At 46.6% G+C, this 144,179-nt stretch overlaps 3 protein-coding genes across 5 annotated transcripts; 1 reads left to right on the top strand and 2 right to left on the bottom strand.

Moving 5' to 3' along the window:
* The first annotated feature begins 3,386 nt into the window (after positions 1-3,386).
* Positions 3,387-17,217, top strand: UBALD2 (UBA like domain containing 2). The gene is made up of 3 exons (XM_066587934.1): positions 3,387-3,570; positions 7,937-7,999; positions 15,669-17,217. The coding sequence occupies exons 1-3, from the start codon at positions 3,451-3,453 to the stop codon at positions 15,993-15,995; spliced, it is 510 nt and encodes a 169-aa protein (XP_066444031.1). The 5' UTR covers positions 3,387-3,450; the 3' UTR covers positions 15,996-17,217.
* Positions 17,218-36,711: 19,494 nt separating this feature from the next.
* Positions 36,712-95,253, bottom strand: QRICH2 (glutamine rich 2). The gene is made up of 17 exons (XM_066585962.1): positions 95,014-95,253; positions 85,643-85,747; positions 84,210-84,308; positions 80,365-80,433; positions 78,306-78,771; positions 76,527-76,594; positions 76,147-76,226; positions 71,910-72,024; positions 70,740-70,862; positions 67,297-67,371; positions 66,927-67,091; positions 59,358-59,479; positions 43,233-43,295; positions 43,009-43,110; positions 41,314-41,470; positions 40,340-40,529; positions 36,712-37,527 (listed from the first exon to the last, which is right to left on the bottom strand). Exons 1-17 carry the CDS (start codon positions 95,251-95,253, stop codon positions 37,421-37,423), a joined length of 2,346 nt encoding a protein of 781 aa, XP_066442059.1. The 3' UTR covers positions 36,712-37,420.
* An 8,940-nt stretch (positions 95,254-104,193) lies between these two features.
* Positions 104,194-134,256, bottom strand: PRPSAP1 (phosphoribosyl pyrophosphate synthetase associated protein 1). Of its 3 annotated transcripts, none has more exons than XM_066586252.1 (12): positions 134,163-134,246; positions 123,304-123,478; positions 121,672-121,724; positions 121,524-121,590; positions 120,900-121,072; positions 118,818-118,933; positions 118,622-118,677; positions 115,116-115,261; positions 111,720-111,758; positions 108,873-108,943; positions 108,628-108,774; positions 104,194-106,238 (listed from the first exon to the last, which is right to left on the bottom strand). In XM_066586252.1, the coding sequence occupies exons 2-12, from the start codon at positions 123,465-123,467 to the stop codon at positions 106,080-106,082; spliced, it is 1,191 nt and encodes a 396-aa protein (XP_066442349.1). In that variant the 5' UTR covers positions 123,468-123,478; positions 134,163-134,246; the 3' UTR covers positions 104,194-106,079. The 3 variants fall into 3 exon arrangements, with proteins under 3 accessions (XP_066442349.1, XP_066442351.1, XP_066442350.1); XM_066586254.1 differs by having other exon boundaries at positions 104,195-106,238; positions 123,304-123,407; XM_066586253.1 differs by lacking the exon at positions 111,720-111,758 and having other exon boundaries at positions 104,195-106,238; positions 123,304-123,488; positions 134,163-134,256.
* Positions 134,257-144,179: the final 9,923 nt, after the last annotated feature.

Raw genomic sequence — 144,179 nt, 5'->3', positions numbered from 1 at the left:
GACCCCCTTTCAGTGAGCCAGGATGGAGAACTGCTCTGCACACATGACTCCAGTTCTGATGACTTCAGCTGTCCTGAATGGGATGTCTATTTATCTGAAGGGCGACAATGTAAGGGGTCTACCACACTGGCAGGAGATTTTCCAGCGATGCGAGAGTAAGTGAAAACGCAAGATTTTGAAACCAATGATTTTCAATCATTGTTTGTGCCGGCCCCATTAAAATCAATGGGAGAAGATCGCGAAAGAGCTTTGAAATTCCCCATAGTGAGGAAAGAGAGGGAGCGGAGCTAGAGAGCTTTCCCGAGAGGTGGGGGGGGGGGGGGGGCAGGACTAGAGGGCGAATCCGTTAGCCCTGCCTCCTCTTGGTTAGAGAAGAATCACTATGAGAACTCCTCTAGCCCTGCCTCCTCTCTAACCTCACCCCCGCTTTCGGGGAAGCCCTGGGAAAGCCCTCCAGCCCCGCCCCCTATCTGTTCAAATATGGAGAGATATGCAAAAGATCCCCTGTAGCTCCGCCCCTCTCTCTCCTCACTATGTGGATTTTCAAAGCTCTTTTGCAATCTTCTCCCATTGATTTCAATGTGGGTGGCACTACTGCCGCCGGCCCCAATGAAAACAATGGGCGATATCGCAGTTTTTTTTATCGCATCTTGGAGTGAGTGAAAACATCGCAAATTAGAATGAAACCATTGAAAATCATTGGTTTCAAAATTATGCGTTTTCACATTGCAGAAAAACTATTGCCAGTGTGAAAGAGCTTTCAATTACTTAAATAGAACCCGTTGATTTCATTGGGCTCGTTCACATTTCCTTTTTTTTCTATGTGCATTTCCTGCACCCCAAAAAATGCAACATACTTTTTTCTGTGTGATTTGCGCACCGAGGCGACGCGTGAAATACAGCAAAAAATCGCAGGTAAAAAAAAAACACATCTGAACCTAATTAGGCTAAAAAGCCTTTTGAATCGGGGGGGGGGGGGGTGGATGTTGCACGCACATATGAACTGGCTCTGTATGGAAAAAAAGGACAGCACAATGCGCCGATACGTGCGCAAATCGACTCGCTCATAGCACAAATACGTTGCGCTGAAGCATGTGCATTTGCGCTACAGCCCGTGTGAAGGAGCCCTTAGGATGTGTTCACACATGGTGTATACGGATCTTAAATCTGCAGCATGTCAATTTAGGGCGGTTTCAGGCGGCCATATGCGCAATTACGTTCGCCGATACGAAACGTAGTTGCACATTAACGAGGTTTTTTTTCCCCTCTATGGACGTTTGAATTCTGCAGGTCTAAAAAAAGGTGAAAAATGAACTGATTTTAATGCGAGTATGGACTCATATCCACGGGCGTTATTTCACTGCATATTACGCATGTGTTGCAGGCACACGTGATATGTGGTGAATGGAGGCAATGAAAGTCAATGGACTTTCATAGTTCCATGCACACCGGCGTGTGGGCACTGCATATCCATATACAAGAGAAATACATCACAGTATGCTCTATTTCTCTGTGTATCATACGCAGCCCTTCCATAGGCTGTATATGATACGCTGCCGTCCGCAATACATTACGTACGGGGAGCATTTCAATACGCATTCCTGCTCTGAACAGAGCGGAGAATGTATTAAAAAAATCACACTGTGCATGTCCGTGACGCCAGATTCTCGGCCATACTCAGCCCATACGTGGCTTCTGCCAGCAGGCATATGTGCTGTGTATGAGCCCTATATCTGTGTGATAACCGTGTGCAGGCGGATGTTCATTTTTTTATGCCTGTATGTGATACATTTTTTTCTTGTGTGCAAAGAAAAAGTGACGGCGGACATATTTTTTTCCCGGATGTCCTTCATGTGGGCTTCCTATATTTTTGCGCACCCTATGACCCACGCCTCAGAAGTTGGACCACAATCGGACCTGCTGCGATTTTTTTACCGTCCATGTCTGTATAGCCCCATTGACGGCAATGGGCCAATGTGCTGCGAATACGGACAGCACAACGGCGTGAAAATTGCTCATGTGAATACCCTTGATAACAATGGTAATTGCTGCGTCTCATTCACTTCCGTGTAAGCGCTCTTTCACACGGGCGTATATCGGCTCCGTTTTCACAGCCGCTCGATATGCGCTGCCCGTCTGATGCTTTGGTTTACAATGCATCAGTTCAGATGGGCGTTTTGCCGCTGTGTAAAAGCGCACAGCTGGCCGAGATAGCGCATACGGTGCGCATTTCGTCCGGGCGCTTTTACACCGGGCAGGAAAGATAGTTCAGGAACTATCTTCCAGACGGAATACGGCGGAGGCTCCCATAGACTCCTATGAGAGCTGTCGGAGAAGGGAGTTTAGCAGCCTCCTCCTCTCCGCCCCTTGCCGGTGTCTTCTTTAGGCACTGCGGATGCGCCCACCAGAGCTCCGTCGCACATGTGCAGTAGCCGCCGGCGCTAGGCGATGACGCGGATCCCGTGATACTTCCGCAGTGCTCACTGCAGAGGTGCCACGGGACGGACGGCTTCCATCGACTTCAATGCAAGTTGCCTGTGCGTCACCCGCACAGAATCGCATTAAATCGCGATTTGCCGTAGCACGATTTGCTGCGGAGGAGGCGGCCTAACATTTTTGCGGTGCGACGGTTGCTTTTTTTCATGCGCATCGGCGTATTTCACTGTACTTTATGTGCGCAAGGCATGAGTTGTAAATAACCCATATCAGTCGATAAGCCGTAACTTCACTAACTGGTTACTGTTCATGTTTTATTAAACGTCCTGCAGATATAACACAACATAAAAAAATGGCAGCCACTTATTTCACTCTTTCCGTGTGTGATAACCCGTATCCGCCACTCGGCATAGTCCCGAACTTGAGTGTAATCTAGATATATGCTGTACGGACACGTCGAGCTAATGGCTGTATACACGCCGCGGCCCGCCCAGGCCTCAGTGTTTGCACACACGCTGCGCCCTCCCGGCCTTTCACCCTCACAAAGTCCTCAATGAACTTGGCCACATTTCCCTGTTGTCACATACGGGTACTCGCCATCCAATCAGATGAGCCGAAGCCTTTCAGCCGTGTGTTCAAACTCTACCGCAACAGCCAATCACAAGCGACCCGGTCTGCTCGGCTCCTCCGCACCAATCAGCGAAAGGCATGACTGTCTCTGCGCTCGTCAACACAAAGCGTCAGCCAATCAGCGCGATCCAAAACATCAAGTAGGGCGAGTACAACGCTGTTGAAGAGAAATCTGCCAATCAGCGAGCGGGGACAGCCAAAACAAGCGGACTAGCCAATAGGCGGCCTAGTCACTGAGTAAAGCGATATGGAGTGGCAGGTGTGACGACCAATCAGCGCGCGCGGTGCATCGTTAGGACCCGCCCTTCTGGGGGTGACGCGCCGGGTCCTGTGGTTGAGGACATAACGAGGCTGCCGGGCGGGGAGTACGGAGCGGCGCCCGGAATGTCGGTGAATATGGAGGAATTACGGCACCAGGTGATGATTAACCAGTTCGTGCTGGCGGCAGGGTGTGCGGCGGATCAGGCTAAGCAGCTCCTGCAGGCGGCACACTGGCAGTTTGAGGTGAGCCCATGTTTATACACACGCTGCGCTGTGCCGTTGCTATTGACTACGTATCTGCAGAGTCTTTATGGAAATACTTCTTGCTCTCCTCCTAGTATTTGGGGCATGTAATAATTAACTGTCAGGATAATGGAGGCTGGGATATGTCGCAGAGGCTTCCTGTATGTAATGGGGCAAGTTGTATACTTCCACCAGCTTCACTACTTCCTCCATATCTGCCCTGTGGTTGTATCCGCACCGGAGGGGTCGGATATGTGTGGGTGTAACATTCCCACTGGCCTCTAGAAGGGACAACCTGAAACTCGTGAGAGCGCGGTCTTATGTATCCGTCGCGTGAATGTGTATACGGAGGATATCATTCGCTGCGGATGCTCCTAAATAACCATAATATAGAGTTATCGACCCTGCGGCGGTATTTGGGGATGTGCGGCGTACAGGCTGCTCTCTGCAGGGACCCGTATTCTGCAATCGCTTGGTTGGTGGCGCCGGTCATACCGCTCTTCCTCCGGGCGCGGATCACCCTGTCGGGGGGCAGCAGGGTTTGTCAATCCAGAAAAGTTACTGTTTCCCCCATAAGTCGAGCTGCTCAGCAGTTAGCGGCGATCCGCATACGGTAACGGCGATCGCCTATTGGTTGGCGATCACATCTTTCACGGTAGGATTCGTGTAGCGGACAGAGGCGAAGTAAAAAGGCCGCATTTTTGTACACGGATGATAGCGTTTTTAACGGACCCCATCATTGCAACGGGCGGTGAGGTGCGTTAAAAAAATCGCTGACGTGCATTAAAATAGAGCAGACCGCGTTCAGAAAGTGCGGCGTTAGAAACGCTGCGCTAAAATTCCCGTCCGAGAAGCCCCATTAAAATCAGTGGCGGCTCAGGACAGAGTTTTTGGCGAGCATTCCAAGTGCCGCGCTAAAGTAGTTAAAAAAAACAAAAACCGCCTGTGTGAGAACGGCCAATGAGAACGCTTTACAGGAGGGCTGTTGGCGCCGCTGCAGGGTCAGCCGGGCAATTCAGGGAAAATGCAAACAGCCTGAGGTTTATTCACACGGGGGGTTTGTTTTGCGTTTAGTTTTTTTTCCAGCCCTGATATTTATTTTTTAATTTTCTTTTTGTCTGCAGTTTTCTACATGATTTTTATCTATTTTGGCGTTTAAAAAAAAACAAAAAAAACGTTCTGAACGTTTTTCTTTTTTTTTTTTTTTGTCACATGCGATAGAAAAGGGGTCGCATCTTTTAAACACAACCCCAGACTTGGCTGGGTGAATTTTGTCCGAAAGTCGCAACAAAATTGGAAATGTTGTGACTATTATTTATTTTTTTGCTTAGACGGCTTGATTTAAAATAAAAATTAAAAAAACAATAAATAATAATCCCAGGTGTGACTATAAGCATTTCAAACAATAGGCTTCATTTCTGTCTTTCTCTTTTTTTTGGGGGGGGGGGGGGGGGTTATATGCAGAAAATTGGACAGGAAAAATCGAGCTCATTTGCATATCCCCTTGTCAGATGACCATTTTTCGTGAACTCCTTCACTTGTGTAAACAGGCGTCTGTTATGGAGCGGCGTGAGAGGAGGGAAGAGAGGTGATCGCAGGCGCGAGAATCACAAACGGCACCTAAATCCAAGTTTAAAACTATTTCCGACCTCATCGTTCGCTCCTCTTAATCTGCCGGTGTGAAGAATCCATTAAGGCTGCCGGTACATGCCAGTCCTAGGTGCAGCCTGCTAATTAGCGATGATGATCTGCATGCGGTTGGTTGTTGGATGGACTGCAGCATGTATGAGCGTCCTAAAACATGTGCGCCGTTCTCTATCAGGCCACATGTGCCCGTTCTCCCTCCGCTCTATTAGGGTGTGTTCACACCTCGCTGACATGATGTGCGGATCCACACCAAATCGGTAATATATGAACGCGCCCTTATAGCTGCTATGTGTGCCGTTTGGGCTGCTGATATTAAAGCTGCTCTTCAGGACGTTATCTGCTGCACAGCTGGATTTGGTATCTGCTATTAGAACTATCACCTGTAAGCATGGGCAGTATGTGTGTATATGTATATGTGTGTATATATATATATATATATATATATATATATATATATGTGCGCGCGCTGTCCTGGACCCTCCTAGGAACATCAGTCCTGCTGAGGACAGGAGTGTCATTCTTCTGCTGTTATTGGGCCAACTGTTCTGTATACGTGTATGTGTGATATATAATATTATAGCATAGCAGAGTCTGTAGGTAAATACTTCACTCTAATCCTATAGACTAACAGCTATCATTATTATCCATCCTATCATTTAAAGGCCCGGTGTTGTGTATATCATGTATGGCTGCATTGTGTCCTCAGACCTTGTGCTCCACAATAGGAGTAGTATTATGTGACTATGTATATAACGCCCCTGTCGTTACTGAGCAGCTCGGTATACAATAAAGACGAAGGTGTGTCAGAGCCCTGATCTAGCCGTATATCATAATGTGCAAGTATATAGCCTGTATACTGGGCCTCCTGTACGTTCCTCGGAGAGGCTGTTTGGGTGTCGGACTGATTTGGTTGGTATTTTTGCCTAGGGCCCCTTCACCAAAAAAAGGGGGGGGGGGGGGAGAAAGACCATGTGACTATTGAATCTATTTATAAACCCCGTAATTGTATCCGTCATATAGTCTTGCATGAGGTCCGTGCCCAAAACATAAGCGCTGCAGACAACTGTCAGGAGGGGGTGTTACATCATGATACAACCTATCTTGTGGCCAAAGAGTGAGGATTAAATAATGTGTGTAATATGTAATAATCTGTATCCTCACACACGGCCTTTGTCTGTTCTTCTAGTCGGAGTTACATTGTAGCATTATTTATGCAATAAACTGGTGAAAAGAAGATGCTTTTAGTCATTTGCAAAACCCTGTATTTTCCTGTGCATGTATATGTAATATTATATAGGCAAGTCCTCGGGTATAGAATAATCCTAAACATAGTAACAAGCTGGGCGTTAGTTGTATCCGCTTCCTGGATACACAGTAACTTTCATCTAGACGCAATGCTGCTAAATGTTTCTGCCGTGTGTTTTGGCTGGAGGGAGGTGTGGATATGTTATATTATACAGCTATTATTGTGTATGGATGACTATCGCAGATATCAGACCTCTCCATGTCATAATCTATGCTGATGCAATAACCCTCTGGAAATAGAACTATCTGCTCTATATAGTTTTGATCCTTTTTCTAGAAGAGGTTTCCTAATTTTATGGCAGATTTGCAGCATTCTTTATGGAATTTTTTTTTTCTTTTTAGGAGTTAATTGTCAAGTTTTTCTTTTGTTATTGCATGCAGATTTTTTTTTATCATGCATATATAAAGCAGATTTTTTTTTCTGAAAAAAATGTTTTTTTCTTCAACACGTGCTCCATAAAGATGCCAATTGCGTGCAGAATCTTCTCTGAAGGCTCTTCTTGCCTGTTCCGCAGTGGGCTGAAGGGGTTAACAGTGATTGTTATTGTTGTCAGCGGTGTCTCCGCCTCGTTCTGCATATACGCTCACATATCTCTATCTGGGCACAGCTGCCTCCTTGCATTTTCCTTTCCAGTGCTTTGGGTCCGATTAGTGGGAGCTGTGTGTATTGTAGCATTAGTGGGGGTCTGCGTTTGGGGGCCATTGTTTACAATCATACACGGAGTAGGTGGGGGCAGGGCGGCTCTCCTGCTTCCATGTAGCTGTGCATTCTGCATATGTTGCATAATAAGGACAGATGAGACGTAGCGCTCTCGCCCTGCGTGTTCAGGGGGCAGCCGCCGCTGTCTTGCCTTCTTGTTTGTTTACATACAATGTGTGCTTCCCGGCAGCTCTGCGGATCGCACGCCGCCAGTTGTATACGGCAGCTCTTTGTTACCCCCGGTATCTGCAGCCGTGTGGCTTCTTGCTTGGCTATTGTAATATAATGCAGCACCGCAATACCTGAAGAGTAAGAAGTCGCCCGCCAGACCTGAAACACGATTTACGTTTTTGTATTACTGTGAAGGAACTTTAGTGTGACCTGTTTAGCGCACGTGTAATACATTGTGTATGATATTGCTGCCAAGCGCTTCCCGTCCCTGAAGACTGCCATCATTATTTTGTTCGAGGTGTTTGTGAACGCTCCCTTCCTGTTTCTCCTGCCGCTGAAGTGATGTCATCGCCATCCACAAGACAAATCTGGGTTAATGTTCCTTCCACAGTGTTGTGTTTACCTCCAGCGCGCCGGCCTTTGTCTGTACAGCTCCCCCTATAGCAGTTATCCCTCAGTGCGGAGTATATAGGGGAATACTTCACGATATATATTTATTATTATACGCTGATTGCTAATCCAAGTTGTTCTTTCTCTGTTTAGACCGCCCTCAGTACCTTTTTCCAAGAATCCAATGTCCCCAGCGCTCAGCATCATCCGCACATGGTGAGTAGAAGCCTCCTTGTTTTGGTCATGGTCTCCGAATTGCATGAAGGGTTAATACCAGCCCATGAGAGAGCCTGTGTGCGCCCGCCGGCAGGAATGCACAGCACACATCAATGCGATCCCAGAAGTCCAACGTGTGTAAACACAGCAGGAGCAGTGTGTGCAATCCCCACGACAAGATGGCCTCCAGGAAAGAGCGTGGCGGGGGAGACAGCTGCGCAAACACTCGATAGTGGGACTGTACGTTCATATAGGGTTCCCAGCTATAGCTGTGGGGTTAGATCCCCTGGTTGGAATTTAATGATGTCGTTTTATACAGTTTTTCTATCTAGGAAGATGTGACCAAGACTTTTTTTTTTTAAAGGGGTTGTAGTTACCGAAAAAACAAAAAAACAAACAAAAAAAACAGCTGAGCATGCGATTTAAAAAAAAAAAAAAAGCACATGCATTCCTGTCTTAAGTCCTACAAGGACCCAGCTGCGTGGCTCCTGCGGCCCTGTCCCTGCCAGATGACTTGTTATATTGTCAGTCGGCACTCATTTATGTGCCCATGTAAAAGGATCTTTAGAGAGCGGTAAGAAGGGGAAGGGTTGTACATGGCAGATCAGAGGGAGGAAAGCATCCAGGTCTTGAGGGAGGGCAGATCACACTGCCTGCATTAGAGTAAGTGCAGGGGAAGAATCACAGATGGGTGAGGAAGGAGGCCATAGTAGACTCTGCAGGGGGAGGGAAGTCCCTCCTTGGGCTAACTGCACACGGGCGAGCGCAATATCACGCTCAGCAATGTGCGTTTTACTGGTGGGTGTGAGGCCATTTTTTATTTATTTTTTTTTCCTTTTCCATGCAAAACCATCTTGCATCGCTCTTGCGAAATAGCGATCCCCTTGTGTGAGTTTCAGGCGCAATAGAATCGGATGTGTTTTTCAATGGGAAGCCTTGCATGCCATGCAGTGTATCTGAGGTTCCATTGAAATCAATATATGTAAATAAAACCTTCCTTCTTTTTCTTGCTGCATCGCTGTGAGGGACAACATCACTCATGAGTGACTCCATTGAAGGGAGTTCATATTTGTGCGTCTTGCAACACACAATTTGCTTTAGATTCTTGCCCATGTGAAACTATCCTTAGGCCGGGTTCACACGAGTGGATTGCAGATTCTGCGATCACTGTCCACATGGATGATCCGCGGTAAAACGCAGGCATTGAAAGGCATGCATCTTTGATTTCCCTCCCCATACACTATTTTGCCGCGATATTCATGCAGACTGCTTCCATTAATGTCAATGGAGGTGTCCGACCCGCAGCCCATACGTAATTAACAATGTGTATGGACTGCGGGTACCTGCATCATTGCTGAGCGGCAGTGCAGGAAGTACAGACAAAAAACCCGGTATTGCACATGACTGCCTGTGAGCCTCCATGGTCATCCACAGTACAGTTAAGGGAGGTACACAGGGTCACCGGCTGGGCTCACAGCTGAAATCTGCTGCAGGCCTCCCGAGTGCAGAATCCGACCCGCCTGCTCGTGTGAGCCTGGCAAAAGTATAAGGAGATGTCATGGGCTGTAGCAGCAGAAATAGTCCAGAAATGAAGCTGAGCTAGTGAAGCCAGCAGCACCCTGGACACACAGGCCTCACATCCAGCATGTATTACTGGGCAGGATTAGCAGCTGCAGCAGTGATCCTGTCCGGGGAAGGATCGTGTGTGCTGTCCATACAGCATGTAAATGCCTCCCTATGTAGAAGCGGTAAATATAAAGAGTAGAAGGTAATATGTGAACATAGCGATAGGGTTGGTGTAGGTGCAGAATGTATTCCTGGGTCCCCATTCACCCGACAGAAGTCGTAAATGTCCTTGTGGCCTCCATCGGGCTGCGTTGCACTGCCTTTTTGGGCTGTCCAGAATGGCGTAGTTTACTACACTATTCTGTATACATTGGCATCCAGGAAAACCCTGTATTCTGCACTTCTTGTTTGTGATGGGAGCCTTCAGGCAACATGTGCTTCTATCCATGGGAAGCATGTAGTGGGAAGTGCTCACTACCTGTACCTCCATCTACTAACGTAGTGTGCATGCACCCTTAAAGGCCTCTTAAATAGGTAGATGATTGCTTCTAACGAGAGACTAATATATAGATGGGTCAGGCAATCATTCATGTTTGCACAAGAGGACTTGTCACCAAGCGACACTTTTCATGCCCACATCGAGGATGCAGCGAATGACAGACGAGCGTTTTATCACTTGTTGTTGAGCCGTGGGGCATATTTACACTGGGCAGTGATGGGGAACTAATGATTGTATGAGCGTTAGTTCGGCCAGTCATTGCCCTGTGCAGAAGGCCTTCCCTCTAGTTCATGCACAGTTGGCTATGGACCTTTGCTCACCGTCTTGTGCCCTTCCTATCTTTATGGTGCAGATAAGGTTAGTTCCTTCTGGTATGAAGGGCTCTAGGTTTGTCTACAGCTCAATGCACCAATGTGTTTTGGTAACTTTAGAGAAGGACATCCAGCTCTTGGGCCATAAATGTGCCCATAATGTGGAGGGGTATCCCAGCATGACCTTAGATGTACTCGTCTTAACTCTCGTATTATAGATGCGCCCAAATACACTTTTGTGAAACTGGCTTACTAGTGCCCCCTAGAGGAGTTAGGGACTCTACTGAAGATGGTGGGAACTAGAGTTGTCCCTTTTATTGAAGACCTGGTACATTAAAAGGGGTTGTCTGGTTTAGGAAATGAATTTAAAATACCTGCTTGCATTACTTAAGGGGTTTGACATGATGGCCAATGTGATAACTAGCAAAAGCACAACTTCTTTTTTTTTTTTTTTTTGCACAACTTGCCACATGATTTTAGTTGTGTGTTTTTTAGCATAAATCTGCAACAAGAACCTCCGACGCTGATGTGACCTCTGCCACACGTCCTACAGTCCTCATTCACCCACAGAAGATCACTTCCTGGTTGCGGGATGCATAGATCCCGCCTTCAGGAAGCAATAGTTCTGATTGGCTGAAGAACCAATCAGTGCAGCTCTGGATGAACCAATGCAGTGGCTGTGATTGGCTGAGCAGTGGTCGAAGAACCAATCAGAGCCATCGCTTCCTGGAGGCGGGACTTATGCATTCTGCAACCAGTAAGTTATCTTCTGCGAGCAAACGAAGACTGCAGGACGCATGGCACAGCTCCAGAGAGCAGCCGGAGGAACCGGACGGAGCCTTTTAGGTAAGTATACCTATTTATTTTTTGGGAGTGCAGCTAGTGCTTATTTTTGGGGTAGGGCTTAACCTCTCCAGCAGATAATCACGCCCTAATCATTGAGCAGCTTTTGTTAGAAGACCCATACTACAACAACAACGTCTAAAATGAGCAACCACGTTATTCTCCTCCTAATCAGTGTTTGTCCAGAACAGAATTCTGGGGTGTGTTGCCCCCCTCCATATTAGTTTGCATCACACTAAGGGGGAAGCAAAACTTTCCCCCAAAGTTGTTCCAGATGAGTGTATTTTAGTTCCATGTTCGGTTCGTGTCTTGTGGACCGTACTATGGCACTAATGTAAGTCTATGTACTTTCTCACGTAGCCGTATCTTTCACTAAGTTTTTTTTTTTTTTTTTTTTTTTTTTTTTTTAAAACACAAATTAGTATTTGTCCAGTAGAACATAAAATATACAGAGGGGAAAACCGTTCCAATACAACCGTACGCCATCTACAATACAGATCCCTATTACAACCGCGCTATAATATGCGCGTCTGCAGCTGGCCTTAGTGTATAGTAGTGGAACGCAGGCGGTGGCTGTAAGCGCGGTCTGTTACTCGCTCACTTTGTCTGCACCGGATTGTGCAATAACCCCCGAATGTAAATGACACAAACCAATTGTTTCTGTAACTTGGCAATAGTTCATACTAGCGAACACCATTTGTAACTGTTTCTTGCACAACACCGACATGATGATGGTTGCTGCGTGTGAGGAGTCCCCATAAGTGTCGGAGCACCAGGCCTACCGATGTCCCACAATGCTGTGCAGCAGTTCTTCACCACCTATTAATCACTTTGTAGTTCTTCCCAATCGGCACAATCATCCCATCGCAGCTGTGGCAGATCTATGGTGGTAAAAGTGCTTAAATATCAGTTTCATAGTATACGGTGTAAGAGGGGGGATTGCATATACAGTATATTGTATAGATTCCAATAGAAGGTGTTTAAATGGCCTCTAAACCCCCCCAAACTAACTCTTCTAATGGGAATGGTAAATGCAGAAGCTGCGGCGGTTAAAGAGTCACGTATTACCTCCCCTCCCCCATATTGTTTGGTCAGCACATTAATCTGATGCGTTAAGGAGGGAGCTGGATTTCTGTTTATAAATGTGCGTTAAGAGGAATTCCAGCTTCCCGGGGATCAGACATGCTGAGACTGCTGCAGTGCCTCCAGCGCAGGGCTGCCGCTGTGTATGGGTAGTGATGGGACACGTACACGTTGGGGTCGGAGACCTCATGTATATATTAGCTAACAGAGGCTGCTTTATGTACCGGAGGATTGCACAGCACCCAGCAAAATCCATGCGGGGTGCGTGAAGCCGGTTTCACGCGGCCAAAGAGTTTTGTGTGAGATTTGCGCTTTGCGAGGCTCAAAAATGAGTCCTACACGAGCGACACGGTGCAGAAAAAAAACTGCGGTATGTTCTATCTTTTCACATTCCTCGAACGAATAGCTCATTGGAACAGTAAAACACATCGCACAATTGTGCAAGGCGAGGCTTCCCATTGAAAACCCTGGCCGATTGTTTGATGCGCCTGAAAGCTGCGCCGGAGGATTGAAACTTCGCAGAAGTGATGGGAGGTGGTTTAGCAGGGCGTGAAAACACAATATAGGGAGCCTAAGATTTAGAATTCCCCTCTGTGATTGGTATGTTTGTACCCTACTAATCTTCGTGTGAGAGAAAGACTATTTCCGTTACCTGGCAGTGTGAAGGCTGCTTGTTTTTTTTTGTTTTTTTGCAGAATGAGTTGTGGTGTTTTGTTTTTATTTTTAAACTTTTTTTGTCATCTTCTGACGACCATAACGTTTTTTTTTTTCCCCACTTTTTCTCAATCGTTCTGTTGATGGCATTGTGCAAGGGCTTGTTGTGTTTTTCTATTTTCTCCGTTTACCGTGTGGGATAAATGCATCATTTTGATCTGACTTTTTTGGACACAACTATTTTTTTAGTTTTTTGTTGTGATTTTTATTATAATCAGGAAAGTGTGTGTTTCTAACTTTTTGTATCCTAAATTTGTTTTATAATCTATTCCTTCCCTTTAGTCTCCTTGGGATCATTTGATTGCTCATACAGTATAATGCAATACTACAGTATTGCATTATGCTAGACTGCCTGTTAGAATACAGTACATCTAGGCATTCATTCCTGGGGGCCGTCAGAGCACCCTAAGTTTCCATGACAACTGAACGGCACCTTGTGATCTCATTACGAGGCGGCTGTTCAAGACCCCTAAATACCGATCGGGGCATTTAGAGGGTTAACGGCTGCAAAAAGAATGAACATGGATTGTGACTATAGTGGACGGGGGTCTACTGGTCTAGAGGAAGTACATGCATGTCTTATGGGGGAAGTTGAGGCTGGCGATCCTTCTGCTGTGGCTTTTAGCAGTTCCTTTTAAAGTAGCATGTGTCTTTTAACACACTGTAGTTATTTAGTAACCTGAGGGCCCCAACAGCCCCCTCGCGGCAGCCGGGGCCCCGCACTTTACCAGGCTGTTACATAGTGTTTGTAGCTGGTCTTATAGTCTGTTAATAAGCAGATAGCGAGGAAGGAGATCTAATGCACTGCAGTTGTTTTTGGCCGGTTACAATGATTGCTCCCGGGGACTTGTTACATTATGTGAGAAAACAGTCAAACAGGAAACGGGGAAAGTGTTCTGTAACTTAGGGAGCCGCACACTGCTGCCTGACACTCGGGGATCGGTACCAGCAGTCCCTGTCTGCAGGGAAGGCCTTGCAGGATGTTTGGTCTGGCCGCGTCCTGCAGGTTTCTGCATCTGTTTGGTGTTTGCAGCGGCTGGCGTCTACACCAGTAACCTTCGCTGGGCTCCTCCTCGTGTTTACACATTGTAATTCTTGACCTTTATACCCGTTCTCAGTAGAAGTCGCATGATTTCACCCAAGTAGTTTTTGTCTGTGGAGTCGAGGAACTGCAGACCGTACGAAGGGCTCCTATAGAATTAATCTGCCCATCAGTCTGTCTGCGCTCCACTGAATGTACACAAAATATCGGAGATCGATCTGTTCATTAGCCATTTCATTCTTGAACTGCTGATTGTAGTGTTCTCCAACTGCAGCGCCACGTCTGTCCCTACATCACAACTTTGCTAGCTTTTAGGAAGAAGCTGTTGTGTGACCATAAGGAAGATCATGATTTCTAACTAGTCTATGACTTGTATTCTGAAGTTGGCAGCAGTCTTCCCCGCTGTGAGCCCCTTCTGATTGTCAGTCTTCACTGCACTCATGGGTGAAGCCTAGCTGCCATGTTGGCTCCTAAACACAGTACACATTGGGAAGAGGGGATCCTGCCCCCTTACCTCTGTAGTAGACACGCAGCAGCATACAGGGCATTATGCAGCAGTACTAAGCAGTCTAGCTGTGAATCAAGCACTGGCGTGAAAGAAAATTTAAAGGGAACCTGTCCTCCGCTATGAGCACCATAAACATTTACGTTGCTCATAGGACCGGTCCTGCGGCATCCAGGAAGGTGCTTTGCCTACTCACCTGGCTCCCCATTTCCATGCTATCACCCGTGGAAGTTGGCGCGAGGACAGTACAGCGGGCTCATCTCTGCAGACTATGTGCATGTACATTCTCTATGGGTGTGTCCACACAGCATCCTGAAAGTGCAGCGGACTCCTCTCTGCAAGGCTGAGGTGACAGCTTGGAAATGGGGAGGTCATTAACCCTTTCCAATCCACTGTGACGTCTAAAGACATTCTGATTGAAGGCTGTACAGCTCCGATGTCGGAAGACATCCGGCAGGGTATTCTTACTGTAGAATACTGGCCCCTTTGTTGTCGGGGGCCTCTCCAGCATGTCACATTGCAGTACTGACTCTAGCCAGCAGATGGCGCTATTTTATAATGCCAGAAAGAGAGAGCCCCCCTAGGAAACCCTGCACCAAAATTGGATTGCAAAGGGTTAAAGTGGTGGTCTGAGATTTTTTTTTTCTTTCTAAAAATGGGTCCCCTGTGTGCATAACCTAATAAAGAGCTTGCATTCTCTTCTCTCCTATGTTGTTCTACACACCTGCTGCTACAGTCAATGACAGACAGAGCCCAGCGATCATCAGAGCTCTCATTGGCTGCACCAGCCTGCTTACGGGCCGACACAAGCTGACTACAGGCTATAAACATTACATCAGCCAGGTGACCCATAGCCCCTGGCAGTGTAGTTGGATGAGTTGGGGCAATGGCTCTAAATATCTTGGTAATCCAACATCACGCCTGTCATAGAGGAGGAATGTCACTGTAGAGGTCTGTGAAGGGTAGTTTCACTATCTTTTCATTGGACACATGAGGGCGGGCAATAATTGCTTGAGGCACAGCGATGACCAACCCTGTGCCCAATATCTCATGTTGCGCCTAATTTTGCACCAGTGTAATAACTATTCTTCTACCTTGTATTTCAGATGTGTACACCAAGTAACACACCAGCCACTCCGCCCAACTTCCCGGATGCTTTAGCCATGTTTTCTAAACTTCGAACCTCAGAGAGCTTGCAAAACAGCAGCAGTCCAGCAGCTTCAAACGCCTGTTCTCCTCCTGGCAGTTTCAACCCGTATTGGGCTTCATCACCACCCAGCCAACAGCCTGTCTGGCTACCCCCAGCCTCTCCAACCACACACCTCCATCATCATCATCATCACCACCACCATCCACAACCAGCCTGGCCCCCAACCTCCCAGCCTGCAGGCGCGCCCCAGAAAGCCATGACTGCCATGGATGGGCAGAGATAAGACTGGAATTGAGTGCACTGAAGAAGGGAGTAGGCGGAGCCGTTCCCCCTTTTTTCTTTTTTTTTTCTCTGCCTTCCTCCTGTTGAATTTTACGAACTGACTTTTTTTTTTCTTCAGTCTTTTTTGTTTTATTTTATAAATAAGAGGTTCTGAAAAAAATGTTTTTGTTTTTTTTTGACCACAGGAAGTGGATGGAGGCGTAAAATGTTTGCCCCCTCCTCATCATTTGTTTTAATATATAATTATAATATATAAAGATTTGAATTTATGTGAGATGTTGGAGGAGGGGGGCGTGGAGAATGTTTATTAAGGCACGCTGAAGGTGTGTACCTGGATCTGACTCTAGTAGGAGTAGTCGCATCAAATGGAAAGAAGCTTTAAGTGATTGTTCCTCTTGCCCATCACTCTTTCCCCCAGAAGAAGTGCGAACCTACGTCTTTTTGACTTTGTTTAAGAGTGTATTGTGTCCACCTACTCGTAGCATGACAGTAAGCGAAACGCAAGAGGCTGGCGGGATGAAGGGCGGTATTAGGAAGCCTACACAGAAAGCAAGAGCTTTTAGAATAACCAATGCTGTTGGGAGATCAGTAAAGGCTTTTTCACAAGGACCAGCTTGGTGCTCCAGCCGCGGATGAAGCTGGGCATTTCAGCACCAACTTTGCGAATGATTACTTTTTTTTGTCACTTTATCGCGGCACTTCAATTGTGACACAATGCCTCGGTCTTTCCAGGCTGACTGTTTGTTTAAAGGAAAACTAATAAAGGTGGCATCTTGTGATTGAAATCACACTTATGGACTACATTTTTCTGAACCTATGCCTGGAAGTATGGAAGAATAACAAACTTTAGCGGTCGCCTCTTATGGGCTGCTTCAATGGGGCAACATCAGTGGATCGGTTTAGACTTTATTTCTTTTTCACCCATTTTACTTCCATGCTCAACTAGGGGCATAAGAACCTACTATATGCTTCTCGCAACTAGTGGCATTAGAGCTACTATGTGCTTCTCCCAGAGCAATAAGCGTGCAGCAGATGATGACCCTTGCTACTGTTTTTATCTGATCCAAGGTCTAAAATGCTCAACGTCGTGTCATCAATATAATATAATACCCAGGTCAATTAACTTTCCTTTTAACCACATGGCAAAATATTCATTAGATGTGTGTGCTTGGTAATTAATTTTTTTTTTCTTCCTTTTTGCTTGGGTAAAAATTTGATCTTTACGGGTGTCCTTTTTCTCCTGGTATCCACATCTAAAATGTCTAACATGGAGCTGCTGTGTTAGGCCCCCTTGACACAAGCGTATGCATATTTGGGGAATGAACAGCAATTTTTTTTTTGTGTGCCCATCAGTAAAAAAAAGAAGAAAAAATGCATACATCGTATGTTGGACATTTTGTCTTCGTTCAGCCTGTTTCAACCTCTGACCCCCATACTAGTGTATTGTGTGCATCCCCATTGACTATGGGGACTTTCAGTGCACCAATGCGCAGTAAAATAGAGCTTGCTGCGTGGTGGTTTTTTTTTCTTCTCTGTGCACAGGAAACATATGGTGCATAGCAACGAACATACCAAAATTAATTGGATCTATTCTCTGGTGCAAAACGCTTGTGTGAAGGGTGCCTTAGAGTCCGGGTGTGACATTGGCAAAAAGCATTCCATTAACAGCAGAACTTGTAGGGATATTAAAGAGGTTTCTAGTTAACGAAACTGAGCCCCTATGGCTCAGTACTATATCACGCAGGTATCTTCCCTACAGAAGTATTGCTTCTAGGGAGTAGACCTCCATCCACACCGGCATTCTGTAGACATGACATTGTATGGCTGGATCTAGCTGCCTTGGTACGGCTCTCTATAACCTGAATACAGTAGTGTGCTCGAGCCCTTTAATGCGGCCATCGGTATGTTACCGTGGATAACTGTTACCCTCCAAGGCTGTTGGCACCATTCACAAATGCATCTAATACTGCTGCACATTTTACAGGTTTGAGCCTTTCCTTCTACAACTATAGGCTCTTTCACCTCCTTGTCTGCCATCTTATATTTGGGAATAGGCACTTTCCAGAGCCTGTTGTAGGTTTTCTCCCCTGAACTGTATTTGGGACATCCCTGCCATTTTTGTGAGTTTTATTTGGCCCACTACTGCCCTTACTGCGGGGAAAAACAAAAATTGTTCAGTTAGAAACCACAATGGCCGTTCTCTCATTGAAGCCGTTCTAGAAACAAATTGTGTTCGTCATGGTAAAACACCGCCATGGTCTTCTGTACCACTGAACATGTCAACCCAACCGTAGAGCTATATGGGCATTGTGATGTCTCTTCCACTTGTATGTGGTAGTATAAACCAGGTCTGACACATTAAAGGGGTATTCCCATCTTATAAAGTTATGGCATAACTCATTTTCATAGAGGGTCATATTGGAACTATAGTTGCCTTCAGAGGGCCATTTATAAGGCTCAGTCATCTGGGCATATTTGCGCTCTTAATATGGACAGCATTAGGGTATTCAGACATGGGTTCAGCACTGAGCTTCCTGCCTTGGAGGGTGGCTAGGATGCTTGGTAGGTCTGTCAGCTGTGCCACCTCCGGTCCGTTGCCGAGCAGAGTGGTGTGGAGGTGTGCCAGAGCTCACAATCCAAGATGGCACCTGCTCCCTCGGCCAAGTGCTGACTGTGTCCTCCGTGGAAAGTGGGGAGCTGGTCCTTCTGTAGCCGGACCTAGTCATGAGCCACATAAAATGATGGGGCGGGCCAGTTTCAGCCCTTGGGCCTTGAGATTGACATGTGCTCTAGCGTATACTATGTCCCCACTTTAAGTGGTGGGATTCCCATCAAGGCTGAAAATGGAGGGGGTCAGGGTCCTATTTTAGCGTTTTCCCTGCAGAGTGGCAACCCAGCCCTATTGAAGCAAGTGTGACTATGCTATGCTTTTTGCACAACTGAGTGGACATGAGGACGGCTGTGCAGGAAATGCCTAGAGGGGGGTACTACCGAATCAGTGCTGAGGCTGCTTCACTCTCAGGATCTGTGGTCGGACCCTGACCTACCATAAGGTGATGGGGTATCCTAGCACGCTGCCATCACTCTGTAAGATGGGAATACTCCTTTTAACTGGCTTTGTAGTCTGTATCAAGCAGTCAGTGACCATTTAAAAAGCTGACTTCTGATTGGTTCCCACGTGTAACTTGGCGACTGTCCGAGGGACGTGTTTGGCGCATGAGATTGTGTTGGCCACGGTGGATCGTCACCTAATTTGGCACTCGAGTAAGATTGTTTGTGACCGATCCTGTTGGCTCCAACTACAAGCTGAAACCTGAGCAAATGTTTTTCTAAACTAGATTGTTCTTATGTGCACTGATGACCAAAACCTGGAGCAGAGTTACGGTACGCACCGGCCCACTATCTCAAGTCATTTCAGGGGCCAAGTAGCCATTTCATCTGGAGTGACTCTGGAGATGCAGCTTGGAGCCTTCATCACCACATGTTTTTGCTATAAGATGCACTGACGGTTTCTTACCATATTTGGTCATTTTAGCCAAGAAAACAATGTACTTTATTTTGTCAAATAAAATCGTTCTGCATTGCCTGGCAGAAAACTCTGCTCACAAGGAAAGCCATTCGCTATGCATAGCGCCGGTCTGCATGGGTTATCATCTCATGTCCGCAACTAATGCTTTTTGGTTTTTAGGACCATTTGCTGTTTATGAACATGCAGGAAAAAAAGAGCAGTCTAGTCTTCCAAAATGGCCAAGACTCCTCAGACTGGGGCCACATGGCAGCGTCAGCCCTGCTGGAAACACATGGAGGGATTGTAGCACTAGAAGGCAGGGATGACGGGCGAAAGCTGTCCTGCAGATTAACATTCTGTGGTTCTTGGCAAGACTGGGAGCGGATCATAAAGCAAGAAATTTCACAGCTCTGGTGATTTTTCATGCGGAAACGGTTGCAATACTTTTATGGAGATAGGGAAATCTGAATTTAAATGTGATTATTAAAGAAAAGCCCCCCTTTCTTCTCTAGAGCTACCGCCCCTCATTGGCATGGCTGGCATTACCCCTCAGTCCCATTCACCTTGAGTTGCGCTCTTTTGGAGAAAGAAAATGTAATTTACTTGGCCTCACAAACTAGAAAGCTACCAAGAAATTGTCCTCTCTCAATACTATCTGTATATACAGACCTTGTGCCTCCATGCCCGTACAAGCTTGTATCCCTGGCATTACTGTCGCACAGTCAACTTGAGGAGGTTGGCCAGAATTAGGAAAACAGGGCTGCTTTCATTCACAAACGGAGCCAGTGGTATGCGGTACTACAACTCTCACCCCACCGTTCACAGTAAGGGCTCTACCTGGGCGAGTTTAATGTTTAAGTTTGCAACTTTTAGAGCTTATGCAGTCATTCACAAATTGAACCACATGTGGGCACCGTGTTTCTCCCCTGCATTGCTCCATGAGACCCATGGGTGGCACCATTACTACAGAAAGTGGCCATGTTTTTCTGATCTGGCGCTACTACATTAATACTACAGTGCCATGACGACTGCGCTTGGCCAGAGCTCATGGCATTTTACATCAAGAAGAATGGAAAAATACCTGAACCCGATGCAGCTTGTAGCGCTGGTGGAGTCTCCTTAAGACCCCTGATATATAATGCAAAATGTTACATCTATGCATATTTATGGGCATCCGGTGACTCGGTGAATGTACTGTGATCAGCGTACATACAGCAGCGTTGGGTATGGATTAATGAAAAGTTTGGTACAGTTTAAGGCAGTAGAGCAAAGTGTGATTGTCCTTAGTGAGAGAAACCAAGTAATCTTGTAGATATACCTTTTAATGGCTAACAAAAATACATGATGTTATAGCGAGCTTTCAGACTTTTACTCTCAGTCCTTCATCAAGGCATCATGAAATGGATCCGAAGAGGCATGCATGTGTATAAATATGCATGCCTCTTTGGATGCATTTCATGATGCCTTGGTGAAGGACAGAGTAAAAGTCTGAAAGCTTGCTATAACATCATGTATTTTTGTTAGCCATTAAAAGGTATCATATCTACAAGATTACTTGGTTTCTCTTACTGAGAACAATCACATTTTGTATAGATTAATATCACTTATATGGTCTTAAACAGCTAAGTGAGTTAATGCAGGGCTGTTAAGGGGCTAAATAAGCACCAGCATTTGTGGTAGGACCCAGAATGTAACTTGTTGCATAGATGGTGAGTGAAAGTGATTTGCATACAATCTAGAGCCGGCGCTAATTGGAGCATTTGCTCGTAATATCTAGTCTCTTTTTTTTTTTTTTTTTTTTTGCTGCATTAGAAAAGTTAAAGCCGGCACAAGAGTGGTTGCACCGTTTTGTGCCTACACTATATTGTCCTTTTTAAAGTAGGTGCTGCAGGAGTCGGGGCAAAGTTACATAAATGGTTGGGATTCCTAGCTGCCTCTTGTCACCTTTTTGTATCCTTTGCTTAAGCTCTGTTCACATCCCATTTGGGGCCTGCATTTAACATGTTAAATATATGCTTCTAAGAGATGCTATACAGCGGCATCCGTCACCCAGAGACTCCCATAGTTATATACACTTTGCAGGTGGGCACTCTTCTGCTCCCAGTTGGGTTAAAGAGGTTTTCCGGGCAAGAACCTACTGATAGGAAAGGTCAGCAATAGTTGCACGTGGGGGACCCGCCCCATGGTTAGTGTCAGACATGTGCCATTTGAGACAGGAGCTGAAGCGCCCTAGCTGGCTTTACTCCCGTTAAAACCCCTGGCAGCTGGAGCGGCTATTACACTTCTGGCACTGCCACCTCGACACCCCGAGGACGCACTTTGAAGTATAATAGCCACTTCAGCTCCCTGTGATTTCAGTCCCGTGCAGCAGGTCCCCAGTGATTTCCTATTGGTGACCTGCGCATAGGATAGGTCATGAATAGTTTTTGCCCGTAATGTAACCCTATGCACTTGTATATTGTGTACAGTTGGAGCCGCCCAGCGAACACACAGAGGTCCATTCGGAAAGCATTATTTGGAAACCAAGACAGGAGTGGAACATACTGCAAAAACATATAATGGAAATTCTGTATTTTGGACTTGGTCCTGGTTTGAGCTACCGAATACTGCCATCTGAATGGAGCCTAAATAGTGGGAGGGTTCTAGAGCGAATGACGCAGTTGGTGCATGTCAGAAAGGAAGTGAGACCTAGTCACATGGAGACCTTATTGGTCTACTAATGAAAGCCTATGGTTTCTTCTGGATGCTGTTTTTAGAGAGCCAGACAATCCAAGGATGGAAGCCGGCGATGCGGGAATAAATGGTGAGATTCTATAGAATTACATTCTAGAACAGTGCAGGTTTATATGAACCCTGAGCTCTTTAGAAAGCGGGGCAACACCTCAGGGCGTTTGCTCTAATTTCTGTCCCCTCCCCCTATAGATTCTGTATATAGCACTTTAATTTGTGCCATTTTTGCAAATTGTAAACCAACACTTGACATCTGATGAGTGCAATGTTTTCTTTGTACCCCCAAGGTCACCATTACAAACATACCTTTTTTTTTTTTAATTCCATTTTGGGGAAAAAGCTGTTTTTTTGTATTTTTTTCATGCTGCTTTATTGGGCCTAAGCAGAGGTGGATCCAAAAGAAAAAGGACCTATAAAGTGAGGATGTCTACTTCTCATCAATGCTGGATCCACTTCTGGCTTTGGCTCAATAAAATGCATCAAAAACTGCCAGCGCCTTTTTTTTTTCTCCTGTTACTCAATCGCTGGTCATTAGGAAGGGGATGGGAGACCGGACTGGATTGGCAGCAAAGGAGAATATGCTGCTTTGCGCTCTAGCTGTGACCATGGTTTTTTTGTCTTTATTGGTTCACTATAACGAATGGGACCTGGGAAGACCCTTTTATATAGTGTCAGTGGCATCTCATGTGACCACTAATAATTGAGGCCATGCAAACATCGCCAGTAGCATTTTGAGGTTAGTTATTAAATATATTAAGTACACTAGTAATAGTTGCGGGTGTAGCCAGAAAAGTACATTGAAGACTCTTATCAACATGGGACTGAGCGTCCCTTTTGATTAAAATGAATATAGATACCCCAACAATCCGTGATGTGGTGGAGGGGGGACAAGTATCTAGTGTTTCCCCCCTCCTGGAGTGGTTATTCGGTCAAAATCCTGTTTATAACCCAAGATCTGATGAGTATTCTTTTTAATTTAAAGAAAGAAAAATTTAAAAATAACTTTTTTTTTTTACCCAAATTGAGGAGTTTGTATTTTGTAGTGATATGGCAAATAAAGTTCGCGAATAAGATTATATGAAAACCTTACAAGCTATTTGGTGAGATTATACAAGGATTTCTAGATATAAGGTTATGCGCCTATCAGCATTAACACCGAGGGCGAGTCTGCATGTTGTGCCCGACGGCATAGGGCCGAACCACACACATTCATTCATGGTGGCCTGTGGACACATTGCTGGTTAATTATATGGCTATTGCCTGACCTGGGTTGGCATGATTTGGCATTGTGCTCTCGCTCTAAAACCACCCGCATGAATAACTGATTTTGTGACAATGACACGCGTTAAGAGACTTTGGGCAGGAAGTGATCATAGTTCTTGATGTTGGTGTGTTGGGAGCAGAAAAAAAAAATTGCGCAAGTCTAAAGGGTGGATAGTTCGAGAGCCAAACTGCTGGATAGATGACTAGGTCTGGAAGGCTGGTCATGTGGTGTATTCCCGGTGTGCCGGGGCTAGAATATGTCTAAAGGATGGTGAACTGACACAAAGGACATGGGCATCCACTCACTGATGTGCATGGGGAGTGAAGGCTGCCCATCTGGTCCTGTCCCACAGCATTTAAAAGCACGAGTTGCTGAAAAAGTTACTGATAGTTAGGATGGAAAAGGGTCAGAAGATGGAGTGCCACACAGCAGATCACTGCCAAAGGTGCCTACCGTGGGCATAGAAAGAACTGCAGCAGTGGAAGAAGGGGGCCCGTTCTGATTAATCACGTTTTCTTTTACATCAGGTGGGCAGCAAGGTAAGTTAGCTTACTTGGAAAAAAAATGGCAACAGGATGCACTATGGAAAGAAGGCAAGCTGGTGTATCCCCTACCTAAACATTGTTGTAAAGAGTATTCTCCAATGTCCGTGGCTTCTGTCAGCTGGATAATACAGCCTGCCACGCTGCAGAAAACGTTCAGGGATGTTTTGAAGAACAGGCTAGAGTTCAAGATGACAACTTGGCCTCCAAATTTCCCAGAACTCAATCCGATCGAGCATGTTTGGGATATGCTGGAAAAAGTCTGATCCACGGAAACTGCACAAGTTACAGTACTTGAGGATCTATTGGGAACATGTTAGTGGCAACAGGACACTGCAGAGGCCTTGTGGAGTTCTTACCTCTATGGGTTTGTGGTATGTTGGTGGCACAAAGTGGACCTACAGTAAATATTAGGCAGGTAGCTTTATGACTGACCAGTATCTATTGCAAAAACTGACGGTGTTAGTGTGTCAGAATTGTCACTTTGTGTTTATTATGCATTTTAGAAATTTTTTGCCCCTATGGCTGCCATTAGTCACAAGTTCTTCAAAACTGTAGCTTTTGCCATTTTGATAAATTTGGGTCAATTTCTTTTGGAGTGTAGCAATTGCTTTTTCCAGTCTGTTATTGGGGGTATCTATGGTAAGGACTACTCCCATAATTACATTGAAATTAATTTAAATCACAGTAGGGAATGCCTGACCTCAAAAGCATGCAGATTACATGCTTATCTAATGACCAATCCAATTGAGGGTTGTAAGTAATGTCCCATTTAGACGGGGCGAGAGTCGTCTAAGCGACTGCATGAGTGCTGACAGCGCCGCTAAGGTTGTTGGCGCTCGTGCTGACAGGCAGAGATCACCGCTGGATTGTGGGCTTTGTGCTCAGTGCTGCAACTTCTATGTGAAGTGCTGAGGGAGGAGCATTTACACCCAGCGAGAAGCCAGCAATGATTTTTATGCTGACTGTAAGTCCGTGATAACGACAAGTGAACTAATAGTGAGCGAATTTTTATTTATTTTTTGCATTTACACTGCACGATTATTACTCAAATTAGTTTGTTTGAATGAGTTTTGAGCAATATTCATTACATGTAAATGGGTATTATGGAAATATACAGTGGGCCAAGTGCTTGAACTGCTCAAGCTGAGCTGCCACTGAAATGAATGGAGAGGTGGTCGACCATGCCTGCAGGCTCTCCTGTCATTACTAGCTTCTCAGGGAGAGACGTGACACTTGGTCTGGCGATCCCAGAGGTTGGACCCCCACAATCAGCTAGTTCTCTACTATCCTGGGGCTAGCAGATAAAGAATTTGGAAAAGTTATTTTCAAAGTAAAACTACAATTCCACATTGTCCAAAGAGCGCGAAGAACAGGCTTCTGGGTTTCCATATACTTATCTCTGTTAATCGACACAAGCTGATGCAGATTATCGGATTAGTCATTGTGCAATTTGACAAAAATGTGGAGCACATAACTAAATTAATATTTAGCCAAAATATCCCATTAGTCTTGGGAGTTGTCCATGGCGGAGATAACGTTAGATTACCGGAATATCCCTTTAGTCCTGGGAGTTGTCCATGGCGGAGATAACGTTATATTACCGGAATATCCCTTTAGTCCTGGGAGTCATCCACGGCGGAGAGAACGTTATATTACCGGAATATCCCTTTAGTCCTGGGAGTCATCCACGGCGGAGAGAACGTTATATTACCGGAATATCCCTTTAGTCCTGGGAGTCATCCACGGCGGAGAGAACGTTATATTACCGGAATATCCCTTTAGTCTTGGGAGTTGTCCATGGCGGAGATAACGTTATATTACCGGAATATCCCTTTAGTCCTGGGAGTCATCCACGGCGGAGAGAACGTTATATTACCGGAATATCCCTTTAGTCCTGGGAGTCATCCACGGCGGAGAGAACGTTATATTACCGGAATATCCCTTTAGTCTTGGGAGTTGTCCATGGCGGAGATAACGTTATATTACCGGAATATCCCTTTAGTCCTGGGAGTTGTCCGTGGCGGAGAGAACGTTATATTACCGGAATATCCCTTTAGTCTTGGGAGTTGTCCGCGGCGGAGAGAACGTTATATTACCGGAATATTCCTTTCATCTTGCAACAACTATGTGACTGGGTTTTAAATTGATAATGTAACTTTTTTCCCTTCCCAACACTGACCAAAGTAATAAATTCCACCCATTGGCAAAAGCACAAATAAAGAAAAGGGGGGAACTTGAATGACCAGAACTGTGTGCTGCGCCCAATGTGCTGTCTCATGTTATGTTGAGTAAATCTAACGAGTCACACATTTCGGAGGATGTCTCACCCCCCACTTCCCCCATCATCTATTCCCCTTCTGTAGAACCATCCAATAACCCATGAGCTGTTACTATGTTGGGGGCATCCCTGCCTGTTAATGTAACGATGACTCTGAGGGAACAGATCTTTCCTTGACCAATTTCCTGTAAAGTATAACCACATCCTAATGATAACCCACTAACAAGCTTGCCAAATTTCAGCAGATAGCCGCCCGTTAACCCTTGCTTTCACAATCTTGGCTCCAAAAACAAAAGAGGAAATAGAGAACATTCACACGGCTGTATTTTCAGTCTTTTTCATGTTCGGTGGATTTTTGCCACACAAAAGTGAAAAACATAACCTAGCGATAATCCTCTATTCTAGTAGGTGTAGATGAGACCCAGGATGAACATACGATTGTGTGGAGAAACAAGATAAAGGGGATGTTAGAGAGAAGGAAAACCTCCTGCTAAATACACAGTACTTGCCTTGTACTGCTCTAGGAGGGGCGCTCCTATTAACCCCGGATGATGCACCATACTATGGTTACATTGTGCAGTGATGTCACCACTAAGTCTGGCGATGGGGCTAACTGATGACACTAAATTCTACCTCCCTGTTTTTCAGACCTAAGGGTATCGATCAGCTATCTCCTCTTCCTCCTCTGCCCACTTCCTAAACCTCAGGCTTCAGTTAAATGGGCGAGAATCTTGAATGACTTTTGTGCGTTGCGAGATGCACAAAACTCACACGAACTCCATTCTTTTCAATGGGCAATTTTTTCCTGCGCAGCGATGTTGCAAGGATAAAAATCGCAGCATGTGGCGGCGCTGCTGCGGTGGGTTCCTGCCCATCTGCCATGAGCCACCGCAGGAATGTGAGTGTGTGCAGCTATGGCGTGTGTGAAACATGTTACTGTGCACTAATTGTTTGGCCGACCGGACGGCATGGGGGAGCCTCGCTGCCATGGGGAAATGCTTTGCTCAGTCTTTCCTTATAGTGCTCCATGACCTGGGACACGCTGGACTATGGGGTAGATGGTGATGGCGGTGGCTCAACTTCTGCTGTTTCCCACGCTGAAGCCTGCCGCCCTGTTGTCAATTGCATAGGAGAGGACTGAAGTGGGTGTGCTACTGCCCTACACAAAATTGGCGCCTCTGGCCTCTATTGGCTTCTCAACCACTGAACCTCTACATGCTCACCCTTGCAATCCGTCACTAATTTAACTCTTTATAATCCTGTGTCGGATCTCATCCAACATGCAGATTTTCCTGCATGGCTGCGCTGTTGGACTAGGTACGACACAATCTATAGTGTGCCGGGGAGCACTCTGCTATTGGGGCTCTCCATCACATATACTCACTGTCAGAATTCCCAGCGCTGTAATTTTGGAAGCTCACGAGTGCGATGACATAATGCCTTACGCGACATCGCGCCGGCAGTGTATTCTTGCAGTGCTATAAATTCTCACGCTGCCAATTCAAAAATTTGAGAGGCAAAAGGGAGAGTTAGTGATGATGATATTCAAGGGTGGATTATGGAGGATAGCGATGGTGAAGGAGAAGTCAGCGATGAAAGTGACCATTAAGATGATACCATTTTCAGTGATAATACTGCAGTGATGCTGGAAGCAGTGATGAAAAAGAGTGTCGATAATTTGCTACGGAATGAATATTGTGACGCGGATCCTATACAGTTCCCATACACACAGACACAACCGAGATTCACCCTTCCACAAAGTGTTCACCCGAAAACGGAGATGGAATATCTTTAGCTGTTTTTAAACAATGAACTTTTTGGCAAAGTTCTGGCTGTGATAAATCTATATGCAGTTGAAAAAAATTCAACCGGTGACTCCACTGCCAAAAATACTCAGTGTGGCACTCCGGGAAGGATTTTTTTTGCCCGGAAGAAATTAAAGCGTTCCTTAGAGTCGTAGTGAATATGGCTCTGAATTTGAAGGTGCAATTATTGGACTACTTTACCAACGAATGACTACACCGAACCTCATTCTTCAAGGATATGTTCTCCCGCCTCCCTTTTCTTAAATGTTTTGGGACACTGCATTTAGTTGCTCCAAATGCTGCACAAGGGAGTGTGCGCAGCTGAGGGGGCAAGGTGAAGAATGTCAATGATTACATCAACCAGAAGTGTACTAAACTATATGTTCCTGGGGAAAAAATGCCACTCTAGATGAGAGAGCACGGTTGGCTTCAAAAGTTTAGTTACTACAATCTGAAAAGGCCTACAACTTTTTTGCCTCTGTGACTCACAAGATGGCTATAAATTTTCTCACATCTACCCTATTATGGCAAGATCACCATCTAAAGTTTTATTCGGCCCGATTTGCAGTTTACATCTTGGATTGTGGTTCATTTGGCACAAGGCCAAACAAGTGGTACAGGCTATCACATCTTCACCTATAGATTTTACACAAGCCCTCAATTTGCTCGGGAATTTCATGACCTGAAAATGCATATTACCGAAACAAATATGGCTTCTAGGAAGGATTTTCATAATGAATTGAAAAAAAGATTCAGGAATATCAAGCTGGACTATGAATGCAAGATGGTAACAATGCTGAGTACATTCTATGGCCCGAAAATAGTCGTCACTGGTTATCCGAAGTGACAGCCAATTCAAATTCAGAAAACAACCATTATTTTGGACTACATAAAGCATATGGGAGGAGTGGACGGAGCTGGTCTGTACTGTGGATGCTACGGTCTTACCAAAAGATCCTATAAACTGTGGAAAAAATGATTCTTCCAGCTGATGGAAGTTGAAGTTGTGAACAGCTACATCCTGTACTCCGTAGATAAGGAGGAGAGAAGCCAAAAAATGCTGAACCACCTTCCATACAGAAAAAAAACTCATTACTCAGCTTGTGGGTAATGTGAGGAACACAAAAACAAGAAAAAAAGGGAAGACCATCGACGTCGGATGGTGAGGAAAAACTAAATGGGAAGATGAATTTTCTCATGTAAAACGGAACAAGATCCACAAAGGTTTGCAGCAGAAGGAAGGAGAGAAACCAGTTTCTACTGTGAGACATGCAGTAGGAAGCCTGGAATTCATCCTGGGGATGGCTTCAAAAAGTACCACACTCAAATTATAAACCACAACAACCGGAAACCTTATTTTGGGATACAAAAACGTAAATAAACACATAATTTTGAGTTAATTTTTATGTATTTCTGTTGAATTCTCTTATTCCAAGTAATCCATAACGCTCTTTCCCATCCAAAATAAATATGAGCTGGGGAGGATGTGGGTGGCAGGAAATTGTATTGGAAAGGGTTAAAAGATTAGACACTAGTATATTTGCCAATTTTTTCCACTCACTTTAATAAGTTATATATATTTTTTTGCATTTGCTTTGCTTCCTGGAGCCGATCCTCAATAGAAGATGCCTTCCATCATAGCACAAGAGGGTTGCTTTATTGTCAGATAACCCCACCCCCAGACATCATAATTAGAGATGAGCGAACGTACTCATTTCGAGTAATTACTCGATCGAGCACCACGATTTTCGAGTACTTCCGTACTCGGGTGAAAAGATTCAGGGGGCGCCGGGGCAGAGCGAGGGGTAGTAGCGGGAACAGGGGGGAGCCCTCTCCCCCCCCCCACTCCCGCTGCAACCCCCCACTCGCCCACGGCGCCCCCCGAATCTTTTCGCCCGAGTAGGGAAGTACTCGAAAATCGAAAATGACAGTCCACCACCAGGGCTGCCGCCGTTTTTTTCATTTATTTTGTTTTCATTTTGGATCTAGCTTGCGCCGTTAGCTATTTAGCTGTACTAGAAGTTATTATCCAGTTTGGGTTATATCTAGTTTCTGGCTGAGCTTTATTTCAGTGACCAGCTGGCATCATAGTTACTCCAGATATTTTAGTGGAGGGTTCAGTTTGGATCACATGCATTAGAATATAACGGCATGACTGAGATTAGGACTTCTTATTCTATCATACTAGTCCTTATCAACGAGGGCGATTGATTGCCTATCCTCTACTCCTTTCAGCGTTTAGCTGCACGAAATTGCGGTCTGTTTTAGGATCTACCAACTGATATATATATATATCTTTAACCATTGCCCAGTTCATCTGGACTTATATCTTTTGGATTGCTATTATCCTCTTACTCAGATATGCAACTTTTTTAGCCACTATTAATCTTCTAAGCCACTATCCGGTTCATTACGACTGGAACCATCCAATTTTTCTTGCCCCTGAGGAACCCTTTAATGGGGGAAACGCATAGGGCTAAACTTACCGTCCAGGTCTCTTTGTAGTAGTCACCGTGAACATTTATTTAGATCAAGAGCGGTGTCCCCCCTTCCCTCTCCATCTGTATTTTATAATTATGTGCCATCCAAACTAGTTTCATTCATCAGCCTGACAAAAGGGGCGAGATATCCCCGAAAGCTAGCTATAACATCATGTATTTTTGTTAGCCATTTAAACTTTTAAAGGTATCATGTCTACAAGATGACTTGATTTCTCTTACTGAGAACAATCAAACTTTACTGGCTCGCACAGTACCACATTTTTTTTTTTCAATCCTCTGTAATGTATTGCTCTCGGGAATCTTCTGTCAGCAGGCAAGATGGGTAGATGGAGATACGAGTCTTTAAAATCTATTTTAGCAAACAAAATGACTGACCTCATTTGACATAGTTTTCTCGATTAATGTAATTGTTTAGAAAAATGATCCTGACTACCAATCTACAGCAGCCTTCTTTCTTTGGAACCACAAACACTCTGTCATGAAGATCCTCCTCCATCAGCAACACAGGGGAGTTTATTTCAAACTATTGAAATCGGACACAACACATGAGACTCTTCTGCCTTTCCAAAGAACTTTGTGAGAAATTCAAATGAATGTCCTCACTAACAGTGAGCAAACCCAAGAATCTGAGGAGGTGCTGTGTCATACCAGGGCAAACGAGGAAACCTGGCACTTATCCTGGTGTGTGACATGATGGCATCATAGATTAAAGCCTTATGGGCTTCCTGGAGAGGCTTTTCTTAAAAGCTAAGGAGGACTTTCACCCCTAGACTTGGACTGATGTTGCCTGTAATTCCTGGTTATTAATGGTTTTAACCCCTTCCCGCTCCAGGATGTACATTTACGTCCTGGAGCATCGGGGTATGTACGAAGAGAGATCGCGGTGCGACCTCTCTTCATACAGCGTGAGCGTCAGCTGTTTATTACAGCTAACTCCCGCGGGCAATAGCTGCAATCGACCGTTCAGCCAATCGCGGCTATTAACCCTTTAAACTGCGGTGAGATCGGGGAAGCCATGCAGGTGTCATGGCAGCCAGGGGCCTTCTTAAGAGACTGCCCATCAAGCCATCCCCGTGGGGTGGCTTGATAGGCTGCCTGTCAAATTGCAGTATGATGTAATGCTGCAGAAGCGATCAAAGCATCGCATGTTGTAGTTTTACAATTAAAAAAACTTTAAGTTTAAATCACCCTCCTTTTGCCATATCTCTAATTAAAAAATCTAAATCATAAGATAAAAAAAATACATATTTGGTATCGCCACGTCCGTAAAAGTCTGATCTATCAAAGTAGCACATTATTTACCGCGCACAGTGAACCAAACGCTAGAAATGTACTTTTTCAGTCCCACTGTCTCCCAGAAAAAACGCAATAAAAAGCAATCAAAATGTCGTATGTATTCCAAATTGGTACATAAAGGACACTACAGAACATCCCGCAAAAAATGGGCTGTTGCACAACTACGTCGACGTAAAGATAAAAAAGGTATTGCGCGCACAAGGTGACCGCAGAAAATAATTGAAAAAAATTAAATGTCTTTGAAAAAAACCCCACAAAACACTATACAAGTTTGGTATCGTAGTAATTGTACCGACCCATAGAAGCCCTCATACAGTGACTTCAATGGATAAATAAAGGAGTTATGATTTATGATTTTTTTAAAGGGGGGGGCGGGGGAGGAAAAAAGCGAAGATGGGAAAAAAAAGGGACTGCGTCATTAAGGGGTTAATCTGCTTTCTTCAGTCCTAGTATAAAAATAAAATTCTTGTGAAACCCCCTTTTATATGGAAGGGGGGGGGGGGGTTCCGGTTTCTTTGTGTAATGAAGCAATACAAGTTTCCAATACACTTTCTGCATCGTGGACTTCTAGACCTCTGCTGAACAGTTTACTCCTCTGCAGACCAGTAATAGTGCAACGATAACATGCAATGTAGCCCGTTTGGCCACTAGGTGTCGGCACATGTGAAAACTAATATTTCATCATTTCCTTGTGTCCCGATAAATATATGTAATGCACATTATACAAATGATAGAATAATAGTTTACTCAGGGCATGCCTGTGTCTAACTGGCAGCTAGGGGTACAGCACAATGTGTGCAGCTATGACATCATCAGTGCCATCAGGAAGCTGTAAAATAAAGGTGTTTTTTACAAGTATAGCATATCTAAGAAGTATTTTAGTGAATTTGTCATAATGCAGATGTGTTAAAGTGACACCAGTATGTCTGAGCTTCACTTTGAGCACAGCAGGGTCACCGTCCCTTTAAAAATCATGTGGTTTGACTGCAGCTTAAAATCATAATGCTGATCTGTGAAGTCCTTCCAGTAAAGTCACTTCTCACCTCCCCCTATATGATATTACGTATGGGTACACGTGACTGAACCCATCATGTGTCAGCTCTTCCCTGCCACACAAGGTCATAAGATCTTGGAGACGGTCACCCTCTCTGCACAAGAATGGGGAAGTACTATTTTGTAAAAAAAAAAAAATTTATTATATATATATATATATATATATATATATATATATATATATATATATATATATATATATATATATATATATATATACACACACATACACACACACTCATCTACATCAAAACAATCGCACTAGTTTTACACAAACTTTTTTTAATAGACTAACTTCTTAAAAAAGTTCTTTTGTGCATCATATTGGTGTAAATGATCGGCACTTATGTCTTACAATGCCCAGAATGTTTATTTTTTTCCTACCTTGGGTCCAGCACAATTTGCCTACTTTTTGCCACTATTGATTACTTTTTTTTTATTGCACTTTTTATATTAGAAATTGCTTTAGAAAAAAAAAAAAAAAAAAGAAGAACAGACACGCTAAAAAGTGTGTGCTTCTTATTGTCTGTAGTTAAGAGACCTGGAGTGTAGGAGACCCCCTGACTGCTTCATTTAAATTAGGCAGAGAGCTCATTAAAGGGGTATTCACTACTTCTATCCACAGAGGTGTAATGGTGCAGGTTACAGAGATGGGACTTGCATTGGTCTTCAGAACAGGAATCCCAAGACACCCATCTCACCTAGTAAGGCAGCTACTGGCTGCCACAGCTAGACAGAGTGTAATTAGAAAAGGTAGCCATTAGAGACGAGCAGGGAGATACTCGCTAAGGCACATTACTCGAGCGAGTAGTGCCTTAGCCGAGTATTTCCCCGCTCGTCTCTAAAGATTCGGGGGCCGGCGTGGGTGACAGGTGAGTTGCGGGGGGGAGAGAGAGATCTGTGCTGACCAGGAGAGGAAGCCAACTATAATGCACACATCTCAGGCAGCTTTCACATGGCTGAGAAAATAGATTTAGATTTTTGTGGGCGATACACATGAGCAATTTGTATTTTTTTTTTTTCCCCCCACACATAGCAGCGCAAAGAAATTCTGCCAAGTCCTATCTTTGGGCGTTCCCTCGGAACACCTTGCATCGCCCATTCTTTTCAATGGTCTCGGCAAAGCATTGCGCGATGTACGAGGTGTACATGAGTGCGGTGCAAGATTTTCAATTGAAAACAACGGGAAACATTCAGCTAAAAGCCATGGCGGAGGATCGCTACTTTCCTGAAGTAATGCCAGGCAATATTGCACTCATCCATGTGTAATTAGCCTAAGGCCTCATGCACATGGGCAAGTCGGATTCCTGGCAGCAGCGGCGTTGACGTTAATGGAAGCTGTCTGCGCAAAAATGGAGCATGATGCGATTTTTCCTACGCGAGCGGAAACTGCAATTGGTTTCCGCTAGTGTGCATGAAAAATCACTTTTCCATAACATGCTATGGGCAGTATTTGCTTCAGAATCCGGAGGCGGACGCCTGCTCCGGATTCCGCAATGCAAATCCGGCCGTGTGCATGAGGTCTTATTCGGCCTCCAGTCTCGCAGAACAACCCAACAGGATTGATTAGTGGTTCTCTCACCTCCTTAGGTTCCTGCAGACTACAACCATGTACTAACTCCTTTGTTTACCTTAGGCCACCAATGAACAAAATAATCACCCCCTCGTTACCTAGACCAACAGGTAATGACCCCTATTTTACACAAGACCACCTTTAATGTGACAGAGCTGGTGCTATTAGCGCCTCCCCCACTTTAGACCTTTAGGAAAGTTCTTAGCCAGTGACAGATGAGTGAATTTATGCGTCTAATATGAGTAGGTGTCCCGGCCTGACCACGGATCTCTTGACCCAAACTCTGAGCATCAAAGCAATCTAGGATGCTTTCAGTGTGGGTCAGGATACCCGCACCCACCTGTACTAAGGACACAAAGGTGGTTGAAATACGCTCGTCTGTCACCGGCCTTCGTGTAAAATAGGTTTCCTCTATGCTATCTACACCTAGGTGTGCGCTATAGTTTGTCTTATAACCTCAATAATTACCGTATTGTTTATTTAACTATTACTTAGGCTTCTTTCACATGAGCACATATCAGCCGTCCGTTTTTATGGGCGGCCGATATACGCCAGGTTGGTAGACGAAAATCTGGTGAACGGGCGCACAAATCAAACGTTTGTGCACCTGTTCATATGGCCTGGTAAGGCCGGCGCAAATGCGCCGAGCTCACCAGGCCATCGACCATTTCCGCTCTCTCCCCATCGTAGGCTCACCTCTCATTCCTCCCCGCTCATTCTGTGCAATGGGAGGGGCGGGGCGGAGCTAAGCGCCAGTCCGACCCACCTCCTCCCATTGCTTGCTATAGACAAGGGGCGGAGGCTAAGCCCCACCCTCATCCATAGCTGTCAATGGTCGGGGCAGTGCTTAGCCCCGCCCCTTCCTATTGCACAGAACGAGCAGGGAGGAACGAGAGGTGAGCCTGCACGGGGGAAGGAGAACAGAGGGAGGGAGTTTAGCAGCTATGCTGCTAAACTCCCTCTCACCTACAGCTGCTGCCATGGGCTCCCATTGGAGCCCATGCAGCGGCAGACGTATCCCGGACAGAAAGATAGTTCCAGGACTATCTTTTGTGCCCGACGTATATTGGCTTGGCCGGGCATTTTTACGTCTCAGGAATACGCCCATGTGATCTAATGCATTGGAATCCAATGCATCAGATCACAGCGCATATCGGCCAGCCGTGAAATCAGACAGCCGATATGCGCTCATGTGAAAGAAGCCTTACGGTGTGACATCTGCTAATTTAGGCAAGAGCTCCATGGCAACTTATGTGTCACGAACAGATTCTTCCCATAAATCCAATTCATCAAATCAATACTGCATCCTAATTTTAAGATACCATTCCTTATTACGTACTATGCAAACAGCAGGGATGGCTGGGCAGAGGGTATACACACACGGGTATAACAATGCCCTCTTTAAATAAGGGGGCTACTGCAAACAGAAGCATCCACACAAAGGAAGTATGGGAAATCCGGTTTTAATTCATCTACTACAATGTAACTTTTCAGCTCATACAGCCTAGTTCGGCATCAATACAAAGTGCAGTGTATAAAATTGTAAAATCAATTAAAGGTTAATGAGAATTATAACATGAAGCGCAGGAGCTCTCTGTATCCAGTGATTTAAATAAAAAACAAAACAAAACTTATTTTAGTCCTGGTAACTGTTGTGTTGCCCCCAATATTTGCAATGTGATACAGCTGAGTATTGGGGAGATGGCTGCAATTTGATTGATTGCCTTGTATGCTGTAATGAATGATCCTGTTAGTTAGGACTAGTCGTCTGATCTCTCACCTGCTAGTTAGGACTAGTCGTCTGATCTCTCCTTCAGTTAAGGGTGCATTCCCACGAACGTATATCGGCTCGGTTTTCACACCGAGCCGATATACGTCGTCCTCATGTGCAGGTAAGGAGGGGAGGGGGGGGGGGGGGGGGGAAGGAAGAGCCAGGAGCAGGAACTGAGCTCCCGCCCCTCTCTGCCTCCTCTCCGCCCCTCTTCACTATTTGCAATGGGGAGATGCGGAACGGGGCGGGGCTAATTAATGGAACGTAGCCCCGCCTCCTTTCAGTGCAAATACTGCAGAGGGGCGGAAAGGAGGCAGAGAGGGGGCGGGAGCTCAGTTCCTGCTCTTGGCTCTTCCATCCTCCCCCCCCCCCTTCAGATGAGGACGGCGTATATCGGCTCTTTATAGGCCCATGTTCCATTGTAATGTCCCAATAGAGACCATCAGAGATAAATCATTGAGTATTTCCATTGCGGTGTCCCAAAAGCGAATAAATAAAATACGTATTTATAGTTGCGTTCTACTGCAAAATACAAATGTGGCTGCTTGACCAAAGTACAATCTATCGGAGGTCATAGAGGTAACCTGAAATTCCCAATGCAAAATCTGTGACCGCGCTCCCCCACCCATCACATGTAAATCTGTAGTATTGGTCTCCTCATACTGAAAAGTGGTGAATGCAGGGCGTGGGTGCGAGCGAAACTTCTGCGCCCCCTATAGTTACACCCCTGCATTCTATCCACGTGAGTTATTCGCATTTACTGAGGTATCAATGGGTTTTCTGTGTAATCTTTTTCACTTTCGATTATATTCTACCAAGAGCCACTTCCTTTTTTCACTTTGTTTCTGTGAAAAACCACGGAGGAAGTCAGAGGATCCTGAGAAGAATAAATGTTTAATGCTTTTTTTTTTTTTTTGCTTTTGGGTAGAAAAAGACTTTCGTTTCAAGGATAATGCTTTGTGTGAAACTCCGGCTGACATGTTGGAAGGTTGAATAATATTACAGTACCGGATTAGATCACAAGGCTGTCAGTTTTACGCCAGCGTCTTCCATACAATTCTGTATAGAGCTGAATATGGATAGAATAAGGTACCGGAGCCGGTTATGTGGCCTTGGTGCTCTGATAGCAGGTGGGTTGGAGGTTGTCCTTAACAGAAGGCAAAGGTAGCTCGGATCCACGGGCGGATTTCAAATGGGTTTTAGAAAATCCTTTAAAATAAGAAACATATAATATACAAATTGAGACTAAATCATGCATGCATATCACCAATTAGTAGAATTAGTTCATTGTCAATGAATGTAGAAACTTAGTCAACTCATGATCTTCTCAGGATGCAATAATGAGACTTAGGCCTCCTTCACATAAGTGTTTTATCACAGCTATTTTGCCATGATTAAACAGTGGCCAAAAATTGCGCCATCTGAAGCATGCGATTCCAATGCATCCGTTCGGATGGGCGATTTTCCGGCGCATAAAATCAGCCAGCCAGAAAAGCTAGATCTTGTCCTATCTTTTTGCCGGAATATGTAGCCGATTCCCATAGAATCCTGTGGGAGCCATTAGAAAAGGGGAGGGAGGTGGGAAGGAGTTTAGCAGCAGCTCCCATTGCTAAAGTTCCTCCCCCTCCCTTTGCTGGCAGCTCCCATAGGCGGGGGAGAGAGGGAAAGGAAATTAGCATGGCAAATGCTGCTAAAGTCTCTCCCTTTGCCGGAAGCTCCCATAGGCCTCTATGGGAGCTTCTATTGCCACGATCAGCCGGCAAAGGCAGGGGAAGAGACTTTAGGAGCGCTATGGTCTCTCCCACTGGCCCATGGAACTCCCATCTGAATGGGTGAGAAAACGGAAGATTTAGCCACGACTTGGTCTCAGCTTTCTCTCGTTCATGCAACTTACGGTCGCAATGCGGGCGGCCAAATATCGCAATGCCCGTGTGGAGGAGCCCTTAAACTTCAGTTAAGTTATTGACTAGTAGCACGTGAATGAAAGATTAGGCCTCCTGCACACAAGCCTATTTATGGTGTTTATCACACTGATCCCAAATACAGTGTTAATGTATTTCTATGGCACCTTGTATAAAACGATGGCACCATTTGTTTATACCTAGTAACTGTGGGCATTATTTCATCTGTGCTTGATCAGCAACTTCCACCCCAGACGTCTCCTGTCTTCACTTTTTGAGGCCCTAATAGGTTCCTAGTCACCAACAAAGCCTATATGTCTGTGCCTGAATGTAATAATGCTTTCAGTATTAAAAGAACCTCAGTTACGGGATTACAAACTATTGGATGCACCAAAGTTTTACACAACAGACAATTGGTAAAAAAAATGTCATACTAATTAAAACTTCTCTGGTGGGCTAAAGAAATTAGGGGTTAATGTCACTAACTTCGATCTCATTTAAAGGGTCTCTGACCCTGTGCTAGATCTTACATCGCCCTTACTACCTGTCCCTGATTATTAAAAGGGTTTTCCAAGTTATATAAAAAATGTACAAGGCACAAAAGGGTTAAGAATAGTGATGAGCGAGCATACTCGCTAAGGGCAATTCCTCGAGCGAGCATTGCCCTTAGCGAGTACCTGCCCGCTCGAGAGAAAAGGTTCGGCTGCCGGCGGCGGGCAGGGAGCTGCGGGAAGGAACGGAGGGGAGCTCTCTCTCTTTCCCCCCTGCTGACTGCTGCAACTCACCGCTCCCCTGCTCCGGCAGCCGAACCTTTTCTCTCGAGCGGGCAGGCACTCGCTAAGGGCAATGCTCGCTCATCTCTAGTTAAGAATTTCAAACTAACAACATAACCCAAAATAATCAAACTAAGCCCCATCCAGATGGAAGCATTTGGTCAGTATTTTGCATCGCTATTTGTCAGCCAAAGCCAAAAATGGAACCTGTAGTAAGAAAGTATAATGGAAAGATTAGCATCTCTTCTGTATTTTGGACCTACTGCCGCTTTTGGCTTACAAACACTAACCAAAATACTGGCATCCAAACGGGGCTTTAGCTATGCTCACTGTTCCGGTCCCCTGCCTGTCCAGTGGTGCTGGTCCGTATTTACATTGACTGCAGTGCTGATAGTCCATACACACACACACACACGACAGCTGCAGCCAATCACTGACCTCAGCAGTCTTCAGCTGTATGCCACTGAGGCCAGCAATTGGCTGCAGCAGCCATATATTATATATGGAGCATCACTGCTGCAGTCAATGTAACTGCAGGCCCGCTACGAGGATGAGAATGCTGGTGCTTGACTAGCAGGGGATTGGAGCGGTGAGTAACTGTTATTTTTACCCTTTTTCCTCCCCATCTGTAAATTTTTAAAAATATAATTAGGAAAACTCTGTTAAGAAAGTGGTCAGGGATATCTGGCACTGCCATCCTCGACTACAGGGAAGTTTTTCTTGCTAAAAGTGTGTCATGTAATCTAGAATATACCGTGGAAACTAAGCATGCTGACTAATGTACTTCAGTGATGACATCACTAAAGGAAGAACTAGTTGCGTGGCATTTAGGTTCTTCATTTCACAGATCTACATGGAGTGTCACCTTTTGTGCAGTAGAAGTTAAAAAAAACACATTTGTGACCCTGTGACACATAGCCGGAATTTTATCTTTTGCAGATCACTTGGTATTTGATGTAAAGGGGTTACCCCAGCATTGACAGTGGTGACATATCTCCAGGATATGCCACCAATGTACACACATCAAGAGTTCAACCTACAGGACCTTGTTGAACAAAAAGGGAGTGTTACGTTATGGCCACGGATTACTTCAGGTTTGGTGATCCAGGGATTATTCTGACTGCCAGATCGGGGTTGGGGAGGAATTTTTTTCCCTTCAATGGGGAAAATTTGGCTTCTACCTGGTTGGAGTTTTTTGCCTTCCTCTGGATCAACATGAGAGAGAGAGAATATATACATATGAATTCTTTTAGCAACATACACATTCCTAAAATTCCCCTTTTCTGGTCATATCTTTAGTAATATTATAGGGAAGGCCGATTTCTGTTTTGTGAAAACTCTTCTTACCATAATGAATATCTGAAGCGAGGGCTGCAGAACAGCCAAAAAAATTATCTTCTCCCTTTACATTACAGTCACAAATGTTTTGATAAGCGACTGTTGATCCCTTGCCAGCTTTAGTCTTTATGCTTGGCAAATGGTTGTCCCTCCTGCCACGATAGATGTGCCCATCCTGGCCTAGAATAAAAACTTCCTCCTGCAATGGAAAGGTGGAAAATAAAAAAAAAATACAGAGATAGAGACATACATACACTCTGTATATTTTCATACATATATAATAAAAAACGTGATAACTGGAGAGGTTATTAGGAAAACGAGAGACTGAATTTTAGGTGGCAGGCTGCCAGATGACTGCTGCATTATACGCTCTTCTACAAGCTTTCAGCAGATCTGTGACTACGTGGTTTGGTTGGTAAGGCTGTAAATGTTAGAAGAAAAAGCAAAACATTAGTGATAAACTGAACACACAGTTAGGCCGTATTTACACAGGTGATTTCCTTGCGCGGGTTCCGTCTGATAGCGAGATGGATGGAACTTGCAAGAGAAATTGATCTATTATTTACTATGCGCTTATACACATTAGCGATTTTTCTTTCAGATTGAGAGTCCGAAATAGAAAAATTGCAGCATGTTCTATTTTTTAGGCCATACCCCTCATTACTTTGTATGAGAGCAAAAAAAGAAGTCACATCGCACTCGCATGCAGATTTTCATAAGAGTGAAATGCGATTTCTTAATTTTTCCTATTAAAACATGCAGTTTTCACACGCATGAAACGAGTGCAGCGATGTGATAAGTTTATCTTGCAAAACGCAAGTAAAAATCTCATGTTCACAAACACAATATTGGTCGGAGTCTCTCAGACGGACATCGTGCGTGTCTGTGTAAACATGGCCTTACTCTCCACGGTCTCCTTGGTCACTCCTGCCTCTTTCAGTACCTTCCCTGCTTTATGCAACTTACAGTTTCACCCATCTTACTTTTAAGCCACCCACAAACTCTTCCTTCTGCACCGTAGGAGGAGGACTGGCCTGCAGTCTAGCGTAACGTCTCTGCGGGAAGGTCAGCGTGTGAATTCCTCCACAGCGGCGGGAGCTGGACATATATCCGAAATCATTAAGTTGTGGGAACCGATCACTGATAAAAAGAAATGCATAGAATCAGTCGGGTTGAATCAATTCAAACTTTGATGTAGCTTCATCCACTGAGATACAAAGTATCAAAATGGCTAAAAACTGCCAAAGTTGCACTACTCCCATTGGGCTAATTTGTCACGCACAGCATCTTCAGTGATGCACACGGATCAAAGTTTTAGGACTGAAGTTCAAGTATATTACAAACTTGGAGCTGTAGCAGTTGTCTGCCATGCCAAACTCGGACTGGCTTCCCCTACTTGTGTCTGGACCCCGCGCCCTACCCTTCTACCAACCTCTAGGCCCTGCTTGGTGCCATTCTCTGACACCTTTTAGCCTTCTGTTCCTACACAGCTTGGAATGACTGAAGGTAAAATAGGCACCGCCAAACACCTTTGTGTTATTTTCAGGGAGAACAAAAAAAAAAGTCAGAAACATTGAAGCCCATTGTGTCCGGTCTTCCTCCTGACAGCAGACTGTGGGGTTGGCCCAAATGGTATTAGTTGCCAAAATCAACTCACTTTAGTCCATGGTGTATGGCCAGGTTTAGCATTTGCTGTTCAATGACTTCCTCTGCCTTATCGTATGATACGCTCTTTTGGGATATCACATTTGTTCTATTGCTAGGTTTCTATGACTCAGAAAAGATGACCCTATTTATCTTTCATTGAATGACAGCTGAGTGCTGCCTGTGATTGGTCACAGCGCTCAGCCAATCACAGGCAGCGCTGGGTCTTTCATTGAATTCTACAAATTATATTTAAAGACCTTTCCATAAAATCACTGTGCGCAGCCCATTGCCTTCAATGGGGCCGCCGGCAGCAGCAGCGGCACCATTGAAAGCAATGGTACACGGACCTCACTCGAGTATAAACCCACCTTAGGCTGATACTCGAGTCAACAAGTTTTCCCAGTTTTTTGGGGTAAAACTTGGTGCTTCGGCTTATACTTGAGAATATATGGTAATTGCCCTGATTGAATTGAAGCCATTGTTAGGTTTCTACAGGTCTCCTCAGGCCACCAAAATGGCTAGACCCATCCATTAATGGGGCGCTATCCCATCATGCTGTAAGAATATTGCATCCCACCTCCTTGCATATGACTGTGGTACAAAGTTTCAGCAATAAAGCAGGTATGATGTTGCTATGTGACACCAAAGCACACATTTCTGCCATCGTTATTTTTTCATACACAAAAAAAAAATCATTTTTACTGAATACTAAGTGTCCTTCTTAGTCTTTAAATACATTGAATTAAAATATTATTGTGGTCCCTTAACCTTTTCCAATCCACTGTCTGACGTCTTCCTACATTCTGATTGAAGCCTGTGCAGCTCTGATGTCGGAAGACGTCCGGCAGGGTATTCTTACTGTATATTGCCGGCCGCTCTGTTGTCGGGGCCTCTCCAGAATGTCACATACTGCAGTACTGTCTCTAGCCAGCAGATGGCACCATTGTATAACGGCAGAAGAGAAAGCCCCCTAGGAAACCCAGAATCCAAAACTGGGTTGCAAAGAGTTATTGCTGTGCCACTTGGCCCACCTGCGGCTCTGCTGACGGACCTGGTCCAATTCATACACCGTGTATGGTCGATTGGAGTGATGCGCCGGTAGGCCAGGAATGTTTGGGATGGTTAACATCTCCCTGAGAAATCAAAAAGTGTGAAAAGAACAACAGGCACTGCTAGTAAAGACTCTATACTGACTATGAAGCATGGAAAACAAAAAACATAAAAATAAAATAAAAAAATAAAAAATCAGACTTACGAGCTGGGCGCCACCATATTCACAGGGCGGTCACAGGAGATGCAGTGAAACCTCACCAGCTGCCTGGATGTAAAAGAGAATTATAGACAATTATTGTTCTGCCTCCTGGTGATAGAAGCATCTATTGTACATGGGACCACTTGCATTGGCTTTATTCACACGGGCGCTTTACTGCAGCGATTCTGTCGCGATAGAACGCTGGCCAAAAGCCGTGACCATCTGGAGCATTGGATTCCAATGCATTTGTTTAGATGGGAGTTTTTTGTTGTTTTTTTTTGGGGGGGGGGGGGGGGGTCTAAAAATCGGCCAGCCGGAAAAGATAAGTCTGGCCCTGTCTTTTGGCCGGAATAAGTCAGCTGGTCCAATAGACTCCTATGGGAGCTGCCGGAAAAAGGAGGCGAGAGGGAGTTTGGCATTGGCTCTGCTAAACTCCCGCCTTCTCTCCGCCCCTTGCCAGCTAAGGGAGAGGGTGGGAGATCAGTACACTAGTTCTCGCCCCTTGTCGGCAGTCGGCAAGGAGAGTAGAGGCGGTGGGAGTTTAACATAGCTCCCACCCTGTCCCGCCCCCTCCTTTTGCCGGCACCCAGCAAGAGGTGAAGAGGGGAAGGGAATTTAGCAAAGCTAAACTCTCTCTCCCCGCCCAAAGGTATTCGGGGCTGCGACATATATACGCTGCACCCGGCCCATCTGAATGGGCGTTTAAACGGGAGATGCAGCCACGACTTGGTCGAGGCTGCCTCTCACTTATGAGATTTTCGGCCACATTGCGGACTTGACGTGTGCCGCCGAGAATCGCAGCGCCCGTGTGAAAGAGCCCGTACTCAGATTTTACCTCTAATGTTTTGTACATCTGTGCCAGAAAATGTGAAAGGGCAATTAGGCCTCATGTCCACGGGGAAAATCAGGCCTGCTACGGATTCTACATGGAGAATCTGCAGCGGGTCCCTCCTGCCCCGCAGACATGAGGGCTGAAAATAGGAATTTAAAAGAATTTACCCATCCATAGCGGGCGGGGAAAGTCTTCTCTTCCTCACGGCCGGATCTTCTTTTTCGGCCGGCGGATGAACTCGTCACGGCTCCGGCACGTCGCCGACGTGCCGCGCGCATGCGCCGGGCACATCCGCCGAGCCGAAGCAAGAAAGATCCGGCCGTGAGGAAGAGAAGACCTTCCCGGTCCGCTCCGGATGGGTAAATTCTTTTAAATTCCTATTTTAGGTCTCCCGCGGATCCAGACGGCTTCCATAGGCTTCAATAGAAGCCCGCGGGAGCCGTCCCCCCGCGGGAGACCCGCATGAAAATGGAGCATGGTCCAGATTTTTTCATGCTCCATTTTTTTTAAAATCCCTTTTATTGACCATCCGCGGGTATTTATCTACCCCGCGGGTGGTCAATGCATCCCTATGGGGTGCGGATCCGCGGACAGGAGAAGAGTTAAAATCTGCTGCGGATTTTAATTCTTATTTTGCCCGTGGACATGAGCCCTTAGAGCTTTACGCCGCAGTAATTTGGCTATGAAGCCCTTGTGTCACAAACCTGCAAACATTCACTGAAATGGACTTTTATGTTAAAGAGCGACTCTGCTGAAAACATTTTTCTATCCCTGCCCATTTCATCTGATTGCCTGTCATACTCTGGAGGTCTCCTCTGTGTATTGCAGCCCCCTCTCTGATGCTTATCAGTCAGCATTGGAGAGTAAGATTTTTTTTTTACTTTCAGTGTCACATCTATCCCATGATGCATCAGCACAGCATTAGCTGAGGCCCTACCATTTTTACATGCTGGAGGGGAGAGGGGGAAGGAGGGGAGAGTGTGTGGAAATATTTAGTTATCATTAACTTCTGTATTCTTCTAAACAAGCTATAGATCCCAGGGTCAAATCGGGTCAAAGGGGTGTGGTTTGCGTATCACAATATATGACTTTACTTCCATTATAAAAAGTACAGGGCCATTTAAAAAAAAGCCAGGGAGCAACTTCCGCAGCATTTCTACATCCAAAAACCAGTCACAATCTGTACCATTGGTGTGGATTTTGACTGGTAATCAGCTGTGTACCCGCAGCTGATGTCATAGTATGCGGCGCTCCCCCTCACCTTCTCTGAAGGCTTCCCACCATCAGCTGTCCCTGACTTTTGGTTCCCAGCGGCCTGTAGTAGCCTCATCTGACCAGCGGCGCCGCACCTGACTAGGCCGATGGGAACTGGAAGCTAGGGAGCGCTGACAGCATGAAGCCTACGGAGCAGGTGAGGGGGAGCGCCGCATAGTATGAAATCAGCTGTGGGTACAGGGCTGATTACCAGTCAAAATCCGCATCAATGATGAAGATTTTGACTGTTTTTTGGATGCAGAAATACTGCGTAAGTGTATAGGGCTCATAAGAAATAGAGCATGCTGCAATTTATTTCTCTTGCGTATTGATATGCAGTGTCTACATGTCGCTGTGCATGGACTAAGTTTCATCGGCTTCATTCACCGCAAATCACGCGTCTGTGCAACTCATGCATGATACGCCATGAAAACACGGTCGTGGACATGAGCCCTAACAGTAATAGAAATGGCAGGGTCTCCCTCTAGGCAGTTTCTGTGATAGGGTCCATGTAACAGCATCACACAAACTGAGTAAACTGACTAATTTCAGACATCATAACCCCAAGTAAATCTGAGCTGGTAAGACTTGAGATCACATGACCACCCTAGGGGAAATAAGCCAGAAGTCTCAGATAGAGATAGAAACTGATACCTTACAAGACTGCACACTACTATGGTAAGAAAGCAAAAACATATCTAAGATCTACTTGTTCTGCTGCCATTGAGCAGTGGCCATCGTATCCTGCGGAGGAATAGAAGTGTCAACCAAGCGGTCAAAAACTGCATCGCAAAACTGTGGCAACGTACAGTAAAACGTGTTGTTTTGAGGTGTGATAATTGGCTTCGTACAAAAAAAAAAGTTGTGAAGAAGTGTGACAGGTGGGAGAACACCCTTAGGGTACTTTTGCGCTGCAGATTCGCACCAAAAGCGACACCATTTGGTGTGTACTTTGACGTTGGCCTGCAACAGATTTCTTCCTGTTAGATGAAGCGCCAACATCCATTTGAGATTTTTTACTGTAAAAAATCCACACCAACGTACGTTTCAAGTCCGTTCACATTTTCCGCTGTGAATTCCGCCTCAAAAAGCAGCGTCAAAATCCATGTCTTTTTTACGTAGTTTTTGGCGCGGATGCGCACGTGGATTTAGCCCTGTCAACGGGTAAAATCCACGTGCGGAATTCCGACGCAGAAATAAGTGTTTGCTGTATCAAGAAGTGAGAGGTCACTTCTTGGCGCAGAAACACTCGCTTTTGTGGCAGAATTTGGTGTGTGACCCAGTTCAACACAAGAACAAAGATAGATCTGGAGGAGCTGCAGGGGGCAGCGGCATCGCTACAAAATAATAAAGCACCAGGCACTGACGGCGGAGATATAGAAAGAGTTTGGAGAACAGCTACTACCACAGTTGTTAGCAGTATTTTAGAAGGCGACACACAGAGACGAACTACCCGCGGCCATGACGGAAGCCATAATTACTATTATCCCTAAATCAGGAAAAGACCCCCTTATTGGTAGAACCCTATAGGCCTATATCCTTTCTGAATGCAGGCACGAAAATTATAGTAAAAGGTTTTTTCCAATGTGACGTCGGACTTTATTCATCCTGAACAGAATGGATTTATCCCAGCAATTAATATCCGGAGACTAGACCTCAATTTGCATATGCCAGCCGACAACATGGGAGCATGGATATTCTGCTCACTAGACGCTGCTAACGAGAGCCAAGGCAGCAGAAATGCAGCATAATAAGCTGTGTAGTGGAATCCCAATAAGTAGTTGAATTATGTAGTCCCAATAACTATTGAAGGGACGCTTGTGGTGGATCCGGGCGCAGGACTAGTAGGACCAACATGGCTGCCGCTTGAAACACCAGTTCAACCTATGTGCCAATGTCGTGGCCGCCATAAAAAGGCTACATGCGTTCCACGGCGCAGAATGTTCATTTAATAAACTTTGCTTGGCACGCTGTCTATGACAGTGCTACGGAGATCGCTGACTATACTTTACTGGATGCAAAGCCATTATTAAAGGGGTTGTCCCGCGAAAGCAAGTGGGGTTATACACTTCTGTATGGCCATATTAATGCACTTTGTAATGTACATTGTGCATTAATTATGAGCCATACAGAAGTTATTCACTTACCTGTTCCGTTGCTGGCGTCCTCGTCTCCATGGTGCCGTCTAATTTCAGCGTCTAATCGCCCGATTAGACGTGCTTGCGCAGTCCGGTCTTCTCCCTGGTTAATGGGGCCGCTCGTGCCGGAGAGGTGGTCCTCGTAGCTCCGCCCCGTCACGTGTGCCGATTCCAGCCAATCAGGAGGCTGGAATCGGCAATGGACCGCACAGAGCCCACGGTGCACCATGGGAGAAGACCCGCGGTGCATCGTGGGTGAAGATCCCGGCGGCCATCTTAGTAAGGTAAGGAAGAAGTCGCCGCAGCGCGGGGATTCGGGTAAGTACTAAACGTTTTGGTTTTTTTTAACACATGCATTGGGTTTGTCTCGTGCCGAACGGGGGGCCTATTCAATAAAAAAAAAACCCGTTTCGGCGCGGGACAACCCCTTTAAGTACTCACTTCTATAGTCTATTGTTTTATGGATCCGCCACAAGTGTCCCTCTGGTAATGAATAATATCTTAACTACTTATTGGGAGTCTTATTATGCTTGAGAGAGGAGCCTTGAGCGCAGAGCCGCGCTGCACATTACTTTTTCTTAGTCTGAGCATTAAGCAGGGTTTGTATATCCCCAGCTACACTTTGGTTTTGTCTTATTGGGAATGAATACCAATAGTCGGGGGCACGGAGGATTTTTCACACTGCGGTATGCAGTTTTTCTATGTACTGCGGAATAGGTTGGCGCGATACAAACAAGATTCATTGTTTAAAGCGTTTGATAGTGTAGGATGGCTCTTCCTATGGCAGGTAATGAGGAAGATGGGATTTAGTCCCACTTTTATGATACAGATACAACTTCTGTACACCGATGCTACGGCCTGTGTAGGTGTAAATGGAAGTCAAACAAATATATTCGCATTACATAGACGAACGCGACAAGGATGCCCTCCTTCTCCATTACTATTTGCAATAGCAATCGGACCACTTGCAAGTAAAATAAGGCTGAACTCTGATATAGTGGGATTCAAAGGGGGAACTAGTGAGGGAAGATTTATACTGTATGCGGACGATATTATTCCTGGGGGATACCCCCCAATACTATAAGACATTCGTTGAAACTCTGTCCCCTCATTTCCTCAATGCCTTCAATTCGCTTACCTCGGGTAATAGCCCCCCAAGAGATACCCTGAAAGCGTTTATTACGGTAATCCTGAAGGAAGGTAAAGATCCTTCTCAATGCCAAAGTTATCGTCCCATATCTCTCCTAAATGTGGACCTAAAACTCTTCTCGAAAATCCTTGCCAATCGCTTAGCACCCCTTCTCGGTGATATAATTCAGGGGTGATCAAGTGGGGTTCGTGCCCCTGCGGGAGGCACGGGACAATACTGTCAGGGCTATTAACATCATTCATCAGGCGAAAATAACCTCCCTGCCCATATGCCTTCTTTCTACGGATGCTGATAAGGCCTTTGACAGAATTGACTGGGATTTCTTGAAAGAAACGCTTTGTCACTTAGGGCTGGGTCACAACATGCTGAACTGGATCTTTAGCCTATACTCCTCCCCCACAGCCTTGGTCAAAGCAAACAGTATATTTTTCTCCCCCTTCAATATCTCAAACGGCACGCGACAGGGTTGTCCTATTTTCCCTGTCCTCTTTATCCTGTGCCTGGAATCCCTCCCCTGCCATATTCGATCCAATGTCAACATAGGGGGCGTGCGGATGGGGGTGGGGACAATACACAAAGTAGCCGCATATGCAGACGATCTACTGTTCTTTCTGTCATCCCCTCAGGTCTCTCTTCCTGTCCTTCTGCACGAACTTCGTACCTACGCCACGTTCTCAAATTTTAAAATTAATTATCAAAAATCGGCAGCTCTAAATATTTCCCTCCCCTTCTCCCTGAAGGCCGAGATAAAAGACTCCTTCGCTTTTAAGTGGGCCAGAGACAGCATCAAATACCTAGGGGTATATCTCACGGCAGACAACTCCGGCCTTTACGCAGCCAATTTCCCAAATCTCTTAAATAAAGAGCTTACCTCATGGACAAAGGGCTTTTTCTCCAGGTTTGGCAGGTGTTCAATATTTAAGATGAACATCTTACCCAGAGTACTATACACTCTCCAAGCTTTACCCATTGACATCCCTAGACTTTTTTTCCGACACCTGTCTTCCCTGCTCACGAAGTTTGTCTGGGCAGATAAGCCTACCCGTATAGCCCAGAGTCATCTGTCCAGACCTAAGGAGATGGGGGGCTTTGGCCTTCCAGATCTAGTGGCTTACCACCAGGCTTCCCAATTGATGAGAGTGGTTGACTGGGTCAGGCATTCGGAAAATAAGCAGTGGATCTCAATGGAACAGACATTTTCCTCAATACCCTTGTCGGCCCTCCCTTGGGATCAAGGAGACATACCAGCGGAGATTAGGTTGCATCCCACCATAGGACCCACTCTTAGAGTGCTATCTCGGGTACTTCACAAGCCTGGGGTTTCACTGAGTCCCTCACCACTGTTTCCTATCCTAGGTAACCCAGCCTTCCCTCCTAGTTTAGAGGTTGGTGGGTTTCAAGCCTGGCTTCATAACGGCAGGTTTAGAGCGATCCATTTTATCTCAGAGGGACATTGGTTGTCAGTAGATGAGTTGACCAACATCACAGACCCAGTGCCACTGAACTTCTGGCAAATTCATCAAATTAGGCATTTTCTCCTTTCTCTACCCTCAACCACGGGATTTTCACGAGCAAAGACCCTATTTGAGCAACTTTGTAGCGGGACAGGTCCCTCACGCCATATCCTCTCACGCATATATAATATTCTATCATTGGAAGAGGAGAACTCCACAGCTCCATATATCTTGGCTTGGGAGAGGGAGTTGGGGGATGTCATTTACACCTGAACAGTTAACAAAAATCTACACTTACACACATAAGTCCTCCATTTCAAGCAAGATTCAGGAAACAGGATTCAAAATTCTCTCTCGCTGGTACAGGGTGCCCTCCCGGTTACATAAAATGTTCCCTGCAGTCTCCCCACTTTGTTGGAGATGCGTTGCTGGCCAGGGGACTTTATTACACATTTTCTGGGACTGCCTGGTGCTGACGGGTTTTTGGTCCGAGGTGTGGCGTATTGCCTCCAAATTCACGGACTTCGCTTTGCCAAAAATCGCCCGCATTCTTCCTCCTGCATCTCAGTGACATCCTGGAGTATACCTACAGGCGCTCGGTGGTGAGACACCTGGTAAACGCAGCAAGGGCTTGTGTCTCCAAACTTTGGAGAAAAACACTACCGCCCTCTATTTCATTGTGGTTTCATCTTATATGTGAGATCAGAGAGATGGAAGAGCTCACAGCATCACTCAAAGACGCTCATGAAAAATTTGCCAAAACGTGGCATCATTGGCTGGAGTTCCAAAACTCTGATGAATATAAGAATCGCTCTGGACAGAACGTTAGGTAGCTTTTCCAACAGGGGTTTTCAGCCAGTTATTAAATCCCCCACTTGTACGCCTTATATGCCTTCCTTACAGAACATAGGGACCTGCATTTTTTTTCTCCCGCCCCCCCCCCCCTTTTTTTTTTGTCTTATCCGTCTTTGTCTTCTTGCTTTTCCCTCCCCCTCAAACCTTCTATGTTCCCTTTCCCTACCCTTGTTGCAAGTTAAGGTACATATGGTCAGGACCTACCTGGTCCGATATTGTGACTGATATTTTGGAATGTTAAAGATGTAAGTACACATAGATTTTGTTTTTGGTAAATGTTGAATTGCAGTTTTATATGGAAAACTTATAAATAAAGAATTAAAAAAAAAAAAATTATTCCTGGGGGGATGCTGAAAGGTCGTTGGAGACAACTATTTGAGTCATTAAAGACCACGTAGTTACTCCGGTCTTAAATCAGGTTTATCTACTGGCAATATTACTGACTGATCCCAATTAATACTAAGGGCTCATGTCCACGGGCAAAATAAGAATTAAAATCCGCAGCGGATTTTAACTCTTCTTCCGCCCGCGGATCCGCATCCCATAGGGATGCATTGACCACCCGCGGGTAGATAAATACCCGCGGATCGTCAATAAAAGTGATTTTTTTAAAAATGGAGCATGAAAAAATCCGGACCATGCTCCATTTTCATGCGGGTCTCCCGCGGGGACGGCTCCCGCGGGCTTCTATTGAAGCCTATGGAAGCCGTCCGGATCCGCGGGACACAAAAATCAGATTTTACTCACACGCTCCGGTTCTTCTCTTCGCCGCGGCGCCATCTTCTCTCAGTCGCGGCCGGATCATTTTGCTTCGGCCCGGCGCATGCGCGGGGCACGTCACCGACGTCATCATGCACATCCGCCGAGCCGAAGAAAGAAGATCCGGCCGCGACGAGAAAAGATGACGCTGCAGCGAAGGAAGTATCCGGAGCGTGTGAGAGGTGAGTTAATTCTGATTTATTTCTATTTTAAGCGCTCATGTCCGCGGGGCAGGAGGGACCCGCTGCAGATTCTACATGGAGAATCCGTAGCGGGCCTGATTTTCCCCGTGGACATGAGGCCTAATGGTCCATATTCACCAAGTGAAACCGCAGTAAACGCAGCGTTTTTGCAAACACCTGTGTGAGGAAGGTCTTAGGGAGTGTGAAGTTATTACTGGAGTTTCATTTTAATAAGCATAATGGAATGCAAATGTGAGTTTTTGTAATAGACAAAATTAGCTGTATTATGTATTTAAAATAAATGCAATAGGTGTGTATATATATATATATATATATTTATTATTACAACTAAGAGCACTTCTAGTAAATAAATCCATCCACAAACCACTGATGCCCTCTGCTGGCAGCTTTCTGGCATTGCTTCTCTTGTCCCATCCAATCACACTTCACCTTACTGCTATAAGTACAGCAGTCCCTCGGCAAACATTGATTGGTTCTGGGATGACTACTGTATGTTGAAAATATTGCACGCTGAAACCATAAATCTACGGAAAACTGTTAATTGGTTCCGAAGCCTCCAAAACGTCACCGAAAAGGAGGATGAAAGAAAGTTACTAAGATAACGAATAGAGATAAAGTAGGTCCTTACAGATAACTGTCAGGCCGGCGGCACACGGACGGGTCAGATTCCGCATGCAGGAGCCTACAGCGGAATCCGGCTCTGTCCGCAGCCGGCGACCCTGTGTATCTGATCTGTAATGTCAACTGCGGATGGGCCGCAGGTCGGACGGCCTCCATTGACTTTAATGGAAGACGTCCAAGTGGAGTCAGCACAAAAATAGAACACACTGCGATTTTACTTCTGCTTGTGGAAAAGAGGATTTTTGGTACTTACCGTAAAATCTCTTTCTCGTCTTGTTCATTGGGGGACACAGCCAAGACCGTGGGTATAGCTACTGCCACTAGGAGGCGACACTAAGCACAAAAAAGTGTTAACTCCTCCTGCAGGCTATACCCCCTCCTGCCGACCTGAAGCTAATCAGTTTGTCAGCGAGCAGTAGGAGCAGCCATGCAGGATCTGAACCATAAAGAAGGAACAAAAAACAATAGGCATAACGGTTACAACTGTAAAACCACGACTGCACTATGTGCAACTTACCATAACCAAAACTCCGAACCGGATGCCACCATAAATATCTGGGTGGGTGCTGTGTCCCCCAGTGAACAAGACGAGAAAGAGATTTTACGGTAAGTACCAAAAATCCTCTTTTCTCGCTCGTTGTATTGGGGGACACAGCCAAGACCGTGGGACGTTCTAGAGCAGTCCCTCTTGGGGTGGGAGCACATGCCCATGCGGTCAGTTAACAGCCGTCTGTAAGACTCGCCGTCCTAGAGAGGCGTCGGACGAGGCAAAGGTATGCACTCGATAGAATCTTGAAAATGTATGCAGCGACGTCCACGTCGCCGCCTTGCATACTTGAGCAGCTGAGGCCCCATTTTGAACTGCTCATGAAGCCCCACCGCCCTTGGGGAGTGAGCCGTCACCCGGAACGGTGGCGTCTTGTCCTTGGAGCGGTAGGCTTCCACCACGGCCAGACGTATCCAGCGAGAAATGACCACCTTGGAGGCCGCCAGGCCCCGCCTTGGTCCGTCAGGGATTACGAACAAAGAATCAGACCGTCGGAACGACGCTGTCCATTCTAGGTAAATTCTTAAAGCCCTCACCAAGTCCAACCTGTGAAGAGTCTTCTCTCTTGGGTGAACCGCGGCTGGGCAGAACGACGGCAGCACGATATCCTCGTTTAAATGGAAGTCCGAGACCACCTTCGGCAGGAACGAAGGGATCGGGCGCAAAACTACCTTATCCTGATGGAAGACTGTAAATGGTGGTTTTGCCGATAATGCTGCAATTTCCGACACTCGGCGGATGGAGGTCACAGCAACCAGCAGAGCCACCTTCCAGGAGAGTATCCTTGTCGGAACTTCCCTCAGCGGCTCGAACGGTTGCGACTGCAGTGCATCGAGCACCAGGTTCAAGTCCCAGGGGGGAAGCGGTGAGCGGTACAGTGGAGCGGCATGCGCAACCCCCTGAAGAAAAGTACGCACGGCTGACCTAGCCGCCAATGGCCTTTGAAAGAGTATGGACAGTGCAGATATCTGACCCTTAAGGGAACTCAGAATGAGTCCCATTTCCAGGCCGTCCTGAAGAAACGACAAGAGCCGCGCCAGGGAGAAGCGCATCGGATGGAATCCACGCTGTTCGCACCATAGTAGGAAGTTTTTCCACACCCGGTAGTACACCTTGGCCGAGGATGGCTTCCTGGCCTTAATCATGGTCCTGATGACCGGTTCTGAATCCGCGGGCTCTCAAGACCTCGGCCTCAATAGCCACGCTGTCAAACGTAGCGTGGCTAAACTGTGGTGGAAGAGGGGTCCCTGTAGGAGCAGGTCCTCTCGCAGAGGAAGCGGCCACGGGGCGTCTGCTAGTAGGTCGACGAGTTCCGCGTACCAGGTCCGACGTGGCCAGTCCGGGGCTATGAGCACTACTGGGCGCCCTGATGATTTACGTAGGCGACCGCTGTTGCATTGTCCGTTTGTATCTGGACTGGGAGACCCTTCAGCTGTTGCGAGAAGTGTTGCAGTGACCGGAATATGGCCCGAAGCTCCAGGACGTTGATTGGTAACTGGGCTTCCTGCCGGGTCCAGGTTCCCTGGGCTACCAGGTTCCGTAAAGTTCCTCCCCATCCTGAGAGGCTGGCATCTGTGGTCAGGATCTGCCACCGGTAGGGGATGAAGGATCGGCCCTGATGTATCTGTGGGGAATCCAGCCACCACCGTAGGGCGCGATGCGTCTTTGGCGGAATCCTGATTCTTCGCTCGAGCGATGTCACTGACCTGTCCCATCTCGACAGGATAGTCCACTGCAGAGGCCTGGAGTGGAATTGGGCAAATGGGACTGCCTCGAAGGCCGCTACCATCAGCCCTAGCACCCTCATACAGTAACGGATAGTCACTGTGCGGCGGGCGCGCAAGGAGCGAACCTGCTTCTGAAGTAGGCGCTGCTTCGGAGCTGGAAGCAGCACCCGGTTCTGGACCGTGTTGAAGTGAAGGCCCAGGAACTCCATGCTCTGAGCCGGTGATAGTGACGATTTCTGACGGTTGACGATCCACCCGAACCTGTTCAGCGTGTCCATCGTAATGCGGAGGCTCTCCATGTTGTCCCTCCATGACGGGGCCTTTATCATTATGTCGTCCAGATATGGAATCGCGACGATTCCCCTGGCATGGAGAAGAGATACCACTGCCGCCAAGATCTTTGTGAACACCCTGGGTGCCGTTGCCAGGCCGAATGGAAGCGCGGTAAATTGGAAATGTTCGGCTTGGACCGTGAACCGGAGGAATCTTTGATGAACCGGTCGGATGGGGATGTGGAGGTAGGCATCCTTTATGTCGATCGATGACAAGTACTCTCCCGGTTCCATGGACGCGATTACTGTTCGAATGGATTCCATGCGAAAGCGACGCACTTTCACATATTGGTTCAACCTCTTCAGGTCTAGGACCGGTCTCACGGATCCGTCTTTCTTCGGTACAACGAATAGGTTTGAATAAAAACCTGTGAATCGTTGGGAACTTGGTACCGGCACTATGACTCCTTGATCTAGAAGAACTTGGACTGCTTGAAGCAATGCAGCGTTCTTCCGTGAGGATCCAGGAGTCCTGGAGCTGAAGAAGCGGTCGGGAGGGTATTTGGCGAATTCTATTGTGTAGCCCTCCATGACGACTTCCCGTACCCAGGCGTCCGATATCTGTGCCAGCCAGACCGCGGCGAATCGGGAAAGCCGTCCCCCCACCCTGTCCACCCTGGGTGGGGGCAGGTTTTCATGCGGATGACTTTGTACGAGGGCCATCCCTCCTGGTCTTTGGGGGCTGGGCCTTGGTACGCCATGATGGCCTGGGCTTGAATGATGGTCCTCTCTTCTGGGCCTGGTCCTGGGTACTTCTTTTAGTTTCCGGTGCGCGCGGGCTACTCCGGCGAAAGGAACGGAATTGAAAACTGGAGCGTCGTGGGGGTGGTGGTTGTCTCCGCCGGTTTTGAGGGAGATGCGTGCTCTTGCCCCCCGTGGCTTCTGAGATGATCTCATTTAGCCTGGCTCCAAACAGTCGTAGTCCTACAAAGGGGATGTTCGTCAGGGATCCCTTGGAGGATGCGTCCGCGTCCCACGACTTCAGCCGCAGGATGCGCCGTGTGGCCAGCGACGTCGCCGATGCTCGAGCCATAAACCTTGCTGCATCTAAGGAAGCTTCACAGATGAATCTGCCCGCCTGCTCTATTTGGCGAGCAATGTCCGCCATTTCTTCTGGGGCAGACCCGTCTAGTATGCCTCTGCGCGGTTGTTTAGACCATTCGGCGATAGCCCTGCTAACCCAAGTGGAGGCGAAAGTAGGACTAAGAGCAGACCCCACTGCCTCAAAAGCCGATTTAGCTAGCGCGTCGATCTTCCTGTCACGTGTATCCCGTAGGGATGAAGCATCCGCCATGGGTAGGGTAGTGTGCTTCGCCAGGCAGGAGACTGGCGGGTCAACTGTAGGCGGCGGCGCCCACCTTTTAGTCACATTCTCTGAGAAGGGATAGAGGACGTCCAGGTGCTTCGGCTTTACGAAACGTCTGTCCGGGCACTTCCATTCCTTATTCAGCACCGCCTCAAAGTCGTCATGGGGCGGGAACGTCTTGGGCAAGCGCTTGGGTCGCCGGAAAGAAAGGGACGGCGCTGGCGCAGAGGAGGGTTGCTCCTGGAGGTGGAAAGTGTCCCGCACCGCCACTATCAGACTGTCTACCGTCTCGGAGAGGCTAGCCAACTGCTCGTCCTCGACGTCGAGGTCCGAGAGGTAGTCTGAGAATTCGGCCTCGGCTTCACTGTTCTCCCTAGAGGGCGGGAGAGAAGTCGCCCCGGAAGAGTCGGCACGGTTTGGTGATGCCGGAGATCCCGAGGAGTCCCGAGACCCTGGTCGTCTAATACGCTTCCGTGGTCTAGCGTGAGACAAGTCTCTTCTGACAGTGTCATCTTCGCCGCGCACGTCTGGCCCAGGGGGAACCGCGCGGTCCAGCCTATCCAATATTGCGGTAGACGCAAGCATAAGGTTAGAGACTGCCTGCGCCAGGGAGCGGGCCCACTCAGGTTCTGCTGAGGGTGAGGGCTGCATGGGCGGGGGGCCTGTATTAGGTTGTACGGGCGCCTGCCTAGGAGCGGTACAGTCAGTACAGTACGGCTCTACCTGCCCGCAAGGAAATTTAGCGTTACAGCGAGAGCAAGCGTAGTGCGTCGCTCTGGCTGTCCCCTGTCCGGACTCTTGGGTTCTGGAGTCGGACATAGTGCAGCGCGTGGTTTGCGCAACCTGCCTCTGCTGAGAAAAAAATTGCAGGAGGAATAGTGCAGGGGAATAGTGCAGGGGAGATGTGCAGGAGAGCTGCCGCTAGGGCAGAGCCTACCCGGTCCAACAGGGGTTCTGGCTGTCCAGGCTGTGTCCACCCACGCTGCTGTGGCACCACAAGTCCCAGGAGAGAAGATGGCCGCTCTGGGTAGGGAAGCGGGGGCGGGGCTTGTCCTCTTGGCGCGCAGCTCGCTGATTGGGCGAGAGAGCCCGCGCTGATGGAGCTCCGCCCCCGGAGGCGTGCCTGTGTAGGCCCGAGCCGGGAGCTGGATTAATCGGCTCCCCCGGATCCACCGCCGATAGCCTTGCGGGGGAACCCCACAGAGGGTGACAGGGAGCCCCAGGAGTCGCCGCCGGCGTGCCTCAGACTACCGCACCGCCGGTAGTCTCCGCCCCGCGTCGTACCGCGGAGTAGTGCTGGGAGCCGCTGGAGGCAAGGGCCTTAGCTCCGGTGAGAAGCCGGGCCGCGGCCCGAAGACGGCAAGGCCGCGGCCCGCTGGAACGCAAGGCTGCAGCCGGTGGAACGCAAGGCTGCGGCCGGAGGAACGCAAGGCCGTGGACCGCGGGGCAGGCAAGGCAGCGGACCGCGGGGCAGGCAAGGCAGCGGACCGCGGGGCAGGCAAGGCAGCGGACCGCGGGGCAGGCAAGGCAGCGGACCGCGGGGCAGGCAAGGCAGCGGACCGCGGGGCAGGCAAGGCAGCGGACCGCGGGGCAGGCAAGGCAGCGGACCGCGGGGCAGGCCGGTGATCAAAGGGGTGCATGGTGGGGAGCCGCCAGCCTGCCGCGGGGCACGGAGGTGGCCTGCAAAGTTAGGAGGAGAGGAGAAGGGGTAGCCAGGGCCGGGATGCACGTGAGGGAAAAAAAATAAGAAAACTGCATACTTACCTCCCGATGTGCGAGTGGTGGTAGCCTGGCTCCAGCAGAGCATCCTCCCCGCCATCGCCTTCCCTTTGTGGGGAGGGGATGTTGGACCGTGGATATCGGGGGGCTCTATGGCTGGCGGGTCACACTCAGTTTGGTGGCCGAGTGTGCCTCCTTGTCTTCTGAGGGGACCCGGCAGACAACAGAGGGTTGCATATCACCTCTGTTCGCCGCCCTCGGTGGGTTAACGGGGAGAGTCCTGCCTCCCCGTTATGCCCTGGTCATTCCGCAAGGAAAAAAATCAAAAAGAAAAAGTAAAAAGTTAAAAAAGAGAAGTCCGCAGACAAAGACGTCTGCCTCCTACGACACTAAGCTAAAAACTGATTAGCTTCAGGTCGGCAGGAGGGGGTATACCCTGCAGGAGGAGTTAATGTGCTTAGTGTCGCCTCCTAGTGGCAGTAGCTATACCCACGGTCTTGGCTGTGTCCCCCAATGCAACAAGCGAGAAATCACAATCGCTGTCCGCTCATGTGAGCAGACATGCAACTGTTCTATTCTTTCAATGGATGTGGAATACCGCAGATTGCCCATGCGGGTGACAATCTTGGATTCCGCAATTCAAATCCGGTCGTGTACCACCGGCCTCAGACAGCGCTGCTGGATATACGGATTGGCTGGATTTTCCAGCAAAGTGCAGACTGTGACATTGTATGTGGAGTCGGAGTTCGAGTTAGAATGGCCAGGAAAGACCTTTGTATGGTGAAAATATCCCATCCGGAGGGTCTGTAACACTTCAGGGATCGCCGTATTGATCAATGTAGTGGAGATTTGCAGTTACTCATGAAGTCAATGGGAAAGCACAAAATATACTGTACTCCTTATAATTCTCTCTCCCTCTTCATCTAGACCAGTGTTTCCAAACTCCAGTCCTCAGGGACTGCCCACAGGTCATGTTTTCAGGATTTCCTCAGTATTGCACAGGTGATTTAATTATTGTCAGCACCTCAGACATTGCCACAGGTGTTCTTACTATAGGATATCTCGAAAACATGACCTCTAGGGGTTCCATGGGGACTGGAGTTGAGAAACACTGATCTAGAGTAAGCCACCGTCCCATCACTGTCAGCAAGGATTCTTATCAAGTGTGACTGCCACTCAGGATGCCACTCAGCGTCACCCACAATGCCCTCTACGTATGGCTAGGACTCACTTGCGGATGCCAGCAGCCTTGTCAGCCTCATACTGCGGTGGATGTTCCTGCAGCTGTCGGCGAAGGTCTCTCCAGCATTGTTCCAAGATGTTCTTTAATGGCTCGAGTTCTATGCGATCCAGCTGTAAGTCATGCATTCAACTGTTAGAACCTACAGTTATACTCAACGCAACCCAAATCACTGTGCTGAAGTGGCCACAATGGGGATATCCCAATGTGGAATGCATGGTTTCCATAATACTGCTGTATATAAACCTACTGAGATATTTCAAGGGGTTATTTCACTAAAGCCATCTATTATCTAGGTGATAAATGAGTGATCGCTCAGACCCTCAGGCATCATGAGAGTCCAGCTTCTCATCACGGGTGTCTGCAAAAGGTAGAGTCATGTATTTTGGCAAGCGTGACAAGTAGGCAGATCGCTAGCAGCCTGTCTCGATGGGCAGCAGTCAGCACAGAGCGGTTCAGACTGCCCATATGAAAATTTAGTGAGACAGCGAGAACACCTCCTCCCTAAAAGACCACCATGATAGGTTGGAGAGAGTTTGTAAGCCCAACCCTTTAAGGGCAGTCACAAATTGGACAAGTAATGTAGCAGCCCAGCCCCTGTGAAACAGGCCTCTTAGTAAGCTCACCGCTACAGGAAACGCCCATAGCAATGAGGTTCCCACCCCTCCATACACGGGAAATGTGGTCCAGTGACAAGCAGGACCAGCTGAAAAGCCTGCAGTGTGCGCTGCTGAGAAAGAGGCAGAGAGGCTGCTGTCTGGTCAAAGCAGCCCCCCACGGAAGCAGCGCTTGGGTGGTTGGGAGTGGGCAGAGCCTACCACGTTGTCCAAGGATGGCAAAATGCGGGAGCACCAAGAGAGGAGTCCTGAAAAGGGGCCAAACTCGGGTGGGAAAAACTGAGATAGGGATCCTAGCAGGAGAGGTGGCCGAATTCCAAGAGAGATAGCGATAGCATACTCACCCATCCATAGAAGTCACTCCTATACTCCAGCAACGTGCACCCCAGTACTTGCCTACTCTTTGTAGAGGGAAAGAATGCTTTCGCTGGAGGGGGCACGCTATGGCTGGCGGCTCACGGTCAAGTTGGTGTTAGATTGTTCCTTCTTTTCTCTGAGGGCTGTACATACAACAGGGTGGTTGGATCCACGTGGTTAGCCCTCCTCAGTGGGGTAAATAGGGAGAGTCTAGTACCTGCCCTGAATTCCCGAAAGTAGTTGCAGAAAAAAAAAAAAAAAGGACCAGTAAGGGAGAGCTCTGCTTCTACGGAAACCAAGCTAAAACTGGTTAGATTGGTACCTGCAGGAGGGGTATAGCTGGTAGGAGGAGCAAAAACTTTTTCCACTTAGTGTCTGCCCCCTAGTGCAAGCGCTATAACCACAGTCCAAGCAGTGTCCCAAGGATATGAACGAGAAACCCTTTTAACAGAGCAGTGACCACGCATGTCCATCACCACTTCATTCACTAAGAGGGCCCCTCAGTGTGGTGATCTCATTATCGGGGGGTCCCAGCGGTTGGATCCCCAACAATTCTCACTTATCCAGTGGATAGCAGATTAGCGATTTTGGTAGGAAGACATCTTTAATCCAGGAGATATTATATTGAACAGAATAGTTGACAGGTTCGGTCCTGCTACATCAGTAGATTTAACATAGTTGTCCATAAGCTAGGATTGTGCAGGAAGCTCCTAAAATCTGTGAAAACTACCAAGGAAGGGCAAGCCACCTAAAAAGCCAGGAGCCTGATCTGTCCACTGGATGAAACCTGTATCATGATCATAGAGTTCGGTGCTGAGGGTAGTGATGCAGGTTTAGGGCGTACATGGGTATCAGTAGCACCCAGTCCCCAGTGCTTAAGAAGCTCGAAGACCCTAATGCCACTTGTAAAGAGTTGTAAACTATTGATGGTATATCTAGGCCATCAACAGTAGATCAGCGGGAATCTACAACCTGGGATCCCTACCGACTAGCGGTTGTTGGGCTGGTTCACTGGTGCACCCAGTTGAGTTTTGCAGGAAGCGGTCAGCTCTGTTCCAATTGCTAGGCTTATGTACATTCTTGTAAGTTTGCAATTAGGAGAATTCAGTCTCATTAATAGTCATTTCTTCACCTTATCAATCACTTTTCAACCAGGTACAAGCCATTTAATTGTCCTTGCATGATGCTGGAGGAGGAAGAGGAGGCTGTTCAACTTTAGTTTAGGGTCACACAAGTGTAAGCACATTCACGCTCGCAGTTGTATGATGGGCGCATGTGCATGTTGTACTGTACTTTCTGCACACGCTCCCATTCATTGAAATGGGCAATTACGTTAATGCAAAATGTGTTTTTTTTCCATGCGCAAATGCACAGGAAGATAGAGCCTGCTGCGTATTGTGTGTGACTGAAATACGAGCGCAAAATACGCTTTTGTGAACAAACCTATTGAAACCAATGGGTTCTATACACTTCATATTGCACAGGCAAATACGTTTGTTTGACAATGGCCTTAGAGGTTGCCTCAGCACAAACATCGGTGGTGCACCAGCTCACATAGGTCATGAAAATCCAATTGTCCAATTTAAAAAAACGCCTGACCAAGGTGAACCCCTGCGATTACTAGAGCGAAGAGAGAGTGGCACTGGGAGAGTACTATACCGCTTAGGGTTTGTGCACCTTTTGAAAAATTTGAGCAGCGCTGACAAGACAATTAGAGACACAAAGCTTTCTTAGGAAATATACGCAGCATGTTCTAATTTACCGCTGCATTGTTTTCTACGGGTGCGTTTGGCACGCAGTGCATATGCAATTACATTGCGTATGTACAGCATTTTTATTTATTTATTTACAGATGTTGCAAGGATGCCCTTGGCCTTGTAAGCCTCCTTGACAGCTCACCTGAGCCACCGGGCAATCAAATCTCTAGAAGAGGCCCTTCCTTTGGCCTGCCTCTGAAATTGAACGAAGTTTGTCAGTCTTACTGAAACGTTCTATCACCTCAAGGTATGCTAGTGCAGCTCTTTTAACATCAAGATTATGGAGCTTCTGCTCCTTTTCATTTTTGAAGTTTTGACAAAAGGCTGGAATAACGATTGGCAGGCCTCCGTGGAAGTCTGACAAGACTTTGGGTTAAAAAGAAGGGTCTAAAAGAAAATACAATCTTGTCGGGGTGAATAGTCATATATGGGGGCCTCTGTGAAAGGGCCTGGATTTCACCCACACGCCTAGCCGACGTGACTGCCACAAGGAGGGCTACCTTATACGTCAGCAAGCCGATGGATAGGTCTCTAAGAGGTTTAAACGGGGGATCGCAGAAGGCCTGAAGAACTATGGTCAGATCCCAGGGGGGTGCCGTAAGCCTTGTAAATGCATGCAGCCTACTCGCCCTTCCAGGAAATTTCCTAATCCACCTGTGCTCAGCAAGTGCGAGATCAAAGAATGCCCTCAAAGCTGCCACTTGGACTTTAAGGGTATTTGGACTAAACCCTTTATCCAGGCCCGCCTGGAGGAAATCTAGAATTTTACGGATGTCCGGCTGGTCTAACTGCTGGATGTCCTGACCTATCCATTCTGAGAATTTTAATCTACATTAGTAGATAGACCCTTTCCTAAGAATTTTACCCGTTCAAGATCCAGGCCATAAGCCTGAACTTGTGACCCTCTGGGTAAAGGAGGGGACCCTGTAGCAATAGATCTGGTCTTGACGGAAGATGGAAAGGCTCTCCCATTGACAGAGATCCCAGGAGAGGAAACCAAGGTATTTTGGGCCAATAAGGCGCTACTAGAATGAATGACAGGCTTGACCGCAGTAATTTCCTTAGGAGGAGCGGAATCAAAAGGTAAAAGGGGGAAAAGCGTAAGCTAAGTCCCAAATCCAGGGTTAAGGGAGAGCATCCGTGCCTAAGGCTTGCTTTTCCGAGCCTCAGGAAAAGAAAAAAGACGGCACTTGATATTTGTGCTTGACGCAAATAGGTACCCCCCATTTTGTCACGAGTAGGCTGAACACCTCGGGATGGAGTCCCCACTCTCCTTGGTCCACTTTCTTCCTGCTTAGAAAGTCCGCGGCTGAATTCTCGTCTCCTTTATGTGGAATGCTGACAGTGACCTGGTTGTAAGTTCCGCCCACTGAAGGATCCTTCCCGCCAGATGCTGAAGTAGAGGATTTCTGGTGATACCCTGGTGGCGAATGAGTGACACTGCCGTCATGTTATCGGAAAAAATCCTCACGTGCTTCATCCCGAACACTGTTTGCAGGCTACATAGGGATTTCCAAACTGCATTAAGTTCTCTAAAGTAAGATGAACTGGATCTCTCATGAGGGTCCCATGTACCCTGTATATGACCACCTTCAAAGTGGGCCCCCCACCCTTTGGCGCTGGCATCAGTTATTAGCGCAGGGTCCAGATTCCATTCGGATGCCTGCGAAAGGTTGTCTGAGGACAACCACCAACGGAGTGAGGATCTAGCCCTAGCGAAAATAGGGATTGTTTTGTCAAGTGAGGACTGTGACTGTGTCCCAGTTCTGGAGGATAAGTGCCTGGAGGTCACGGCTGTGGAATTGGGCCCAGGGAACCACACCAATGCATGAAGTCATTAACCCCAGGATCCGCATCGCCTCTCTTATTGATACTCTAGATTTTTTATATAGAGCAGAACATTCATCTAAAATGGGCTGGACGAACTTTGGAGATCGGAATCCAAAAGGACTCCTAAGAATTTTTTCGGTTCCATGTGGGATTACAGATTATTAATGATCCAGCCCAGGTCCTAAAATAGCTGAAGTGCAGAACTCAAGTGTGATCTCAGAATGGTCGGAGAATCTGCCACCAGCAGGAAATCATCCAGATATAGAATGATAATAATCCCGCAATTGAGCAAAAAAGCTATCATTTCAATCACCACTTTGGAAAAAAAAAACATGGAGCGGAGGAAATTCCAAAGGGGAGGCAGATAAATTGGAAGGGACGGATATCCCCTTCCACTCTCAGTGCAAATCTCAGGAACCTTTGCGAGTTGACGTAGATGGGGATGTGATAATACGCATCCTTCAAGTCAATCGTAGCCATTACACAATCCCTACCAATCATGGGGGTTGCGGTTCTGATAGTCTCCATTTTAATTTTTGTATACTCAATAAATTTGTTTAATTCCTTGATTAATTATGGTGCGATGCGAACCATCTGGTTTAAAAACCAGAAAAAAAACAGGGGAGTAAAACCATTACCCCCATTCCCTTTTAGGGACAGGGATAACCGCACAGAGATCCAGCAGGTTCTGTACACCCTTAAGTAGAGCCTGCTCTAGGGCTGGAGACTGTACCGAGGTTAAAATGAATCTATTCGGAGGGTGAGATTCTAGCTCAATCTTGTAGCCCTCCGCCACAAGATGTAAAACCCATTCATTAGTAGTTATGTTTTGCCAACTGGTACAGAAATGAACTAATCTTCCACCCAATGGGCATGGAGATGTAGGCTGAGGAAGCCTTACTCCTTCCTCCCTTCGGATAAGACCACCTTCCGGTCTTTCCTTTCCCTTAGCAAGTTGTAGTCAAGGGACGTGGAGTGAAGGGTCTTTTGTGAGGTCTGATGGCTGGCAGTCCCTGGTTTTTGTCTGCTGCCTTTCCTAGCACGCAATCCAGGTCCGGTCCGAAAATAGGTGAACCCCGAAAGGGTAAGGTACACAACTTATTCTTGGAGGTTATGTCTCCTGACCACTCCTTTACCCAAACTGCCCTTCTGGCCACGTTGGATAGGGCTGCCATGCGGGCTCGAAAGCGGACCGTCTCCATAGAAGCATCCACCAGAAATCCCGTTGCCATCTGGAGCAGAGGGATGCCGCCCACAATCTCTTCTCTGGAGGCTTTCTGGTCAATCAAGGAAGCAAGTTGATCCAGCCAAACGGCTATGGAGCGAGCCACCAAAGTGGCCGTAATGTTAGACTTCATAATCAGACTGGACGTGGACCAAGCCTTTCGCATGGTCATGTCCACTTTGTTGTCCATAGAATCTTTTAAGTGGGACGTATCCTCTAAGGGTAGCCCAGTTCTCTTAGACACCATAGAGATAGCTGTGTCAACCTTTGGCATTTCGTCAAAGATAGCCACTTCATCTGCAAATAAAAGACGCTCCTTAAATTCTTTGGAAATTAATGGAGCTTGATCCACACAGTTCCACTCATTAAGGATCAACTGCTTAAGTGTGGCATTTACAGGAAATGTAGATTTACGTTGTGGAATCAGACCCGCGAACATGTCATCCTGCGCTGTGCGAGGTTGCTGCACTTCTTCCTCCACTTGCATGGCAAACTGCTTTTAGTAATTGATCCATGTTAGTGGCGGAAAAAAGATATTTTTTCTCCCCCTGCGACACTTCACCAAGATCTTCCAGATCAAATTCTTCCGCTATGTCAGAGTCAGTCTCAGACACTGCTGGAGCGGACCTTCTTGTGTCCCCCGAGGGCCCTGGTTGGAGTTCTGAGAGGGAGGACTGTACATATTCCCGGACGACCGACCGGATTTCGAACATGAGGGAAGATTTTTCTTCCTGCAGAACTTTTGCTGAGCAGGAAGCACATAATGTTTTAGCATAGGAGTCGTCAGGTTTTGCTAAGCATACTAGACACTTTTTACTTCTCCTCCTAGCCTCCCTAGGTTTTTGAGTATCCCTGTCCTGAAATGACAAGGGAGAACTCTATTAGTAAGGAAAGTGTAAGCCAGGTGTCTATAGGTTGGCCCACAGCACCACTTACAGTTTGGAGATTGTCTGGGTCCTCTCTGGCCGACATCCTGCGCTTGTGGGATCAGAATCCTGTCCTTAGGAGCGATTCCCAGCATGTACTAGGCACCAGCAGCCTTCTCCTAGTGCAGGAGGCATTTAAACTTTGAATCTGGCGCCTAGCCATGCTAGGCCCCGCTCCCTCCCCTTGCGGAGCATCTCGCGTCATCGTCTGAGGCTGGAAGACCCTGAGGTAGCGTCCGCCGCCTGGAGGACGGCCGTGGTGGTGCCGGAAAGCCCACCTTGTACCCAGGCCCACGCAGTTCCCGGTTAGTACCGAGGTGAGGTCCTTTCCACTGATGTAAGCAGGGCTGCCAGAAGCGATGCCGCCCGCCGCCATTGGTGAGTCCGGATCCGGCGGCACGTGACAGCATACGCTGGAGCTTTGCTGCTGCTGTCCTGGAGGGATAGGAAAACACTGGTGTTTGGTGGAGGGGAGGTTTCTTTTATGCTCTGCCTCTTCCTGTCCCTTCAGGTCAGCATGTGAGCAACCTCCAGCATATGCTGTCATGATGTCGGAGGGAAATACACTCTACATGCGTGGGCATGTGTGAGCAAAAACGTGACAATACGTGATTCACTACGCAAGCAGTTTCCGATATGGCTGTGTGCATGGAGTCTTAGTGTCAATACAATTTTATAATAGCGCTTGACAAGAGTTACAGCACTTGAATCCTCACCAGTCAAATGCATATACTAGCAATACACCATCAATATTTTTATGCTGAGACAACCCCTTTAATTACAACGCAGGTTCTATGTGCCCCAAGGATATGTGAGTGGAACCCAGACTGAATCGAATATTTACTCACTTTGTTCTGCATCTCCGCATTGATTTTCTCCAGTAGTCTTTGCCAGTCTTGCTCCTGGGCATTCACTTTGCCAAGCAGCTCTTGTACCATTCTACTTAGGTGTTCTGTGGTGGCATCAAAATGTGTGCGGCTCACTTTACTTTCCAATATACGCTTGTCTGCTTTCTGTTCAGCCATAGCAAAGAATAATCCACATAAGATAAAGGTGAAAGCTTAGAGATCATCAGACTTAAGTAGCAGAACAAAGTGAGAGAGGAAGGAATGTAAAGCATTCAACAACTATTAACAGGCATGAACGCACATAAAAACAAAGCAGATTTAGCGCTAGTAATTGTAAATAAACCACAAAGTTACACAACTACAGCCTCACCGCATCAAACTGCAGCCCGATGATTTCTTTGTCCAGTTTTTTCATGTCCAGATTCTCCACCGTCTGGTAAAGGATCTATAGGAAGAGTGAAGATATAGTGATGTAAGACTGAAGGAGTATGAAGAAGAGTGAAGCCTAAAGATGAGCGAGCATACTCGCTAAGGGCAGTTACTCGAGCGAGCATTGCCCTTAGAGAGTACCTGCCCGCTTGGAAGAAAAGATTCGGGTGCCAGCGGTGTGCATCAGTGATATATTCAGGACATCCTGCAGCCACATGTGTTCCTCTCATGGCGGCTTCCAGGAGGCAGCAGGATAATGGTCAGCCGGGCACACAAGGGGGGGGGGGGGGGTCACAGGAATGTCCCCACAACATTGTCACACTTCCGTGGCTGCCCGGTCACCAGATTTATCACCAATAGATCATGTACAGGGCCATCCGAGACACCTAGAGTACTAGAGCCTCAATGCCCACCCTACCTCAGGGATATTGCCAAGACCAGTGTGAATGGATCCCCTTTTTGGACGTAATCATCTGATACATCTATTCTGCTAACTAGGATTCTTCAATGTACCAGGGTCCTTCTGAGGGTCCTGTTACGTCTGGGGTGAGTCTACACCATCACATTCCTTTATTACACCATCTTACTCTGCCTTTGGAGTGCTATTAATCTGACTTTTCGTTATCTTGTATCCAAGCTAGAGGCGGTACAACAGGGTACTAGAACCTCCATGCCCGCCCGTATCACATCTTGTATCCAAGCTAGAGGCGGTACAACAGGGCAGTAGAGCCTCCATACCCGCCCATATCACATCTTGTATCCAAGCTAGAGGCGGTACAACAGGGTACTAGAGCCTCCATGCCTGCCTATATCACATCTTGTATCCAAGCTAGAGACGGTACAACAGGGTACTAGAGCCTCCATGCCTGCCTATATCACATCTTGTATCCAAGCTAGAGGCGGTACAACAGGGTACTAGAGCCTCCATGCCCGCCCGTATCACATCTTCTATCCAAGCTAGAGGCGGTACAACAGGGTACTAGAGCCTCCATTCAAGTGTTCAGCTTTCCACAATAAATTCTCCTTTGGCTCTCCTATTGTAATCACTTACTTATATCAAGTAAGTTGCATTTGATTCTGACAACTTCTTCTAGGGAAGGGATCCTTTTTGACAACGCGTGTACATGCATACCTGCTCCCCATGAGCCAATCCCCCATGTGATTAATTAAAATCAGCAGAGCGAGATCCATCACATTTAACAGACATTTCTATCCACAAATACAGAGCCATATTGTGTAATCCTGTGGGAGGGCTGCCGGTCTTCAGATCCCCGTCATCAAAATGTATCGACAGTTTCCTCATAGCCACGTCCATCATTTAGTCCATCATAAACGGCACTTGTGCATTTTTGTACGCAACCATGAGTCAATACAGCGTCCACAGCAACTCAGCCTTCAGTAAAATGCACACGTGTGAAATCCACCAATCAGTCAAGGTGTGCGCAACATCCGCCAGTCAATGCAAGAGTTTATCTACCTTCACATCTGCAAGCTATTTCAGCATCCATAGCAACTCAGGTTTCAGCATATGTGTTGTATCAACCAACTGATTGCAAAAGCGTGCCAATCCGCACAGGAGCTCATCTCTCATCTCTTGTACTCACAGTGCCAATACAGCACACTGCCCGTGGCGGACCCACCATGTCACGGGAACCACTGCACTGGGGTGCTAAGGCACATAGTTTTCCATGACCGGGTAGCACCACTCACAAATTGCACTTAAAGGGGTTGTCCCGCGAAAGCAAGTGGGGTTATACACTTCTGTATGGCCATATTAATGCACTTTGTAATGTACATCGTGCATTAATTATGAGCCATACTGAAGTTATTCACTTACCTGTTCCATTGCTAGCGTCCCCGTCTCCATGGTGCTGTCTAATTTCAGCGTCTAATCGCCCGATTAGACGCGCTTGCGCAGTCCGGTCTTCTCCCTGGTGAATGGGGCCGCTCGTGCCGGAGAGTTGGTCCTCGTAGCTCCGCCCCGTCACGTGTGCCGATTCCAGCCAATCAGGAGGCTGGAATCGGCAATGGACCGCACAGAGCCCACGGTGCACCATGGGAGAAGACCCGCGGTGCATCGTGGGTGAAGATCCCAGCGGCCATCTTGCTAAGGTAAGGAAGAAGTCGCCGCAGCGCGGGCATTCGGGTAAGTACTAAACGTTTTTTTTTTTTTAACACATGCATTGGGTTTGTCTCGCGCCGAACGGGGGACCTATTGAAAAAAAAAAAACCCGTTTCAGCGTGGGACAACCCCTTTAATGGCAGACCCCCCTTTTATTTCCAAAGATCCTGAATCTCCATCCAAGAAGCGGATATGCCAGAAAACTGTATTCTTTTGAAAGAGAATGGTAAGCTACCACTCGATGACCGCGGATCCTCCAACCATGCAGCCCCCACCACAGGAACCTCTACAAAAACTTTTAAAATATACGTCTGCACATCATAAAATACGAATTGCCGATGCATACAGGATTACACAATACAGCTCTGCACGGGTGGATAGAAAGGTCTGTTAAATGTGATCTGTGATGGGTCTTGGGCTGCTGATTTTAATTAATCATAATTAATCGCATCGGGAATTGGCTTATAAGGAGCAGAGATATTATATATATAGGGATATTGTGGCTATTTGTATGCTTGAAAAAGGCTCATTTGAGCCGGAACATTGCACTTTATACACCGCTTTGATCCTATTGGGGAATGTTTTTCGTGGATGAAAGGTCTTTCAGGAGAATGAAAAATCTTTCAACCAACTATAAGCTGAAAGTTTGAAACATAGCTGACTTCCTTCCAGAGGATGATAGTCTGTCATCGGTCGGCTAAAAAGGATCATTCGTTGTTCAACTTCACCTGACAAACGATTGTTTTGGCTGATGATAGCCATTTTCATCAACTTTATTCTAATGTATAAGGGTAACTCTAGGTTAGGCCGCCTTCACACGGCCGAAAATAATCACGTGAGATTTGTGCTTTATGAGATGCACAGATATGAACGCCATTCTTTTGAATAGGGTCATACACATGAGTGACGTTTTCCTGCTTGGCACTGCGATGCAGGAAACCAATCGCAGTATTTTCTATCTTTCTACATGCTCTTGCATGGCAGCGCCAATTGTTTTTAATGGGGCCAGCGGCAGCATCGCGCCACGTGCCAGGTGCATACGATGCAAGGTCTTCCATTGAAAACAAGGACTGCTACATCCCCAAAATGATGCAAGGCAGTTTTGATATAAACAAACCTCACATCCGCGGGGAATTCATACGGTGGCGAGCGTGATATCATGCCATGAATCACAGCCCCATATCGCGCTTGCCCGTGTGAAGTTAGCCTTAGGGTATGTAAGGATAAACTAGAGCAATAACATGGGCTGTGAACGCCCTCACATCAATGTGTCGCTGTTTCTGCTCATGGTCCTGAATTAAAGATCCGGTTGTTCTTGTCAGCTGCTCGCATTCTTCTTGCAGCTGCGACATGGTTTTCTGGATGTGACTAATCAGTTCTCCATCCTACAAGAGCAAAATGAAATGTTAAGAAAGATTGTGAAAAACCAACAAACACCAGGAAAAAAGACTAAGGCTAATACACAGGGGCAATATCTGGAGTTACAGACTAAATATTTTCACTGTTGCCCAAAATTTGGTGAATGAGCAAATTTAAAAAGACAAGAAGAAAATGCTCCCTAAATTTCGTGCTCTCATTTGATCCCATTTCAAAACTCATTTTGGAATCAGAACTGAGAAATATAAAAAGGAATTCTTGTTATCCAGCTCTGATAAGAGTCAATGGAAACTCCTGCGCATCACGCAGCAAAGATGGGTCAGGTCTAGTGATGAGCGAGCATTGCCCTTAGCGAGCACCTGCCCGCTCGAGAGAAAAGGTTCGGGTGCCAGCGGCGCGCAGGGAGCTGCAGGGGAGAGCGGGGAGATCTCTCTCTCCCTCTCTCCCCCCCCCCCCCCCCCCCCGCTGACTGCCGCTACTCACTGCTCCCCTGCGCCGGCACCCGGAACCTTTTCTCTCGAGCGGGCAGGTACTCGCTAAGGGCAATGCTCGCTCATCTCTAGTCAGGTCCTATCTTTTCTCGCAGCACAGACTTTAGATGCTACCATTTTAGATGCGATCTTTCACGCGCCTATTCTGCGCTAAAAATCACGATTGTGTAAACGAGGCCTTAGCCTAAGTTCACACAAGCGAGTGCTAGATCAGGCGGTGAATCACGGCTTGATATCGCACTCGCTGACATGCGACTTCCCCACGGATGCAAGGCCTATTTGTATCAAAACCGCCATGCATCACTTCGGGGAAGTAGTGATTCTCCGCCATGGCTGACAGCTGCTGCGGAGGATCGCAGAGTTAGTCCCATTGTTTTAAATGGGTAAATTGCGCATTGCCCTCTCGTGTATCTAGCGCACAGTGCGATGCTGCCGCCAGCCCCATATCAAGAAGTTATTCTACAGTCCTCAATGGAGAGGGGTGAGCAAGCATGGCCTAGAGTTGCAGTGAAAATATATGGCAGCTATGTGTGTCCTGCTGCATATTTCCTGCAAACCATTCACCTGATTTTGTAGATATTGTGGTTTATCCGCTGCTGATGGCTCCATGGTGGGTTTTTCCTGCTTTTGTATTTTACGAAGTTCCCACAGCTCCTTTTCAATTTCTTGGATGGTGGCACTTGGGAAAAGAATGAGACATTTAGGGCGAATTCACACAGTAGGATTGCTGAAAAAGTTTGGCTGCAGAAGGGGAGCCAAAGTTCCACAGCAATATACAATACCATGTGGGTGAATAGGGCTTTAACTCTAACCCTAAGTTAACTGTAAGCTTAACTGGAGCAACCAGTGTCAGACAGCTGCTGCCAAGACAAACAGGATCATAGGATGCATCTAAAGAGGTCTGGGGGCACCTGATGAGAACATGGTACTTCCTCTTTACAAGTCACTGGTCAGCCCACACATGGAATATTATGTATGGTTTTGGGCACCAGTACTCAAGGAAATATCAAAGCTTGAGCGGGTACAAAGGTGGGAAACTAAAGTAATAAGTGGAAGGGACGGACTACAATACTCAGAGAGGCTATCAAAATTGGGGTTATTAAGTTAATAACTTAAGGGGCGACCTAATAACTATATATATCATCTCAGGGTCAATACAGAGATCTCTCCCATCACCTGTTTATACCCAGGACTGTGACTGTAACAAGAGGGCACTCGATACGTCTAGAGCAGGGGTGTCAAACTCATTTTCACCGAGGGCCACATCAGGTTTTTGGTGAACTTCAAAGGGCCGATTGTAAGACAGTCTAGTAAGGGCTCGTTCACACCAGCGTATTTGCATACATAATATGCAGAGAACAGAAGCCATTGATGTCAATGATTTCATTCACATAATGTATATTCTCACACAGCATGACCTATATTGTTTCAAACTACGCACCCCGATAGGCCATTGAAGTGAATGGGCTGCGCAAATACGTGGTGACTGCGCAGGAAGCCTATGTATTCAATGCATATTTGCGCACCATCTCAGGGGCCCATCTGCGTTCTTTTCTGCGTGCCCAAATACGCAGGCATAAGCGATTTTCGATTGCGCAAATACGTAGCGTATTTGTGCGACCGAAATGCAATTACGCCCGAGTGAACGAGCCCTAATAGTGACCCCCATAGTGGTCGCAGTAGTAATAGTGACTCTGATAGTGGCCCCAGTAAAAATATTGACCCCCACAGTAGACCAGTTAGTAATAGCGATCCCCACAGTGGCCCCAGTAGTAATAGCGACCCCTACAGTAATATTACTCCCTCCCAGCAGCAATATTACCCACTCCCAGCAACAATATTAACCCCCCCACACAGCAACATTAACCCCCACCAGCAATATTAACCCCTCCCCCCTGCACCAATATTAACCCCCTCCCAGCAACAGTATTAACCCCCACCCACCCAGCAGCAATATTAACACATCCCCCCCCCCCCTCCTCCCCTTCCCAACCCGGCAGCAATATTAACCCCCTGCCAGCAACAATATTAACCCCCTCCCAGCAGCAATATTAACCCCCACCAGCAATATTACCACCCCCACCCGACCCCCGCAGCAATATTAACCCCCTGCCAGCAACAATATTCACCCCCACCAGCAATATTACCACCCCACCCGACCCCCGCAGCAATATTAACCCCCTGCCAGCAACAATTTAACCCCCACCCCCACCCCCCAACACACCAGCAATATTAACTCCCTCAGCCCCGGCAGCAATCAGCATTATTAACCTTCTCCCAGCAACAACAATATTAACCCTCACCCCCCAGCAGCAATATTAACTTCCCCCTTCCCCAGCCATGTGCTTACGAACGGTGCTGAGCCCGGGTGGCATATGAACTTTTCCCACAAGACTTCTGCACTATTGAGCAATTCCAGCAACCTGATTGGTTGTTTGGTTCTCTGGGTTGGCTGATTCCCCAATCAGATTGCTGGAATTGCTGACAAGTGCAGAAGTCTTGTGGAAAAAGTTCATATGCGTCCGGGTGTGCACTGACATCAGTGAGCAGCACGGCACGCTTCCTCCCTGAGTCCTCTCCTGCGGAACTGAAGAGCAGGGGACTCGGGGGAGAAGGGATCAGCGCTGTCAGTGTGATTACCAGCGGGGAGCTGCGGCACCCCAGCTGGTAATCACTACAGTGGTGAGCGGCCGTCGGCACACCGCGGGCCACATAACACAAGGCAGCGGGCCGGATTCGGCCCGCGGGCCTTGTGTTTGACACATGTGGTCTAGAGGAAAGAAGGTTTCTACACCGACATAGAAGAGTTCTTTACTGTAAGAGCAGTGAGACTATGGAACTCTGTCTGAGGATGTGGTGATGGTGAACTCACTAAAAGAGAAAGGGTCCTGGACACCTTTCTTGAGTGTAACAGTATTACATGTTATAATCATTAATAACTTCAGAAGAGTCGGTAATCCGGAAATTATTCCGATTGCCAGATTGGAATCATGGAGGAATTTTTTCCCTTAAATGGGGAAAATTGGTTTCTACCTCATTTGGGTTTTTTTCTGACTTCCTCTGGATCAACATCGGGGGTTAATAGGCTGAACTGTATGGACATGTGTGTGTTTTCGGCCTTACATACTATATTACTATGTATGTTACTAATAGTAATAGTTAATGAACTATATGATTTATTGCAAAAACTTTGAAAATTTCTAAGTGGAGTGAAATGGAAAAAAACAAATTCCACCATCTTTGGGGAAGTTTTGTTTTCATGGCGTATACACTGCATCAAAAACAACATAAGTTTATTCTGTGGGTGATTGCGATGATGCCACATTTGAAACATAAAATCATTTTTCGCCATCTTCTGACAGGCATACCTTTTTTTTATTTTTCCACCAACATAAGTGTGCAAGTACTTGGTTTTTTGGGGGGATGGGGGGGGGGTGAGGTCCTGTAGTTTTAATTGCTACCATTTTGGAGTACATACGACTTTTTGATAGCTTTTTTTTTCTTGGAGATGGGATGACCAAAAAAAAGAAAAAAAAAAGCATAATTCTAGCGGTCTGTATTTTTTTTTTTCTGGTGAACCTTTACCAAGCGGGATAAATAATGTGTCACTTTGATAGATCGATTTTTATGCATGCAGCAAAACCAAATATGTTTGGGGTTTTTTTTTTTTTTTTTTTCTTTATTATAAATATAGGAAAAGGGGTTTGATTTTATTTTATTTTAAAACTTATTTTTACATTTTTTCTTAGTTCCCATAGTATTACATTATACTGCGATCTCACAGGCATTCTATCAATACATGAGTTAAAGAAAAGATCTCAATTCACCCTCCATACAAACCAAAAACATGTCGTCATGGCCTTAACAAACTCCATTTACTTACAACAAAAAAAGTCCACATTCAAGTAGTCATACTACAGGTTTTAACCCTTTCAAATCCAATTTATATCCTGGTTTTCCTAGGGGGTCTTACTCTTTTTCTTCCATTATAGAATGGTGCTATCTACTGGCTAAAGCCAGTACTGCATGAGGCGATACGTTAGATAGGCTCCGACAGCAGAGAGGCTGGCAATATACAGTAAGAGAACCCCGACGGACGTCTTCCAACATCGGAGCTGTACAGCCTTAAATCATAATGTCTTCAGATGTCAGACAGTGGATTGGAAAGGGTTAATACATGTGATATTTGTTGTGGAAACTGTGAACATATATGTTAGCTGTGGAATCATTCTCTGAAATGCAATGAGTGGAAAGCCAAACTAAAATCTGCACATTGATTTATTTCAAGATGTGTAATCACACCCTTAGGGCTTATTCAGACGGGCGTATATCGGTCGAGTTTTCACGCCCGACCGATATACGCTGCCCCTCGCTGCAAGGGGAGGAGGCGGAACGGGAGCTAGTGCATTGAGCTCGCGCCCCCTCTCCCCTGTTTGCAATGGCAGGGGCTGGATGTAGCTCGACTGATATATGCCCGTCTAAATAAGCTCTTAAGACTTTAGTCACACAAGCATATATATGCAGCTATTTACTTGCGTAAATACGCCGGGCCATCTGAATAAATACACTGAATCCATTGCATACTGCTGCCTTAACACTGTGCGCTACACGAGGCCCCTACATGGCTTGGTTTCTAGCCAACAGCAGACTTACCAACAGGACACGAGCCCAGTTGATGAATCTGGAGCATGCTGCAATGGGCGAGTAATACAATGCAATAGTCTGGGGGAAAAAAAAAATCTCTCCCAGGTATCCTCTCTGCCGTGCCAACTCTGACTTTGCTCCCAGTCTCTTTACTTACTTGAGGCTTGGTTCCTCCAACTTGTGGTCATTATTTTGGGAGGTCCCTACCGGCTCTATTGCTTTCTGCAGTTGGTCCAACTGACAACAAAAGAGAATTAGTAAATCATGAATTTATATGGTAGAAAGATAAATACAAAAATCACATAGGAAACACTGTTAGGCATTAGCGGCTCTATTACTATTAGCCATTGTAGACTTACCAGGTGTAAAATCACAAGCCCCCTAAAATCAACCTATTAAAAATTCTGTGATAAAGTGTGTGTGGTACAGGGGCAAACTGTGTTATGGGCACCAACAAATTTGTCAACCTACCTTTAAAAACCTGTTTTTGCCCTTGCAGCTGAATACCTGCCATAATAGTTTTATTTTCTGTCTCACCTTATCAGTGCCTCCTTTCAAGTCTTGCATCTCGCTGCTCAGGTTGCTCAGTTTCTCCTGTAGGTTATCTACAAGAAGGAAGTACAGTATGTCAATTCCACAGTGTTCCAAAAAACAGACTCTGTCTTATATTAATTTTTGCCCCAAACGAGGCGCTAAGTCTTATTTACTTACCCAGCAGGCTTGGTCCAGGTCCTTCCCGCTGCTCTCCAGAGTCCGGTGCAGTTCCCAACGTCCTCAGCGGGCCACACAGCATCACTTCCTGCTTACGGGATTCATATATCCCGCAAAGCGATGGCTGTGAATGGTTCTTAGAGCGCTGCATTGATTGGTTCCTCGAGCGCTGCTCAGCCAATCACAGCTATCACTTAGTGGAGGCAGGATTTATGAATTAATTAAGCAGCGGCTCAGCCAATTCATAAATCCCGCCTCCTCAAAGCAATGGCTGTGAGTGGTTCTTCGAGCGCTGCTCAGCCAATCAATGCAGCGCTCGAAGAACCAATCACAGCCATCGCTTTATGGACGGGATTTATGAATCCTCTAAGCAGACAAAGATCCTGTGTGGATAGCCGATGACTGCCGAAGGACCTAGGCCAAGCCTGCTAGGTAATGTATTCCAATATTTAATGTAATGTAATTAAAATTTTTAATGTAATGTAACTAGGGCTCCATTTCCAGGTAGGGCTTATATTTTAAAAAAAACAACACAACTTTCCAGCAGACAATTGTTGCACCACTGTGAAATGTACGAAGACCAAAAAGCAGCTTAGTTGTACGCAAGATTTGGTTTCAGTCCTTCTGCATACTAGTCATTGAAGAGGGGTTCTAATAGGCAATTATAACACTCATCACATATGGCAATGGCGCAGTTCTCTTTCAATAACTCAATGAGCAATTTTCTGACTAATCCGTAATATGACAAATAGCCATACCCTGGTCCTTCTACACATAAACCCCAATACGATGTGTACTTTTGTCGCAGGTTGTTGCTATAAGCTTTATTCACCTGTGCAATGCTGTGCAGGGAGCTATACCATGGCAAAATAATAAGTATGTGTGTTTGCAGCGGTTTTACTACAAATGTGATAAAAACTACAGAAGCATGAAATCTGGAGCAAAAAATAAAATAATGCAAGTGTTCATCTACATTGAAGTGTGGTGCAGTAATGTGGCGGACACGTCTTGCAGGGGTCACAAATGTGCTCACATGCTCAGAGATTGAATGCATGTCTTGTGAATGTGTATAATGACAAAGATCTGGTATCGTGTTAGCCAGGAGATCAAAATGTGATTGTTCCCAGCAAGAGAGACAAAGTAATCTTGTAGATAGGATACCTTTTAATGGCCAACAAAAATACATGATGTTAATGCAAGCTTTCCAACCTACGCGGGTTCTGCTTCAGGCTTAAATTAAATAGATCCGACATGTGTATTGCTCACACAAGCCCATTGGTGTTTTATTTCTGTTGGCTAACATGCTACCAAACTTTTTTCTGCTTTGTTTCTAAAACTTTTATATCCAGCTTACTTCGGTCTCCGACAGACGTGTACATTGCGGTGCGCACCTTTTATTTTCTCTAATAGTTTATACAACATTTTTAAACTCATTTGTACATTTTTTCTTGGTTCCCGCAGGGGTCTTGAACCAGTGTGTATAACATTATACCGCAATCTCTCAGGCAGGCATTCTATCAAGACACGGGTTAATCAAAATGTGGCAATTCTTGACGATAGACTTCCTATGAAAAGGTCAACAGTAATGTGCAGGACAAGCAGTACCTGTATTTTTCTGTAAAGCTCCAAGTTCTGAGCGGTCCGCCTCGTCCCTCTCCAGTACATCCACTCTCGTATAAAGCATTGCATGATCCTTAGTTGTGACTCCAGTTGGAAGAGCAAGGGTCACTCCAGGCAACCCAGGAGCAGCCGTAGTACCCAAGCCAGTCATAGAGAGGTTAGTCTCCGTATTCTGGGATGCAAGTGTCTCCAGGTAAGTTAGGTTGGTTTCATGCGGTTGTCCAGACACTTGTATCTGAGTGTCCTCCAATGTACTCACTGTTATACCGTCCTCAGTAACATGTGGGGTCTCCACAGGGTGAGCAGAGTCTTCAGCCTTACTGGATCCTGGAGTCTGAGGCAGTAAAGTGTGAGAAGTGTCCAATATGGGTCCATCAGAAACGTGAGTAGGTCCAGACATACGACTGGTGTCACTGTCACTAGGCTGTGAAGTAAATGACATCTGAGCACCCTGAGGACATTAAAAAGAATGTGTCACATCCGTAAAACTATTATTAATAGCTTTAAGACATCTTCAGGTATTATTGCGAGTTTATTGACCTAGTAAGGAAGTCATCTGGTCCAAGAAGTCAATGTATACATGATGGGACTAATGACCATGGATCCACAGAGCTGGATGCCATCTACACATTCAGGCGTTGGCTGAAGTATGTGTGTGTATTTAAAGGGAATGTCCACTTAACTAGCTTCACCCTTAATATATGTCAGAAAATAACACAATTAGGGGTGCAAGAACCAACTGACGGCTAGCAGGAAGAGGTTATTAGCTCTATACAGAGCCGATAGCCCTTCTGCTTCTAGATTAGAGATTCAGGTCTCTGTACAATGGGTCGACAGAGCAGCCTATAAAATAGTAATGTAATCTGTTGTCCCCAAAATATAGCAGCAGTGAGATCAAGAGTGAGGAGCCGAGCCCACTACATACACGGCAGGTGTTGGCCATCTTTGATAACTGACACTCGCCTCCCAGTCGCAGCTGTTAAAGGGGTTTTGTCAAAAAAATAATAATAATATATATATATATATATATATATATATATATATATATATATATATATATATATAAAAATTACCTATTCCTCCCCTGTCAGTATGATATTGCCACATCTCCTCCTGGCTCCTACAGCCCCCGGGTCCCCTCCAGCTATCAGGATCCTCTTCTTCAAGTTTTGGAGTGTCCATTAGATGTAGTTCACTTCCTGCTTCACTTCTAGCCCACTTTAGCGCACATGCACGATATTTTGCTGCTTGTCTTTCATACAGTATATGACACACTAGCGGCGAGACATGGCATATGCGCAGTCGCTAATAAAGCAGGCTGCTGAGAATTCGGCATTCCCTGCTAGGCAATGAAAGCTACGTCACTCGTGACCGGGTACATTGATCTGCAGGAAACAGAATGCCGGCAATGTACTCATCACAGAAAGAGGATCCGGCCGGAGGAGTGGTGACCTGGGGGACTGGAGGAGCCAGGAGAAGATCTGGTTAGAAGGACATAGGTCCTGCAATGCCTTACCACAGTGATCACATGTGTTATGGTATAAGTCCCCTACAGGAACATCAATTGTGTAAAAAAAAAGTGTTTAAATTAAAAAAAAAACCTTTTGCTTATTTTCCCCAATTTGTATGAAACAATAAAGCATTTAAGAAAAACCCAACATATGTGGAATCATTGCATCCATAACAACCTATACTATAATGTGAGCACACTAATTATCCTGTGCAGCAAAAGCTTTGAAAAAAAAAGTGACAAAATGCTTATCTTATTTATTTTACCTCCAATAAAGCGCAATTAAAAAAAGAATCAAAAAAGCCACATGTACCCCAAAATGGTACAAGTAAAAACTACAGCTTGTGACGCAAAACACAAGCCCAACAGAGCTCCGTTAAGAAATAAGGCAGGAAACACATAGCTATTTCCTCATGTTAAAGACCAATGATTTGTTCCGCTTCTGATCTTACAACAGGAGGATGATGAACGTGACACTCAGCACTACAACCTCCTGCAGGTAGACGTGTTCATTTCCCCATCCAGACTGGTTACCTGGTTACTGGTTTCTGGGTGGCTTGCCAGGGTCTTGTGAAAGACTTCAAACTTTTCTTCCAGTTCCTTCTACAATAAAACACACAAAGGAGAACGAAATCCTTAGACTCCATATTTTAGAATGTAGAACTAGTGATGTCTGTCCGACCATTAAACCCCACGGTTCTGCTTCAGATTCCCCTCAGATTACTTGCATTCTACTTGATCTTTTCTATCCTTTCTCTTTACGTAAAGGTGTACAAATAGTTGGTCAGAACTTCTTACTGTAGTATTTTGAGCCTTGCCCCTTATTTTATTGTACATCACCTACTACTGTAGTCCACGCTGACGCAATGTCCCTTTGTGTGGTGCGCCACCAGCGATTGTGGAAGCCCCGTTACTGAAGAAGCTGTTGCTCCCCAAAACATGCCACTTAACTACTCTTTGGTTTTTACTGGCAATCACTCTCACTCATCCAGCTTTTTGTTGGTATTTTTAACCCCTTAACGCTGCGGGCGTATATTTACGTCCTGCAACGTTAGAGTACGTATGAAGGAAGATCACGCGACGATCTCCCATCATACCCTGCGGGTGCCGGCTGTTCCTAACAGCTGACACCAGCTCTGATCAGCCGCACGGCTGATCGAAACTGTTAACCCTTTAAATGCCGCTGTCAATTCTGACAGCAGCATTTAAATCCCCCGAACATCGTTCAGGGGTCCCATATGGCCCCTCGCGATGAGATCGCAGGGAGACGTGTGGGTGTCATGGCCGCCGGCGGCCTTCTGAAAGGCTCAAGAGCTGTCACCCATGGGGTGGCTTGATAGACTGCCTGCTCGATCGCAGTATGATGTAATGCTATGGCATTACATCATAGTGCAGGAGCGATCAAAGTATCGACAGTTGGTGTTCCCTCTGGAGACTAAAAAAGTAAGAACAATAAAGTTTTTTTCGAATTATAAGAAGTAATGAAAGTTTAAATCCCCCTCCTTTTGCCATATTCATAATAAAATAATCTACATCATAAAACAAAAGTAAATATGTGGCATCACTGCGTCTATAAAAGTCCGATCTACCAAAGTAACACATTATTTACCCCACACGGAGAACATTGTCAGAAACAAAAAATAAAAAAACGCCAGAAATGCACTTTTTGGTCACCCTGTCTCTAAGAAAAGAAAAAGTCGTATGTATTCCAAAATGGTACCAACGCCAACAGCTATGTCGACAGAAAAATTTAAAAGTTATTGCGCGCAGAAGATGGCGGCAGAAAATAATTTTTAAAAATTTAAAGGTATTTGAAAAAAATTTAAAGTAGTGCAGCAAAAAAAAAAAAAAAAAAAAAATCTACAAGTTCGGTATCGTAGTAATCGTACTGACCCATAGAATATAGCTCAAAGATGGTGGAATGTTGGGTTTTTTTTCATTCTACTCCACTCATAATATTTTTTAAAGTTTTTCAGTACATTATATGGTACATTAAATAGCACCATTGAAAACTACAACTCGTCGGTCAAAAAAAACAAGCCCTCATACAGCGACGTCGATGGATAAATAAAGGAGTTATGATTTTTTAAAAGGGGGGAGAAAAAAACGAAAACGGGGGGGGGGGGGGGGGGGGAAGGCCGCGTCATTAAGAGGTTAAACCTACAGTTTGCAACATAGCCCATTACACAATGTAATTAATTGCAACAGGTCTCTCCAAAAGGGTTTGGTTTACACAAAGAATGGAAACTGAGCTCATCGAGTTAGCACTAAGGTAACTGGATGTGGCTGCCATGTACAATCATCAACACTACACAGTTCTTGACTGCAATCAACTGTAATGTGCCAGCTATGGGCAAGCGAATTACACAGCAAGCCGTTCACTAACATCTTAACCCATTAGTGCCGCACGCATTCAACAAGCTATTTTTTTTCATCATCCTAGGATGAGAAGCCAGCGAGCTAACGAGGCTGTTTAAGCTGACAGAGAAGTCAGATTGAACAACCGCTAACGACAAAGTTTCGCTTTCACACTGAATTATTATAAAACGCTCACTTTCGGCTGTTTGAACAAATTTTGGGTGATAACCGTTGTGTGTAAAAAGGCCTTTTTCACACAGGTGACAGCGATTTTGTAGTGAGAAAATCGTGGCAAAAATCACGTCTTTGTTCCCGCGGTGTTCAGCAATGCTACATTTTTGTGAAAAGAGTCTCACATCGCGAAAGTCAATAGGAGTTTCTAATGTTAAAATCGCATTGCACGAAAATCCCAAGTTCGTGCGATGCAATAGACAAGGAGGCTGCATAGAGACACATGGGAGATCAAGCATGCAGCGATTTTTTTTCTAGCAACATAGCTACAAAATCAGTGAAAATATCGCTAATCTAAAGGAGCCCATTGGAAAGCATGGGTTTTACAAACATGCGTTTTCTCGCGCTGTCGCATCGTGGGAAAATCGCATGATACGAGATGTGAACTGCTTGTATGTCTGGTAACTATGCAAGCCTTTTTCAATCTAGTTCGTCCTCTGAGGAGCCCCTAAACAGGGCGAACCGCAGTGGGACAGTTACCTTTACTGTTATGAGGGACCAACGGGTTATTCTAGGGACTCCATAACAGGGATATCGTGGAGCCGTCCTTGTCAGGGTGATCGCCCCACTAATGACTGTCCACGAGGTGTTACAGTTTACAGAGAAACTTAGGGAGAGAGTGATGTGGTCCGGTCTCCCATTACAGATGCTGATCCAGTTCACCACGATGTTGTGTAATTGGCGATGAAAGCCATCAGGAACACCAGATCTTATACAAACAGAGTGGGGAGATGACCTCCTACTCAAATATGTTTTGTTTCAGTCCGATTGGATATCGCAATATGTTATACTGTATCTGTATTGATATCATATCAAGTGTATGCAGTGTGACGGTGACGGTTTAACCCTCTTAAGGACCAAGCGCAGTAAATATACAGTATTTGGTCCTGGGCTTTAATCTACACCGATAGCAGAAGTAGGGCACGGGATTAAAGCCTCTGCTCATACAATCAAGCAGGAGCAGGTCAGGTTCTCAGCTGTTAGTCACAGCTGAGAACCCGGAGAAAAAGGGAGAAACAGTGTTTAACTGCTTCTGCCTTCACCTTTCCTGGGTACATAGCGCTCAATGAGTGCTATGTACTAAGAAGTGAATGTGGAAGTATTTCTTTCACTATGCGACCCGGTGATCACGTGACGGCCGGGAGCCCCGTTACAGCAGAGCTGCAGGGTCCTAGCAGACCCAGATTAGCTCTGTTATTGACTGTTGTCCCTACAGGGGGATGTTTTCCCCAATAACTGCAGCTACTATGGATGCCCCAACTACAGTGGAAAACTATAAAATAAAAAATAAGACCATGTGAATGACCCCCAGAGGTCTTATATGAGGTCAAGAGGGTCATAGACGTTAAAAAAAAAAATATTTACAAAAATAAGTAAAAAATATATACATAAATAAGAAAATGACCATTCGCTGACGCCAACCAAAACAGTCGCTGTATGCACCCTGTAATCCAAACCTATATATATATATATAACGTCCGAATCAAAACAAGGAACCCATTTCCACACTCTATTTTAGCGTAAATATACTAATTTTAAAAAAAAACCAACAACTATAAATGGTTAAAAATAAAACTTTTTTTTTGTTAGCTTTTTACCCCCAACGAAACCAAAAAGCGGAAAAGAAAGTTAGTGAAGAAAAAATAAAAAATAGCAAACATAATTTTGGTAGCTGAAGGAAAAATATAAGAAAGTAAAACCACCAGATGGGTAAAATCCCTAAAAAGGGTCTTTTAGTTTAATTTTTCTTCCTGAAGTTATTTGCTAACCTTGCATCGTTATCTACCTACCATCTGAGTCTTCATCAGTTCCACTTCGATCTGTAAGCTTTCCATCTCCACTTCTCTTTTCATGTCGCTGTTCTTCTGCTCCATCTGCGGATTGGTCTCCTATAAATCAATCAGGAAAACCGCAGAGAGATAAGTCAGCAGGGCGGACCTGAACAGCCTTCCATATAATACATGGGTGGCTCATCTTAACGGTCGGCATGTAATACTACATTTTTCCTACAGCAGAACTGTCTAGCTGGCCATGGCTATCCTTCGCAAAGTCATGTGTCTGCCAGGGATGCAGGGAGCCAGGCCCTCTCTAAAAGGGGTTGTCTTATATAAAAGCCCATTAAGGCTACATTCACACAGGAACCCGGCCCGATATCACGCTTGTCAAAGCGCGTTTTACCCGCAGATAAAAGGCGTTTTTCATGCAAAAAGAACCCTTGCATCACTTTTGGGAAATTGCGATCCACCGATGCTTGTTTTACGTGCGTCCGAGGATCGCAAGTGTTTCCTATCGGACTCGTGTGCACATCACATGACAATGCATTTGATTGTCCCATTGAAAACAATGGGCGATGCATAATGGGGGGGGGGGGGGGGGTTGTTAAAAAAACAAAAAAAACCACTCACGTGTATGACTCTATTTAAAAGAATGAAGTTCATATTTGCGCACGTTTCGTGCTCGTGTGAATGTAGCCCAAGCAGATTTATCCTATGACCGATCGTTAAGATTTTTCAAATATTTTCTAAATTAAAATTGATTTATATTAAATCAGGCTAAAATAACAGTAATATTCATATTATTTTTATTTGCATCGAAATTCAGACCCCCACAACCGGCATGCTTGTTAAGGGATATACAATGTTGTACATATCCAGTCTGAGCTCCCCTGGGGGTGCTCACAGACTATAATGATACACAGAGTAAGGCACCATGCACACGGGAGGATTCTTGCTGCGGAATCCAGAGCGGGCGGTCCACTCCGGATTCCGCAGCATTAACCCTCTATAGCCCGCTATGGAAAATGATTTTTCATGTACATGAGTGGAAATCAATTGCGCTTTCTGCTCGCAAATGAAAAATCATTTTACTGTGGTTTTCGCACGCATGGCTTCCATTGAAGTCAATGGAAGCTACACGATCGCGGCCCATCCGCTGTTGACACTGCAGACCGTCCGCGGATTCCACGGGAAGAGATTTTTTTTCAAAAATCTGTAATGCAATTGTGCGCTGGGCCGGTACTTCCACCAACATCTGAAGTACAGAACTTCAACACAGAGGCAGGTACGCAGGGTCTGATTCTGTGCGTGCCCATGGACATGACTCCTTAATGGGAGTCAAATGTTCTGAAAGATCTTCCCACTAAGAAGAATCCTGGTTGCTGTATGAAAGCGCCTCCCTGCTTCACCATCAACTATTGCCATTGCAATTATTTTGTGCCACTTACCAACCCCACGGCTTCAGCCACACTTTGCATCTGGTTTTGTACCTCCCGCTGTGACTCTTTCAGGGTGTTGACCTCCAGCATGAGGTCCTGTAGGACTGCCATAGCCTGGAATCAGAAGAAGAGGGAACAGGACGAAAAACATTCAATGGAGGACCTTCCTATCCCTTTAAATGGGAACCGGTCAGTGGTCTTAACCGTGCTAGACAGAATACAGAAGGGAGGACTACTGAAAGAGAGAACTCTCTAAATATACACTCATTGTCAAAAAGAACAAATCCCTCCCCTAGAAGTTGTTGGAATCGAATAAAACTTTGTGTGATTGTAACGTTGTTATAAAGGAAGTGATTACAAAATAGGCGAACCAAGGCCTCTAACTGAAATAAGCCCGTCACAGAATAGACTACTAATATTGGGGAAGACATTAGAGAACAGTAAATCACGGTCCTTACATGGAAAGCAGGCTTTTGAAAGTTTATGACGGAAAATGAAATTATTGACTTCGTCATGCAGTTCCTTAGACTGTAAAAAGCTCAGCAGCAAGTACATGTCGTCCTCTGAATGCGTACATAACTAAACCGTATCAGGAAATACTACAGTTAGCCACCCCAAAAGGACACCAGATATCAAGTCTTATGTGTGTCGTTTATGGCTGACACCCATGTGACATGGTAGATGCAGATTTCTGTTGTGCCCTTCATCTTGTTAATTATAGTTTAGAATATGGTCTATCAATTTTAATTAGTAGAGTCTATTCTGTGAAGGAAGTGATTACAATATCAGAGCAAAGGAGAATTTATTGCAGAAAACTGAACACTTGATGGAGGCTCTGGTACCCTGTTGTACCGCCTCTAGCTTGGATACAAGATGTGATACGGGCGGGCATGGAGGCTCTAGTACCCTGTTGTACCGCCTCTAGCTTGGATACAAGATGTGATACGGGTGGGCATGGAGGCTCTAGTACCCTGTTGTACCGCCTCTAGCTTGGATATAAGATGTGATAGGTGGGCATGGAGGCTCTAGTACCCTGTTGTACCGCCTCTAGCTTGGATACAAGATGTGATACGGGCGGGCATGGAGGCTCTAGTACCCTGTTGTACCGCCTCTAGCTTGGATACAAGATGTGATACGGGCGGGCATGGAGGCTCTAGTACCCTGTTGTGCCTCCTCTAGCTTGGATACAAGATGTGATACGGGCGGGCATGGAGGCTCTAGTACCCTGTTGTGCCTCCTCTAGCTTGGATACAAGATGTGATACGGGCGGGCATGGAGGCTCTAGTACCCTGTTGTACCGCCTCTAGCTTGGATACAAGATGTGATACGGACGGGCATGGAGGCTCTATTACCATGTTGTGCCTCCTCTAGCTTGGATACAAGATGTGATACGGGCGGGCATGGAGGCTCTAGTACCCTGTTGTACCGCCTCTAGCTTGGATACAAGATGTGATACGGACGGGCATGGAGGCTCTAGTACCATGTTGTATTCAAGCTAGAGGTGGTACAAGATGAAATACAGGCGGGCATGGAGGCTCTAATACCCTGCTGTACCGCCTCTAGCTTGGATATAAGATGAAATACGGGCAAGCATGGCGGCTCTAGTACCCTGTTGTATGGACTCTAGCGTTAGTGCAAGCTTGTAGGCTATTAAAGTTGACATCCCAGATGGCCCACACATGTTCTACTGGAGATAAATCTGGTGACCAGGGAGGCCACAGAAGTGTGACAATGTTGTGGGGACATTTCTATGACCCCCTTGCTGTTTGCGGCCGAGCATTACCCTGCTGGAAAATGCCTCTTGGAAGTCGCCATGAAGGAACACACGTGGCTGCAGGATGTCCTGAACAGATCGCTGAGCGGTCATTGTCTCTTGTACCACCACTAGGGGGGACCGACTGTCATATGCGATGGCCCCCAGACCATCACACCAGCAGGGGTCAGTGTGCCGCTCCACAGCAAAGGCAGGATTGAAGTACCCATCCCATGGTCTCAAAACACGAACATGGCCGTCATCAGCGCCAAAACTAAACCTGGATTAGTCACTGAAGACAACCCCCTAGTCTAGTTTCGTCAAACATGACATGAAAAAAGGACTTGGGGGATTTAGTTAACTGTAAGCTTAGCAGGAGCAACCAGTGTCAGGCAGCTGCTGCCAAGGCAAATGGGAATATGGAGTGCATCAAAAACAGTTTTAGGGACACATGATGAGAACATTGTTCTTCCTCTTTACAATTCACTGGTCAGACCACACATGGAATATTGTGCACTGTTTTGGGCACCGATACTCAAGAAAGACACATCAGAGCTTGAACGGGTACAAAGGCGGCAACTAAAGTAATAAATGGAATGGGTGGACTACAATATCCAGAGAGGTTATCAAAAATGGGGTTCTTTAGTTAAGAAAGAAAAGACGGCTGAGGGGCGACCGAATAACTATGTATAAACATATCAGGGGACAATACAGAGATCTCTCCCATCATCTGTTTATACCCAGGACTGTGACTGACAAGGGGGCGTCCTCTATGGCTAGAGGAAAGAAGGTTTCTGCACTGACTTACAAGGGGGTTCTTTACCGTAAGAGCAGTGAGACTATGGAACTCTCTGCCTGAGGACGGGGTGATGGTGAACTCAATAAAAGAGTACCAGAGGGGTCTGGATGCCTTTCTTGAGCGCTACAATATTACATGTTATAGTCACTGATTACTTCAGACGGGACGGTGTTCTGGAAGGAATTTTTTCCCTTAAAATTAGGAAAATTGACTTCTCCCTTATTGGGGTTTTTTAACTTCCTCTGGAACAAAATTGGGGGGCAATTGTCTAAACTAGAGGGACAGATGTTTTTTTTCAGCCTGTTACTATAAATGAAGTTCATAGCGTACTCACGCAGGGGGTTTGTACTAAAAACGGAGGCCAGAAGAGACTGTCCAGACCGCCCACAGCATCTGACCACGGGGATTTCCATGCGGCGTGGGAAGGTTTTAACAACGTTTTTTGCAGGTTTGCTTAGAAATGGGACAGTTACAGACATATTTGGAAAGACCTCCTATTCAGTAGTCTACCCCTGTACTCTGTCTACTACGGTTAATACCACCGACAGGTTCCCTAGTGATGGCATATTGGAGGTCTCACCTCTGAGACCCCCACAGATCTTGAGAAGGAAAAGGCCGTTGTGCAGTTCCCTACATAGTGGGTGCCTTGGAGGCATCGCTGCGTTGGGAAAAAAAGACGTGAAGGCGGCACTGCTCCAGCGCTGTATCCTCTTCCTTCTCAGGACCGCGGGGGTACCAGATAGCAGTCTCCCACCAATCATAGCGATGGCATATCCTAGAAATATGCCACAACGTTATATGATGGAAAGCCCCTTTAAGATAAACATAGTTTTGGGGTGCAGCAGCGCTCGAAGGCGGCGGGGTGCCGAATACAGACGTTGGTATAAAATCTTATCAAGTCTTTACAGATCAACAAATAGTCTAACTAGAGAAACGGCCGTCCGCGGGGAGAACTTGTGCAAAACAGACTCTCTCCTGAGACAGAACAGCCTTCCACTTAGCCGTCATCTCCATGGTAGACGCTTCCGTGTCCTGAAACAGAATGCCTTCAGTGGAGGCGATCACGTTACACAGTGTTCATGAAATAATATGCCGGTTACGAAAGCAGGAGGACAACGCCGTTAGTCATGTTCTTATTAACTTGACCCGAGCACCAAACTTTCAGGGCGTGGCATGGTTGTCATAGTAACTGTAGTGCCCAACACTCAGGAGAAAATCACCAGGTCACATGGTCAGGTCGGCTGGAAGAGTTAAAGTTTCAGTGCACTTTAAAGGAGTTTTCCGCATCCCAATGGGCCGGTGAGCAAGCACGCCACTAATTTATTCCGCTCTACGAGACTGCTGGGAGTAGCCATGCGCTCTACTCGGACTCTCTTCAGACATCCTATAGATAGAGTGATGGCATGCTCGGTTGGCATCACTTTATTCACGTCCCTCCTCATAGCAGGGGTGCAGCAAGGAGCTATGAGAGACCCAGGACCCACATTCTCATCAGTTGGGGTCCCAATAGTAGGACATGCACCAATCACTGATCCCCTCCCCCGTGGACAGATAATAAGAGTCAATTCTGGAGATAACCCTTTAAAAAGGTCTGCTGCCTTCCAGAAACAGCACCACTCTTTTCCACAGGCTGTGTCCGGTACTGCAGCTTAGCTCTATTCAGGTTTCTTTTTGCTGTTCTCTATAAGAGGTGACAATTTTAGTGCTGGAAAACGGCAGCTGCATCTGATTTTCCTATTTTTGTCAAAAAAAAGTTTTTCATATTACAAAAAAATTCCGCGAGCCTCCGATGCAGATCCGCCACAAAATCCCAGACAGACTAGAGCAGCATGTTGTGCTATTTTGTTTGATCAGATGCCAGGCGCCATGGTGTGAAGCTGACAAATCCCATTATGGTTAGTGGGGTCCATCAGGCACCACTTGTGTCGGTCATGAGAGGGATCCATCCCTGGAGGGCATTCTGCTTTGCTGATCCTATGGCAGAAAAACGGGATGCCCATCGCAGATATGAACAGAGCCCAACGCCATATTCATATGGGCCAGTGCGATTTCGGTCCAAGAAACTCGTATTGATATTGCACTTCTAAACCAGCAATTTTTCCTGCGATGCGTTTTGCAAGAAAAACACACTGGACCGCCGCACATACATGTGAAAATTGCATGTTGGTTCAATAATAAAAGTTAAAAATATATATCGCATATATTCGCATTTACATGCAAGTGCGTTATTTTTTTTTTCTCCATAGGAACTAATGGGCAATTCCTGAACAGAATCGACCAAAAGTTGGACATTCGGCAAATTTTCTATACGGGACTATCGAACCAAAAGAGTAAAAAAAAAATTATATGTATATAGTTGATTATACGGTACGAATGTCATAGGAGTCAGTGATCTGGCTGTGGGGGGAGTCAGTGATCTGGCTGTGGGGGAGTCAGTGATCTGGCTGTGGGGGAGTCAGTGATCTGGCTGTGGGGGAGTCAGTGATCTGGCTGTGGGGGAGTCAGTGATCTGGCTGTGGGGGAGTCAGTGATCTGGCTGTGGGGGAGTCAGTGATCTGGCTGTGGGGGACGGAGAACACTGTTACCAGAGTCTTCGGTTTCTGGTTGGTAAATTATTTCCCGTGTCCCTGCGTTGAGATCATCCAGTACATTCCCTTACAGGCTCAGAGTTCCTGGTTTCCAAGCAGCAAGATGAAGTACAAGAGATACATTTATAGAGCTGAACGCCCCCCATTACAGGCGCCCAGCTACTCAGGAAGGATCTGCTGCAGCTCTGCCCATGAAGTAGTCATGCCGTCTCCTCTATGCAACTGCAGCCCCGTCTGTCCAGCATAGTACCATAGTATGTTTGGCTGAAGGGAGACAATGTCCATCTAGTTCAGCCTGTTTCCACCCCCCTTCCCTTGTTGATCCAGAGGAAGGCAAAAGAAAATGAGGCAGAAGCCAATTTAGCCCATTGGGGAAAAAAATTCCTTCCCGAATCATGTAGAGGGATCATGGACTGTCCGTGCTTCTTCCAGCGGCACGAGGGGAACTGCAGAGCTGAAAGTTCCGCCCGGAATACTTGACCTTCTACAGACCACAAAGGGGTTGTCGACGCTGCATTCAATGGTCAACCATCAGGCAACGAAATAAACGCAAAGGAGGACGGCTCAGAAGTGGATAAACCGTCCTCGTACGAGGGGTCTCTTCAACAAACTGACCACCATATTCCCCAAATATCAGCGTTTCTTAACTCCAACCAAAGGGAACCCCAACAAGTCACATTCCATTAGGACTACCCAGAGATTACAGTAAGGAATGGTCACGTGTTCCATCAGCCTATGGGAGATCCCTAAATCAGCACTTATTGTGGATACTTAAAGGGACCCCGTCACCGATTGCTGCATACAGCGGACCAGCGATTGCGTACAGATAATGGCAAAGAGTCCTTTAGATCATGTGCGCAGGCTTACCAGTCTGCTCTATGCAGAAAGCTGCAGCTTTGTGGGCAGACGGCAGGGAAATGGGAGGAAGGCAAGCGTAAAACTCAGAGCAATGAACCATTATGCGCCCAGCACTGTACTTTAAAATGACCGTTATGTATGAAATCAACAGGAAACGCTTGCCAATCCGCCGGTAGGCGTGAAAGAAGCGCCGGAGGATCGGAATGTGAAAGAAGAGATCGAGGCGGTTTTCATGCACAAAAGGTTGAATTCTGCAGCATTGGGCTGCCTGTCCACGGGCGTATTTGAATTGCGTTCCCCGCGGCGATAATCCAGCCACAGGGAACACAATGCACGCTTTCCATAGTGTTGCTATGGAAAGCGCTTCCCCCGTCCACGAGTGGCGAATCATAGAGCTTCTCCGCTCGCGGCCGGCAATTCACAGCATGCTGCGAATTGACGCGATTCTCCACGGTCAGCCTATCTGTCAGATAGGCTGACCGCGGAGATCCGCCTGCCGGCTCCTGCTCCCGCCGCGGGATTTCGCAACGCCCGTGGACAGAAGCCCTATATAGACATGCGGTGGATTTTGAATCCGCAGCATTTTTCAAAAATGCTGTGGATTTGTTGCAGAAATTTTCCGTGCCATGTGAAGGAGAGGTCTGAAATCTCCTCCATATGGTGTGAAAGGATTAGGAGGACCTCTATTACACTAGTTACTCAGGATGTAATACATCTTTATTCAAAACTCATGAGTGCCCTTGATACACGGGAGGGGCATTTGAGGGTTTCCTGGAGAACATATTTAATCATTATATCCCAATTTTTTACTAAAAGCAGCGTCATATTACATGTTATTAAACTTATGTAATGATTTGTTATTTTACCACTGCAATAAGATGTGACAGAGCGCTGTCCACGGTGATTGGACTATTTTCCACCGCTTTGTTCTACTTTTTGCAGTTAAAACCCTTGTGAGTGGGCTACTTCCTTCAGAAGGGCCTAGCAACAACACCTGATTGCTCCATGCTGTGTTCTCCTCTGCTGCACCATACAGACAACTGGGCATACCTGGTTGATGAGGCTTCGACACCCCTGGAGTATCACCTAAATTAAAGGACTACTACAACAACGCTTTGTATGTAAAATCTGCAGAATTTCTGGACGATTCTGCAGCGTTTACTACCTGCGTGAAGGCGGCCTTATAGTCTTGTTTTACATAAACCACTAAGCGATGGCTCTGATTGGTTCTCGAGCGCTGCTCAGCCAACCAATGCAGCGCTGGATGAACCAATGCGATGGTTGTGATTGGGTTATCCAGCGCTGCATTGATTAGTTCTTTGAGCGCTGCTCAGCCAATCAGAGCCATCGCTTCGTGGCGGAGAGAATTATGAATCCTGCAACCAGTAAGTGATGATCTGTGGGCAAACGAGGACTAAAGGACACCGGGGAGAGCTCTGAGAGCAGCGGGAGGACCCGAACCCAGTCTGCTAAGCAAGCAGTGCAGCTAGGGCTTATTTCCAGGGTAGGGTTTATTTTCTAATGTTAAAGTTGCATCGCACAAAAACAGCAATTTTGTGCGATGCAGCAAAAGTGAAGGCTCCAAAGTGAAACACGGGCTTAAAGAGATAAATAAATCACAAGACGCGGCAATGTACAGCATGCTGCAATTTTTTTCCCTTGCAACATATCAGAGAAACCATCGCGACTGTGAAGGAACCCAATAGAAAGCACAGGCTTCGCATGCATGCGATCTGTAGCGTTGTCGCATTGCAAGAAAATAGTCACTGCATGTAACATTACGGGTTCCAGTGGAGCCCATATAGGTACAATGGCGTGCGGGGTCCTCCGAAGCAAGAATGGCCTCAAAGCAGGGAAAATGCAGCCTGATGCCGGCTTCACACAAGCGTATGCGTATTTGTGTGTGCATGAGCGTAGCGTTTTTGTAAAACTACATTTTTTTGCGCGCATCAATGTATTTTACTGGACTTTTTGTGCCCGCAGCGAGTGTTCGTTTGATTGCGGCAAATAAAGACGCCTCGATTTAAATGGCCTATTGAGTTCCAGACGGGTTCTTGTCCCTGCAGAACCGCGCAGCATACGGCGCCCGCATTTACTTACCTGTCAAACTTATATGGGGAACTTGGTGTGTCTGAATCTGCCCTTATTCACAGACATAGGCTATTTTGATCCATGAAAACCGGACCAATTTCACTGCGTTTGTATGTGGACGTGGCATGGGTATTTGTTGCGCATGTGCAGATTTTTTACATCTATGAGGCCGCCTGCACACGGGCGGAAATCCCGCCGCGGGATTTCCGCCACTGAAAGTTTGCATAGGAGTGCATTACAATACGCACTCCTATGCAGACGGCCGCGGTTTGGCCGCGCGAAATCTCGCGCGGCAAACAAACCGCGGCATGTCCTATTTTTGTGCGGGGCTCACCCGGCCGCCGGCTCCGGTCTGCGCATGCGCCGGCTGCGCGGCAGCAGGCACATGAAAGAGCCAGGGCCGCCAGGCGCGGGTGAGTACGCGCTCGTCCCTGCAGGCTCTCGGGTCGGGTCCTGCGGCGAGAATTCTCGCTGCCGGATCCGACCCGCTCATCTGCAGGCGGCCTGAATCAGCCATTTTTTATGTGCAGGAAAGAAAAAAAAAACGTAAGAAGGCCAAATTTGAAGACTTTTTTGGTGATTTTGGTCCATGAATACTCGCTAAGGGCGGCTTCAGATGACCGTATATCGGCCGGGTTTTCACGCCCAGCCAATATACGGTGTCCCTCTCTGCAGGGGGCGGAGTCTATGGGTCCATAAAATTTGCAGCGATACGCAGCCAAAACATGCTCGGGTTGTTAGTACGCCCCTAACGTTTCCGAGTCCGTGTGCGATATGTAGTCACTGTAAATAATATCAGCAGCGCACTAAGGGCTCCTTCCCATGGCCGTATTTGCGTGTGCAATACGCAGAGAATAAAAGCCTATTGATTGCAATGGAATCACTGACATATCTTTTCCTGCGTGCGCTAAAAAAAAAAAAAATAGAACATGCTCTATTTTGTGTGCCTTTCTGCATCTAAGGGCCCTATAGTAGGGAGATGCGCGAAATACAGCGCAAAACTGTGAAAAAAAATATCAGGAGGGGTGGGGAGGTGGGATATTGAGCTCATGCGTTAACAAGCCCTGCGTGCGCAAAGCGTACATTTCGCAGACGCGTGTAAATCCACCTTGTCCGCAGCGCAGGTACGTTGCACTAAAGCATGCACATTGGCGTAGATGCTCGTCTGAAGGAGCCCTAATAGAGCACTGGCGGGTATGAATGGGCAGTGAGCCCGCAGGGCAGTGCTGGCAGCTGGGTACTCTGTGGATGGAGTTTGTAGACCTCTTGAATGGGCTGTACTGGTCATTACCTTACTGACTCCGTCCTCGGTCACCTCCAGCCTCCCCGACAGCTGCATCATCCTCCAGCCGTCCTCCACCGCCGTGCTGCCGCCTGTCGGCCGCTCCTCACCCTCACCTGATGGAGGGCACGGGCTGCTCTCCCCCGGCTGCCCAGCGCTGCCATCCTGTAAGTGCTGGATGATGGCATGGAGCAGGGTGTGCAGAGCGGAGAAGTTCACCGTCCCGACCACCGGGGTCCCGAGGGCCATGTCGGCCAAGTGCTGCAGACTGACCCCCGCTGCCCTCACCCTGCTGCTCGCCATCCTGTGTGAGCGCTGCCCGGCAGGACACTCGGCTCCTACAAGGCGTCGCCACACCTATCGCTCACTACTGCCGTGGTGTATGGCGCCCCCTGCAGCTGGGTGACAGAACAGTATGGTGAGACTGATGTGCCTGTATCACCTGTGTACCGAGGCTGCGCTGTGTGGTGTAGCGCCCTCTACCAGCGCAACTAAAACTGCATAGCCGCGGAGTTTAATGTGCAGGTACGCGTAAAGGGGCGTGGTTCAACAGCTGCTGCTTTGTTGATTGGCTAGTTACCTCCTCTCCCCGCCCCTTCTCTAGGTGGCGGGCTTTCTGTCATGACACTTTGTCAGTCACCTCTTCATGAAGTCACGTGACTCTCAAATTGTTATCCCACATTAAAAACACACAGTCCCCCACTTGTAATATCACATGGAATGTATTTTTATATAATGCTCATGTTGGGCAAAAGTGCAGGCCATTCAAAGGGAACTCCCCTCCAACCAATACTGGACACCCCAGGGGCATTACCCTGCTGGAATACCCCATCATTATGGGGGCACATGAAGTCCCAGAAGGGCTGCAAATGGTTACCAGTGAAATGTAATGGGCACTGGTCAATGATGTGCTGAGGCAGACCTGTGGACCCAACCCATGCCATGAGAACCCCACATCAGTATGGAACCACCACCAGCCTGCACAGTACCTGGTTGACAACTGGGGTCCATGACTTCATGGGGTCTGCACCACACATGAACCCTACCAGCAGCCCGAAACAATTGGCACTGTGACTCGTTACAACATGCCACATGTTGCCAGTCCGCTAGGGTGCAGTTAGCCATCTCACAAGCCCAGGTGAGGCGCTGTCTCCGTTGTCATGGTGATAACAGAGGCGTCTGGTGGGTCTTCTGCACCCATGGAAACTAAAGACCACCGGACTGACCTGTGGGATATGGATGTGGGGGCTCCTGCAACAAATGGGATTTCTTCTTTAGTCGCTTGCCTATTTGCATAGTCAATTCCAGCCAGACGCCAGCGGTCGCGATCATGAAACACCCGTGGGCGACCCCTGTGCTGCCCCCTGTGGGTGGTAATGTGTGCTACGATGTATTCCGACTACACAGGGGGCACCGTGGATCAAGGAAGGTTTAATTCCCGCAGAAATAGGATACCCATCCACCATCATGGCTCATGTGAACCCTAATAATTGATGTCACCTTACCACGAACACCATGCCCAGTGACCATCCTCACTCACAAGATAACACAGGTGTGGGCATACCCAAGCCCCCACCTGAGGTAACGCCACTTCATGGTCAATTTACATATTGCTATCCCATGACTTTTTGACACCCTACATCAACCACTGAAATAAATGGAGTGTGTCAAAAGCACTGCTGAGGCTGGGTTCATACGGGACGGAAACCCCGCAGCGAGACCGCACGGAAATTCCGCAAGATTTCTGCAGCGGAAAGGCTGCTTTAAACCCCATGCCAGATGGCTTGTGCCCCTGTAATCCGCTGTAGAAATCTCTCCCCCATAGAGAGACCAGCGCCCGCAGCGGGGTGGGTGGGTGGGTGGGTGATACTGAGGGCATCAGCTTACTTTGCCTGCGTTGTTTCTGCACAAAATACGCAGGCGAACGTTTACAAAAATGCTGCATTTTTACAAACGTTTGTGAGAGTGACCCCATTGTGTAGGGGGGTGGTTAGCAGACTTTGGACTTGATTATTAGGGTACTTTCACTTGTACCCCTTTTCCATTTTGGTTGTAGAGGTATTTTCCTCCCTAAGGCCTCATGTCCACGGCTAAAATACATGGCCGCCTGCAGACGAGCGGGTCGGATCAGGCAGCGAGAATTCTCGCCGTGGGACCCGACCCAAGAGCCTGCAGGGACGAGCGCGTACTCACCCACGCCTGGCGGCCCCAGCTCTTTCATGTGCCGGCTGCCGCGCAGCCGGCGCATGCGCAGACTGGAGCCAGCGGCCGGGTGAGTGCGAGCCCCGCACAAAAATAGGACATGCCGCGGTTTGTTTGCCGCGCGAGATTTCGCGCGGCCAAACCGCGGCCGTCTGCATAGGAGTGCGTCTTGTAATGCACTCCTATGCAAACTTTCAGTGGCGGAAATCCCGCGGGAAATCCCGCCGCGGGATTTCCGCCCGTGTGCAGGCGGCCTAAAATACACAGCATTTCTCCCGCAGCGTGATCCGCGCCCCATAGGGATGCATTGGACACCCGCAGGTAATTAAATACCTGCGGATGTCATTTTTCCCTGAGGCGCGGATTGAGTGTGCTGAAAAACACCCGCAGCATGCTCCATTTTAGTGCGGGTCTCCTGCAGGCTTCTATTGAAGACTACGGAAGCCGTCCAGATACGCGGTACACCCGCAGCTGAATTTCTGCTCTCCGGCACGGCAGCGTGGGAGAGCAGGAGTTCAAAAAAAAAAAAGTGCACGGCGCGTGCGTGCGGCACGCTGCTGGCGTGCCAAGCACATCCGCCGGGCCGAAGAAAGAAGATCCGGCTGTGATGGAAGGAAGATCCGCAGCGTCCGGACGGGTAAGCAATTCTTTTTAGCCTCATGTCTCCTGGAAAGGAGGGACCCGCTGCGGGATTCTGCATGAAGAATCCGCAGGGGGCCCGATTTTCCCTGTGGACATGAGGCCCTACAGACGGGCCACAGTACTGAACAGGAGTTACAAAAATCCCATCCACACAGCAAAGATGAAAACTGCGCCGCTTCATGGACTGCTGGGTTTACTTTTTTTGCCACCCAATCCACTACATCTTTTGTCATGGTTTCCTCCTGACCCACATGGAACAGAGGAGCATCTGGAGGAGATATATTATATACACACACATGCACGCACAATAGATACACATACACACACATTACACATATACATACATATTTCACTCGCTCGCACGCACGCACATACATACATACATACATACATACATACATACATCACGCATACGTGTAACAGTCCCAGAGATGACACGCTACAGTTGTAGTAACACACTAAGGTTTATTAAAATAAATTCCACATTCACATTTGTTCTGCAGTACAATGAAGAGTTGGTCAGCAACGATTCCCATCTCGGTCGGATTCCCCATCACTTTGAACATTTACGGTTTGACACATAGTGGAAATACTGTGGAAAATCCTCTGCATGTTACATCCAGGACAAGCTCCATGGAGGAGATTTCCAGAAATCTCATAATGCGCTGTGGAAGAAATCCTCAGCATAAATTGACGTGTGGTGGAGATTTTCAATCTGGGTGTCCATTTAGGCCGTGCTCAAGTTTACCGCGTATTACACGCGCAATGTACGTGCATGTGATACGCAGTAATTCGCAGGCAAATACATTTCTACACTCCCGCAGGGTTTTATGCATACAGACCAGAGATGAGCGAGCGTACTCGCTAAGGCAAACTACTCGAGCCAGTAGTGCCTTATGCGAGTACCTGCCCGCTCGTCTCTAAAGATTCGGGTGTCGGCGGGGGGAGTGGTGAGTTGCGGGAGTGAGCAGGGGGGAGCGGGGGGTGAAGAGATCCCCCCTCCCATTCGATTCCTCCCCGCTCTACGCCGGCACCCGAATCTTTTGAGATGAGCGGGCAGGTACTCGCATAAGGCACTACTCGCTCGAGTGGTTTGCCTTAGCGAGTACGCTCGCTCATCTCTAATACAGACGTGAGATTTTCAGAGCAGATTTCACAGTTTGCAACCTTTGAATTACAAACACAGCATTTGGTACAGATTTTCAGCAGTGATCTGATGTGTGCCCTGAACGAGGCGCTGTCACATCTCTTACCTGATCTGTTTTAGTAAATACTTGTATTCCCCATGCAAACAATTCTGGATTCTCTTTTCTTAGATCTCCGTGTTGTGCCGTTCCTTTGTGATTTCTCCTAGAAATCGTGAATAAATTGACAACTGGGTGTCCCTAATAGTGTCCAATCAGTGCTTGGAATGGTCACACCTCCTTTGACAAGAGGAATGGCAACACACAGTTGTCAATTTGTTTATAAATATTCAGGAAGAACGGAGGACCACCGCAATTCAGAATTACTGGGAATGCAGGGATTTCCTAATACAGACATGCCAGGAGCGATGACCGGTTCTCTTTTAACATCATGTCCGTTTGCCCTGCTGACTACCGACTGCCTGGTGGTTTTATGGGCATGTGACTTTGGCCATATATCCAGCTGCAGCCATCATGTATGTTCTGGGATTACTAGGAGAGACCACAGTGCCAGTCTCACATTACCTACCCCCCCCCCCCCCCCCCTACAGGCAATGCATTGGCAGCCATGAGTTCACAGTTGTATGGGGAATGAAGGCCTCCTTCTGCTGCAAACTTGGAGTATTTCTTTATAGATGACACAGGTAAGAAATATCTATTGTTTATTCACATGTGTTGGAGGTTCCATTAAAGAGCTCCATTAAAATCTCAGAGGCAATAGCGCTGACTGCAGTGCCAAATGCAAAAGGTATAAAAGAAGCCGGATGGACCCCATTAACCCTTTCCAATCCACTGTCTAACATCTTCCTACATTCTGATTCAAAGCTTGTACAGCTCCAATTTCAGAAGATGTCCGACAGGGTATTCTTACCGTCTATTGCCAGCCACTTCGCTGTTGGAGCCTCTCTGGCGCAGACACACTGGCTTTAGCCAGCAGATGGCACTGTTGTATAACATCAAAAAGAGAAAGCCTTTTAGGAAACCTTGAATCCAAAATTGTATTGGAAAGGGTTAAAACTAGCTTGGTCATGTGATAGGGCAGATCTGTTCAGGCCATGGCTCCCGTTTTTCTGTTCTTATGACAGAACACAAAAATAAAATCCATAATGCTGACGTGAACAAGCCCTTATATCAAATATCGGTTTAGGGCTTCATGAATCCTATGGCGATTAGGTTTAAAGCACATCTATATAATATGTATAAAATCATAGCTATGTGTTAGCTGCACAGTCCTGTTACCTCTTTATATAATTAGCTTGACTGCAAAGAAGATAGCTACCATACTGTGACTGTGCACGGATGGAGCCTCCACAACATGCAAAAAACACTGTCATATCCAGTTGATCATTTTTGACTTCAGATTCAATTAGAAATTCCATATAGTACCTATTAGAGATGAGCGAGCGTACTCGGATAAGCGGTACTCGCTCGAGTAATGTGCTTTATCCGAGTATCGCTGTGCTCGGGGCTAAAGATTCGGGTGCCGCTGCGGCTGACAGGTGAGTCGCAGCGGGGAGCAGGGGAGAGCGGGCGGGAGAGAGGGAGAGAAAGATCTCCCCTCCGTTCCTCCCCACTCTCCCCTGCAGCTCCCCGCTCCGTGCCGGCACCCGAATCTTTAGCCCCGAGCACAGCGGTACTCGGATAAAGCCAATTACTCGAGCGAGTAGTGCTTATCCGAGTACGCTCGCTCATCTCTAGTACCTATGTATGAACAGTAGGTGTCAGTGTTGCTCAGTTTTATGAAGTTCACCCAACCGGCTAATTTGACCTCCATGCAGGTGTTATCAGAGTTCCAAAAATGATCTGCGTATGGACACGATCAGTCACGGATGCGTGCGTTTTTTTGCGTGGATGTACGCCTATAGACAGTGCATCGTCCACGTAGAACAAAGATCACAGACAGGGAATGACAATAGAAAGTAGGAGAACATCGCTCAGGTCATTTATCTTTTTACTTTTTCGTGTTATTCGTTAAGGCCGAGAAAAATCACACAAGAGTTCTGCATTGTGAGACGCACAAATCTCGCACGAATATGAACCCCATTATTTTAAATGGGGTCATACACGAGCAATTTTTTTCCCCCTAGCATATCCCATTGTTTTCAATTGGTGACACTCCGCAGTCCTCCGCCGCGGCGGGATCGCTACTTCCCCAAAGTGATGCGAGGCAGTTTTAAGTATGAAAATGCCTGGCCTCCGTGTGGATATCGCATGTTGGAGAGCAAGCCACCGGACTGTGATTCATGGCCCAATATCACACTCGTCCATGTGAAGTTAGCCTGAAAATAAGATAACTTTTGAATCCAATTTTGGATTCAGGGTTTCCTAGGGGGACTTTCTCTTTCTGCCATTATACAATGGTGCCATCTGCTGGCTAGAGCCAGTACTGTGGTATGTGACATGCTGGAGAGGCCCCCGACAACAGAGCGGCCAGTAATCTACAGTAAGAATACCCTGCCGGACATCTTCCGAGATCTGAGCTGTACAGCCTTTTAATCAGAATGTCTTTAGACATCAGACAGTGGATTGGAAAGGGTTAAAATGCTTTCCTATCACAACCCACAGAAATAGCGTGACTGCATGGAAACCCGACAACGATGCTCAAGCCAATACATGGCCTCCCTCCCAGCCTGGAGTGTATGGGTCTAGCCATGTCTTATCTAATTCACCTTTATTGAACAGAGCTGGACAGAAATATAGCCTAGTTGTAAGCCTTCATCCATCCCCATATAAACATGCACCTCCTGTATGAGCCCAATGCCCACAATGAGGACTGTCGGGTTGCCCACACACATTACATTATCTCCCGGCATCAGCTGACAAATGCATGGCCAAGATGACATACCACTCATGCCAATATCACCCAGTAGTAGTGCCCACAATACTGCCTTTACAATAGGGGAACGCCCTATACAAAGATCCTATAGCGTCCAAGGCTTTGTTCACATCTGCGTCAGCAACTCCATTCGGAGCCTCCCATGCAGATAGGGTACAAAATGCTGGACCAAATAGCACAGGCAAACATTTTGGAGTGCATGATCCAAGCCAGACAGACCCCATTATAGTCAATGGGGTCCAGCATTCTGTTTTGCTGCTCCCATGAAAAAAAAAACACGAATGCAGAAGGTGGAACGGAAGTGTGAACAGAACCTTTAGATGGGAGCCAACTGTTAGTAAACAACTCTACAACACAGTATTATATATGTAAGCGAATGATCTTTAATGGCAACCTAAAACATCACCACAATCCAACCCAAATCAGCCATAAAAAGAACAAAAAAACAGGATCACAAAACACTAAACTCAATTCAGGTTTTTTTAACCATTAAATCATAAAAAAAGTTAAACTAAAATGTTATCTGCAAACATATTATTGCATGTTGTTTAAAGAAGAAGTAAAAACACAAACTTGTATATAGTACAGTACTCCAAACTGTAAGCCCGCCTGGAGCAGGTCAATTCAAACAGAAGCTAAACATGCCTAGTAAACAGAATGGTCCTGTTGGATCTCTACACAGCAAACAGGTTCTTGTAAACTATATACAATATACATGGAATAGCGCGGCCCTGTAGCGTCCTCTGACGGGAGCGAGATCAGGACGGTCATCGGATTCACAGGACATTAGCATCGTGTTCACCTACATGCCTTGTATAATGCACGCACTGCCTTCTGGGTAGAAGAGTATATACAGTGTGGGAATATACTCGTATCTATATAGTTACACAGGTTGTATATACATTTGTATACTGTATGTACTACAATGAACACCCAAGTACAATTACGTATGCTCTTTTGTGTCAGCACCGAGCATGAGGAATTAACTATCTGGTCAAATCAATGGTCTTCTTGGGAAGTGGGATGACAAGTAGGGTGGCAGCTCCATTAGGGGCTCTTAAAGGGCAGTCTAGGACTCGGGACATTTTCTCTATTGATGACCTATCCTTAGATAGATCATTGATAGATGATCCACCACTCAGGATCCCTGGCACTGCCACTCTTCTCTATGGGCAGTTCTGCCCCATTCAACGTAACCGTTGTGCCATGAAACTTTTGACATAGTGAAAGTTTTGATCCGTGGCGTCCCGGTTACTGAGGCTCTCGCTAATTCCCGAAACAAAGGGCACCACTCTTGTCTTTCTGCTGTGTAAAAGTTTTGCAGCTCATACCCCTGTCACTTATAATGGAGCTATGATTTCATAAAACTTTCGGCATTGCAGAGGCTTTGATCAGGAGGGGTCCAGGTGCTGAGGCCTACACTGAAACAAAGGGGCATAGCACTTGTCTGAGCGCTGTGCCCCTTTGGCATGCACTGGCTTTGCCCAGCTGAGTGTGCAGCGTACTGACTTTGACTTGTGTACTTTTACACTGCATGCTCGAAGCTGAAGGGGCATAGCGACCTTTTATTTCAGCACCCAGATCCCCAATGATCAAAACGTATGTTTTCATATAACACTTGCTAAAGGGTTTGTGCCAAGTGATGCACAGGAAAAGCAGTCCAAGTGGCTGAACACACTTATTATGAGAATGGGGGTCCGTCCGGTCTCAGAGTGACTGGAGCATAGGTCATCCAGATGCACGGCTGCTCCATTTACTTCAATGACCACATCGGAGATTGCTGAATTCTTGCGCTTCGGCAATTTCCAGCACGGTCTGCGAGGTGAATGGAGCAGCAACATGCTTGTGCGACCTCCACTCCATTCACTCAGTGACCGAACAGACCCAGGATCTGTAGAAATCCCAGCAGTTTGATAGGGCACAACCCCTTTAAGTGATTGGGTAGGAGTTGTAAAACCAGACACTGCCAACAGGCGAGAGTGCCCGGTTTCTGGGAAAGAAGCCCATACTTATTCTAAACTCACACAACCCCTTTAACCACTTGACAGATTTTACATTCAGGGATCTATAAGGGCACCCATTAGAGATGAGCGAGTATACTCGCTAAAGGCAATTACTCGAGCGAGCATTGCCTTTAGCGAGTACCTGCCCGCTCGAGACGGAAGGTTCGGGTGCCGGCAGGGAGCTGCGGGGGAGAGCGGGGCGGAACGGAGGGGAGATCTCTCTCTCCTTCTCTCCCCCCCCCCCCCCGCTCCCTCCTGCTGACTGCCGCTACTCACCGCTCCCCCCCCGCCGGCACCCGAACCTTCCATCTCAAACGGGGAGATACTCCCTAAAGGCAATGCTCGCTCGAGCAATTGCCTTTAGCGAGTATACTCGCTCATCTCTAACACCCATGTTGATTGCCACTCAGCTTCTACCTTTAAAGGGGTTGTCTCACGGCAGCAAGTGGGGTTATACACTTCTGTATGGCCATATTAATGCACTTTGTAATGTACATCGTGCATTAAACATGAGCCATACAGAAGTTATTCACTTACCTGCTCCGTTGCTAGCGTCCTCGTCTCCATGGATCCGTCTAATTCTGATGTCTTCTGGCGTTTTTAGACGCGCTTGCGCAGTCCGTGCTTCTGGCTGGTGAATGGGGCCGCTCGTGCCGGAGAGCTGGTCACGCGTCATCGTAGCTCCGCCCTGTCACGTGTGCCGATTCCAGCCAATCAGGAGGCTGGAATCGGCAATGGAACGCACAGAGCCCATGGGAGAAAACCGCAGTGCATCCCTGGGAAAGGACCGGCGGCCATCTTAGGGAGAAGATTTTTATAACTCCATATTTCGTCGGATCGGTGAGTAGCAAGCGGTTTAAAAACTGCTTTAAATTGCTATTTTATGCCAGGGGGGTGACAGGGGGAATAGGGTAATGTTAAATTTTGATGTTTGCCGCGAGACAACCCCTTTAAGTTTTTTCTTCATTATGTCTGTTACTAGAAGTGCAAATGATATCCAATAAGTGTCCTATTAACAGCAAAGGCACCATCCTACTCATGTTAGACTGCTGATGGAAGCCCGATTCGCTGTCACCTACTTTCCCAATGCAATTATAACTGTGAAGCAACAGAATTCATAACTGCTTGAATTAAAGAAGCCAGAACTAGAATAGCGAAAGACAGATGCTCTGCTTGTAGCCCATTACAGAACGGCTACGATACAACTACAGGGACCCCCACTAACAGGTAGTACCAAAGGAGTACCTTCATTGTTGATGCATGTACACTGCTATACATATGAATGTGGATGAGCCTGGTACTGCAGCTCAGTGAACTAGGCTGGTGCCCCTTCACTTTGCTGATTGTTGGCAGACCCAGGGATCCGAAGCATTAATTAAAAGCCCTTGACAACCCCATTAATTATTCTAAAGCTTTTGATTATTCCACAGCAAGGTCATCTGAACAATTGCGGACCTATATTTAGTCACCTGAATATGTACATTATGTTTGAGCTATATATTCATGCACATTTGTATAAGTAGATACACTCCATAGATTTTATATATGGTATACACGCAAACTGGTATAGGTTAAGCAGATAAATGCATGTCTGTATCAAGTGCATGCTTACACTGAGTTACAGCTGGACGCTGCTGCCCAGCATAGTGGCAATGCCCGTGACTCGATAACTTACCTAATAATTCGGGATGTCCCGACCTTAACATAACAGAAGCAACTCTGCCAGCCATAATCATAGCCCTAGCTTACTTGTGTTTATATTGAAAGCATGTAATATTGCGGTGTAGCGTGTATTATAAATGAATTAACTGGCACACGTATGTAGTATCCGCGGTCTGTGGTGCCAGTCTAGATTGCGAAGCAATACTTCTGTCTCTTATGGCAGAAGTTAGGGTTATGTTGTTTCACTAGGGTGCAGTAACAACACTATTGTGGTTGTTGGAGGACCCAAAAGTAAAAAAAAAAAATTTAATACATCCAGTTCTTGATGGATTGAAGGGAGATTTAGAACCCAAGCTACATTTCCTTTCAAAACCCCAATTCAGGTGTAGCTAATGCAGGGTTCCCATCATCTCCCAATAATAAAGTGGCGGTGCCTGTAGTGTGAATGCAAAAAAAGGACGGGATTCCTCAATGGATGTCTACACTTTTCTGCACGTGGCGCTCTACCCACTCGTGACTGGCACATATCCAGCACACTAGAACCCTTCAATCGTCCATTGCAATGTTGCGGAATAGGTAAGACATGGACTCTCCGTTGTGGATCCGACGGATGGCTTCGGACAGGATCAGGCTGATGTCCACCGTTTTGATCTTGGAGCACTGTAGCTTCTGTACCTCGTGGGGAACGGTGTTTGTCACCACGACCTTGGATAAGACAGATCAGACATGAGCACGATGGGAAGAGGTGATGTTGGATACATAGCACAATCAAATTGGCTCATTAACCCCTTTTCATCCTGGCCTTCCAAAAGCATTACTCTTTTTATTTTTTCACTGACACAGGCATACGAGGGCACACATATACAGGTTAGTGGATATGTTTAAGGCCCCCTGCACACAGGCGGAAATTCCGCGGCGGGATTGCCATAGGATTGCATGAATGCATACAGCTGCGATTTGTCCGCGTGAAAACACACACGGAAAACAAATTGCCACATGTTGTATTTCTGTGCAGGTCAGTAGAGACTCACCAGCTCCGCTCTGCGCATGCCACCAGCTGGGCGGCAGCCGGCACATCAGAAGGGGAGGCACAGGTCTCTGCAGGGGCACGGTTCCACATCCCGCTGCGAGAATCATATTATATTTATTTTTATATAATATATATATATATATATATATATATATATATATATATATATATATATATATATATATATATATATATATATATATACACACACACACACACACTTTTTAGTTTGTTTTTTTTAACTTATATTTTCATTTATTCCGCAGGGGATTTCAGCTTGCATTCATCTGATCACCTGCAATACTTCAATATTGCTGTATATAACTTTTTTTTTTAATGTTGGCTATGAAGCCTTACCACTGCCACTGCTTAAAAGGCATCTATGCATGGCAGACCTGGAAGCAGTCGGGCTACCGTGCTAGCCCATCAGCACCCACCTTCCCTTCTCCCTCCCTTAGATTGCTTGCGGGGTTGCCGGTGGGTCGTGTGAAAAGGTGTCCCCCTCCCCCTGACTGTTTAGATGCATGGTCAGCTTTGACCATGGCATCTAAACAGTTAACTACCGTAATCAGACTGTGGACTGATTCTGTAGAACTTGGCCCACCCAGCTATAACCAAATGTGTAGGTCAATCCAGTGGTTATTCTGTGGCATGTGCAAAATACATTCATCATCAAAAAAAAAAAATGTATAAATCAAGCACATAGGAGTTGTTTTGCTGCATGAAGTTACATCGCAGGCAGAAACGCAAATATTTAGAGTTCTGGCAACATTAGAGGAATGTGGTTCCTCCCTTGGCCTATAAAAGGCTCCCAGAGGCCACTTGGGTGTAGTGACCTCTTCTTGTGTGGAGCCTGTTGACCCCTAGACGCCTCTATGATGCAGAGAAGAGATTTTGCCCCATTAGCAGAGTCTAAGAGTGGGTGTATTATTGGAATGTTAGAAGCTGGATGGTCGTATCGGCGAACTGCCACCACCCGGGCCGTTCTGACCAGACTGTTAGGAGGTGTTGGGACCAGTGGATGTGTGAGGGCACACAAGGTGACCGGGATCAGGACGTCCTTGACAGACCACCAGTAGAGAGGATCATCTGACCATCTGACAAACACGAGCAGCTCCAACTGTTTTATTGTCCGCCATCCAGAGACAGGGGGCCCTATTATTGTTACAGGCCCCCGTGTCTGCTTGAACCATTTCCAAGCGCTTGGCTGAAGGACATTTGGTCTCACAGAGCCCATTCTGTGTACGGCCTTTGACACCCACAGTCGTTCCCATTTACAGTAGAGTCGCAAACAACAAAACTGGACTGCTATGTATTGGAACCAGGTTGTCTTCAGTGACAAATCCAGGTTTAGTTTGGACACTGATGACATGTTCGTGTCTGGAGTCCTTGGAGTGAGCACCTCAATCCTGCCTTTGCTGTGGAGCGGCACACTGACCCCTGCTGGTGTGATGGTCTGGGGGCCATCGCATATGACAGTCGGTCCCCCCTAGTGGTGGTACGAGGGACAATGACAGCTCAGTGATCTGTTTAGGACATCCTGCAGCCACGTGTTCCTCTCATGCCGGCTTCCAAGAGGTATTTTCCAGCAGTATCATGTTTGGCCGCACACACAAGGGTGTCACAGGAATGTCTCCACAACATTGTCACATGTCCATGGCCGCCCAGATTTATCCCTCATAAAACGTGTACGGGACCATCTGGGATGCCAACTTTGACGACCTACGAGTTTGAACGATTTGGAGGCTCAGTTACAGCAAATGTGGAGCAGGATAGCATACGGAACCTGTATGCCTCCATGCCCGCCTGCATCACATCTTGTATCCAAGCTCGAGGCGGTCCAACAGGGCACCAGAGCCTCCCTACAAGTGTTCAGTTTTCCGCAATAAATCCTTTTGCTCTGATATTGTGATCACTTACTTATATCAACTTTACAATCACACAGAGAATGTTTCATTCCATTCCCACAACTCCTAGGTGCTGGATTTTTTTTTTTTTGACAATAAGTCTATGGCCATATCTTGCAGCCTTGTAAAATGGGCACAAACTGATCTGGACACTGACCTCATCGATTGAGGAGTCTTCGATAAGGTTAGGGGCATCTGCAGACAAGAGACCATGAGTAGCCATCACAAAAATCTTATATGCTCCACGTTCCTTAAGAATCTCCGCTGCCGCCACAAAGCTCTCTACTTCATCAATGATGTCATCCTGAAGTCACACACCCAAGGAAAGGTTTACAATTAGACAGTTCTCAAAGACATAGGCAATAGGTAATGACAAGGGTGCGAATTACAACGTATACTTACCACTATGATGGCAATGCGTCCGCCCACATCTCCTACCACACTGATTGGCGGCTTTTCCTTCGCCATCATCACTTGATGAAGACAAGGAAAGAAAAAGTTAATTTTCTGGTAATGTAACAATAAGGGGCAAGGAGCATGCAAAACACGGTCAATAAGAACAATTACACAGCAATGCTATCTGTGTGCGCCAGTGAATGTGTTAGAGGAATGTAGTCTGCCATACAAGCATGCTGGACAGAGGGCAGGGCTATGGGCATTAACCAGAAACCCTGCTGTGCCCTGATCCTCTCAACCTCCTGTGGCGATGCGGACAAGACATGGGCAGCACTTGTCAGGGAACGTCAGTGCATGTGGCCAATGTAAATGTTATTACTGAAAGTACTGAGGAGGTAAAAAGGTTGTTGCTAATCTTACGTTTCATAAGTTTGCATATCCCAAATAAATGAAGGAATTTGACACCCCAATTTCCCGCTATATAAGTAGCCTCTTCAAGGCCAGAGAGTCTTCATTTTTTTAAATTTTTGTCTTTTCCTCCCCACCTTCAAGGAGCGATAACCTATTTCTTCAGTCGGCAGAGATGTAATGAATGGTTGTTTTTTGTGGGGCAAAATGTATATTTTTAATGGTATCATGTAAATGTACCATTCCTTGAACTTAAAACACACATTCTAAGGCCTGGGTAGGACCTGCGTGCTGTTTGCACACGCAAAATGCACGCTTCTAAAAGAACCAATGGGTTCCTATAGAAGCGTTCATTTGCACGGAATTAGGGGCGTAAAACGCAGCGCACTTAAGAAAGATAGAACATGCACTATCTTCGGTGCGCGGCAGCAGGGGTTTCCATTGACTCCTATGGGAGCAGGAGTTATTGGAAACTCCTGCGCACGGAATAGCTTCCCCGCTGCTTACAGCAGGGCATTTAACAGGTGTTTCTGCCCAGAAGCTCCTTTTAAATGTCCTGCTATACGCAGCGGGGTATTCCTCCTGCCCCTCTGCTGTGCAATTCAGCAGTAGCAGGGGGCAGTAGGCGGCGACTGACACCCCCCCCCCCCACTTCTCTCTGTAAGGGATTTCCCTATTGCAAGGAGAGAGAGGGGGGGGGGGGGTTACAGGGCTTCCCCCCTCCCCCAAAGAGCGTGGGAGGAGGCCCACTCTTTCAAGCCCCACCCTTTTAGTCACCACTATGGGGATATCCCTCGGGCTTTCCCCATAGCAAGGAGATTTAGCAGAGCTATGGGGGATCTCCCCAGAGCAGGGAGAGTGAGCGGAGCTATGGGGGATTACCCCATAGCTAGGGACAGAGAGCAGAGCAATAGGGGATTAACCCCTCGCCCTGCTCCATCTCTCCATGCTATGGGGAAACTCCCCATAGCTCCGCTCACTCTCCCTTCTTTGGGGAAATCCCGAAGCCCTGCCGGGCTTCTTCTCTCTCCTCCTGGAGCAGCTGCGCTTCTCCAAGCGCAGCAGCTCCAGTAAATAGGCAGCGTTTCATGCTATGCGCATATGAAACATTGCCCGTTCACGCAGTTTCAGCACACGCTCGTCTGACCGAGGCCTTAAAGTGGGGTGGAGTGAAAAGAAAAAAATGTGCAATTGTGCTCAACTTGGGGGGGGTGGGGGTAGTTTTTAGGATGCAGGAAAAAAAAAAGTGGACTTTATTTTGGGAGTAGGTTTACAACGCTACCAGGCTCAGTTTATGCTTTACTATTTTTAAAAACTTTTTAAACAAAAAGCACTCCTGCAAGCCAAACACCTGGCATCTGAATTTATGAAATATGCTTTTTTTACTAGATGATATGTTTTAGGTAAAAAGTCCTCCTCCCTTCACTATAAATATAGAAGGATGACTATCAGATGCAGACATAAGGCCCCTGTGAGACGTATGCTATATACAATGCTCAACTACCAGCCTTTCTGGCACGCTGCAGTCCCTCCGGTGCTGGCGACAGACCACAGCAAAACGATCACCAGTAAATGCAAGTCCTTCGTCAGGTTATTACAGATGTATTCAACCATTTCCTACAATGGATCCAAAGGCGTCTGACAGACCTCATGGACGTGCAATGGAGACTGCTGGGTTTCCGTTGTTTCATTCAAAGAATGGCGCTGCACTATTTTTGCCGCCAAACCTGACCGAACGGCTGACACCTCTGACAGCAGTGTGAACACAGCCTTACCTTCTTCGGCCTTACTAAGAAAACCTGCTTAGTTGTGCAGCTATACAGTGTCCATATAGTACATCAGCGCAGGTTTAGGTTCAGAAGAATAGGACCTCTGTGGGCACTGGACTGGTCATTATATTAAAGAGGCATGCAGGAATGAATATGCAATAAAACAACTGAAGAGAAAGGGCTTGTTTACATGAGAGTAATTGCGTATGATGTGTGTAACATGCAGTGAATAGAACCCATTGATTTTAATGGGTTCCTTCATGTGAGGCAAAAAAAAAAACAAAAACGCAGCCTATCCTATTTTTGTGCGTATTACACACCGAAATAGGCTATTGAAAGCGGCCGCCCTACTGGTATATCTGCAGTCCTCCTTTTTCTTTATGCATATTGGATTGAACTATTACTTGTATAAGGACGGGCTACTTCTATATTTTTTTACCCATGTATTGGTTTATATGGACACTGCATACCAGGTTTTTAAAAATTTTCAGTAATCTTGAGGTCTAATAAAACCCTATTTATGATGCTCCTGTGTCTTGGGTGTTGGACTTAGTGGTTTGGTGCGATTTAGTGCAAGACATGAGTTAGAGCACACAGTAAGTAATGAAGCACGGCAAGTCACACGCAGAGCAAGCACCCGGCATACACACGGCAAACAGCATAACGCTTTCCATACTTGGCAGTTCAATGCCTGGATACAGGGGCTGCCGTTTGCCTAATATCAAAAGCACAGGAAGCAAGTAAGCAATGGCAGCACATAGATATAGCGTAACCCCTCTGGAAGGGAGTCTGCAGAACAGTAAATCGACCCAGCAATGTGATACAGCTAAGTTTGAAAAGTACGAAATATATTAGATTGTCCTACATAAAAAGTGCTTATCCCCCTTAGACATAGGAAAGGAGATAAGTATCCGAGTGGCTGAAAACTATAACCTTGCTAAAAATATAAAGACACCTTTTTTATGTAAGGGAATCATATAATCAGTATATATTTTAATGTATTGCTATGCGTCAGAACTGAATGCAACAGTTCTGATAATCAGAACCTATCAAGGAATTGCTGTCTAGGAGATTCCCTTATGTAAAAGAATAGGGTATGAACTTTAGTTCTATACACATGAAGGATGGGGTTCTCCTCCCTCCAGTCATCCAAGCCCACCCTTGTTCTAGGCACATACCTCATCACAGTCTCCATATACTGTCTTCTCCCTTTCTTCTCAGCCTCCGTATACTGTCCTCCCTCAGTCATCACTACCCGTACCCCGGCATCCTACATACCCCTCTTCCTCCAAACCTGAGGGCTAATCTCAAATTCATAATCCTGACGGAAATTAGGATTGTGCCTCAGCAAAATAGTAATTAATTGAATTCATTCAATTGCCCAGTCCTAATCTGAATATTGGGTATGACTGCTGGGACCCCCCATCGATCACAAAAACGGCTCTGTCCCTAATGTCAACTGATCCCCTGGGGATGGGTGGGGATCCGGAATAGTGAACCTGCACCAATCAACTATGGATAACATGTCCTGAGAACAAGTCATCAATAGTAAAGTCCCGGAAAAACATAACAAAGCTATAAGTACATTAACAACACTTCTTGTATTAAACACTTTATGTAAACTTTTATACTAATAATTAGGGATGAGCGAGTATACTCGCTAAGGCACTACTCGCTCGAGTAATGTGCTTTAGACAAGTATCTCCCTGCTCGTCCCGAAAGATTCGGGAGCCGCCGCAGCTGACAGGTGAGTTTCGGCGGGGAGCAGGGGAGAGCGGGCGGGAGAGAGGGAGAGAGAGATCTCCCCTCCGTTCCTCCCCGCTCTCCCCCGCTGCTCCCCGCTCCGCGGCGGTCCCCGAATCTTCAGGGACGAGCACAGCGATACTCGGATAAAGCAAATTACTCGAGCGAGTAGTACTTTAGCAAGTATACTCGCTCATCCCTACTAATAATGTTTAGGGAAACACATCAGTATAGAAGGAGTACATAAAACGTCATGCAAATAGAACACTGACTGAATGCATCGTACATATACACTTTCAGATTTTTAAGCATAACTGGATCAGGGTTTTCATACCAGGTTTTGAGCAATGCCCTGGCACTTTAACCCTTGTAGAAGCTTTGACAATTCTGATTTAGTCTTCGGGTAGGTTTACACGTAGCAGAGATGTTGCAGTAAAAAATTCTGCTTTTCACACCCAAATCAGAGTCAAAAGTGCACAATTGGTACGTTTTTGACTCAAAATGAGCTGAGTATCTGCAGCAAATATCAGAAGGTGATGCGGAAGTGCCATCTCCTGGCCAGCGGTGCTGCACCCACCACAGGCTGCCAGGTAGCGCTGACAGTGCAAAGACTTCAGTGGAGAGGGGAGCGCCGGATCTTCTGAAGTCGACTGCGGATATGCAGCCGATTTAGAGTACAAAAATCTCAGATGTTTAATCAGTTTTTGATGCTGAATTGCTGTGGGATTTTCCATTGCGGAAATTTTGCAGCATTTCCAATATGTCCAGACATACTCTCATGGGTCCTAAATAGAGATGAGCGAGCATACTCGCTAAGGCAAACTACTCGAGCGAGTAGTGCCTTACGTGAGTACCTGCCCGCTCGTCTCAAAAAAGTCAGGTGCCGGGGGGAGACCTCTCTCTCACTCTCTCCCCATCCACTCCTCCCTGCTCACTCCCGCAACTCACCTCTCTCCCCCGCTGGCACCCGAATCTTTAGTGACGAGCGGGCAGGTACTCGCATAAGGCACTACTAATTTTTCCATAAAATATATGTGTAAATTTATAGTGGTTGTGCCAAGATAGAAAGTTAGGGAATAGCTTTCTGATTGGTGGGAGTCCGACCACTGTGTCCCCCACCAATCAAGAAAAAGGGGGATCCTGAAGATACTTGTAGCGCCATTTATTTCATTGGGAGTGTGGAGATTGCCAAGTGTTGAACAACAATCGGACTCCGCAGCAATCAGAAACTTTCCATCTTGGCACAACCCCTTCAAGCAACTTTTCAGTCTAAAAGGTAATCACGTAGGAAAGAGGAGAGGGCACCTCATTCTATTAAATCGTGTCCCTAAAACCACGTAAATGCATTAATGTGACCCATACAGGACTATACTACGGTCTTCTGATATTTGCTGCTTGCATTGGCTCTTCTTCTTAGAGAGCAGATAGGATTATGTTCCAAGAAGTCAACGGCCCACATTCCACTTACAGAATGACATTTATCTAACTCACCCCGCCTTCGGTCATCTTGCCCCTTATCAGTAACACTTATCACCCTCTGTATTTACACGGCTATATTTACCCCAACTATGAATAGGGCCTAAAGATGACTAGTACAAGAAATATTTCCTTTTTCTTGATGGGCAGTAAAACCAAATTTATGGACACATTGTAGATAAAGTATCGAGTTTTCTGTCTCAGACTTATATATTTAAAGTTAATACGATCTAAATTATGATGAAATTCTGCAGCATTTCCAATGTGTGTAAACATACCCTTATGGGTCCTAAATGGCATTGTCTTTGAGACTTGTTTTAAAGAACATCTATCAAGTTGGCAACACTTTAATGAAAGGGATTATGCCCCCAGCAATCTTCTATAAAACAATAGAATGTGTAAATTTAAAGGTGTTGCGCCAAGATAGAAAGTCAGGGAATAATTTTGATTGGTGGGAGTCAGACCAATGCGAAAAATAGGGATCCTGAAGATACCTGCCCCACCATTTATTTCAACCTCCACAGTAGGTACACCATAGGGCTGTGGGATACTGGAGTTGACAGTTGAATGAAGGTTCCCATACACCTTTAATAGCTTGTTTGGACAGCAGCCATTTCTTCTGATTCTCCCAAAACCATGAATGCTTGGTTCAGCCAATTCAACGTGTTTGATCCTTCTTTCCCCAGATGATGTGTCAGGGGACAATCAGGAGGACCCCATATGCATCTGACGGTGGGCCAGTACCGCCGAAATTAGCTGGTTGGAACTTTTGTCTAATGTGCGTGTGGGCATTTAAACTTTAAATTAGCATAGTCACACAACACCTGATAGATAATGAAATATAGAAACTTACAGGGGATCTCCAGCCCGGGGTGGACTGTAGTATTCTTCACAGTGGGTGGAGAGTGACGCCCATCCGCCATGTCGTGTTCTGAACATTGTGGCTCCCCGTGGATCACAGCAAGGCCTAGACGCAGCCGCTCGGCATAGGACTGCGCCCTTATTAGATGGTATAAGATAGTTAGATAGTTGAAACATACTTTTAGGGTACGTTCACATGTAGTGGAATTTGGTGCGGCTCCTTGGTGCGGATTTTGATGAGAGACTGCAGCATGTTTCACCCTTTCCATTGAAGGAGTGGCAGCTGCTGCAGATCTGCACCAAAATCTGCATTTGGTTTCTGCTGTGGAAATCAACACAAGTTCCACTATGCGTAAACATTAGAGATGAGCGAACGTACTCGGATAAGCACTACTCGTCCCAGTAATGTGCTTTATCTGAGTACCTCCCCGCTCGTCCTGAAAGATTCGGGACGCGCTGCAGAGCGGGGAGCTGCAGGGGAGAGCGGGGAGGAACGGAGGGGAGATCTTTCTCTCCTTCTCTCCCGCCCGCTCTGCCCCGCTCCCCGCTGCGACTCACCTGTCAGCAGCGGAGCGCCCCGAATCTTTCAGGACGAGCGGAGAGATACTCGGATAAAGCACATTACTCGGACGAGTAGTGCTTATCCGAGTACGTTCGCTCATCTCTAGTAAACATACCTGACCAAAATCTGCGGCACATTCCACGGCAAAAATGGCGGCAAAATCTGCACTAAATGGTGCATATTCAGATATGAAATCTGGTGCGGATCCACACCGAAAATGATGCTGCAGATTTGGGTGTGGATTCACACCAAAATACGCATCGTGTGAATGCACCTTAAAACAGTAAATAGCAACGTTCTCTCCCTGAACAGAGACTTGCACTGGTCTAAACATTTGGTGGCAATTAATGCTTTGGAGCTTAAAGGGTTTGTCCTGGGTTAGAAAAACTTGTCTGCCTTCTTCCAAACACAGTGCCACCCTAGTTCGTGGGTTGTATCCGATATTGCAGTTCAGCTCCCATTCACTTCAATAGAATTGAGCTGCAACACCAGGCACATGAATTGACGTGAGATGTGGCGAGACGCAACTGTGCATTGTGCCAGGACAATTGCCCAATACCCAGCGGAGATCATGCTCGGGTCCCATTAATTATTTTACCCTGAAGAATTTCCTGTCCTGAAGAATGTAATGCCTCAGTTTTAGAGATGAGCGAGTATACTCGCTAAGGCAAACTACTCGAGCGAGTAGTGCCATATGCGAGTACCTGCCCACTTGTCTCTAAAGATTCGGGTGCCGGCGGGGGAGAGCGGTGAGTTGCGGGAGTGAGCAGGGAGGAGCGGGGGGGAGAGAGAGTGAGAGAGAGATCTCCCCTCCGTTCCTCCCCGCTCCCCGCCAGCACCCGAATCTTTAGAGACAAGTGGGCAGGTACTCGCATATGGCACTACTCGCTCGAGTAGTTTGCCTTAGCGAGTACGCTCGCTCATCTCTACTCGGTTTCCATCACCTCTTTTGTATGTCTCTCTTTAGTATCATTTATCAGCTTACAGTTGTGTTCAGTATTATTGGCACCCCTGCATATTATGCACACCATGCAAGTTCGCTCCTGAAATAGTGTTTAGATAAAGTGCTTGGATTATATACAAGACTACCTCCAAAGAGCTTGGCATCTTGACTTTGTGAGATAAACCACTGCACTAACAACTTCAAAATATTATCAAGACATGTGTTACTCATGAAATAACGAGGAACTTTCCAGGATGTGGCAGAAAAAAAAAAAAGTGATGAGGAAACCCTACGAAACGTGGTTCAAAGTGTGGCAAAGAAATCACATACAACATCCAAAGAACTTCAGGCTGAGCTGGAGTGATGGTTTCAACCTGCAGTGTGTGCCGCACACTGAACAAAACAGGGCTCTATGGGCAAAGGATAAAGACCCCCTTGTTAAAAAAGAGGTATAGAAAAAGAAAAGCAACTGAACTTTGCCAGAAGTTACACAGACAATCCCCAATCCTTCTGGGAAAATGTTCTATGGACAGATGAAACCAAACTACAGCTCTTTGGCAATGCATGCCAGCATTGTGCTCATAGATGATGAAATGAAGCCGGTGAAGTGGAGCCCACCTACTGTGAAGAATGGCGGAGGATCCATAATGCTGTGGGGCAGCTTTGCCGTCTCCAGGATGGGAGGCCTTGAACGAGTTACAGGAACAAGGAAATAAAAGGATCAGCGTGACATGTGCTGCCAGGGATAGGAAAACTAGATTGCATCAAACAAAATAGGTCCTCCATCATGACCCAAAGCACTCATCCAGATGTACACAAGAACGGGGAAGGAAGAAAGACCGTCAAACTGGCCTTCTTATTCCTGATCTCCATCCCATTGAAAATCTTTGCAGAACCGAAATCTGCGGTCAGGAAAAGGAACCGGCAAACATACAGAGCTTAAAAAGAACTGGAGTGGAAGAAGCTACCCGCAGACCGAGACAAGAAGCCAACTGATGGCTACAGAAAGGGTTTGGAGGAGTCATTGCCGAAGGTTGTTTAACCATTATGGAAGGCGCCTTTAGTCCTGTCCAAGTCACATACTAGGCCTATTCGCCATCTCTCCTTAGAAAAAACGGCAGGTATGACGACAGGGAAACGTTTCTGTTGAATGTATTTGCACATGCTATTAAAAATCTTCTAAAAAGACACAATATGAGCACAAGTCCGCTTATTTCTGATGATGCTGGCTTTCTGATAGTAAACAATCAAGGGTACCAATAAGGTTGGCCACAACTGTACTTTTTAGAACATTTTCCTTTTTACTTATTTTTTCAGGCTTTAATATACTGCTGTCCAGCCAGAAACTATCCAACCTTCTGTTAGGCCTCATGTCCACGGGGAAAATCAGACCCGCTACAGATTCTCCATGGAGAATCTGCAGCGGGTCCCTCCTGCCCCGCGGACATGAGCGCTGAAAATAAGAATAAACTTACCTTTCGCCCGCTCCGGTTCTTCCCTTCGCCGCGGCGTCATCTTCTCTGCGTCGCGGCCGGATCTTCTTTCTTCGGCCCGAAGAAAAAAGATCCGGCCGCGACGGAGAGAAGATGGCGCCGCGGCGAAGGGAAGAACCGGAGCGGGTGAGTAAATTCTGATTTGTCTCCCGCGGATCCGGACGGCTTCCATAGGCTTCAATAGAAGCCTGCGGGAGCCGTCCCCGCGGGAGACCCGCATGAAAATGGAGCATGGTCCAGATTTTTTCATGCTCCATTTTTTTTAGAATCACTTTTATTGACCATCCGCGGGTATTTATCTACCCGCGGGTGGTCAATGCATCCCTATGGGATGCGGATCCACGGGCAGGAGAAGAGTTAAAATCCGCTGCGGATTTTAATTCTTCTTTTGCCCATGGACATGAGGCCTTAGATGCCATGTGATTGCTGGTTTATTTGCCTGGAGTGATCGCCTCACTTTTAACAACTCCTTTATAAGATTTCAGCTCATTCGTATTTACCTCTTCGCAGCATCTGGAGACTTTGCCACTATCACCGCATTTCTGAAGTCTTGAATCTGAAAAGTAAGGAATGGCATAGATAAGTAGATGACGATATGCCTGTCATTACTGAAAAGTCCAAGACAATGAGAGTACCTGACTACTAAGGAGTCAACTGGAGGAAGAGTCTGAATGTGGGGTATGTGGTTCTGCTCACCTCCTCTTGTATGTACTGTAGCAGGAAAGGGGACGCTCGCAGATTGTCCACAGGAAAGTTGAAGAAGCCCTGGATCTCCTTTTGATGCAAGTCCATTGTGATGATGTGTGTGAGCCCTAAAGAGTCAAATGAGGAAGAAACACCACCGTATATTAAAGGGAAGAAACCCTTCCTTGCAGCCATTGTTTGGTGAGATCACTTGTCCAGTTTCCATCACTTTCTGATGATAGAAGGAACTGTAGCTAAGTAAATATGTAGCATATGTAGACGAGTCTAGTAATTATTGGCAATGCCTCACATACAGGCAGGTCTTGTAATGTACAAAATATACATTTACAAGGGAAAATGTGATTGTGCGACTCCCCAATACGGAGTTATCTCCAATCTCACCCATACCCTGAACCAGAGGCGTAACTTGAAGCTCCCGGGCCCCGATGCAAAACTTGTAACAGGGCCCCCAACTATAATGCTTTACTTATAGTACTGGGTTCCCTATATGGAGAAGAGAGGCCTTATGGGCCCCCTAAGGATCATGGGCCCGCATCCCCTGAATCCTCTATAGTTACGCCCCTGCCCTGAACTCATATAGAACAGGACGCTACCAGATTTCACATACATATAGACAGACACATATCACACATTTGACCCCCCCCCCCCCCCCACCCCTGCAATCAGCTGTAATCTGTGGGGGAACAACGGCAACAAGGCTGCCCATACAATTTAGATAGCCGTCAGCTAAATGCGCGACAGCTACCACACCCAACACCTCCCATGCACATGGCTTAGCATGCATGTGTTCTGAATGCAGAGAGGGGAGAAGGCCCATCTCCCGAAAGCAAAAACAGCAGACAGTTGAAATCCAGCTGCCTGATCCACTGAGACGCAGAAAAGAAGATCCGACCATGACAGAGGGGAAACCCGCAGCGTCCGGACAAGTAAAAAAATGTCTTTTCCGCCTCCATGGCTGCAGGTACGTACGGATTCCACTGCGGGATTCACGCGTGCAAGTGGACAAGAAGCCTAAGGCCTCATGTCCATGGGACAAATCAGGCCCGCACGAATTTCTGCTGTGGATGCACTATAATGGTCTTTTTTCTTCATGCGGGAGATCAATTGAGATATGAACTCAATGATCCCGCACACGTGATCCGCGTTAAAAATGGAGCATGCCGCGTCTTTTTTCCCCCGCGCGTAAAACCCGCAAATCACTTAAAATATCATCCGCGGCTATTTAATTAACCGCGGATGGTCAATGCTTTCCTATGGGATGCGGATTTGGGTTTTTTCTCCCATGCAGATTTGCTAAAACAATTTTCCCGTGGACCTGAGGCCTAAAGAGGTCATGCCAAGACGACAAATCTTACTCATCTGTCCCATTAGGGCGTATGAATGTCCGAGCTGTTCCCACAGTCGGGAGCCCTCACTATGTGAAGAACCTTTCTGTAACAGCAGCTCCCATGCTGGCAGACCTTGTAGCATTCTTGTATTACAGGACAAGAATTCATGTGAATAGCTGCCCCGTAACACTAAATTTCCCCTGCAATGGAAATGCAAGGCAGGTCTGGGCTTTCCCTGGCACAATCCGCAGTTTGCTGGGTGTGCCCTGGCTGATCAGCTGTTCACTCCAGACCCTGCATCCTGAAAGGCGTTGAATATGTTGGCACAACCCCTTCGTACAAACACCTGGGTGGTCCAGACTTTTATATGACAAACATACTCTGTATTATTAGTGTGTATTAAAGGGGGTGCCCGGTTACCGAACAACATGCCCACTTTAGTGCTAAAATAAGAAAAGGAGCAGTACTTACTTGTTCCAAGTACATTGATGTCAAAAGTTCGGGAACATGACATTGAAGTCTGATTGGCTGCAGTGGTCACATGGCCATCGTCACAACAAACATCGGGACCACAGCGGGACTGCAGCACTAGATCACGGCGACAACGAACGGGCAAGTACTGCTCCTTTTCATATTTTAGCACAGGGACACTACAGGGGAGATATTGTCCAGTAACAACACAATCCCTTTAACGGATGAGCAGCATCAGAGTGTCCCCAATAATAAAGACTTCTATCCCACCTACCAGCATTGGACAGCATGGAAGCCAGTAGCTTACATACGATAGAGCCCCTCTTGCGCATTTTACTCTGTTTACTGTAAGGGAAATATGGGATGACCCCAATGATGTTCTTGGCACAGGATGTCTTCAGCGCATACGTCATGATCAGTAGCTCCATCACAGCGGTGTTCACATCCCTGAGTAGGTAATGGTCAATACAGAAAGCTATTAGAAGGTTTGCTAATGGCAACTTCAATAAACACATAAAGCAGATATAATAGATCTTCCTTCGCTTCAAAGACCTAAATTAAATAGCATGACGATGTGAGACTGTGAGAAGTATGAAGGCGGCACACCAGCCACTAGAATTCTGTGACCTTCAAGCCTGAAGAACACAAAGCGTGCTATGGGCCAGAGATAACAACGCTAGCTGTAATCCCTATTGCCGACAGCTGCAGATGCCAAAAGAATGAGGTTTATGCAGAGCATCTCCTCCGTGCGGCATATCCCTTCTTATACCCAAACTACATACTGCTGATGAGAAGGGACGGTTATACAATATGTTGTCCTATGTGTCAGAATTATAATGTACCCCTACTTCTAGAATCAAGCGAGCCACCCTCCTCCATGACCAACACGTCTATTCACCTCGGGATTGTCTGTATGATAAATATGTCTTGTCCACGAACAGATTCCTGAATTTCCACTCTGGTTTCTAAAGAGACAAGATGACAAAGTTAATTGAAAAAGGGACAAAAAGTTAGGGAAGCAGAAGGTATGAGTCCGGCCATCTCACCTCCATTGGTCTCCTGGTAGACAACAGCTTTTCCAAGTTCTATTCCCAGGCGCCTAAAAGAGAAAAAAAAGTTATATTAGGTTACGCTTACATGCAAGTGCAATTGTATGGAAAATCCATACCGAAATCCGCACCCCCAGCAGCAGAATTCACTCCTTCAATTTAAAGGGCCCCTATCAAAATGCCCATCCAATGGTGTGGATTTTGGTGGGCATTTGCAATAGAATCTGTAGTGCAGATTATGCTGTGGATTTTGGGGTGGATAAGCACAAAGATCCGCTATGTGTGAACGTACCCATACAGGGTTTTCCGAGACTCAGAAAAAAAAATATTGGCAGGGAATAGGCCAAAATAAATAAATTTAAAAAAAAACCAAACAAAACCACTACTTACCCCATTAATCAGACACTCAATCCTGCATAGCCAACTCTGATCTCCAGCACTCCTGTCCCAAAAGCGTGGACAGTGGTCACATGACAGTCATTGCTCACACAATCACTACAGCCAATCAATTGCCTAGTGGTTACATACAGATTAAAGGCAGGATCGCCGCTGAAGTGGCTTATTTTTTTTTTCTTAAGGCCATTCTTTTTAGTCTTGGGGGAAAGGAAAACCTTTTAAATTTGCAAGAATTGGTAAAAATTGTTTACCCCTTTCAGAACCAGGGGGGATTAAAGTTGTTCTCATACTTCTAACTAATGATGACCTATTTTCAATATAGGTCATTAATAGCATTCTGGCTAGGATCACTCGCTAATGACCACTGGTGATCAGTTGATCCCCCCGAAAGAGCACTGTGTGTATGGAGCAGTCTTCCTGCCAGAAGCAGACAGCTTTGTATGTTGCACAGGGCCCCTGGCTGGTATTGCAGGCCGAGTCCCATTGAATTGAATAGATCTCAGCCTGCAATACCAGAAAATCTGCTATGGAGGAACTATAGTATCTTAAAGGAGCTTTATCATTATAAAAAAATAATTAACAGCTGGGCATGGCATAAAATAGGCAATGCTCACGCTTTCTTCCGCCCCCCCCCCTGGGAAAGAGCTTAACGGCTCCAGCGACCATTCCGGTATGCAAGTCTGACGGAAAATAGGCGACGGCTGCAACCAATCAGATGCCACTTGCATCTGATTGGTCTCCTGAACAGGAGAGTGGGTGCACAGAGCCATCTGAAACGAGTCACACCATGTGGATGCATCACCTACGCTGGAACGCGGCACAGAAACAGGGCACCCGGGGAGTATGAAACAGCTCCCTGGACTCCCCCATTCCCTCACTTTTGAGCCCTATAACAGGGGGCGGGCGACAGGTTCCCTTTAAGTAAGCAGACTGCAGTCAGAAGGGATCCCAACAATATAAGATTGGGGAACCCATCACAGCATAACTAGGGAGGTGTGACATTCAGAAGTCGGGGAAAGCTGGGTGTCAAATTAGTGGCCACCCATCGGTCTCTAAAGGCATTATAAATACAGGACAGCAGAATAAAAAGTAGCGTGTTCAGTGCAAAACACTGGGTAAATCTAGTGGAAAAACAATAGGATATATGAATGACATTCACAATGGATGTAGCAAGTGCAGGAAACAAAGTATCAGTATATGAGATTCTGCATGGAGCAGAAGGTCCACACTTACTCGGTGATTCTCTTGGCCAGTTCCACGCAGGCAGGACTGGAGTTAGCAGAGAACACCCGGTATCCGCTTCTGGCTGAGTTCATAGTACAGGGACCATTCAGCCACTTTGGGGGCCGGGAGTAAGAGAAAACAGACTTGTGAGGCATTAGCATCCGTCTTGGCATGATGATGACACCTGAAATACACTGACACCGCTACCTGATCAACGAAAAGACATGGCACACCGACACATACAAGCAAACGACACAGAACAGTGAGAACACATCGCTTCACAATGGCTACAATGTACATATAGGGGCTATAGACATTACATGCATTGAGGGGGACATAAAAGAACCTCCATGCTGGGGACCGTTTGTACTAATAACTTGGACTTCCCACTTTCCCCAATGCCTAACAATTATGTACAAAAACAGAAAAACTATTATTATAAGGGGTAGTCCGATGACTTTATAATCTATCCATATGGCACCAATGTACCTACCGAAGCCGGCTAAAGCATAACTGTACTTTAAAAAAAACTTTTGATAGGTCATAGAGACAAGTTTTGATAAGTGAGGAACCTCCAACCAATCAGTCGAGCGCTCATTAGCTGTAGACGGGCTCATTACAAAGTCTACGAGCTCCTCTTTGGCTAGTAAGCAGAGACGCGGTTTTGTGATACGTTCTTCAGCAACTGGCTCCTACAGATGAAGCACATCAACGAGACTTACCTGTAGAAGCCAATCGGCTCAATGTCCACAGGTGGGTTTGATTTTTGGAATCAAACACAGACCTGGACGGGTAAGTAGAAGACCCACAGTGTCTTCGGCCAAGGGCAGGGTCGAATTCCACTGCAGGTTCCCAATCCGCCTGTGGACACGAGACCTTACTTTTGTCGGTGCCCTGAATATCCCCCCGCAGTATAATTACACCTTACCATCGGCAGTGTGGTTCCTATTAGTTACTTAGTGAATGGGCAGCCAGCGTAGGGAAGGAAACCTAAACGTAGCGCAAATGTTGTACCTTCAGCTCCTTTAAGACAGTGTGAATATCAGGAGTTGGGCCATCTAGCGGATGTGCCTTGCAAGCCGCACATCTGCTAAATGCAAAGGAAACATCATTCTTTACAGCCATGCAACAGTGCCAGGTCTAATCACAAATGGCAACAGGATTAAAAAATCCTGTCGCCATTTGTAAAATCTTAGGCACATCAGTGACATTTTGTCACATCTGGAGCCCTGGATTATAGGACTCAAGAAGGGATTAAAAAAAAAAAAACTAAAAACTTTTTTTTTTTTGGGAGGCCAAGGGAAAGTCCTGTGAGCCAGCCAATGGCCTTTGTCAAGAAGAGGGGAGCGATTGCATCTACTCATTAGTTTATGTGATGTGCTCCCCTTTAACCCCAGCCTTCAGAACCACAGATATTAAGAGGGTACAATCGCAGATACTAAAATATCTGTATGTGAGCATCCTATAGATATCTCAAAGAGTTGCGTCCTAGTGCCAAAGTCTCCGTAAGCTGCATATATAAATACTACTCCCATAAGCACAAGAAAGGTGGCCGGCTGAAAGCCAGGGATTGTCTGCTGTAATCCTCCCGAGCGGCCCTCCCTCCTGTTGTACTCAATAGATTTATGGCAGGACTTATTGCTACACAGAACTAGATGCCGGGGATAGGGAAAAAAAGAATGTGTTCCATGGCACATACGGTATTACTAACGTTCTGCTATCAGCAGCTTGCAATGGAAATGTCATTTAGCTTTCCCTACGGCTAGGGTCACATTAAGTGGGTCTACTTTGGATATTCGGGACAGAATTTCTCCTGCATTTATACAAATAGTGGGGAAAAAATGCATAAAATCTGGGCTGAAAATTACCATGCAGTGCGGATTTTCCCCTTTGCAATGCAAAAAGGGAAATATGCAGCAAATCCAGGGGCGTAACTATAGAGGATGCAGGGGATGCGGTTGCACCCGGGCCCAGGAGCCTTAGGGGGCCCATAAGGCCTCCCTTCTCCATATAGGGAGCCCAGTACTATGAATAAAGCATTATAGTTGGGGGCCCTGTTACAGGTTTTGCATGGGGGCCCAGGAGCTTCAAGTTACGCCTCTGAGCGAATCCACAGCATTTTCAGAATGAAATTAGGGTCCTTTTACGTGGACCGATTGCCGAGAATCGCTGCTACAGGGACAAACGATTGTTAGTGCGATCACTTGTCCCCATAAGCCAGCCAGCTCTCCAACTCCTTGTTCACATGGGAAGATGCACAACGATCACCATAAATGTGTTCCCTCATTCATCAGCTGATCACTGATTCTTTTTTAAGAATGTTCGTGCCCTATAATCGGGTCTTTAGGAACCAGGCTGAAGTGTAAGATTTCAGAGCTTGTTCACCAGTTTAAAGGGCCACCGGTAGCGCGACCCTCAGTATACATTAGTGAGCTAGTGTTACCTTCGTTAGTTATTCCTTTTTTTTTTAAACTCCTGGCCTCTTTTTCCTCAGATGGTCATATGATCTGAATTCTGACCAGATCAGATTTACTTGGGGTTATACTGTCTGAAACTAGTCAGACAGTGTTACTCCAAAGTGAAAAAATATCACTCTTTAGATGGGGCCTGATAAACATCAGACGGGGCTGCACCACATGAAAGTGGCTGGGTATTATTGTATCTTGACGCCACTGGAAGCTAGGGGTTTGACAGGAGGAACGCCCGTCACACCCCTAGCTTCCGATAGGGTGAAGGTAAGAAGGTGCTAGCAGCGCTGCAGGGTTAGCCAGAGGGTTCTATAGTTCTTAGCCTTACATTATTACCTGTAAATGCTGGCATGTTACTGCTGTCATAATGTAAGGCTAAGAAGAATAGTAACCCTCATCCTAAGCCTGCAGCGCTGGGACAAATCAATGCAAATGCTGTAGCGTGCGTGCTCCGTCCCGCTCACCATTTCAGCCATGAGGCCATGGCCGCCTGGCGGCTCACGCCTCCGTCCTGGGCAGCCGCTCTCAGCTTCGTTCCACCGGCCGCATCAGTGCTCCCTCAGGGCTGCTCCCGGAAGAGCAGAGTCACTTGCCTTGTGGCTTCCTGCTGCCAAAGCCCCACTCTGCTTGTACAGTCAGGGGGATTCCGCCCACCGCTGGGGAAGCCACTCGCGGCTGCAGCCGCTGTATGGCTTTTCTACAAATCTTTAGTGCCGTTCCAAGACCTGCAGCCGAAGACGCTGTCCAGCCAATCAGCTACACCCCCCCCCCCCCCCCGTCAATCTTGGCCCCTCCAGGAATTCCTGGTGGTGTCAAGATACAATAATACCGGCTGGAATTCCCAGATGAGTCCTCCGGGAGTGTAACAGGCAATCAGGGGAGGGGGGCAGGAATAAAAAAAACGTGTTTTCACTGGAGTGGTCCTTTAACGTTTAAAAGAGTGCTCCAATCATATGTGAAAAATCATAAGGAAATGTGAATTTCTATAAATATCAATTTTTTAATCCTCATTCTGTTTTTGTTTTTTTTTCATTGGTTGTAATATTTGGTCATTTCCTATCTCCGCATGTTATGTATTCTCCTCAATACTCTGTATCTGCAGAGGACAATCACAGCTGAGCGCTGCAGGCTGAGATCCTACAGAACTACGTGGAAACGTAATCTTCTGGCGCGTCTCCTGCTACTTACTGCTATTTTGGTGCCATTTACCAAGTTCCTCTCCTGTTACAGTGCAATGAAATGTCTCCATTCATGTATGGCCAGGTGAAATGAGAACAACGCCCATGACTGTAATTTGCGCGTGCTGACAGAGCAAGAAGCCAAGTGAATTGTTCCTCTTGTGCGCAGTAGCTTGAGAGATTACATGCCATTGTGTCAGAGTACATAGGTTGATCTCTCTGCTTAGAGCCCTTTTAGGTGGAACGATATCATTCCCTTTTGCTCATTTGAATGACTAATAATCATTCAGTCTAAACGCACGCCAACGACTGAACGAACTAAACACTGGATCACAGAAAAAAAAATAATTCTGCTACTTGGGGTATTTCATGTATTTTATACTAAACCAAGGGTAGAGTCCAAATCTGTAGTCGGATTTTGCCTAGGACGTCTGAAGTTATACATTGTGTCATTGGCTATTCATACAGATGCGAGAAAGAAAAAAAAAATCCAGATGAGAATGCATTGCTAATACGCTGCTAACAAGTTCAGCATGGTTGTCAGCCTCGATGGCTGCCAAGAAAGTTTTGCACAACTAGCACAAATGCATCTCAAGCAGTGAGCTCAAGCACGCTCAGCTTGGATCTGAAGGTGTCATCAGGCATCCATTCACAGATTTCAGGTCCAATAAACATTCCTGCATGTAGTTTGGCTTCCATGTTGGTTTTTCCAAACTTGTCCTTCAGATACTGGAAACCATTTCCATTATGATCCATTGCCACGACAAAGTTTTCCATTCGGCCCGGCTTAATGTGAAGTGGTGGAAGGTGCACAACTAACGATGCATGTAGCACATTGTACCTGCCAACTGTGTGCTCAACTATGGATGGCCACTGTGTCACTTTGTAATGAGTGCCGTCATCAGGAATGTTCCATAGGCACAGAAAGCTCGTGTTTTGTGTACCCCAAGTGTAGACCCAACGGGAGGGCCACAACCTTTAGGTCATTGCAAATGTTCCAGTTATGAATAGTTGATCTGCATCAAAAGGAGTTCCATTGACTCGCATGTCCCATTCATTCCCACACCATGAGCTATGGGAGCAGAAGGCTTTCAATACAGCTTTCAGGCTAGCTTTGGCAGAGTCTGTGGTTGTGGTGAAGTGGTGGTACATTTGTGTAGTAAATTCCATTCCTGTAATCTGGAGGCTAACGATTCAGACTTCTCTTCTGATAAAGACCGGTCTCTCACTAGATCATCTAAATCAGATTGGCTCAGCAGGTGGGGCTTACCCGGTTCAGAGACTGGCTCAGAACATGCGTCAGCAGCATCATCATCCTCATGATCCCCACTGTCACTTTCAGAAGCACAAGGCAGAATTGGCCCTGTATCCTCAGCGTCATGGGGCCCCCGGCTTCAGAGCAGACACAATCAGGATGAACAATTTTTGACTTGTTCTTATTTAAAAATCCAGCAACATTAGTCATACAGGAATAGCCGTCCGGGTGATGAGCTTTTGGTTCACGCCAAATCATAGGCACAGCAAACAGCATAGCCTTCCTCTTGCCATTGAGCCACTGTGTGGGGCCAGAGTAGCACACGATGCAGCAGATGTGAGGTGCCCAGCTTTTGGTCTTGATTAGAGATGAGCGAGCTTACTCGTTTAGGGCGATTTCGCAATCGAGCACCACTTTTTTCGAGTAACTGACCACTTGGGCGAAAAGATTCGGGGGGCGCCGTGGGTGAGCGGGGGGTTGCAGAGGGGAGTAGGGGGGGGGGGGGAGAGAGCTCCCCCCTGTTCCCCTCTGTAACCCCCCCCCCCCCCCCCCGCTCCACCACGCCGCCCCCTCCGAATCTTTTCGTCCGAGTAGTCAGTTACTCGGAAAAAGCGGTGCTCGAGTGCAAAAACACCCGAACCGAGTACGCTCGCTCATCTCTAGTCTTGATCTACAACTTAACACTCAAAATAATACTTGTCAGCAATCTTCACTCTCTGTCAGGTTTTTGCACCGAACGCATGTGGGGTATTTAACAAAAATGTAGCGAAAAATTTCTGGATGGTTAACAGCACCACCTGCTCATCGTTAGGCTAAAACAGACATACTACTGTGTTTCGCCGAAAATAAGACCCTGTCTTATATTAATTTTTGCCCTAAAAGAGGCACTAGGTCTTATTTTGGGGGGATGTCATATTATATTTAACTAGTAGGCTCGGTCCAGGTCCCTCCTGCTGCTGAACTTCCTGCAGTCCTTGGTGCCCGTGCAACATCACTTCCCTATTATGGGATTCATATCAATATCCGCAACGAGATGGCTGTTGATTGGTTCTTCCACTGCTGCTCAGCCAGTCAATGCAGTACTGGATGAACCAATCATAGCCATCGCATTAGTTCATCCAGTGCTGCATTGATTGGCTGAGCAGTGGTCAATGAACCAATAACAGCCATTGCTTGCTGGAGGCAGGATTTATGAATCCTGTAACCAGGAAGTGATGTTGTACGAGCGCTGAGGACTGTGGGAAGCGTGCATGCTGGAGCTATGAAGAGGAGCCTGAGGAGGGACCTGGACCGAGTCTGCTAGGTAATGCATTCCTTTTTTTTATGTAGCGTAACTAGGGCTAATTTTCAGGGTGGGGTTTATATTTCAAGCCCCCTCGAAAATCGGTCTAGGGCTTATTTTCAGGGTAGGTCTTATTTTGGGGGAAACAGGGTAGCTGTATAGGAAAAATGTATTGTCAACTAGAAGCTTGCGCTTGGCCCATCACGCATTATATAGGCCTAGCAGCTGCTGACATCAGCTTACCAACATACTTGGATGTGCCCGGATCCTGCAGGAACCCGCTGCCGCCAGGATTTGTTGTAAACGAGGCGCTGGAAGGAACGATGCAGGTAATGGTGCAGCAATTATAATGGTGCCATGCATCAATACGTGGGCTGATCTAACAAGCTGTTGCCAAACTGCAGCCGGCCTATAACTAAAGATCTATCCCGGCCGATAGCAAACAATACAGAGTGGGATTAAAGCCTCTATTTCTGCAATCAAGCAGGAGCAGGTCGGGTTCTCAGCTGTCAGACACAGCCGCGGACCCAGAGAAGGTAGAAGTGGTTTTAAACCACTTCTATCTTCTCCTTTCAATGCTACATAGCGCTCAATGAGAGCTATGTAATAAAAAGTGAAAGCGGAAGTGTCAGTTTTGCTTCATGCGGCCCGGCGATCACGTGACCTCCAGGTGCCCCATGTCACAGCAGAGCTATAGGGTCTTAGCAGACCCTGATCAGCTCTGTTAATGACTGGTGTTTTCCTCTCTAACTCGGGCTCTATGGATGCCACAGCTACAGTTGAAATATTAAATGAATAATAACCAGAGGCCTTATATGACGTCATGGGGGCCATAGATGGTAAACAAGAAAGAAGCTAAAGAAAAAAAAAATTAAAAATTTACAGAACAAAATAAAAATATGCATATAAATAGAAAAGACCCACTGCCAACCAAAACCATCGCTGTATTCAACCTGTAATCCAAAAACTATACATGTTATATATCAAAATGTCCAAAACAAAATGAGCAACCAATCCTGTACTTTGTTAGCAAAAATATACTAATTTTAAAAAGAAAACCTAAATTCAAAATTTTTTAAAGCTTTTCACCCCTAATAAAATAAAAACTAAAAAAGAAAAAAAAACTGAAACAAAATATATAAATTGCCCTATGTGTCACAGGAAAAAAAACGGGCTGCACGAGGGCGAACGAGCATCATAACGGACATCATTTTCGCGTTCAAATGATCATCGTGTGGCATAAACGGACCCCTATAGAGTAGGTCTTCCGAGGGTCTCTGCCTAGGGGGGAGGTCTTGGTTAGCTGAGAAGAAAGAATTTGTCTGGTAGGCAGCAGAAGGTCGCAGGCTGACTGGGGGGTTAGTAGTTCCCTTTAGGAATGTTTTGTACCGTCTGAAAGTACAATTGAAATTGGCGATTGCTGCGACGCTACGTGGAAGACCGAAGGTACATACAGAAATGGCCTTCTACATGGCCGATGATTGGAGTAGATTGTTCATGTGCCCAAACATCGGGCTGTGTGAAGAACGATCACCTGAAGCAAATACTCGCTTGTTGGGTGACAGTATTTTCGAGTCGTCATCATCGTGTGAATAGGGGACCTGCTGCCGACAGCGATGAAGCAGGACGGGAAATATACGATGTTATGAATGATCATTCGTCCACACAGGCTGATTCAGCATGTATGATGAAGGCCAGCCAAAGGCAACGGGCAGAATTCTCCCCCTACAGACCAGAACATCCGTGGTGCATGTCATCAACAGCACTGCTGCCATTTTTCGATATTTTGTAGACCATGTGGATTTTTTCTTGTTGCAGTAAGAGCCACTCCTGCCAAGAATGAGGCCAGGGTGACATTTTTGCAAGTCTATCGGCGGATTCAGCTCCATGTACATGTTGTGATTAGCACCGCTGTATGCGCCCGATCATAGGTACGATCATCCGGGTGCATACAGCGCCATTATTTTTGGTACCACGTTGCTATTTTAAGTAACTTTACACGGGGCAATAATTGCTGGAAACCACGATTTTTAGCAATAGTCGGCCCGTATGACCATGACCGCCAAAAGGGCGCTGAGCGAGAGATCGCTCATATTTGCTAGTCACTAAAAAGGAGCAACATCTCAGTGTAAACAGGAGTCACTTAAGCTTCGAGCGACTGCCTGCTCACAGTGATTGAAGGGGGGCGGCCAGACGAGATCTCCGGCCCGCTTCATTCACTGAACGACAATTGCTCCTGTGTGACAGCGCAGGCGGGGTAGTCGTAGACAGCTGTCAGCAGCTTATACATCCAACAGCTGTCTTGTGTAAAGGTCCCTTTAAATAGAGTGATGTGCTGCCAATGGAGGATTCTTGGTGCCACATAGAATTGTAATGACCCAAAAGGTGAGCGTTGCTTGATTGTCAGCATCTTCACATGTGGCAATCTTTGGATCAACGAATGTTCGCTTGATCATCTAGGCCAGCTACACATGAACAGATTTGCATTGCGGAATCTGTGGTCATCATCCGCAGCGAAAGCTGTTCGTTACATGCTATGTAAAAGTGATTTTTCCTGCACATGCACGGAATCGAACTTCCATTTTTGCAAGCAGAGGGGGAAAAAAAGTTTTAAAAAATTAAAAAAATCGCAGCATGCTCCATTTTTATGCGGATTCCACACGAACGGCTTCCATTGGAAGTCACCCGACCCGCGGACGTTCTGTATCATCGCCTAGCGACAGCGTGGGGGGGGGGGGGGGGAGAAAATCTGTACTGCGCATGTCCGACGGCGGGCCCCCGGATCCATCTACAATGCAGATTATCGATCCGTGATTCAGGTACACGCGACGCCGGCCGGGCGCAGGGTCAGCTCCTGCTGCGGGCTCCTGCATGCGGAATCCGACCTGTTCGCATGCAGATGGCCTGATCCAAGGCGCCGGCCTCTCAGTACAGTTTTGGTGGGGGCTGAGACGCTCATTGATCTTCGGGTAAGTAGATGTTTGAAGGAAGATCAATGTTTACAAGGAACACAAAGAAGTGATCCCTCTTGGAACATCAAAGACAAGAATGATACAAAAAATGTTATGACTACAGAAACAAAGTATACAAAGTAACAAACACCCAGCGAGTCATCACTACACAGTATAATGCTGCATTATCTACTATAGCCATAGTATACAGAGCTGCTGCCTGACACTGCCACAAAGTGAGGATCAGCCTTGGTGAACCTGTGAGAGTGTGTCCGTGCGTGTGTATGTATATTATATATACATACATACATACATACATTTCTACTAATAGCAGTTTATTAAGTAATTACTATACTATATTATATATACATCCCTTAGTAATTACCTAATAGACCGTTATTAGTAGAAAACCGTATTCTTTATATGGATAGAGGAGCAGCTGCCATCACAACAGTTATAAAACACCAGTGCCAAAAATGCTGCCGCTCTTCTATTGATGGGACACGTGAGCCACTCCTGGCATCTGCCTTCTCTTCTTCTGCTCTCTCATGCATCAGATATGGGAGACGGAAGAAGAGAACTGAGGAGGGTTGGTTTCACTGGAGCGTATTAAGGGGACACTTATGCATCTGTAATATGGACAAGTATCTCAGTCTGCTGTGGGCCAACTGGCCCAAACTCCGAGCCTCATATCCCCCTATGCTGCTTTCAGGGGGTCAACTGACCCAAACCCTGATGATGCTTTGAGCTCGCATCAGTAGACCCGCGGTCCGGCCCATAATACACTTTGTGAAGCCAGCCTACTGCTATAGCTTAGATCTTCAACCTGTGGCCTCTAGCTGTTGCAAAACTACAACTCCCAGCATGCCATGATGGCTGCACAGCTGCAGTTGGAGATGACTGTGGATTAGATAAAACATAAATATAGAATCATTAATTAAGGGGTTGTCTGGGACTTTCCTCATTAGTGACCTACCATCAGGATCAGTCATCAATAGTTAATCAGAAGGGGTGCAGCACTTGGGATCCCCACTGATCAGCTGACTCCTGGATAGCACAGTCAGCGCTGGGAGCAGATAGCGCCGTCCGTACTGCAGCGGCCTGGCTTGGTAGTGCAGGCACAGCTCCCACAATGCGAGGGGTGCCTGCAGTAACAGACCGGGCTGCAACAGTATAGACAGCACCTTCCCGGGAATCAGCTGATTGGTGGATATACTAAGGGCGCACCCCTGTCAGCTGACTAGGATAGGTCATCGATAATAAAAAGTCCTGGACAATCCCTTTAATTAAAGGGGTTGTGCCAAGATTGAAAAATTCCCCATGCACAGGATAAGTGATGACTGATGGGATATGTGCTGCCGCTGCATTCATCTCTGCGGAAAGTAGTGCAGCCGGCAGTGTTACATGGGACCCCCAGTCACTATCGGTGGGGGTCCCAGCAGTCACCACCTGTGCAGAGAGGAAACTTCCAATTTTGACACAACCCCCTTTATGGAATTGTAGGATGAGCAATTGTCCATCAGATGCCCAGAAGCAGCAGCTGCACCGATGATATCCCGCAGGGAGAGGACAATGCCCATATCTGCACTGCAGGTAATGGCAGCCGAATACAGCGCCGCCTATAGACTGCAAACTAGGAATGTCACAGTCCCTAAACAGAGGATTTAAAGGGGCTCCGCTGTGGCAGTGCGCGGTGCTACCGGGGAGGGGGCCGGGCACTGTGCGCGTACATACCGGGTCCTCCACACGGGGCTCCGCTGCTCGGCTGCACAAACTTCCCTGTAAGCCGAGGAGATAGCAGATCAAAGCGAGAGAGGACCTGCGATGATGTCACGGTCATGTGATCGGTCACGTGAGGGGAGGAGGGGGGCGAAGCGGGGGTTCTGGAGAGGACGGGCAGCACGTGACGGGCAGTATATACTGGGAGTTCTGGCTGTCTCCTGCTATTCTGCCCTGTTATGCATATACATTATATATATACATACACATATGAGTAGGCATGTATATATATATATATATATATATATATATATATATATATATATATATATATATATACACACACACACACACTCTTTCTCTTCCTCTGTTGCCCTATAAAAAGTCTCTCTGGCTACCTTTGTGTAGTTACTTCTTGTTGGGAGATTGTTGCCTAGTTTACAGAGGGGGCACATCACTGGAATAAAAGTAGCAGTATGGTCGCAACACCCCTGAGGGGTTCCCCCGGACACTCCACAGACGTGGGGAGCTGGGAGGGATAAGTGATGGCTTGTTACGGTGACACTTATCAAGCTCCTTTTCCAGAAGGATGACAGGTAGCCAAGGCCAGAGCAGGATTGCAGGCCACCGTTGACACCCTTAGGATAGGGAATGGCAATAAACAGGATGAAGGGGGTAGTAGTTGTCACGGGTGACGCCACTGTTCCCCAGGAACGATTAGGGGGTATTAGTGTATCTTGACGCCACCGGAAGTCTGGGTGGTGTCAAGATACCGGGTGCTTGACAGGGGGGTGACGCCCGCGTTTCTCATAGGCTTTAATAAGTCGCCCTCACAGCAGGTCCTGGAACTCAGCAATGCACAGCGGTCTCCTCCAGTGAGTATACTGCATGTGCTGCTGTCCCCGCTGTGACTATAGGTGTGCTACACACATCAGCACTGCAACGGCGGCTGCTTCATCCTGTGACTCTTCCTGGCGGCACTGTTCGTGGCGGCGCTTGTGGCCTCCTGGCACCAGCGGTAGACTGACATGGGGCAGCGCTGCAACGGCGGTGGCTTATTCCTGTGAGTCTTCCTGACGGCAGTGTACCCGGCAGCATCTGTGGCAGCGGCCTAACGGTAGCAGCGCTACAGTGACTGTGGCCAGTGCTGTACCCGCGGCAGTGTCCCCGGCGGCTTCTCCCTGTCACTCTTCCAGCACTCACTGTCCCCGGCGGCGGCAGCGGGCCCCTGTACTATCTTTACTTGAATGAAAACAATTGTACAAGATAGTGCAGGTAAAAGTATGCTGTTCAGAAATTAGACTCTAACACGGCTCTATTAGACTGGAAGACGCACGTGTGTAAATGAAGCCACAGAATGGCAGTACCTCCAGCCTACTCTCATAGACTTCTGGATGCATGATTGTGACAATTATTGGGTGTACCTCTACACGGTGATCCTGAATCTGGACAGCCGTGTAGGAAAATCAGACAATTAAGACTTGTTTGAGTACCTTTGCACTGGTGCTTTAATGCCGCGGGAATATGGCCATGTGATCTGATGCATTGGAATCCATCAGTGGTGGCAGATATACGCTCGTGTGAAAGAGCTCTAACGGTCGTCCATCCAGTTGTTGCCCCATAGGAAGGTGCAGGCAGTCAGACAACAAATGAGCAAATGTTAACTTGATCACATCTTTCATGCAGCAGGGTCGTACAGAGCTTGACACTGTTATTGGAATGAGCTGCACCCAGCGGAGCGCAGAAGCACATGGAATCCTCCAAGGACCAGATATACCCTGTTTCCCTGAAAATAAGACATACCCTGAAAATAAGACATAGCATGATTTTCCAGAATTTTTGAGAATGCAAAATGATTTTTCAGGCTTTTTGAGGATGCTTGAAATATAAGCCCTACTCCAAAATTAAGCCCTGCTAACAGTTAATTAAAAAAGTCAATTTAAATAGTGTCCAGGCAGCTATACATGTAAAAAAGTTAAACCTTTTTGAACAAAAATTAATATAAGACACTGTCTTATTTTCAGGGAAACAGGGTAGTAGAGGAAAAAGTCAGGCCAAGACCTTGAGCAGTGTATAGGGACTCCATTGTGACTGAGGCAGTCACTGAAGACGCCACACTTGGGAAAGATGCGGACGCACATGTGCAGGGTGTGCGGATGCTACAACATACATCTCTGCCATTATGGTTGGTTCCAACTCAGCTTTCCGTCCTCTATGCAAAAAACTGCATGGGAATGAAAGTCAAGACAGTACCATAGGGGAGAACGTGTGAGACGGAGACCTCTTTGGTCTTCATTTCACTTCGTTTCCATCCCTATCAGTCTTTAAAACTGGATAGAAAAGTGCCATCCTCGACATGTCAGACGGAAGCCTTGGACGGGCGCCAGAATGAGGTGTGATGGTAGCCTTATCTTGGTAAATGTGGGTCTTTGGTCTAAACTGCTCTTAAGCAACATCAGCACAAGAAGTATAGTTTGAGAGCGAAGCGGATTGAGTTTGCACAACCGTGCAACCCATCACAAGCACACCCCAGCGACCGGCAGCCTGATTAGCATCACAGGTTGGCACAACAGGTTCAGAGCAGATAGTGACGCAGCGTATAAAGTCCAAAAGCAGGTCTCGTGTGTTTATTCTGCATCCAGTCAGTGTAACGGACTTCAACACTTGAGGCGAAAACAGAAAGTAAATTCTGCTCTTGTGATCTCTAACAAGTACAGACAGTGATCCTTACTAAGATGGCACTGGACAGTAAGTGATGTCCTTCTACCTAGTCTACTACTCACTGCCTCTCCATAGACATGACAGCAGAGGTCTACCCCAGGCATGTCCCTTGTCAGAGAGACCTCACTCCTCTACATCCTTCTTTAACCCTTTGCAATCTAATTTTGGATTCACAGTTTCCTAGGCGGCTCTCTCTTTCTGCCATTATAAAATGGCGCCATCTACTGGCTAGAGCCAGTACTGCGGTATAGGACATGCTGGAGATGTCCATGACAACAGAGCAGCCAGTAATATAAAGTAAGAATACCCTGGCGGATGTCTTCCGACATCGGAGCTGTACAGCCTTCAATCAGAATGTCTGAAGACGTCAGACAGTGGATCGGAAAGGGTTAAGGGCCCGTCTAGTTCCCGTGCTATTAAGTGCTGATCAATACAATTGTTCGTCCCCGTAGAGCTGTCTTTGGTCCGCTGTACGTCTCCCTGCTTATATGGCGAGATGGGCAGATGACCAGTGAGCAATTTTTATCCTTACCTAAAAAAGATGTCGGACGATCTTGGTTGAGCATTAGCCTTTTTTACACGGCCCGATGATTGGATGAATGTAGATGCCCAATTATTGAGCCGTGTAAAAGGCCCTCGACCCCTTAGGGACACGGCCTATTTTGGCTCTAAGGACACGACAATTTTGGGGGGATTTTCATCTTCACATTTTAAAAGCCATATCTTTTTTATTTTTCTGTCAACATGGCCGTTGTTTTTTGCACGGCGAACTGTAGTTTTATTGGTACCATTTTTGTGTACATATAATGGATTGTAAAACTTAAAAAAAAATTAATAGGGCAGGGAGAAAAAACACATCAATTCTGCCATTGTTTTTTTTGTTGTTGTTTACAGCATTATTCATGCAGCATAAATGACAATTTTTTTCTGCGGGCTGGTGCGATTACAACGATACCAAAGTTATTACTTTTAGGTTTTTCCACTTTTGCAGATTAATAAGCTTTTTTTTCCCGTGGGCGGGGGGGGAGGGCTATATAATTTTTTTACATCGTTACATTCAAAGTCGCCTAACTTTTTCATGGACGGAGCTCCTTGAGCACGTGTCTTTTGCATGACAAGCTGTAGTTTTTGTTGGTACCATTTTGGGGTACCTATGGCTTTTTTGATCACTTTTATTCCCTTTTCTGGGGAGGAAGAATGATCAAAATAAGCATTTTGCCAATAGCTTTAAGAGTTTTTTTTTACAATTTTTGCTGTGCAGGATAAATAGGGTTTTCAATTTATTGAGCAGGTCATTATGGATACGATAATAAATATGTGGGGTTTTAATTTTGTTTTTACAAATAGGAAAGTGAGCAAAAAAGGGTTGTTTTTTTTTTACACTATTTTTATTCTCTTTCTACATTTTTTATGTCCCTGTAGGGGACTTGAACCATAAAAGCTCTGATCGCTATAATGCATTGCAGTTTATGTCCAGTTGGGTTAACTACCACACTGCCGGGACGTAAACGTACATCCTGTGACGTTAAGGGATGTAAGTGCTGGGTATTCTGGCACTGTATGATTGATGACCTATCCTGTAAAAGTGCTTTCCCTCTTGTGGCTGTTGATGTGCTGCTACCGGGGTATACATTAAACTCTGTAGATTTGCTTCTCTTGCACAATTTTGGTTTGAGAAAGGTCTGGATTTGCTCCAAAACATCATGAGACTCTCTGTGATTTCTCACTGACAGATTAATACATATATTTTGCATTTATTTGAATGGTGGATTATTTTACATTCTATACAGTACTGTGGAAAAGTGTGGAAACAATGCTGCAAGGTAAGAATTAGGGATGAGCGAGCATACTCAGATAAAGGAGTTACTCGAGTGAGCATCGCTCTTCTCGAGTAATTGCTTACTGGTCCGAGCAGGCTCGGAGGGGTGGGGCGGGGGTGAGAGTGAGAGAGATCCCCCCCCCCCCCCCCGAGCCTGCTCAGACCAGTAAGCAGTTACTCGAGAAGAGCGATGCTCACTCGAGTAACTCCTTTATCCGAGCGTGCTCCCTCATCTCTAGTAAGAATGCTTTCAAAATTGCTGCAATTTCAGCAAAGGGGTTGGGAATTTGGTCAGGAGTAATGGTGCCCTCAATCTGAGAAATACTGGCAGATACCATTCCACCATCCAATACTATCAGGGAGGACCCTGACTGACTCCAAACGTATTCTGCAGCAGGACAATGACCCGAAACCTACAGCCAGTGTCACTAAGGCTTCATTCACACGAGCGTATATCGGCCGCGCTTTCACGGCCAGCCGATATATGCTGCCCATCTGATGAAGGTAGTTCCTGAACTATCTTTCCTGCCCGGTGTAAAAGCACCCGGCTGGCCTAGATAGCTCATACGGTGCGCATTTCGGACAGGCGCTTTTATGCCGGGCAGGAAAGATAGTTCAGGAATTATCTTCCAAGCCAGGAATACGGCGGTGGCTCCTGTAGTCTCCTATGCGTGACTGCTAAACTACCACCCCCTTCCCTCCTCCTCTCCGCCCCATGCCGGGTGTTTGCAATGGGAGCAGGGTGGGAGCTAGCTGCTTAGCTCCCGCCCCACCCTCTCCCATTGCGGGCAGCCGACAAGGGGCAGAAAGGGGGCGGGAGCTTAGCACCCGTCGCACCCCCTCCCTTGCCAAGAGCCGGCGGAAAGGGGGAGGCAGTTTAGCAGAGCTAAACTGTCTCTCCCCGCCCAATGGCAATCTGGGTTCGGCGCAGGGAGATTATGTTGAAAAATAATGTATTTGACTGTTCTGAAAGTTGATTAAAATCAATTCTACAGCCAGAGTGCAGATAATTTTTGAATCACCGCCGTGTATCTTAAAGACACGCTGCAGGAAAGAAACATCACTTACTAGATGTGTGGAGGCGTGATTATTACTAATCACCAGTGACATAATGACACTCTTGGCTTCTTTTAACTTTATCCCATAATTACAATGTTACCATTTGGGAGAACTGGATGACTGCATCCTTATCCCATGGTATATAATGATGAAGTGTACACAATACAGGCAGGTATAGATACAAAGATCGTTATCATACATCTGATAACAATACAAATGGATGCATCCAACTGAACAACTATTATTACATACTGTACTGCTGGGATATACCATAGCATTGTGAACAATGGGGTTACCAGGATTTTTAAGTGAATTGGGCCATGAAAGTCTCCTGTGGAGGGAAAACTAGCACTGCAAGGCTGGGTTTACACAGGGCGGATTTGCCGCGGAAATTCCGTGCGGAATTTCGCCACGGCAAATCCGCTTGCGGACGCTAATCCCGGGATTAGCCAGCAAAGTGGACGAGATTTCATAGAAATCTCGTTCACACGGGAAAGCAAATCCGCTGCAGCTAAGCCGTCAGAAGCCGCTGCTGCGGCACGGATTTGCCGACCGCAGCATGTCCATTTTTTTAAGTTTTCCGCTGCGGCCGCTCTCTTCTCTATGGGAGAAGTGGAAGAGTGAGCGGGTTTTGCAGCGGCGGTTCTCCCGGTGGAAATGTCATGGTTTTTCGCTGCGGCCAAACTGCGACATTTCCGTCAGGAATCCGCCCTGTGTGACCGTGGCCTTACACTGCTTTCTCCGGATCTCTCGTGCTCATGGTCGTCGATACCCCTACAGATTCAATAACTTTAGTCAGACTCTGTAGAAGCAGTACTTGGCCCAACCGGCTTCTTTTCTTATATACTACGAGGCAGTACTATATTCAGTGGCCTTCCAAGGGCCACGATTACATTGCTATGACCACAGTGACTGTTATATGCATCCATTTTGCATTACACAATGTAGTTGTGGATTTGAGATACAACTTGCAGCATCTTTGGTCGACATCCATGATGACCAGTGATACCTGCAGCAACACCTGCTAATAAAATGAGAGGCTGCCTCTCGTCTACCAGACCCACCATCCTCCCAAAAATCAAAAGAAGTACTTGTTGAGATATGTTAATACATAGTGGGGCTCCTTTGGCCCCAATGACATCAGACATTCTCCGTGGCTACTAACGTGTGATACACTTCAGCTGGCATTTCCCTCTAATGATGACGCTCTTTGCACAGTTGACAGCCAAGGTTATTACGGCAACCCGCTAATTATTAATATATGTAAATAAATACAAAAACGTCACTTCTGGCACGCTTCTCTAACGCCATTTTCACCATTGAAGGCCACAATTGTATTCACTACATATATACCTGTGATATGGACACTTATGGTTACCGCTTGAGGGTTTGGTCAGACGAGCGATTTTTATGTGCGTTCAAAAAGAGCGCTTCTAAAAGAACCAATGGGTTCCTATAGAAGCGATCACATGAGAGAATGTAGGTGCGCTAAACAGAGCGCCCCTAACAAAGATGGGACAGTGTTTCCGGAGTTTCTATTGACTCCGATGGGAGCAGGACATTTAAGACATGCTGCCCAGAAAGTACATTTTAAGTGTCCCGCTGTAATCTCCTGTTAGTCCCCGCGGGGATGAGGGGACACCCGAGGGTTCCCTTAATGCCCATGGGGACTAACAGGAATTTACAACAGGACATTTAAAATGTGCTTCTGGACAGCACCTTTTAAATGCCCTGCTGTAAGTAGCGGGATATTCCTCCTGCCCCCTGCTGGGAAATTGCCCAGCAGTAGGGGCAGAAGGGGGCTCTCTCCCCAAGGGAATTCCCTATAGCAGGGAGAGAGAAGGGGCAGAGTTACAGGGCTTTCCCATAGAGCGGGGAGGGTGCAGGGCTAGAGCGATCCACCCGCATAGCCCCACCACTACTATGGTTTGCTATAGGGAATTTCTGTGAGAATCCCCATAATCCCTCACACTCATTCAAGACATGCCCACTCTCTCTGCACTATGGGGATATCTCTTGGGATTTCCCCATAGCAGGCAGTTCGAGCAGAGATCCCTCATAGGTCCGCTCTATCTCCGTGCTATGGGGAAACCCCAAAGCCCTGCGAGCCTTCTTCTCTCTCTTCTCCAAGCGCAGCTGCTACAGGAAATAGGCAAATTTTAGGCGCATAAAGATCGGCTCTTCTAGAAATTTTGCCAGGTCACGTGATTTGCGACATGCAATTTTTTGCACGCCTACTGGCACAAAAAAAAATTGCTTGTCCGACTTAGCCCTGAGGGGGGCATTCACACTTGCGATATTGCTGCATTTTTTTTTACGCATAGGTCAATAGGACTTACTGATGTTAAAAACGCATTGTGCAAAAATTGCAAATTGGTGCTTTGCGATTTCTGTGCGGTGCGTTTTTAACAAGTTTTAACAAGTTTTTAGAAAGTCCTATTGACGTTCGCGTTTAAGAAAAGCAGCGATCACAAGTGTGAAGGCACCCTTAGCAAGAGGGATTTTTATATTATAACCCCCAAAATGCATTGTAGAAGACACTTTGTTTTTATATATATATTTTAAAACACTTTGTTTTTATTGCTTTAAACTTTTAATAAACCTGAAAAGTTTCTTAATCCAAACTACGTTCCTGCTTCCGGGACCATCCACCTGGTTATCTGCATTTCTGGATTACAGGGAGTTGACAGAGGTCGGTCCATATGTCATTCACTTCTCATCACAGCCACCATGCAGTTTATTAATGGAGGATAGTCCCCCCCTCCAAATAGGACATCCTGCAATGTTTTGTTCTCAAACTATTACGGGTCTTGACGTCAGGTAGGAACTGACAAACGTTGATCCAGGGATAATTCTGATTGCCATTATGGAGTCGAGAAGGAATTTTTTCCTTCAAATGGACTAAATTGGCTTCTGCCTCATTGGTGGTTTTTTGCCTTCCTCTGGATCAACAAGAGGGAGGTGAAAACGAGATGAACTAGGTGGACATTGTCTTCTTTTACTTTTAGCCTAACATACCATGTTACTATGGACTGGCGAGAGCGAAAATGGATGTACCCATTAAAAAGAATGGGTTCTTTTCAAGTGCAATTTCTGCGCACCTAGCAACGCACGTCCGCACTAAAATCTGCAACACAACCACAGCAGTGGTGTGCATTTTATGCATATTTTCCACTGCAAAAATCTCTACCCAACCAGTCTCCTGGGTCGCACCCTCTAAGTTACATCGGCTTGTCGTTTTGCTTTATAACATACGGTCTGGGTTATATATCGTCTACAGGTCACACACACTCTGGAGTGACTGGAAGCCAGCACCTGTTCTTGAAACTTAAGTCTTAGTGTCATGTAAGGTCTTTGGCGCCACATCCACAATCACATCTTGGAAGTCTAGCCATCTCAAGTAGGATTGCAGGTATATGTTTTTGCCAATCTTAGGCTCTATTCACATTTGTATCGGAAGTTCCGTTCAGAGGCTCCGACGTCGATTCACAGGTGCAGGAACCAAACTGACCCCATTATAGTTAACCCTTTACAATCCAATGTCGGGCCTGTCCCGACAGCATCATTTTCCTCCACAGCTCAGATGTTGGTACAGGCCGTACACTGCAGTGCATCTGCACCTGCTCGTCAGACACATCGGGTGAAGATGCACTCCTGAGAACTGGTCCTCATTGAGGACCCGCCGAGAAGGCAGAAAGGGTTAAAAACCCTTTACACATTACATAGCACTCAATTAGCGCTATGTAATGCACTGAGATTCCGCCCGGCGATCATGTGACCGCCGGGTGTCACCTGACCTCAGCTATCACATGATCGCCGATCCGGGAGGCTGAAGGCAGAATGCGTAAGTATTACTTCCGCATTCTGCCCGGCGATCATGTGACCGCTGGGTGCCACCTGACCTCAGCTGTCACATGATCGCTGAGTCGGGAGGCTGAAGGGAGAATGCGGAAGCATTACTTCCGCATTCCCCCGATGGTGATGTGACCGTTGGCACCCTCCTGAACTCTGTTACATCAGGAGGGTGAAGGGAGAATTTCTTTTTTCTCATTCATTCTCCCCAGCTCCAAATTTATTTGGAGCTGGGGAAACTGGATGAGAAAAAATAAATGGATTGGAAAGGGTTAATAGGGGTCTATTCAGCAGAGTTTGGTTCCATTATGAGACAGATCCACTTATCTAGGCGATTCTGTTTTCCTGCTCCCATAATGGAGCAGGAAACCGGAATCCATAGCGCAGATGTGAATTTAGCCTTACTTTGCCAAATTCCAATGAAGATACTAGATTTAAGTAAAATTTGCCAATAATTAAGCATATATTTATATATAGTTGAAACTCAGTGACCTGAGCAGACCAAAAATAGATTACTCAGTGTCTAACCAGTGCATAAAAAGTTACTGGATACTGAAGTTGATGATTCTACAAGCCATAGG

The sequence above is a fragment of the Eleutherodactylus coqui genome, chromosome 13 (assembly GCF_035609145.1).
Source record: "Eleutherodactylus coqui strain aEleCoq1 chromosome 13, aEleCoq1.hap1, whole genome shotgun sequence".
Lineage (NCBI taxonomy): Eukaryota > Metazoa > Chordata > Amphibia > Anura > Eleutherodactylidae > Eleutherodactylus > Eleutherodactylus coqui.
The sequence above is the reverse complement of the archived record's forward strand: the minus strand, read 5'-3'. Positions and strand labels throughout refer to the sequence as shown.

Excerpts from the sequence above, each read along its gene's own strand:
- UBALD2 (XM_066587934.1), top strand. The coding sequence starts at position 3,451 with ATGTCGGTGAATATGGAGGAATTACGGCACCAGGTGATGATTAACCAG. Across the intron at positions 3,571-7,936 it reads CGGCACACTGGCAGTTTGAG|ACCGCCCTCAGTACCTTTTT; the intron begins GTGAGCCCATGT and ends TTCTCTGTTTAG. Across the intron at positions 8,000-15,668 it reads CTCAGCATCATCCGCACATG|ATGTGTACACCAAGTAACAC; the intron begins GTGAGTAGAAGC and ends CTTGTATTTCAG.
- QRICH2 (XM_066585962.1), bottom strand. The coding sequence starts at position 95,253 with ATGGCCCTCGGGACCCCGGTGGTCGGGACGGTGAACTTCTCCGCTCTG. Across the intron at positions 85,748-95,013 it reads CCGAGGACGGAGTCAGTAAG|GCTATGGCAGTCCTACAGGA; the intron begins GTAATGACCAGT and ends TTCTGATTCCAG. Across the intron at positions 70,863-71,909 it reads CACAATATCTACAAAATCAG|GATGGAGAACTGATTAGTCA; the intron begins GTGAATGGTTTG and ends TTGCTCTTGTAG.
- PRPSAP1 (XM_066586252.1), bottom strand. The coding sequence starts at position 123,467 with ATGCCAAGACGGATGCTAATGCCTCACAAGTCTGTTTTCTCTTACTCC. Across the intron at positions 108,775-108,872 it reads GACGCATTGCCATCATAGTG|GATGACATCATTGATGAAGT; the intron begins GTAAGTATACGT and ends GTGTGACTTCAG. Across the intron at positions 106,239-108,627 it reads AAGACTCCTCAATCGATGAG|GTCGTGGTGACAAACACCGT; the intron begins GTCAGTGTCCAG and ends GTCTTATCCAAG.